Below are 139512 nucleotides of genomic sequence, written 5' to 3' on the forward strand. Positions count from 1 at the left end.
GGTTGGCTGACTTTCTTCTTTCTTATCGCACCACACCGTCCACTTCTACAGGGAGAAGCTCAGCTGAACTTCGCTGGGGGCGCAAACTGACTACGAAGCTTGACTGGTTGCATCCGGACAGACTACCTTTATCTACCTCACACCCTAGGGCACCTAGACAACTACTTGTGGGTGCCCCGGTTTGGACTTGCAATTACGGGCCTGGTCATACATGGGTCCCCGCTTCTATTTCCAGGGTCACAGGTCCTTTATCCTACGAGGTAGCCCTGGACAACGGTCATGTCCTGCGCCGGCACATCGACCAACTCCGCCCTAGGCGGGATCTTCCAGATGAGGCTCCTGGGTCTTTTCCAGGGGGAGGGGGACCCTTTAGAGCAAAGGGAGGGGCACGAGCTGCTGCCCACCTCCAATGAGGGAGCCACAAACGGCCCATTCCAAGATTCCGTTGAGTGCCCCAAACAGGAATTCTAAGAGCCTATCCAACTACCAGGCATTCATGCCTACTCCAGCCAGGGAATCACCCCAGGGGTACAATCACTATTCACCTGCACAGCACAGTACTCCAGTCAGGGAGGATACCCGGGAGCATCCCAATAAATCATACCCCGCAAGAGAGCTGGCACATAATCCCCAGAGTTGGCCTGACCTTACCCCAAGTCCTACAGGGGGTCAAACATACAGGGAGGTGGTCGAGGAACCAAGTCCCGACCGCAACACCTCTAGCCCAAATCAGGGAGTAACTGAGTTTTGGGAAGGTACAGAAACCCACACGAGCCCGGACACAGAACGGGGTTTAGGGAATGGACAGCCTCCTGACAGGTCTTGGACGGACCTAGGAGGTTCTACAGAGACGCCCAGCAGTGGCTATCACTTCAAGGGGCCCGAGGGCCTACAGCTAGGCAGGTCAACCAGGTCACAAAGTGACAGAAGCCCTGGCCTGACGAGCCCGGTGGGCGAGCAAGCAGGCCAGGCATTGGGGCACAGTCCTTGGAAGGCACCAAGGCAAGATAAGGAGAACAGGCTCACGTCTCCCTTCAGTCAGGGAACACCTGTCAGAAACCCAGAGCTGAGAAGGTCACAGAGAGCAAGGAAATCTCCTAAGTACTTAGAGGATTACATAACATTGCTGGCTAAACAAAAGCCAGTAAACAGTAGGAGCACTGGGGAGTAGAACACTGCATCAAGAAATAATTGTATGTTGGTAGTAGTCTTAGCCCGGGGGAAAGGGGTGTTATGTCCCGAGCCTTGCAAACGGGCTCGGGGCGTTTGCAGGCAGTCCCGGGCAGGTGCAAGCTGCCCGGGACCAGACAGGCTGTCGCCAGCGCCTGTGCGCATGCGCAGGTGCTGGCGCGGGAAAAGTAACACATTGACCCGGGAATTGCCTATATAAGAGGCTGGGAGCTTTTGGGCATTGCTGAAGCCTTCATCTGTAACCTGAACACAGAATAAAAGAAAACCTGAGAACTACAACTGCTTCTCGTGTCTTGCCTTTTGCGAAGGACTCAACAATTGGTATGTTGGAGTCTCTGATTCCAGTTGACTCTTGACATCACTGAAGGCTTTCCAAAAGAGATTGGACAGCCATTTGTCTGTAATAGCATAGGGTCTCCTGCTTGAGACTAAAAGACCTCCAAGGTCCTTTCCAACTCTGTTATTATTCTATGTTCTATGATCTGTCCTGTACTTGTGGCCTTGTTTTATATTTCATTTGCAGGTCAGCTAACCGCACTTTTATTACTGATTACCTGGGTGCTAAGGTGAGTTTCACTTTCCAGAAGGATAGATTTCAGGCAAAAGATCATTGGAACTGGGTAAAATTTTAAAAATGTACAAACTATATATAATTATACAGTAGTGTGCATATTGGTTTAAGACATGCATACCTCCTTTACACACAATATTGAATATAGAATATATAGAAAACCTTTTATTTTTATTTTGACTCCTACCTTAAATTTTATAATTCTCTTGAGTGGAAGAAGCCTACAATGGAACATCACTGAACTACATAGGACAGGATTAGACAACTTTTAACTAAAACCATTTTCCTAATATCTCTTCAGTTTGCAGATATGCTGAAAAGTTGAGGCCCTGCCAGTCCGGAAATGTCATTGCATTCCAGACATGCCTCCTCCTGCCTCAAGAAAGAAAGAAAGAAAGCAAGAAAGAAAGGAAGGAAGGAAGGAAGGAAGGAAGGAAGGAAGGAAGGAAGAAAGAAAGAAAGAAAGAAAGAAAGAAAGAAAGAAAGAAAGAAAGAAAGAAAGAAAGAAAGAAAGAACATGAAAATGTTCCTCAGCCAGAAAAATTTGCCCATCCCAGTACAGGAAGAATTCCATCCTTGGTAAATTATGGTAGTTGCAAGACCTGATTTGTAAATTTCCTGCTTTTTCACCTTCCCATTTATTTGTAGAAAGCTTCAAATTGAATAATCTAGTAGGGATTATAGAAATTATAGACTGAAATATCAAAAGAATGCCAGATTTGAAAAGGAATAGTAATGGGTTTGGGTTATCTTTATAATATGAAGTTATTATGCAGTCTAGGATGGATAGGTGGATGGAAGAATGGATAAATAGATATCAGACTATTCATATCAGACTTTTAAGAACCTGGGACAATATTTTCCAGTGGTGACAAAACTGTAATAATCTATGTATTTGGCATAAATGTTCCCTGTGAAGTCTTTCAATCCATAGAATTTTTCTCCCTTTCATACCACAACAGACACAACAATTCAAAACAATTTTTAGAGATAAAGATTTGGATGCAGTGGGTGGGAAACATTCTCACTTTGTTCCCAAACTGTAACAAGTTGCTTTCTCACAATTTAGGCAGTACCTTTTTTGTGAGGTTGTATGAGATCACAAGTGTATCAATAAAATCTGCATAATGAGAGGCCTCATATAAAAAAGCAATTCAGCTATTGATATTCCCAGCTTTCCCTCCAAAGTTTCATAATAACAGAAGTCTTCATAGTATTCTACATTCATCCTACAATTTATTTGCCTTTAAGATAAGGATCTGCAGCCAGAGATTTACAGACAACCACCAAGTTGTCTGCTACCCAATCCTGAAAGCAAAAATGTAATATAAACCTGGTGAGCTGCAAAGCAGACTGCCATCTTGGTCATCTTTATTTCCATGAATGTTTCTATGGCCTACAGGAAAAGAATACAGAATGGGTGATGACATCGTAGTGCTTTATCTAGAAGTGAGATTCCAGCTGTCCTCTCTCTTTCCTGCCAAGAAGACAAAGGACCAATGTATAGGAGAAGACATTCTGAGGAAATAAAGATAGACTTGGATCTCTATTGTTGTTAAACTTTTAAATGTTTAGGACACATTGTGTCATCCTTTCAGAGCAGTTCCTTACCAGGATTCTCAGCACTTTCAACAAGGATGAAACTCCCAATGTTGATGCCATCACTTGAAAAGCTGGGTATACACTAAAAGATAGCTCCTGTTGCATGACACTATATAGTGCAGTCAAATGACAGCACAAGAAAGGATTCATGACGTTTTGTATTATGTTGTAATCCATTATCCAGCTGTGGATGGATATTAGGTGTGCATCTCCATGTACCTCAGAGCAACCATGTTGCTTTGAACATGAAGGGTTGTAAGCTAGAAAAAGAGGCCCTAAGTCAGTGATGGAGAACCTTTTAGAGACCGAGTGCCCCAAAACCACCCCCTGTCCCCGCTTCGCCTCCCGCCCTGCCTGCTCTGTCCCTGCCCACCCCCTGCCCCGCCCACCCACAGGGCTACACACCACCTTCATGGCCCACCACAGCAGATCACCCAGGCAGCCCTGCAGTGCCATGGCAGCCACCCCCTCCGCCCACACCCCGCAGCATCATCTGCACACTATGGGGCATGAGGGTGAAGTCTTGTCCCTGCTGCCCGGCTATGTCCTTGGCTGCGCTGCTCCATGCAGGCTGTGCCCGGGAGCGACTTGCTTCCAGGGGGACTGCTGGTGAGGGGGCCATGGGGGAGGTGGTGCAGGGGCAATGGCACGTGTGCCTACAGAGAGGGCTCTGAGTGCCGCCTCTGGCACCTGTGCCATAGGTTTGCCACCACTGCCCTAAGTAATCTCAGATGTCTCAGACAAAGTCTGTTAAATCAAAGAAGGAAAAAATGAATTGTGAAAGATTCATCTGTTTAAAAGTTCATTAATCTTCTTCTGGCCTTTCAACAATATTTATTTTCTTACAATATTTTAATATGTGCTTTCTATTTCATTCTACAGAATAAATAAGACTATTCACCTACCCATGTTTTTATAATGAGAGTAGGCTTTTGGGGTTCTTTTATTCTAGGATCTCTACTTCCCATTTACACCTTTTAAAGGAACCATCTAGGAAAAATATCCCAGCTTTTAAGAGGAAAATATAGAGAAAACCAGATTAACTGTTGGAAATGTTTTAGTGTATTCACACAGCTATTGTCTTGTATTTCTCTGGGTTCAGACTCTGACCTGAAAAAGGGAATAGAATAGAATGTACATAAGGAGCAAAAAGAGTCTTGCTTCAAATGTCTCTTGAAGCAGATTTTGGAATATTGCCTCCCCAGCCCCACCCCAAACAACCAATGGTGGGATAAATAATCAATAATAGTGTTAACTATTATTCAACAATAACAAAATCACAGAGGTAGGGACTAGTATTATTTTTTAAAAAATGCTTGTAATGGACTAGATATCTTTTATTGAATTTATTTAACCTTTAAAAAGCATAGTGCATTTCTAGCAGACTTCTTGCAGGAATACTTCTTAATTTCTCTAGAGTTTTCTGAGCAGATGGATATGTAATGTGATGTAATCACATGGTCAATCCAGAATGCACTAGGGATGTAGGGAGTTAAAGCAAGGTGGAATAACTTCCTTAGCTCTTTGTATATTCTAGAATAAGCAAGCACAACATTCATCTTCTCCATTGGATCTGGTGAATATTTCTTCAGATATCTTTTAAGCAATGAAGCATTCTGAAGATCATAACCTCCCTAAAGGGAAGTTTTTTCCAGGTACTTTTTTGGGGGGTCTGCTTGCTGTTTTTCCAGAGACAGTTTTTTATTCAGCAAACATGCCTGTGTCAAATTCTGAAGAATGGTAAAACCCACGGAGCAAACAAGAAAGACGCCAAGCCATTTTAATTTGCAAACTCAAGCTCAAAGAGGATTTTTATTATGATGCGCAATACAGAATGAGAATTGGCTAAGATGAGTCAGGCAAAGCTGGAAAGGGACCACTATGAAAAAAGTAGCCAAGCCGAGGCATACTTCTGCAAAAAGAAGGATTTGTGGCTATGCTGAAATTGCTTTCTCTTTAAGGAAGGAAGCCCATCCAATAGGTGAGTGCACTTTTCAGGAGATTCAGAAGTTTCCAGAACGCACTTTGCTGGTAGTAATGCTGCTGCCACCGCCACTGCTATAGCCACCACCACTGATGGCACCACCACCACTACCGCTGCCACCACTACTGTAGGTGATTGTGGTGCTGCCTCCTCCGTAGGATGCTGTTGCAAAGAGAGAAAGCAGATGTAAAATAAATAGTAGAAGGCCTCTGTATCGCGCATATTGCAATGAAAATTGCCTACGGCCAATCACATTTAATCCCTGTGGTGTTTCTTACTCCCTAAACAGAACAATTTCCAATTGATAGCTAATAGTTCAGGGGTACAATCCTGTGTTTGTGTGTGCCCTGAATTGTGCCTATTCCTTTAACCAAGATGAAAACCAATCAAGCTTAGCACTTAGCTGCAAATGCAGCTGCTAACCCTGCCTGATTTGGTTTACAATGTTGTATGAATAAAGTCATAGTAATCTATGGATCATTTTTACCATGTTCAGTTCTTGTCTTCTAAATATGGAAAACTAGTTGGAATTAATGAGATTTAAGTTTGTCAATGAGTGTACACTAAATCTTGACACATTTCCATGATTTCAAAGAGAGCTCTGAATATTTCACAATACATCAGCAAGGAGGCAACACAATTTTACTTGACAAGGAGGTTTGCATTGTTGTGAACCCTTCATCCAACAATCAAAGTAATTGGAAGAGGCTTCTGCACAGACGTTGCCATGTACAGTAGGTGCAATGCAACTTCCAAGGAAAGTTTCACCCAGACTATAGTCTGTGTGAAGCAGTCCTTTGAATCTTTCTATCACCCAAATATTTGTGACTAGTTAACTAAAGCTTTTCTTACCATCTTTTGGAGACCAACCTGGGAGTCTGTAAAGGAAAAAGAAGAAACAGGATAGTTAGATGTGATGGGATAGGACAAAGGCAGTCCTGGATTAGTCATTAAACAAAATAAGTATGTGCTTAGGGCTCCAAAATAAAGGGAACACCATGGATTTCTGTTCCCCCCCCCCAGCTATTATGCCAGTAACATTTTGACAGCCACATTTAACATAAATCTCAACTAATTTTCAGTTTTAGTTTTATTGAGTCTTAATGTCAGCTAAGCAATGGGAAGGCTGAGGAGCTCTATTATTGGGTTGTGTTTAGAGGGCATCAGTTGGCCTCTACCTGGCCTTGAGCAAAGAACTTTGTCCTCCTAGTCTACAGTGTTTCTCAACCTTGGCAACTTGAAAAGGTATGGACTTCAACTCCCAGCTGTGCTGGCTGGGGAATTCTGGGAGTTGAAGTCCATACCTCTTCAAGTTGCCACGGTTGAAAAACACTGTCCTAGGACCTTCTGGCCATAGGAACAGCTGAGATTGCTAACCTTGTAACCTGCTAATCTTTCTGACATTCCAAGTGACATGGCAAATGGAGAGGGTTTCTTTTTAGACTGTCAATGTGCCCCAAGTCTGTGTTGATATCTGGTGACTGACTGGGCTGTTTCCTCCCTACATTTTCAGAAGTGATTTGCTCTTGACTTTTCCCTGGGGATAAGATAAATCGACTGGTCCAGGTTTTCCCAGGTGGCTTTGTGTTTAAGAAAAAACTAGAACTCACAGTCTCGCTGTTTCTAGCCTTAAACTAAACACCAAACTATCTTATTATTTGATTAGTATATCTATATTTTCAAAGTTTACTACCTGAAGCAGATTCTTCATATTGCAATCCTCAGCATTGTTTATCATGATTATTTTGAATTAAATCCAGAACTGAATGAAACTTATTGAAATGAGACATCAGCTGTGTAGAATATCAACCAAAGTGGAAATCTCTCAAAAAGTGACTTTTACCATATTTGATTGAAATACAAATTCTAAATAACAAAATAAATGCACCCAACCAGATGGAGATTTACATGTGAAATAGTTTAAATTCCATTTTTCCATTTTTCTGCGGCTACTTGTATCCAAAGAACATGTAAAGCAGCTAAGAAATGGATAACAAAATCCAGTTCAAGAAGGTACTGGAGTTCAGAATTCATATTATATAAAAATGTGTACTTTTTATTGTTGCAGAATAAAGATGAAATCTAAATATTAAAACTTTTAGAAGATAAAGAAGTTTATACAAACCCTGGCACTCTCTAGGTTTAGAAAGGCAAGCTGGCCATTTCTTTTACCTATGGTAAAGATTTTTTGATTGATTGACTGATTGATTAATCTGTCTTTTATATATGCAAACAACAACAGTCTTTCAGCTGTTTGCAAGCAAACTCTAAATTGTTTGGGAAAGAATCTATTGCTCATTATGTAAATGTTATGTGAATAAGCCATAAATCTGCTGGTATTAATTAATATTCTGGAAGGGAAGTCTACTTTCAATAGGAACTTGATCTTTTATAATTGTATGTGTGATTGTACATTAAATTTTCAATTTTATTTGGATAAATAATTGTCCCCAGTTCACCAACCAGGAAGGGAATTCAAGGAGGCATTTTTCTCAAGTGCACTATTAGCGGCAGACTAAGAGTATTGTTTCTGTAGTCAAGCATGATGAGCTATTGAAAACCTCACCCCTTTCAAGAATTCTTTTTACATTACTAATTTGTTTTCTTTGTGAGTTAGTTACATACTTTGAGTCCTGACCCTCCAACAGGTTTCGATAAGTGGCAATCTCCTGTTCCAGCCGTGTTTTGATATCCATGAGCATCCTGTATTCTTGATTCTGGCGCTCCATGTCATTTCTTAAGTCAGCCAGCTGTTCTTCTACACTACTGATTACGTTCTGGATTTGTGCGAGCTGAGCACAGTACCGTCCTTCTGTATCTGCTAAGTTGGTTTCCAAGCCAGCTTTCTAATAAGGAAGAAAAATAAGAGGATCTAGAAATCTGAACAGCTACCAAAACTGAATTGCAGAATCTGATCTCTATCATAAAATAGCTTGATTCCAGCTCTAAGAACATGAATACCCATTGGCACCAGTAGGGTTATTAAATGGGAACAGATAGTACTACTGTATCTTGCAATTATTTCCATCTAACTTGAAATGCTTTAGAGGCTAGATTTTTTTAGGACAGATACCTTTACCTGTTGAAAGATGGATAAATCTTGCAATTTCACTGTCTCTCAATTTTTCATTTTTCTAAACTACATATCTCTTTCAGTTTCCTGTTTTTCCATTAGGATCATCCTATTTCTATACTCATTTGAGACTTTTGCTTTTAAAATTCTCAGTAAAATGTGTATGCATTTTAGCATATTTATCCTACGTTATTTGTTACATTATTTTCAGGAATGTAAGTATTTATTTGATATACACCATTTTAAATTTTGCATTGTAAAATTCAGAGAAATGTGAATTTCAGTGGATAGCTGAATTTTGATTAACTTATTGTTTGGAAATGAAAAGCTACAAGCTACAAAAATACTTCCTAATCTGATTTATTCCCATTGAAAATTTGAGCAAAGCAACATACCATGCTAAGATGGGATTGCAACTCAATCTCCAAACCCTGTATTGTACGTCTTAGTTCTGAAATCTCAGTTTTGCTTGTCTGTAGTTGTTCAGTATGGGTAGCAACTTCACGATTCAGTTCTTCGGTCTGGGTGCAGGAAGGATTGAAATCAAATGAAATATGCTGAGTAATGTTGCAAGGCTTTGACTAGTATATGTCTAATTAATTCCTAGTAGATTCAAATATACATAATTAGGAACATTCACAGACTTACAGTACAATCTGAAAAAGGTTTGTACAGGGATATAGAAGTAATTCTATGGAAGCTGTAACTCAACATAGATCTGAATAATATGTAGAAGGGGATATCCTGAATTTCCCCATTACTTCTACTTTTTTTTTTTTTGCAGGGAAAAAGGAGAAGGGAAGAATGTTCGTATTTTTTGATTTAATAGAATAAAGAATCTTCTGAATGAAAATCCCAGGATATTGTGAAAATACAGACAATTTCCAGAAAGGCAGTGTACCTTGGTAAAGAACCAGGCCTCAGCATCTCTGCGGTTCTTCTCAGCCATTTGTTCATATTGTTCTCGCATGTCAGCCAAAATTTTGGTGAGATCAACTCCAGGTGCAGCATCCATCTCAACATTGACCTGTCCAGTTAGCTGAGTACTGTATTCTTTCATTAACTTTGGGAGGTGGGGAGGCAAAATAGGCAGACAATTAGTTTTCCTTCCACATACTATCTCTTTTCAGCTATCTGCAAGTAGCAGCTGTGTCCCTGAACACTTCAATGCTTAAAGTAATCTTCTGATGAGCAACAGTAATCAACATTATTGATTATTTTTGTTAGGCTTAAAGGCCAGCTGACATTTCTAGTAGCCATCAAGAGCTGGTTTCCTATTTCCAGCTCTAGAAAAAGGAAATAATAATACTCACCCCCCCACACACACACACCATCTTTCCCAGTGAAGAGAATTTTTTGGGGAGAGAAATGACAGGTAGGCTCTACATTTATGTGGATGCTGGTTTCCAGCAGCCCATTCCAACAATCCACATAGGTGCCATCTTACTTGGTACCATCTGGAAGAGGCACAACCTCTATTTATGTAAACATGACTAATCTTTAGCTGAGTGCAATGTGTGACCTCCTATAGAGTGTCATCCTAAAATTCTTCCAAAATTATTATCTTACTGTGTAATTAATGATTTGAAAATATCAATCAGATTTCATTTCTGCCTTAGTCCTACCCATATTTTTGTCTTGGCCCCATCCGGCTTTTTTAAAATGCAGCCATCAGCCATCTGCTGATTAACTTTTTTTTTATACAGAACTCATGAAACAATAAGAGTCTACCTATGGATGGTGATGGATAATTTTATGCTGTCTTCTCAATGTGGTGGCATGCTCTTCTCCATTTTCCTTTCCCCAGTTACCCACCTCCTCATGGTTCTTCTTGAGGTAGGCCAGATCTTCCTTCTTCTCTTCAATTTGCATTTCCATGTCAGATTTAAACAGAGTTAGTTCATCCAGGACTCTGCGCAGACCATTGATGTCACTCTCAACACCCTGGCGGAGATGCAGCTCATTCTCATACCTGATAACATTCAAGGAAAAAAGTTCAAGTACTCCAAATAGGAACAAAACACCTTGCTATCTCTATGTATTGAAACGTACAATTTTTCAAGCATTTTTCCATTTTTTTTCTTTCTTCCTTCACTAGAATGTTTTTTTTTTCTTTGAGGAGATCACATACCTACTTTATAAAAGACAGTATTATGTTTGAGGGACTACCCAATGTGACTCCATTTTGAAGGTTGTGACATTGCTGATCAGAAGCTAGAACTTGGATAACATGTTTAGCAGACATAAAAATCACCTCCCATTTGACCCATTAAGATGAAATAGTTTCAACAACTATTTAAGTTATTAAATTTGCATCATACATACAACTCAGCATTTGAATGCTATATGCAGATTAACATTTCTATCTCTACTCTTTCCCCTTATTTTTGACAGTGGATGAGAAGCTATCTTACTTTTATTCTGTTTATGTTTTAAGCTCAACCAAACTCATCAATTGCTACATATCTTAGTTTTGAGGGCCAGTGTTCTTTTCAAGGGCCCCTGCATACTTAACTATCCATTTCCACATCACCATTTTTCTTTGCTACTATTGCCATGCTTTTTTCACATAACAATGAGCAAGCCTTTTCTCTTCTTTTCTTCTTATCCATCATTGTCCACCAATCTGCTAATATCTATTCCAGCCTTGGGTAGGGCTAACTAATGGAGACATAGACTTGTATATACAGTTTCAAAGGGGCTCTGGTTCACTTTTATCTGAATTTTTCTATTATCTTTTTCCTCCTTTTTCTTCAGCTCAGAAAGAGTCTTTGGGGAATAGAAAAATAAACGGAGAAAAAACTCACTTCAGTCTGAAGTCATCAGCAGCCAGTCTAGCATTATCAATCTCCAAAATAACCCTAGAATTGTCAATTGTAGAGTCAGCAATCTACCAAAGAAGAAAGAAGACAGGGGAAAAAAAACATTAATATAGGAAAAAAAAATAGTCCCTGAAGATGTTTAGCTTAGTCATTAAAACATGTGGAGGGGTTAGGCAATTTTTATACAATTTCTTCTTTAGTTGTCTAGTGTAGGAGGCATTGAGATGGCTTGGAGAAGATATTCAAAAGCTGTTATAAGAGCAAAAGATGTTGAAGCATGTGTTAAACTATGATTCCATGGGTTATAAGAAAGAGGGAAGATAAATTATCAGCAGACTTGCAAACTGGATAACTGAAGGTTTTAGGTTAATGTAATCTGGTTTTGCAGTGCATTATGGGTTTGCCCAGGAGTCATATTCAGTCAGCCAGTGGAAGTTATCTTTCCTTTGCCTCTGTCATTACTATATGAAGTCTTTTATAGCAACTGTCTGGAAAATTTTTCTTGACATATGGCTAAGAAGAGTCCTCTGTACTGTACCAATATATTTAGGTAAGCAATAAATCAATCCTAAATATTAAAATAAAACGTTCAAATAAAAAAATAGAAAAGCATGATTGGAATAATGTAGGTGGTGCTGAGGAACTGACTGGAATATTCCTTGGCATCATTTCCAGTCATCCAGATATACATATTGGATAGGATTCTGTTCTTGGTAAGAACTTAAGCTATCCTCTAGGTAACTTTGACATGTATTATGCTGTGCTAATCTGGCACTCTAGCTTAGTTAATATAAATATATTATCTAAATGTGTCCTTCCTGGCTAATAAAGTATAAATATTTCTATATTGATTTTTACATGTAGCTTATTACATATTTATGCTAGACATTAATTATGGTCTTGGTGCTATAAAATGTTTTTCTTGGATCTAGAAAATACAAGTATAGTTTCTACATTAAAATTTAATAGGGATTTAATAGGGAGAGCAGAATGAAAAAAAAACTTAACATTTTAAAGACAAATATGAATTGTGTGAACTACATATCAGTTTTGACTTTCATGTTTCAGCTACCCTACTGTATAGAGTGATGTGAAAAAAATCATATGTATTTCTTAAACTTGGCGACCTTAAGCTATGTGGACTTCAACTCCCAGAATTCATCACAAATTAATTTATCTTAATTATGTTTGGGCAAAATAAATTTACTTACTAAATATTGGCTTGATCTTTTTAACAAATCATAGTAAAATTCAGCCATAATTTGCCATTTTTCATTAACATAACTAGCTAATTTACCTAAGATAGGAATGAACATTTCCAAACCATTCGTTGTAGGCAAAAAAAGGAGGGGGGGAGCAAGAAGAGACATGGGATTCTGTGATTCATCAAGGATACAGTCTGAAATCAGTTGGGACTTAACATTTTGATTCTAAGGAAGTCAGTCAAAAATAGGAATATTCATGTTTACTTCTGGTGGATTCATTATACCCAGTATTTCCCAGTTCTCTCTTTTCTAAATGGAAAGAACATGTCATAGAAACATTGACTGAAGATGAATGACAACAGATTTAGCTATTTCTTCACACAGCAAAGACCTATACGGGTGCTAAATAACAAAGTGCAAACTTTTTACATCAGGGAGGGTTGCATTGATTTTAGTGGAATTTTATCCTTAGGCAAAACAGAGAAGACAAGAACCCTAATTTCTTTGCCTTGAATGGTGCAAGAAATAGCATCAATCATTAACATTTGGGAGAAATGGGATCCATTATGGTGCAAATCTGAATTGCTACCAAGGAATAAATACCATACAAACTGATGCTGCTTTGGTTTAATCATTGGTCTTTATTAATATGTATTATTTTAACTGCCTAGAGAAATTACAGAAAAGCAATACAATATATGTGTGTCTGTGTGTGCATGTATATACACAAACACAAACACACACACACACATACATATATACATACAGAGATTGAGGGAGAGAGAGAAGGAGACATACATGTATACATACATACAAAGGTGTTTGCTTGATCTAATTTTTTTAAAAAAATCACAATCTGAAAGCATAAGAGTTATCATCCAGAATATGAAAATAATCATAGTTGAATAAAGGATAAAAGTATGGAGGAGGAGGAGGAGGAGGAGGAGGAGGAGGAGGAGGAGGAGGAGGAGGAGGAGAGGGAACTTTCAAACTTGATCTGTTAACATCAATGTAATTCTTTGTTCAGGATCCTACCTTGTCACGGAGATCCGAAATTATCTTGTAATAATTGCTGTAGTCCTTGGCTGGGCTAGTGGGTGCCTGCTTTTGATGCCAGTCTCGGATCCTGATCTCTAACTCAGTGTTTGCCTCCTCTAGGGCTCGCACTTTATCCAAGTAATTTGCCAGGCGGTCATTGAGATTTTGCATGGTGATCTTCTCATTGCCAGTCAGAAGACCTCCATCACCGCCACCACCACTAACCACAAAGTCAAGGCCACCACCATAGCCTCCACCAACTCCACCACCATAGCCTCCACCAACTCCACCACCATAGCCTCCACCAACTCCACCACCAAAGCAACTTCCATAGCCAAGGCCACCTCCAGAAACATATCCAACCCCACAACCACCTCCTAAGCCACTTCCATATCCATAATTGCTTCCATATCCTGAACCAGAAGATACAAACCTAGCTGAAGAGGCAGATACACGGCCACCAGCTCCCCCATGGATACTGGATGGTCCAAGACGGACAGAAGCCACACGGCCAGAACCGCCACCACCACCACCACCATGAGAAGAAGAGGAGCTTTGGTAATAGTATGTAGACATCGTGAAAGAAAGTTCAGTTGCAAGACTGTTACTCGGCTTGGTTTAGCGTGAAGAAGCTAGCATCTGCAGTGTTGCCTGGCTGCATTTATAGTCCTCTGAGGGTGTGCTCTATTGCATTACCCAAGTATATTCTGCCAAGACACACCCTGTTGGGAGAGGTTTAGTGGAATAATCTGCTTGCTTTGAACTGTAACAGTTCCAATTCAGGTGGGCTGTATGTATATTTACTTCTACAGCCAGCAAAGTGAAAAATTTCATCCAGGAGAGCCTGGCTTATTTTTCTCTTGATGCTGGAGCACTTTCAGGGTGGTTACATTTCTTTAAACCTTTGAACACAATTGGAGTGGGGAGGGGATAGGCTTCTCAACTCCTTACTTCGTTAGCTAAAAAGCCCCGAGGAAATGATTGAAGGGCAGTGTTCAAAATAAAAAAAAAAGCAGGTTCCTTCTGTTAAGGGATCCTGTTTCACTCAGTTCTCTTTATTCCTACTAAAATATTTAAGAATTAGTTAATTGAGCAATCATGTGCCCATCCTGCCACTCTTTGCCATAGAGTTCACTTACTGCTCTTTTTACTCAGAACTGCCAGGCGCAGCTCTCTAGGGATGTCCTGAGCAAAGAGGCTTTTTACTTTAACAACTGAAAATGATCAGGCTGACAATCTATCATTGACCATCCCACCTCCTTATTCCTTTCACTTCCTCTCTATTTATCTTTTCTCTCTCCAAGGCATAGGAGAATGACACATTGGAGTTGACATTAAAAGCATAGTGAATGTGTGTGCAAAGCAGTCATATTTTAAAAGCTAAAGGGAGCGTGGGGAGTAAAATATAAGAGTGTTGGATCCAGTTGGGTTTCTCGTGCCTTTTGATTTTCTCTTCTACATTCTCCTTGCTAATAATACATCAAATATTTCCTCCATGGATAAGTGAAGGAAGATCCTTGTCCAGATCCTGGACTGAAATGAAAGGACTCATGGAACCTAGAAAGAAGCTGATTGCTACCAACTTGGAGTATTGGTAGAGCTGAAAAGTGGCTAATAGCCCCTCTCTACCAGGACTCTCTACATGTGCTCTACCTCTGTGCCATGTTCTCCATAAATGCTTTAAAGATTTCTCCTTGCTATTTTTCTCCAATCACTGCACTTTTCTTATCTGCCTTTCATTTTATTTATAAGTCTCTCAAATGCCATTTAAGAACAAGGTGTCAAGGAGGTTGCCTAGATTTGCTGTTGGTCTACATGGCAGGTAATCCTGCTGTATCACTAGGAGGATCTGTCATTCCTAAACTCTAACCCTAACCTTTATACCCATACAAATAAGCACTCCGAAACTCTCATGCACATACAAACACAGAGAGCAACACACCAAAGGGGTTTTGCTACATCTTCCAAGAGATTTTATTGTTAGATGTACTATATAAAAATATAAAATGTGGAGCTGCTGTAAAAAGCATTGTGAAGGTTATATATTTTATATCTTTGATGCAAAACAAAGAGGAAGATTTGATATGTATGTATGCATGAACAGAACATGCACTACAGTATGTTAGTGGAGATCCTCCTATTTGTATTGCATTTTGAAGTCTGGATGGCCTTTCCTTAAAGTCCTATATGCCCTTGAATGTTCTTGCATTGGATAAACCAGCATTATTCCTTAATCCAGAATTCATACTTTATAGTTATTCCCATATCCAAACTGAGGAGTTCATATAGAGAATAAGAAAGAATAAAGGACACATGCAAAGGTGATCCTGAGGAAGCATTGGAAAACCAGTTCTTGCACTGGTTGGAATGAAATGTTCCTTTGGATATGTAAAAAAGTACATGGCTTCAATCCTAGGCAGGCTGACCTAAAAATAATTGTGAATTAAATATGCAGATTACTCAGCTGAATGGACTTTGAGAAATTTTCTTTAAACTTGACTTTGAACATGTATTAAGTAATTTTTCTTCTTCTTTAAAAGACTCATCAGGAACTTTGCAACTTTCTGATTCTGAGATATCCAAGCCTCCTTTACCCTTCACTCCATTTTAATTATTTATAAATTAAACTCTGATATTAATGTTAGTATTGGGCAGAAGTTTTTTTTAATGTTTTTTTTCCTGTGATAATAAATTATCTCACTTATGGATGCATTTTCAATTACACTTCAATTGCATAGATAAGAGAGAAAGAAACAAAACATAGTGAGTTTTCCTCTTAATCAAGAACTGTATATGCTGACCAAGCAACATTTCTTAAAAACAGGAATGAAGACTGAGTTGCAGATATGTGTTCCAGGCAGCCAAAAGAAAAGATAGAAGTGCTGGGTCCTGACACTAGAAACTTAAGCTCAGACATTCTTTCTTAGGAACTGGTTTACACCCAATAGCCTCTCTGTGTGATGGGAAAAGTAGTCCCTGCAGCTTCAGAAAGAAATTACAGTATTGCATTGTCAGGTTGGAAAAACATGCTTCAAATGAAGGTTGGCTTTGAGCCATGGAATATCAGCAGATGTGCCAGGGGAATGACTGATATTTGCAAGCATCTTTTGCCATATCTATATATCACTACAGATTTGGAACTTGAAGAAGCAAGTTTAGACAAGTCCTGGGTAATTATGAAAAAATTTCCAAGAGGTTTATTGGATGTGATTAATGGTTAATCCTAAACTCCATCTTATTGCTAGCCAATTCTTTATTAATGGTAATTCTGTTGTTTGGCTCATTTTGAAACTAGAAGGATATTATGACTGGATTCACACATCAATTATTTATTGAAAAAAATACAGTTGCTTGGATATGTCAACAGACTGAGCCATAAACCATCTTTTACAAACCACAAACTTTGTGATTTCAAAACACACTAAGCAAAAATTGAATCTTGACAGTTTTCTGCCCATCAAAAAGTTTTTGCCAACTAAAGAGTATCACATTATGCTTATTTTTTATTTTTACATTTTGTTGTCTCTTGTTTCACCCTTCCCTACCAAACGGATTAGAATAATCATTTATATATCCACACCATAATCACAAGGATACTGCTTCAATTGATAATATCTGCAGCAGGCAACAAAATATTTGCCCATGAGATTTTAACATTAGTGGTGGGCAAAAAAACAAGAGTCACAAAATCAAACAACTTATTTTAAAAAAGTCCCTGATAGGTGAACCAGTCTATGTGTTAGTCTGATTACATCGAAATTGAGAAAATATATGAGATAAATGAGTATAAATATGGTATAATATGACTAGATTATGGGTCAATGAGCTAGAAAAAATGCCTTTCACACAATGGTTATGGAAAATGAATAGAGCAGCCACAGAAGATAAGTGAAAAATCTTGAATCCCAACATCAGGAAGCAAATTCTGTCCCTTCCATACTTGTTTGTAATGTCACAATGAAACACAAATTTTGAAACTATTATGCTTAAAATCTGAGGCTATGAGTCCAACTTTTATAAACCAGGTCTGCAGATGTGTGAGACTACAATTCTCATTTTTCAAAGCCATCATCACTAGCCAAGATATTATTTTGTCCAAGTATTTCCATTTAGCAGGAAATGAATTTTCCATGATAGTTCTTCCTCCCTTTACAGAAATTATACCTTGAGGAGGCACAATTTCTTTTGGTGCAATAATTCCAGAAGATAGGTGTGTGTGTGTGTGTGTGTGTTTGTGTGTGTGTGTGTGTGCGCACACGCGCGCGGGCATTTATTTTATTTATTAAATTTATGTGCCGCCCATCTCACCATGAAGTGACTTTGGACAGCTTACAAATATATGCATGTGTGTAAAGTTAAATTATTACCCTGGACAATTAATTACCATTTTGCAATTCAATATTTTTTTCAGTCATGTCAATATTTAGCTTCATGCCAAACTGATCATTAGTGCTACATTCAAAAGGCATTGAAAGAATAGTCTTACCTGGTGCAAAGTTCAAGCACCTTTAGAAGATGGGAGAACTAGAAATATTGAAATTCCCATCAGATGTCAGCATTTGGGCAGCAAACCAAAGTATCTTGTATATAAAGCATGGCATTGCTTCCTGGGAATGCCTTAAAACATATCCATTAACAAATGTACATTTCACTCTAAAACCGGATTCTCTTTTGTCTTCCTCTTTGATGATATATTTCTTTTTAACAACAACAGCAGCAATAATGAATGTTCTTAGCCCTGAAGGAATCAGAAAACAGGCTGTTGTTTTTGCTGCAGAAGATTAAATAGGCAACTCCATCAATGCCATTTTGACTATACAGGAGCTGTCCATTTTGCATCACATTGATGAAAATGAATAATTTAAAATGCATCTTACTTTTTTCAAGAGATGTCCTGTCGTTGAATCTTTATGGGGTATAAATAAAGCAACATGTTTTCTCAGTGGCAATCTCTATTCTTTGGAACATTTTTTTTCCATTGGAGGAACAGATGGCAAAATTTAATCTTTTTTAAGCACTACATGAAGTTAGCTTGAGTGATTCAAGACAGAAAATAAGATATAGCAGGATCTGTCTTCCATCAGAAAGGAATAGTTGAAGGAGTCATAAAGGCATGGACTGCTCCTGGTTCTACCTAATGATAGGACTGAGTTAAGCTGTGGTTTATTGAAGAAAAATTGAAAAATAAGAATGACCATTCATTAGACAATGATGAAAATTACCATTGAATGAAAATTATTCTTAGCAATGTAATGTAATATTCAGTGTAGATTTGGCAAATGATCAGGATTTAATATCGCTTTGCTTTTTTGTGTTTTACAATATTGTCAGAATGACACAGCTCATAACTTCAGGTTAGCCCCAGTCCATTGTTTTTAGATTTCACTGATTAATTTTGTGTTCAGCTTCTCTGTGTGTGACAACTAATAGATTGTGACACCAGAAATTTAATTTATACCTAAATATCTTTTGCTCTGAATTTAATCAGTTCAGAATTACCCAGTCTCTTAATTATGACATCAGTGTCTCATACTCTGTTGTGCAACTTTTGTTAGGTGGTGACCATAATAAAACTTGATTTGTTGATTGACTGGTTGGTTTGAAAAACGACTATTATAAAATAATCCCCAACACTATTTGAATGAAAACTATTAATATTAAATATAAGAACATTCTTTCAGCATTCTATCAATGTTTTTAAGATCTTTGTTCTTTGGAGCATCAGAATAATTCAAACCATCTGCAGATTAAAATTGGAAACAATATTGTTCCACTCAAAATGTCCAGTACATACAGTATAGTTCAGATTTCCCAGTCTAGTATCTTAAAATACGTTGAATGATACATTCTCTTATTCCCTGGAACTGTGGCACAGATTTTTCTTAATTAAATGTACTCTGAAAGTGAAAACTAGATTATAAAATTATACTGGCTCAAAATGATGACATTTGTAATCAAAACTGGAAGTTACTACATCAGAAAAGGCAGATGAATTTTCCTCCCAGGCTTGAAACAATGTCCACTAAACTTTAATTCATGGACATTTACTTCCAAATTATCTGTGAGTTACTCAAAACAAATTTTAAAAACCCATCATTTGTATAGATCATCTTCCCTCACATGTACATTATTGATTGTTTTGGAAAGAAAGCATTAAAGCTTTATTATTATTGATCATCGCACTGTCAGCCAGATGTTCAGATTGAGTTTGGCATTTTGTCTACCTATTAAGTCCTTACCAAGGACCTGGGATATGCAGATCCAGATATTTGACGGAGTTAGAAATATCGTTGCAGGATGGACGCTTTCCCCAGAAAAGCCACCTTTTGCAATTGACTGATGGCAAATTTGTCAATGCCAATGGTGTTCAAGTGGTGCTCCAGTTGTTTTGGGATTGCACCCAAGGAGCCTATTACTATTGGTACTACCCTTGCTTGCCTTGGCTACAGTTGTTCTATTTCTATTTCTATTTGTAGGTCTTTGTATTTTGTTATCTTCTCCAGTTCTTTCTCGTCTATTCTGCTGTCTCCAGGCACTGCCATACCCACTATCCAGACTTTTTTGTCTTTCTTACCAACAATTGTTAAGTCTGGGGTGTTAGGGTGCCTGTTTGTTTGAATTCTAAAGTCCCAGAGTAATTTAACTTTTTTATTTTCTATGACTCTGTATTTTATATCTCACCAGTTCTTGCTTGCAGGCAAATTATATTTCTTGCAGATCTTCCAATGCACCATTGTTGTTACTGTGTCATACCACTGCTTGTAGTCAGTCTGTGCAATCTTCTTGCAGCAGCTTACCAGATGATCCACTGTTTCTTCAGTTTCTTTGCATAGACAGCATTTACTGTCTATTGCTGTCTTCTCAATTTTGACTTTATATGCATTTGTCCTTAAGGCTTGGTCTTATGCAGCCAGAATTAGTCCCTTGGTCTCTTTCTTCAACTTTCCTGCTCTTAGCCATTGCCAGGTCTAGTTATTATCTGTTTTCCCAGCTATTTTTTTTTAATGTTCTGGCCATGTAGTGCTTTGTCTTCCAATGCCTCCATTCTGTTCTTCATTTGGTCTTTCTTGTAGGCCAGTTTGTTCTCTCCAGTAGTCAGTAAGCCTTCCTGATACACTAATTTCAGTGCATCTTCATCACTGTCTTTCAGATAATCTTCAAAAGCCATTTTTTCTTCTTCAAACATTATGTTGTTGTTGTTGTTGTTGTTGTTGTTGTTGTTGTTATTATTATTATTATTATTATTATTATTATTATTATTATTATTATTATTATTATTATTATATCTTCAATTTGATTCACAGTCTGGGATTGGTTTCAAGTCTTATCCAAGGACCTAAGAGCTGCTAAGGTGCTGTCTGAGTATATAGGCAGTTTTGAATAAGGTGGCTTTTTGCAAAGTCAGAATATTCAGATTTAATAATTTCAAAATTTCCTTATAATCTAGGCAGCTCTTTGGTTTTTGCTCCAAGTGTTCCTATTACTATTGGTACAACCATTGATTTTTTTCTCCATAATTGCTCAACTTCAATTTGCAAATCACAATATTTCGGGGGGGGGGGTGTTGAGCTGTTTCTCTTTAATTTGTGCATCACCTGGTATTGCAATTATTATTATTACTGTTTGTAGTAGTAGTACTAATAGCAATATAAATGTAATCAAATGAAACTTTTATATAGTTTTCTCCAATATATATATTTGATATGAATGTTCCTCAAACGTATGTATTTTTGTGAGAGAGAAATCTGGAGCTGAGTACATACCATCATTTGTTCTGTGATAGCTTTCATTTGAGGAATACTGTATGTGTTATTTCATGTGAAAATAAATCTGTGATAGATTCCATTTACATTCTAGACACTGAAAAGGAAAGAGGATAGAGTGGAAGGGATTGGAGATAAGAAAATCTAAATGTCTTCTCTTTTGAGCGTTTAAGAAGTATTTGCAGTAATCACTAATACTCTTGAATCTTCTTGAACTTCTATACTGGATGTTTAGTTTTCTTCCCAGGATTGCTGCTGTTTGTCACTGTTCACTGTCTTGCTACATTTACAGTAGATGCAATCCCTGTCTCCTTTCCTTCCTTCCCAGATCTTTTTCTAACATCGTCTAGATTTTATTTCACATTGAATTGTGACATATTTCCAGTAAGTGGATGTGCTACAGCATGATTTCACTGTTGCTAGGTGATTGTCCAGGTTTTGCTAACATTGTTTTAAAATAATTGCATCTCCTTTCCTAACTTTGATGAGCCATGTAAACAATATTCTTGATTTTAATCAAAATTTTGACATAGATCAACTTTTGATCTTGCCAAACTGGGCCTAAATTCTTCCTTTCTTTGATGGAGTTTTACAAGGTTTGGAGAGGAGAGGAAAAGCAGGATTTGGCTTGCCCTGGCATTCAGCTCTCAGATCGTTTTTTAGTGCCAAGGGACAGCCCTGGGACATATGAAATGATTAATCAAGGAAAAGCTCTCACAGTAGGGATGGGCAATTTTGCCAATTTTGCCTGATTTCTCATCTATCACTCTCAAGTTTTGTTGGTTATTTTGTTTAGGAGTTCAAGATGACAAAGTATAATATTATTCTTGACCATATAATCCTGTTCTTTTCTAAACGTGCATTGACGAAGAATATGTGAGCACTTAATGCACACCCTTTTTGAAAGCAATGTTTACACAAGAAAATGCATTTAGAACTATTCTTGGTTCTAATAAATGCACCTCCTTTTGGGGGGGAGGTTGTTCCCTGTGTATGTACATTTGCAATATATAGGGCATAGTGTTTTGGAAGCATGGATGGAGATGTGATCAGGCATCCAGGTTTCTTCTGGAAACATTAAAGAAGTCTGAAATTATTATAGTCACATAATTCTGACAAATCCAATTTCATATTCATCTTCAGTCACAGATTTTTCTACCTTGATTTACTTAACATTCAGATTAGACTTTCATAGCTTTTGTAGAGAAGTTTTAGGGAAAGTCCACAGAGTGAGACTCTACTCTCTCTAAAGCAGCAGTTCTCAACCTTTGTGTGACGGCGACTCCCGTCACATGGATGCGCTGCGCATGCGCGGTGCCACCCCCACGTGCGGCGCACATACGCGGCGGCACCCCCATGCACGGCGCGCATGCGCGGCAGCGGCCCCATGCGCAGCACGCATGAGCGGCGTTGCCCCCTGAGGGGGGAAATGGCAGATCGCGTTGTTTGGCAACCCCCATAAAATGGTTGTTCGACCCCAAATGGGGTCGCAACCCATAGGTTGAGAACCGCTGCTCTAAAGGATTTTTTCTTGTTTTGTAATATACTTTCTTGGGTGTGTGCATTGTTGCATTGTTTTATGGCAGGGATGACAATCCTTTTATGTGGGCAGCCATATAAATTGAATGAATGAATTTTAAGGATGGAAATTTGGCTATTTTAAGTTTGATCACATTCACATTTTCAAAAAAAAATAACATTTCAAAAGATCCCTTGGCTTTATTTGAGACAATTATGAGAAGCAGTTCAAAAGCATCTTTCTGGAACACTTAATGGAAAAGATATTACTGGGGACCTTTAAAAAGTCTGTCAAAATGTTCAAAGAAGCATTTACTGTAGTTCAAGTTCATACCAGTCCAGAAACCTTGCAGTTTAACTATTGAGAAGCAAGTCAACAATTTTATATCGAGTCAAAATCCCTTCCTGAGTTTGATCTCTCTCTCTCTCTCTCTCTCTCTCTCTCTCTCTCTCTCTCTCTCTCTCTCTCTCTCTGTGTGTGTGTGTGTGTGTGTCCCTAATTCCATGGCAAACCGCTCCCCCTCCCCCAAACCCCAAAATTGTTCAAGGGAAACCCTTTTCTCTGATTTTCCATTTCTCATCTGCTACAGTTTCATGGCTCCCAATCCCAAGTATCCATCAGCCGTCTCTGGGCAGCTCATCCAATTATACCTTCTATTCTTAAAGTACACTCCCCAATTCTTTTCATGCTTTTATCCATCCTTTTGCTTAATCATACTCACTGCATCTCTTGCAATAATAAATTAGACAATGGGTTAGACCTAATGACCTATCTTTGGCAGAATGAGAACATCATTCTCATTTTCTGCAGTCAATTGACATCAAAGAAATTGTTGCAAGAATAGCTCAACCTATGACAGAATCATGATTCACCAGATCTTAAAAAAATATTTAGACAGTGGCTTGGATTATTCTGTTGTGGGATGAAATTGGAATAAACATTCATGATCAAACATTCAAGATCATTTTTGTATGTGGATTTTAACATATGTTCATTTTTAGAGTACATGCAGACATGTTGAACTGGTTTTGAAAATGATATAAATCTGAATTTGTTTGCCCTGGAAAAATATCTCTTCCAAAGAAGTGGTTTCAGCAGAGAACTAAGAAGAATTTTTGTTTGTTGAATTGATTCAACATTGTTGAACCAGGATATTGATATGTCAAAATCTATCTTCTCCTTTTATTGAGCACAAGCTTATGCTATGACCCACTTGATTATTATTATTATTATTAATAATAATAATGATGATGTTGGAAGGGACCTCGGAGGTCATCTAGTCCAAACTCCTGCTCGGGCAGGAAACCCTATACCATTTCGGACAAATGGCTGTCCAGTCTCTTTTTAAAAACTTCCAGTGGTGGAGCATTCACCACTTCTGGAGGCAGGTTGTTCCACTGCTTAATTGTTCTGTCAGGAAATTTCTCCTTAGTTCTAGGTTGCTTCTCTCCTTGATTAGTTTCCATCCCTTGCTTCTTAACCTGCCTTCAGGCGCCTTGGAAAATAGCTTGACTCCCTCTTCTTTGTGGCAGCCTCTGAGATATTGGAACACTGCTATCATATCCCCCCTCGTCCTTCTCTTCGTTAAACTAGACATACCCAATTCCAGCAGCCGTTCCTTATATGCTTTAGCCTCCAGTCCCCTAATCATCTTTGTTGCTCTTCTCTGTACTCTTTCTAGAGTCTCAACATTTTTTTTACATTGTGGTGACCAAAACTGGATGCAGTATTCCAAGTGTGGCCTTATCAAGGCATTGTAAAGTGATATTAATATTTCATGTGATCTTCATTCTATCCCTCTGTTAATGCAGCCCAGCACTGAGTTGGTTTTTTTGGCAGCTGCAGCACACTGCTGGCTCATATTTAAATGATTGTCCACTAGGACTCCGAGATCTCTCTCGCAGTTACTATTATTGAGCAAGGTCCCCCTATACTATATTTGTACATTTGTTTTTTCTTGCCTAAATGTAGAACCTTACTTTTTTCACAATTGAATTTCATTTTGTTAGATAGTGCCCAGTGTTCAAGTTGTCCAGATCCTGTCTTCTGGAGTGTTGGCTATTCCTGCCAGCTTGGTGTCATCTGCAAATTTGATGAGTTCCCCATCTATCCCCTCAACCAGATCGTTGATGAAGATGTTGAAGAGCATTGGGCCCAGAACAGAGCCCTGGGGCATCCCACTACACACTTCCCTTCATGTAAATGAGGTTCCATTGAGGACCACACGCTGAGTACGGCCAGTCAGCCAGCTATGGATCCATCTGGTAGTGATGCTGTCTAACCCACATTTTTCTATCTTATCAAGTAGTAGGTTGTGATCTATTTTGTCAAATGCCTTACTGAAGTCCAAGTAAATTATATCCACAGTATTCCTCTGGTCCACTAATTTTGTCACTTGGTCAAAGAATACAATAAGATTTGTCTGGCATGATCTGTTTTTGACAAACCCGTGTTGGCTTTTAGTAATGACTGTTTGATTGAAAGAATAAAAGCTGGATATTTTTAGATTCTTTAATTGCAGATTCTCCAGCAAAGGTAGTAATATAACTTAAAATACTCTTTTCAAAGATGAAACTTAAGTCCTATATAGGCTTCCTGCTCTTTTCAAGCTGGTATCTCTTTTTGCCTTCATAGCTGGCATACCAATCTATACACCAGCGGTCCCCAACCTGTTTGGCACCAGGGACTGGTTTCGTGGAAGACAATATTTCCACAGACCAGGGAGGAGGTAGGAGGACATTTAACCTAGACCCTGTGCATGTCAATTTCACTTGCCTGCCTCTCACCTCCATCTGTGAGACTCGGTTTCTAACAGACCATGGACTGGAATCGGTCTATGGCCCAGGGGTTGGGGACCACTGCTATATACCTAACACTAGCACAAATCTATACATGCATCTTCTAGAAGCTGTTTATTTCCATTCTGTCCTATCTCCAATTTCATTTCATGTAGCTCTAGCTGGACTCTTTAAATTTATCTCCTCCATATTTACTAGAAGTTCTATTGCATTTTTCCTCTATCAACTTTCCTTAGGTTTGATAGCAGACAGTTTCCTTTTGAAGTTCTTAATAAAAAAGAAAAATTGAGAGACATTTTCACACAGTGCTGTTCTTGCTTTCATTTGATTTTCAAGCAACAAAGAGCTGATATGATGATTTTGATTATTCACTTTTCAGTCTCCTAGTTTCGCAGGCTCCCAAAGGAAGGCAATAAAAACGATTCCTCTTGCTATTTATTTTTCAGTTCTTTTGCTATGGTCATGACTAAGGCAGAGTCCTATCTGTGAGAAATTGCTTTCTCCTGGGAAAAAAATCAGTTTCCCTGTCCACAAATTTGGTGGAGCATTTATGCCCAGCACCCTACTTCTTTCCCCAAATCCACTTGTTATTTTTTTTTCCTTTCAGTTCTATGTACCTGCCTCATGGCTTCACCCAGATAACTTTCTTACTGTTTTCTTTTCTCTCTCTTCCTATTAATTTCTATTTTGGAAGGCAATAAAAAGAAAAAAACACTAAACAAAAAAAAACAACCCTATCTTCGCCTATTGAAAAATTGTGTAGACAGTGAAAAAACAGGTCACAGAGATCAATCATTGTTGAAAGCTGTTGAACACATGAGCATGTGCAGGAGGTAGGTTTGGTGTCAAGTGAATAGAAGTCAACCACCATGTGGTTGATGCTGCCATCTTGACTTTTTTTTTTGACACCCCCAAGAATATCTCATTGGATGCAATAAGCACTTGAGAATTAAATCTATCATAAGGAAAGTGAGTTAGCAATGTTCTGTATCACCCTTGAATTAGCCAACCACTAATATAATAGTAGATTGATGGCATATATTTGCTGTTTATATAGCTCACGTGCTGTAGTAATTTTTTTTAAAAAAAATTGTAAAACTGACTGTGAATGTCAGAGCTAGTTATTATACAATGTGCTAAGTTATAATATGATTTGTTAGTTTTGGCTTAGCTTCTTATATAAATTGATAGTCAACACAACTAACTGACTAGCAAATACATAGATGATTCATTCGTAGTAGCTAAAGCATAACTGCTTGACCTTTGCAATTTTTAGGATTTGAGACATTCATACTGAATTCTCAGACTATGGAAAATATTTCCATTAATTTTGTACATATCCAGGTTATATCTTCTCACAGTCTTGCAACACATCCCCAGTCTAATTTACTGTAATATATCCTATTAATCTGTTTGTCTCATAGGGCAGTCAAAAGCTTTCTTTGAAGATTTATTGCTTGCTACCAGGTGATATCATCACTTGGTAGATAGATTGCATGAATTCATCATGCTTTGATGTTTAATTGATGTGTGCATCTTTTGCAGCACTTCTATGATTATTGCTTGCTTTTGCTAACTTTCTAATGGTCTACCTATCACTAAATATTCCTTTTACCTTTTAAAGAGTATCATCCAGTTTGTCCCTGTCCTTAAGAACATATTAAGCCTTCAAAGCTGAAGATTTTGACATCTGGAAATTTGTTTTCAATGAAAACAATCCATCACATGATCATTATGCCTGCTATAATATTCTTGATATGTGGCTACCCTGGAAAGTATTTAGAAATTGCAATTGGTGCAAAATGTGGCAGCCAGGCTGCCTACCATGCATGCATAAAAATTATATGATGTCTGTACTAAAACATATGCACTGGCTACTGATTGCCGGTTGGACACAGTTTAATAATTGGCATTCATTATTAAAGCGCTAAACCGCTTTGGGCCAGATTAGAGGTCTCTCTAACTATGAAACTGTCCTATTATTCAGATCAATAGGAAAGACCCATTTGGAGATCTCTACTGCTGCTGCTAGAAGGTGGGGAAGAGCATGCAAAAAAGATCTTTTGTGGAGAAATACAAAGATAGCCTTGAAGAAGATATTCAACAACTGTTACATTAGCACGATCTTAGTCCCGGAAGAGAGGAAAGAATAAGCAAGAAACTCAAAATTACTTTTCTTTATTCCTTTTGTATCAAAGAGAAGCAGAGAGAATGTCTGCCAGCCTTTCAAGATTCTGCTATTTAAAATAATGTTCTAATAGTTTTTGTGATCATTGTTTCTGACCTTAAATGGCTGATACCTATATCATTCTCAGATTTTCAGTATACACTCTGTAAGGTTTGTCTTCTGCCCCCCCAATGGTATGGAAGATGATAAAAACACATGCAAAGATAATAATGTTCATTTAAACACATTTTGTAATATCTTAAATTATTATATTATTGAAGTAAATATTGAAGATAAAATTTATTATTTAAGGATGTCTGTATTAATTTGAATTACATGCCTATTGTATGAAGAGTAACAATAGGAAAACAGAAGTGGCTTCTTTTTTCCCTTCATGTTGCTATTGTTCACCAATGGAAACATACATTTATATTTCCAATTACTCACTGGAGTGAGGATCTCATATTACTTGCAACTTTTGAATGAGTTGCTTACAGATATAGATTGTATGGACAATTACAATAGAATAAGGTAATTCTTATGCAAAAAACCTTGTGTGAAAAGCCATTATATCATATATTTGATGTTGCTTTCTTTTCTCTTTTTGCTATTTTATTTTTCTTTTCTATTGATTTATTAACTAAAACAAAATAATTTTAGAAGGCAACACTTTTACCACCTTTTGTAATTTTTTTTAATGACTGGTTTCGATTTTAGTTCTAATTATATCAATTTTGTTGTGTTTTATAGCTAATTTGTTATTGATGTGAGCTCCCTTGAATATTGGAATAAATATTTAAATAAAGAAGTAAAAGTGGGATGTAGATTCCACAAACAAATCAAGCCATCAAGCTTAATAAAGTGCATGAGATTGAAAATGCTAAGTGCTTAAAATATGCTAAGTGCTGAAATCAGGAACAAGTTGATTACTTCACCCTCATGCCAATCCTATCCTTGGTTATTGGTATGGTTGAATCTTGCTGGAGTTATTACTTTGGCTGGATTTTATCTTACTTGAGAGATAATACCTAAATAGTTAAAATAGCTATTATCATGCCTAAAATAGGCAGATTGAAACTATGATTGTCTTAAATCCTGTGGCTTTCCATAGAACTAGTCCTTTCAGTTCAATTTAGTGTATTGTGGTCATAAACCAGTAGTAGAACCAGCCTGAGTATAAGTGAAGCTAGAGGTGATTTTTCTCTCAGAAATCATGATTTACGCTTTTTGGATGATTTTTTTCACCCCACAGCCCTCTTTTATGCTTTCGCCCTGACTTCTCATATACCCCAAACTGTATAATTAGCCCTTGAACTATATTCCTGAACCCTCCCTAATGAAATCATGGAAACAATTTCAAAAAATTATTTAAAACAGTAGAATTATTTTAGAAATGTTCAAAGTTTCATGATGTAACAGCTTATGGAACATTTTAGGATGAGTTTCACACTCAGACATTCTAAAATGAAGGACTGGAAAAACATCTGATAGATTTAGGTAATTTTGCCTAAACTACAGTACTTCCATACAACCTCATTTTTACATAAGAATAATCTCTAACACTTGACAATGCAAATGCTGATAATACTATGCCTATATAGAGATGGAAAGTATCCAGACCAAGCATGATGTGATCTGAGTGGATTGCAGAGGTTAATACAGGCCCAAGGTATCTCATAGTCTGCAACATCATGACTTGATCCTGCCATCAACTATCCTTGGCCCATGCTTGGCAGGTGTGGCAAGAAGGTATATTATACTCCCCTCTTGGGTGTTTGCAATGGTATGTGAGAATGACCTTGGGGGACAGGAGGGAGAGCTGCAGACTAACCAGCATATAAAAGATGTCTCCTCCCATGGGAGAGGGGATGGCATGGAATTTTTGAAAAGGGACCTCTCATAGTTTTCCTGAGAATAAAGGGAAGGGAGCAATACTTTCAGTCTTGTTAATGTAAACTTATAATAAAAATAGAACTAGTATTCCTGTTTCTGCCTCTTGTCTGGAGTACCTTGCAGGAATAATAGTGCCTGCCATTGAATTCCTTTCTAGTTATGAGCTGATTCAGTAGATGAACATCGAACATTGTTTTATCCCTCCCCCCAGAAGTTATATGCACAAAAATGAACAGTTTAGTGTGTGTGCATAGGTCTGTATATGAATATAGAATGTTTTCTGCTCAAAATGCTCATCTCTAATAACATGGATTGTGTTGACCAGGAATGATGAGGATCATATTACAAAAACTGGATGAGATTGGGTTAAGAAAGCTGAGATTTTACATGGTACATGAAGAATCCATCCAGCTACACTCTCCCTCCCCAACTCACTCCTCAGACTGTGTACAATTGAAGAGTTTTAAAGATGTATAAAATCTGTGATATACCTATATGTTAGTGTATATGGTGGTGACTCTGTGAGAGCTGTATGCAATGAAATTTCATTTTAATGTATGCCGATTAGTGTACATTTAAAGTGACAATAAAGTTATTATTCTATTCTATTCTATTCTATTCTATTCTATTCTATTCTATTCTATTCTATTCTATTCTATTCTATTCTATTCTATTCTATTCTATTTCATTCCATTCCATTCCATTCCATTCCATTTGTGGAAATTTCAGCTGCTTTTTAAGTGCCCATCAGTGCTTGCTGTATTTAAAAGCCAGGTTTATTATTAGAAATAAGTCTTCATTTAGAATTTGCAAGACCCAAAAGAACTTTATTGGATAGTAGAAATCAAAGAAGAAAAGCAAAAGCAGGAACAAGTCAAATTGTTATATGATCTCCAGCCACCAAGTATATGTGCTTAAGGAACTACTGCTATGTGAAACATTAAATTTCCATCTCTTGGTGATAGTAACTACCCATTGAAATCTGTGAATTGAGTATTTGTGTATAACGTAGAGGGTGTTCTTCAAGGCTTCTTACCATCAACTGCTTTGTCTATAGCAAAATGAAGAAATAAAAATTTATTAGGCATAAATTATATGTTAATAAATCAATTGTACTTTAAGGAAAGAACATTGTATACTGGAGCATCTCTCAGAAGTTATTTTTGTTCTGAAGCATGTCGTGGAATTATCAGTGAACATGCAACTTTTCATGATACTTCTTAGCCTTTCTGTAAATAAGTCTACCTCTATGCCACTAAATGACTGCAAGATATCTGTCATTTATCTCTGGTTCTCACCAATTGCATGGATTCTTAATGGAACTTGTGCTTTTACTGCATTTTATTACTTTATTGTATTTATGATTATTGCTTTTCAACAGAAAAGAAAGAAATGGCATTGGAACTGGTCCCAGATGGGAATATGATTTAATTTATCTTGAAAATGCCTAGTTTCTAAAATAGGTTTTTTCAAACTTGGCAATTTTCAGATGTATGCCCACTGCCAAAATTGCCCAGACAGGGCTTGAAAATTCTGGGTGGGTATTAAAGTCTACAAGTTTTAAAGTTGGCAAGTTTGAAAAATATCTTTCTAAATCATCTCTTTTGGCAGTCATTCCCTTGAAAGTTGAAATGGTAGTAGCAGTATAGGAAATGATAAGTATCTTGATACCTTCTCAGAGTTAAACACCACAACTCCCATTGTCCTTTGACGGTAACCATTAGACTTAAACTGATAGAAAGTGAAATTCAAAATATATGGAGGACAACAGATTGCCCATTTATACTGTGATGCCATAGCCTCTGTCTACAGGATGTATATGATATTTTAGACATTATCAACTGTATCAGGCTGATATAGTTGATAATGAAAAAGAAGTGGGTGATGGCACATAAGAAATAAATGTGGATTAGGACTAAGTCAAGGGAGATGGAGATATTGACAAATAACAACTACTAGTTAGTCCAGTGTTTCCCAAACTTGACAATTTTAAGACATGTGGACTTCAACTCCCAGAATTCCACAGCCAGCAATGCTGGCTGTGGAATTCTGGGAGTTGAAGTCCACATGCCTTACAATTGTCAAGTTTGGGAAACACTGAGTTAGTCCAAGAAAGGTCCCCCATAAAACTGTCACATTCTAGTGAAAATTTAGACTAAAAGTATTTAGTACCAGGATTTTAAAGAGCAAGAGATGACAAGCTGTATATTTTGAAACATAATCTATCACTCCTGATTTTATTCTATCATGGCACTCAAAATTGTCTGAAGGAGAATTCACAAGTCATAGGCCAGATCTGAATTTGATTACCTTTAGCAAAATGGCTGTCCATTATGTACCGTCCAGCCCATATCTGATAAACTATATTAAAAATTGCTTTCCATAACTTTCCCTCCCTTAAAATAACAAAACCTTACCATACATTCCTGAGGCATTACCTGAAAAGCTGTATGGGAAAAAAGAAAAAGAAAGAATACTTACACTAAAAATCACAAAAGACAAATGAACAAACAAAAATAACCCAGCTGACTGGGACTATTTTTCAAAAGCAAATTGAAGAGAATATGTAATCTTTATCAATTTAAGTACTAAAGGTTTAAAAACAGCTTAAAGCACTATGCTTTAAAAAACAAACAAACAAATAAATAAACAAACAAATAAACCCTGTTCAGAATTAGCCTGACTGATAGGAAGCAAACACAAAGGGCTGTTAGGAGAATCAGAAGTATTCTTCACCCACAATTAATCTTGCCTCACTCTCATCTCCATTGACTGCAACCTGTAGGTTCAGCAACTTGACTAGCATTAAACCACCATTCCATGCATCCTTCCAAAGCAATGGTTCTCATAGCTTGCTGGAGAATTTTGAGAGCTGAAGTCCACACAGCTTAAAGTTGCCAAATCGAGAAACACTGTTATAAACTGACCATATCATGCTTCATCCTATATTAGGGAGAGTGCTTGGTCATTTTTTCCCCCACGCTTGGCAATGTTTGGTGGGAAGAGAAACAAAGCCAGGCTATCTACGGGTCCCTTTCTTTAATTTGTTTGCAATTTGTAATAAGGGCAGCACTATTTTCAAGCCTCATTATTTTGGCAAAATAAGGATTAATAATTCCTTTTGCATTACCAACAGTAAAATGTTTGCATTTAGAATCAACTTACTTAAAGTCCTGGCCATCCAAGAGCTGACGATAAGTCTCAATCTCTTGTTCCAGACGGGTTTTGATGTCCATCAACATCTTATAGTCATTGTTCTGTCTCTCCATGTCACTGCGAACCTCAACCAACTGGGCTTCTATGTTGCTGATCAGGCCTTGGATCTGGCACAGCCGGTTGCCATAGCGAGCTTCTGTGTCCGCTAAGGTGCCTTCCAGGGCAGTTTTCTGAGAAGGGGAAGGCATTGGTGAGAAGAAAAATTCAGTGCTTTCTGAAAAAAATCTGTGGCATCAGTTTGAAAGAAATGTCAAACATTGTTTTGAAAACTGGGGCAAGATAAGCTTAAGGAAAAGAAATTAGGTGTGAAGTGGTAATGGTTATATTTGTTAACTTGCACAGAGCAATAGAAGTCCAATAGATTAGAGGACTGCTGAAATATGATACAGTATTTTTCAAAAGCATTGGTTAGATTGATTTGAACATTTAATATTTACTAGCTGTTTCATACCTCACAATTACTAGCTGTTTTTTCATTTGTTTTATATGTTATTGATACTATGTTCTGGACCTTATGCAGTAAGGTTGCCTAACATTGATGAAAAAAAAAACCCTAAGAAGCTGTTTTATAAAGTGCACTTTTCTTTTTGTTCAATTCTGCAAACACTTTCTGAGCTGACACATATTTTCAGCCTTAATGCAGGTTTTTTTTTAAATTTATTGTATAGAATGTTGATTCCAGCTCCTGTCATTTATATATCGTATTTACAGACAGACTTATAGACAGTGGTGGGATTTAGCCGGTTCGCACCACTTCGGCAGAACTGATAGCTAATTATTTGTTGCCCAGACCCAAAATGGACTTCTGGAAGCGGCATCCACACAGAGAACTGGTTGTTCACATATTTGAATCCCTCCATTGGTTATAGATCTAATTTGTTGTGTTTTATTCAGTAGGCTATGCTTAAATAATAGCTTAATAGAGTGATGAATTAAATATTTGACTGATAATGTCTATTCAGATCTATTGGAGATGACAGAAATTGAACCTCTGAGTGTTTAGTTGACATCTCTTTGCACTCCATATGTGTGCGCACACATACACATATACACACATAGCTCAAGGGATCAAATTAAGTTACTTATTTCAAGATTCAGACATTGGACTTAATTCATTCCCACTGATCCACGTACCATACTAAGCTGGGATTGCAGCTCTATCTCCAAGCTCTGGAGAGTCCGTCTCAAGTCAGTGATTTCTGTCTTGCTGGTCTGAAGCTGTTCAGTGTTGACGGCAACCTCTTTATTCAGTTCTTCAGTCTATATATTTTTAAAGGGAAGATGACATTGGTAAGTCTGATTATGATTTGGACAGCCCAGTTGTCTCTTACTGAATTATTCTCTTGAAGGATCCCCCTATCCCATTTCATTCTCTGCCCATTTTTTCTGTCTCACCTTGCTCATAAACCAGGCCTCGGCATCCCTTCGATTCTTCTCAGCTAGCAGTTCATACTGGTCTCTCATGTCTGCCAGGATCTTGGTGAGGTCAATGCCTGGGGCAGAATCAATTTCAACACTCACTTGGCCACCCAGATGGCCAGATAGAGTACTCATTTCCTTTAAAATGAGAAAAAGTCCAAACATTAATTGAGGATCTATTTGCATAGCAGCACTAAACTGCATTTAACTTTCTCCACATTTATACTTTTTTGTTTCTTTTTTAATTTTTCATGACTCAATTAATGCCTAAAAAAGAGAAAAAGATGGAAAAGCTTAACACCTCCTCTCACTTTTTATACCTTTATAGCCATTTATGAGCAGCAACCCTAACAGTTAAATTCAAAAAGCATTAGGCTAAATAATCATCTTTGATTATCTCTGACCATCAGCTTTGAAAGCTGGGCTGAACTGGAATTGGAGTGCTATAACATTTAGAGGGCTGCAGTTTTCTCACATCACATTTCCAAAGTGGGTAGAAAGCATGAATCTGATAGCAAGGTCAGAACTAATTTCAAAGAAATATATCAACCACAGAACTGAACAGCTTTCTGACTGAGTTATTTAATTGTACAACCAAATTCATCCTGCAGAAGAAGTGATTTTTCCAGCTCTTTAATAGCTGAGAAATTGAATTTATCATATCCTAAAAGCCATTCTGTATATTTAAACCTGCAGAATGATTTGATTTTGAACAGTTGATTGAATCCTTTAAGGACCACTCAGTTGTTAGGCAAGATATAAGATGCTAGAAAGGTAGAGTTGTAGTGGTGCAGTGGTAAGAATACAGTACTGTAGGCTAATTCTGCTGACTGCCGACTGCCAACAGTTTGCCATTTTGAGTCTCGCCAGCTCAAGGTTGACTCAGCCTTCCATTCTTCTGAGGTTGGTAAAATGAGGACCCAGATTGCTGGGGCCAATATGCTGACTCTGTAAACTGCTTAGAGAGGGCTGTAAAGCACTGTGAAGCAGTATATAAGTCTAAGTGCTATTGCAATTGCTATTGACAGAGAAAACTAAGACTTTCTGCTGACTTTAGATTCAGTGTATCATGTTGTCTTATTGACTATGCTGAAGATTCAGCCCTTGTTGCAGTTAGCTTTTGTACATAGAATGGAGACTGCATAATGCTTTTTAATGATATCTTAAGAAGGCTGGTTGGTGTTCATAGAATTTAAATTTGTTACATACAACTTCAGTCCTGCTCTTTGTAAATGTTTTTATTTTAATCATAACAAAATGAGTTTCCAGCCCAAGGAACACTTGTCTCTTTCTTTACCTCTTCATGGTTCTTCTTGAGATAAGCCAGTTCTTCTTTTAAGTTTTCAATTTGCATCTCCAGGTCAGCTCTAGCTAAGGTCAGCTCATCCAATACTCGGCGTAGGCCATTAATATCAGCTTCCACACTCATGCGCAGGGCTTGCTCAGTCTCAAACCTAATTAAAGAAAGAAATACCTTACTTTTTTAAGGCATAGTCTAAAATGTAATGTAATAGTAGTAAAGTTGGAAGGGACCTTGGAGGAAGGGACCTTGGAGGTCAACCCCCTGCTCAGGCAGGAAATCCTACAACATTTCGGACAAATGGCTGTCCAGTCTCTTCTTAAAAACTTCCATGTCACTGATTCTGTTTAATTTTGTTGAGCCACTTCCTGATGTAGAAATGTTTACAATATTAGGCTGGATGATATAGAGAGGATAAAGATATCTGGATATAGAAGACTGACATTATGCTATTTATGTGACCACTTCTTTTGTAACAAGTAACAGCGCTAAGTAAGAGATCACTCATGAATAGATTCCTTCTCCTATTCCCTTCCATAATTTGCAAATGGAAAATATACATTTCCTCCATTTTCTGATCCATGAAAGATTTACTTACTTGGTTTTAAAGTCATCAGCAGCCAATCTAGCATTATCAATCTGCAGGACCATTTTGTTATTTTCAATTGTTGCTTCCAGGATCTGAAAGACAAGAAGTAACACAAGGTTGGAGTGAGTTGCTTTTAGTCATAGCATATCTTTTTTAAAAAACTACTTTGGCTTCCACACACACACACAGTTGATAGGATGTATATATGTGTCTTTAGATTTCTTGGAGTAAATTGTTTTCTTCTCTAAATTGATCCACTAGGCAACCATGTTGTATTTTCAGTTGTTTACCTAAAACAACATTGACCCAAAATAGATTTGATTGACTATTAAGTGTAATTCCTTTGGAATCAATGGGACTAAAATTCTTTAAATTCCTTTATTTGTAAGGATATATTTCATGACCAAATATGGCTGTTTTGCCATAATACAATCATGGGATATAGTTTACATTATCCATACTCTATATAATACTCTATCAGTATTATAAATCAAACAGGTGCTATTTACTAGTTTGATTGGACTATGCAGATAACAAATTGATTCACCTGAAAAATTCAGTGTACACTATCATCAGAGCATTGTAGACTGTATGTTGACATAAAGATATCACTTGCTCCTTGCAATGAGATGTTTATAAAAGCTACAACATAAATCCAGCATAACAAACATTAAAAGAAATAAAAGTGATAAAAAGAGCTTCTACTTTGAAATTACTAGCTACATCTTACAGAGACACGCCCATTTCATGTGGTTAACTTCAAGTAGCAGCAGATATAGGATTAAGAAAATCATCCGGCCAAAGATGTAGTGCTCCATCAGATATGGGTTTGTTTGTTTTTTTAAAAAAAATACATTTCTTGGATTTCCAATCCCGCCTTTTCCACAAAAGTCCAAGGTAGTTTACATGGGAATCTCCATTTTATTGCTTTTGCTGAGAGAGAGTGACTGACCCAGAGAGTGGTGAGACGTAGTCTGAATTCCCAGGAAGGAGGAATTGCACTCCAGGCGACAAAAAGGCAGAAAAACTTAGATCGGGAGAAAGACAGTTAAGAAGGCTCTTCCCTAGCAATTCTTAGAGCAGTGATGGCGATCCTTTTAGAGACTGAGTGCCCAAACTGCAACCCAAAACCCACTTATGCATCGTCGGGTGCTGGGTGGGTGTGGCCCATTGGGTGGATGTGGCCCATTGGGCAGGCGTGGTTGCGGTGGTAACAGCAGACTGGGTGGGACTAAAAAGTTCAATCAATCAATTCCAACTTTGCAAGATCTTTTTTTTCCTGCGAGACGTTGAAATTGACTGATTGATTGAGCCTTTTTTTTTTTTTTTTTTTTGCACATGGCAGTGGAGGCCTAAAGCGAAAAGGTTTTATAAAACCCAGCTGAAGGCCTAGGACTGGGGTGACAGCACACGTGCCCACAGAGAGGGCTCTGAATGCCGCCTCTGGCACCCGTGCCATAGGTTCGCCACCACTGTCTTAGAGTATATCTATAATGATAGAAATAGTTGTTTTAGTTTGGCAAGATTTCTGTCTATAAGTGGGAAACAATAAAAGAAATTGCTCAGAAATAACTAATAATAATGTCTTTCTTGGTTCTTGGGGCCTGACAATCACCTAGGAACTGAGTCTCTGGTCCTAGTTCAGCAACTTAGCTATTGTACCATAATCAATGTCAAACATTCACATTTGAGAATCTGTCCAACTTTACCAATCACAGATACATTTTGGCCTGGCTATCTGCACTTTACATGCTAACTTCCTTTGTGGCTCGGTTTCAACTTGTTTAAAGAACCAAATTCTTTAGAACTAACAGCCAACTTGGAAGTTGGTAATCATTAACTGCTAGGGTGCATTCATTTCTTCATAATAACTGTTTGTTTTTATTTTATTCTCTGTACTTTCAGGGTGTGTATGTGTTTCCTGTCCAAACAAACTGGGGGTTTAGTGATTCTGCTGTCACAAAATAAACTTTGATTACATGTGTATAGAAAAAAAGGGTTTACTTAGTTACTGGTTTCTTGTCTTCTTTTTCCTCTTTAACAAAGAAACAAAGCCAAAGTTTTGCTGTGGTAATTGAATTGTTGAAAGGGAGGTCTCTGCTCAGATTCCAATTCAAGATATATAGGAGGCTTTTAGGAATATTAAGACAATGAAGGAAGGGAGGAGCTTCAGAGATCTTTATCTTAAAGGGTTCCAAAGGAGAATGTTTGCACTCTGTCTCCAAGGAGGGGGGCTTTATACATCATTGCAGAAGAGAGAAAAAAATAATACAGAGCAAACAACCAAATTGAACAAATACAGACACACATCTAACAATAATTGGTATAATTTAAATAGACATAGGAAACATCTTGCTGAAATGGAGAAGGCTGAGATCAGATGCACTTCCTGCCAGGACATACTAAAGGAGAGTCAACAAAAATTAAGAGATCAACATGTGATCAAAAGAATCATCTTCAAATAAAGCATTGTCCTTGGACAATATTTCAAACAGGATACTTTCAAGATGAGGGCTTTTCTCAGCTCCTTCAAATACAATCCCCTGTAAAGCAAAACATGGTATTCCTATTTCCTGGAGAAAGCTAACTACAAGCAAGTTAACATATGTATGGGAGGGATGGGTGGAAAGGAAACTGCCTAAGATGTGGAAAGATGAAAATTTGGGGGGGTCAATCTATCGGACAAGTTGCTATTGAGAGATGTCATAAACTTAAAATTTGGTGTGGCCTTCAACTGATAGACGTGCACAATTTTGATATTAAAATGGAGCAGCATATGATATGGTCTGTGGCTGGAGACAAGTATAAGAAATAAACTAGGATCCATGGGCTCCAAATTGAAACACTTTTAAAATAGAGCTGGTGAAACTAATGGGACTGATATAAATTATGACTAATTTATATCCCATTGATTCAGTGCAATCCAATGTACACAAGATGACATGCAAATATCAACAGATTTGCTCAGGAATGCATTTCAGTCCATCCTCTCGGCACACAAGCATTACCGTATTTAAAGAGCACATAAAGATGATTTTATCTGCATAAATAGCGAGGAAGAGAAATTAATATGTTAATATGAACAGCTTAGCCTTAGAGAATGTAGCAGTCCAGCGTTTAGCTAACATACTGTAAGAGTCATGCTAATAGCCAAAAAGAGGTGCTAAATCAAGAATGAAGAGATACTTCAATTCTCAACAGCACATAGATCTAAATTTGGAAATATAAGATCTTGTAGCATGAGATATGTCTGCCTTAGGCATATTGTTTAATTAATTACTAAGCATTATTTGATTAATCAGTTGATCAAGCATTGCTCCGAATGACATCTTGATTGACACAGATACAGCTAAACTATTGTCTATGCTATAAAAATCTGATTTTGATTCCTGTCTAATATTACATTACCTTTAATCAGTTTCTTTAAAGTCAACTATGCCAGAATTATGCTGTGCACATACAGCATTCTTTGTCTACAACTTGGCAAAATGCATAGTAATTCTTAAATACAGGTAATCCTTGATCTCAAACTGTTTATTTAACCATGGTTCGAAGTTACAACAGCTTTGGAAAAAGTGCTTTATGTACTGTATTTGCACTTATGAGCATGATATCACCTCCATGGTCACATGACCATAATTCTGGTGCTTGGCAACCAGCTCACATTTACAAATACTTGCAGCATCTTGTGCTCATGTGAATTGCAATTGACAACCTTTTAAAAAAATGTTCATTAGGGAACCTAGTGCTTTACAACCACTCTAAACATTGACATAAAATCAAGTCTGGTCATGTGTGGACTTGACTCACACAGATTTGTGACTAAAATTCTAGTCCCAAGTCAAGGAATAACTGTATAATAAAAAAGAAGTAGAGGAATTTGAATGCTTCCTGGCTGATATTGATGCTTTGCAATGAACAGTGAGTAAAAGGTTTTTGCCAACTGTATGATTCAAGCTAAGGTGCTGTTACACTCTCTTCATAAATGGGAACAGTAATTGTTTAGGGATTTTTAAAAATAAATTGATCAGCTCTTTTCAGAGAGATACTGGAATTTGGGTTAGTCATATTGGTGCCCTCATGCCATACAAGACTTTCCTCTTTGTAATAATGCTTTTGTGTTTTTAAGCAAATGCAGAACAGCTAAATGTTCAGATGATTGCCTATTTCATCATGTTCACACTGCAAGCCAGAAAAAAGTGCAGGAGCTGAACCTAAGGAGAATCTGTGATTGTTCATTGCTGATCTCTAATTCCAAATCAGCATGGTCAATGGTGGGGTATGTTGGAAGTTGCAATTTAGTTTTCTCTGCAGGACCAGAGACCTTTGTCATTTTAGGAACTTCAGAAATATGAAAAAAATTTCAAACATAGAGCAGATTAAATTTACACTTTGTGCTAAGTCATGGTGCTCTGCCACATTTGGCAGAGTTGCACAACATATAAAGCCATAATCCATGATATACAAAGCAAAAATTACATAATATATTAATCCAATGATGAAGAAACCTTTTTATAGTAGAGCATGATCTGCAAATGCTTGTCACTGGCTGTCCAAAAACTATTATTGCTGGAATTCACATATCACAATTGAAAAACCTTTCACAAGATGCTGAAACATAAATACATCCCTCAGGATTCCAAATCTGAAGTCCTACCTTGTCCCGGAGGTCTTCAATGGTCTTGTAAAATGGGCTGTAATCTCGGCTTGCAGTCGGTCCTTGCTTCTGGTACCACTCTCGAATTTTAACCTCTAGTTCAGTATTTGCCTCCTCCAGGGCACGCACTTTGTCCAGGTAGTTTGCCAGGCGATCATTCAAATTCTGCATAGTTACCTTTTCATTTCCCGAAAGGAGGCTATCACTGACATTTAGGTTCCCACCAAAGACACCTCCAGCCCCACCAGCTCCACCAGCTCCACCAAAGCAACCACTCCCATAGCTAAAACTTCCACCACCATAGCCACTACCTAGGCCTCCTCCAAATCCAGAAGAAGCTAATCTAGCAGAAGAGACAGAGATGCCATAACCTCCAGAACCCCCATGGATGCTTGGGGTTCTGAAGGAGGAAGAACCACCAAAACCTCCTCCACCAATGTTGGAAGAGGATTGCCTAAAGCTGTAGGTATTCATGATGAAAGGATGTCTCAGACCAGCTCTTGGCAACCAAGTGACACACTTTATACTCTGGAGACAATGTAAGTAGTTCTCCCCTCTCCCTGTCTCTTTTATTCTGTACTGTTGTGGGAGTTGTCCATCTAATCTGCTGATATGTGAGCCCTTTGGAATGGACCAAATCCTTTGCCAGCATACAAATTCTTCTCATTGGTCAGTCAGAAAGAAATGGGCTGTTTCTTTTCCAAATATTTGCTTAAAAATATTTTCCTCCCCTCCCCTTGTGTGACAATGTGTCCCCCCTCCTTCTTTTTAGAACAAAAGTTGTGATTCACAGTAGGTGGCTTTCTGCTCATAAGCAAGACATTGATAAATGCTAGGTGATCATTTACTTAAGCCTCAGCTAAAACCTTGAGCACACATACCTGTCCTGACACACACTGATTCTTTTGTGAAAGGGGTGTGGGGGGGAGTGAAACAACTTGGAATCCAGCAGTTGAAGCAGGTAAGATATTCAGTGAAACTGAGACAAGGGTAGCTAAAGAGTTTTTGCCCCCACCTCACTCCCGAAACATTCATCTTCTTGTTAAAGGGCTGTGAATATATATCTAGAATATCTCAGTTGCTCCTAATTGCTATAAAAACAGATTTCTTTGAAAGAAGAAGGTAAAAAGCTGTCTCTAATCATATGTATAAATATCTGTGTAAATCCTTAATATCTTAAGAGTATTTTAGCTGAGGAGGGAAACTCTAGCATACAAGTACTTCTTTTCTGAATGGAAAACAGGAAATTCTTGAGGGTATTTCCTCACATGGATGAGCACTTTCATGCATAGCCAACCTTTATGATTTTTCCTGTGTCGCATCTTAATGACTGAATTCAAGCCAAAGATTGTGTATTGTTTGTTCTTACAGTATGCTGATGTAGAGAAAAAGTACGAATCTAGGGTGAAGCTGTTCAATACCTAACATCCATGTTGGTTTGGCATTTTACAAATGGGATTCTCCATACACCAAAAGCCCAAAGATGAGGAAGGTGTCTTATCACTGCAAACCTTGTAGCCAGTTGTGTTTTTAAAGATATATGATCCTATGATTTGAATGCAGTTTAAGTTATCTTCCAATACCCATATGTAAGAGAATGTACCTGATCTCCAATTTCTGTGAATGGCTGTGAATGATGGGGGTTGTAGTCTGACATTGTGGATGATCCTGCTTAGGGAGTCCTTGATTAGCAATTGTTTACAATTATGATGGTGATAAAAAATAACTTTGTGACAATCCTTGCATTTACAACCTTTACTGGTCTGGGACACAAAGGAAAGTTGAAGTAAGATAAGCCTAATCATGGTTTCACTTAGATACTATTTTGCTTGATGGCCAAGTTGTCAGTCCCTATTGTGGTCACTAAACAAGGATTATCTGTATAGGGAAGGTTGTGTCTTATAATAAAGGTTTTCCAGCATATGTATTGTTAGCCTACATTTTCCATAGCCTGGGGAAAAAAAACATGGGCATTGTCCTGCTTGCCTTGTACAAAAGAGAAAGTGGATAATCACTCCACTGCCAGAATACTTTAAAATATCTGGTGGAGAGAATTGGAATTTATTTCTAACAAGATATATACATGCAAGTATATATCCTAGAAACTATACATAGTTTTATCCTAGAAACTATACATGTCCTGCTCCCAAAACCTGTGATGACTCAGCAGCATCCCTTCTGAGTTCAATCTGCATTTCCCCATTAAGCTACTCAAAAGTGATTGATTTGAAGTGGTTTACAGTGAGGCTAATAACAATAATTCAGAACACTGATCTAACCTACTGTTTGTCAACCTGGGCAACTTTAAGCTGTCTGGACTTCTACTTCCAGAAATACCCAGCCATCCTGATGGGAGTTCTGGAAGTTGAAGTACACGCAACTTAAAGTTGTCAAGTTGCGAAACACTGATCTAACATAACTAAGGCAGCTCTAGCAGCAAATATTCTGTCTGTAAAAAGAAAAGTTCTCAAAACTTTCTTGGTAGCCTAGAGGTTAGGGGTGTGCTTTTTCTCAGGAGATATGCGTTCCAAAGGATGGGGACGGCCACTAAGAAGACATGTTGTCAAGGTACATGTTGTCCCTGCCTCCCACTGGATGAGATCTGCATGTGAAGGGTTTTGAAACAGAGCAATGTATTTAAATTAATAGTAACATAAAATATGAAATAGTTGTTCATTAATAAACTCAGAATAAATGGTTTCTCAGGATTGCAGTAATGAAAGGGCTAAATGTATATCATAACAGTTATGGACTATAGGCAATCCTTGACTTACGACTATAATTGGAACTAGAATTTCCATTGCCAAGCAAGAAATTGTTAAATGAGCCATGCCTGATTTTATGACTTTTTGCTACAGTTATTAAATGAATCACTGCAGTTATTAAGTTAATTATGCAGTTGTTAAGCAAATCCAGCTTTCTCCATCAAAATTTCTTGTTGGAAGCCAGCTGGGAAGGTTGCTTCTCAGGAAAGCAACAGGAAATGCAATCATTGTAAATGCATACCAGGTGCCAAGGGTCTGAATTTTGATCATGTGACTATGGGGAATACTAGAGTGGTCATAAGTGTGAGGACTGGTTGTAAGTCACTTTCTTAAGTGCTGCTGTAACTTCAAACAGTCGCTAAACAAATGGTTGTAACTTGAGGACTACCTATACTGTCAAAAGGCCTGTCTTTGGGGTATAAGCCTCAAGGGCCATCTGGTTTTTTATTGCTGGTTAGAGGCAGGAAAAATCTTCTGCACGAGCCTTTGGAGTTTTGTTTGAGATGTTTCTTATGGAAGCTAATGAAGGCTTATGGTATATTTGCAATATATGGTTTATTTAAACCTGTGTACACATGATTAAATGTTTGCAGGATTTTTTTCAAGTTTTTTACAGTTTATTAGATTACAGAGTAAAATACAAAATACAAAAGCAAATAGTAGGACAGAGTGGGGAGGGGAAAGGGAAAGAAGAGTGAGGGGAAGAAGAGAAAAAGAAAAAAAAAGACATTGACTTCCAACTTCCTCTGTTGCAGTAGAATGAAGTATTAACATCAAGCCTCAACTTTTTACTTTATATAATAGTATAAACTAGCCATTTATATAACAACAAATCAATCTAATCAGTAAAACCCCAAAATCAAAGTTTCACTGAAGTGGTCTCCATATAGAAACAAAAGTACCTATATTTGCAATACATGTTTATTTAAAGCTGTATATAGGATACACATGACTGAATGTTAGCAGTTTTAATATTTATATAATAATAATAATAAAGTTGGAAGGGATCTTGGAGGTCACCAAGTCCAACCCCCTGCTCAGGCAGGAAACCCTATACCATTTCGGACAAAACATACATTTCCCTTTATTTTCAATGGTTTCTCTTCTCCTCTCTTCTCCTCTCCTCTCTTCTCTTCTCTTCTCTTCCCCTTCTCTCTTCTCTCTTCTCTCTTCTCCTTTCCCTCTCCCCCTTTGATTTCCCTCCCCCTCCCCTACCCCACCCACTTCCCCTTCCCTCCTTCCTCCCTTCCACTCTCTTTTATAATATGTTTTATTAAAAGATTTGACATAATTAAAAGATAAAGAAAATATATAAAAAATAGCAAAAGTAAAAGATGAAGTGCTACAGATAAGAAAGAAAAAGAGAAAAAGTAAAAAAAGTTGAAAAGCAGCTTCCAATTTTCTTTACAGCAGTTACAAATTAGCTTCTATCATTTCTTCTCCCTTCAAAATTACATTATATAGATTCCTTCTCCCCTATTTAACCTTTTTTTAAATCAGCAAATCCAGAAATTAATAATTCATTTTTAAATAAGGATGGGCCATTCTTGTAGACCATGAGGACTTCAAAATTTCCATCAGTTCCATGCTGACCTCAGCATGATCTCGTTCTTAATTTGACCTGAGTCATATTTCATCATAAAACTCTTGCTTTATCATGGATTGAATCCACATACCTTAGGGCAAGGTGTAGCATAAAGCTTAACAGATTGACCAGGATAGACTTGCCCAGCAGGTTACACCAACTTTATTTTACTAGTAATCTATTTCTTGATCAAATAACAGAATCATTGGGTTGGAAATGTCTTCCAAAAGATCAGGTAGATAAAGCCAATATTTTACTACCCTAACGTAGGAAAGTGACTGGGAATTATATTCCTTCAGATTTGAAGAGCACAAGTTTAGAGCTCAGAAGTCTAAGGAAAGGGTAGAATACATAAGTCCTCAAAACTTCATACTTGCACTTTCTAAGTGAAATTGTACTGGATCAGACTGAAGATCTATTCAGTGTCCTATTTCTCACAAGGTCAACTTGATCATGTCCTTCATCCATGCAGTAATGTTGACAGGCTCTACATACAAGGAAGCATAAGTGGGCATGGAATGCTGCAATTACACCAGACAGTTAAGAAGAAAAAGGGCATTGAAAGAATATGTGAAGGACAGTGAAGAAGATGAACTGAACAAATACACTCTGAAGGTTTACTGAATTCCAGAGAGACTAGACTAGTCTACAAGACCAATGGAGAATAATGAAGAGACATGGCAAGACATGTGACTAATACACCAAATAATTATCAGGCAAAGCAGATATCAGCAAGACCTGGCTATAGTTTAAGAGCAGAAAACTTGAAGACAGATACAGAATTCTGGCTGCATAAGACCAAGCCTTAAGAAAAAATGCACACAAAGCCAGAATTGAGAAGACAGCAATGGATGGCAAATGCTGATTCTGCAAAGAAGCTGAAGAAATAGTTATCTGCTGCAAGAAGGATGCACAGACTGACTATAACAACAGCATGACCAAGTAGCAGCAATGGTGTATTGGAAGATCTGGCAAGAACTTGCTTACCTGCAAGCAAGAACTGATGGGATAACAAAATAGGCAAAATAATAGTAAATGAAGAAGCTGAAGTGCTCTGTGATTTTGAAATAGAATTGAAATAGAAAGCTGCTGTTACATAACACCCCATAATTACTAACTATGATAGTGGAAATTTTGATACCTAGAGACAGCAGAATAGAAGAGAAAAAACTGAAGCAAGTCATAAAATACAATAACCTGCAAATAAAAATAAAGTAACTGGCAAAAGAAAGCAAAGGTAGTCCCAATAGTAATCAGCACTTTGGGTGGAGTCCCAACACTTTTGGAGCATCCTTGGAATTGACAAAATAACCATCAGTCAATTGCAAAAGATAGTTTTGTATGGAACAGCATACATCTTATGACAATGATGATGATATGTTATCTGCTCAGTTGTATCTGACTCTTGGCGATGCTATGGGCCAGGTTTCTCCACATTTTCTGCACTATTTCTCTGACTGGTATCAGCTTTGACGGTGTCCAACCACTGTGTTCTTTGGCTACCTGGTTTCCTTTTACTGCTAATTCTTCAAAATATAATTGCTTTTTCCAATGAATTCCCCTGCATGACATGGCCAAAATAAATAATGCAGTTTTGTGATTTTCTTACAACAATATATTTAACATATTCAAATAACACCTGTTTAATACAGATCCTTAGAAAGGAACTGATTATTGGATAAAATTGCCAAATCCAGTCCAAACATCTGGCTGACTGTGCAACCAACCATATATGATAGAAATCTACAGAGGCAGAATTCTACAACGACCTCTGCATTCTCTGTAGAGAATCTCTGCAGAATTCTATTTTAAAGCATTACTAGTTATCAGCTCTTCTTCAGTTCATTGTTTGGGCATTTGAAATTTTATGGCATTGGAGGCACAAAATTGGTCAGACTATTTGGCACCAGGCAATTTAAATATGCTTTTCACATATTGTCTCATAGGTCTTAGGATGCTGGCATTTATTTCAGAGACATGTAAAATGTAATACAATAACAGAAAAGGCACATTGTTCTTCTCACAAGTTCGCTGCAAATATAATAGACTGACAATGTAATAGCTCAGGCTGTAATCCCCTATCAATTTACCTGTGAATGAACCCTCTGAACTTACTTCTGAGTAGGCAAGCATATAACTACATTGGGAGTGATGTTATATCAGAAGATCTGACAAAAAATAAATTCATCTTAACTTTTAAAAGTTAAGATGGCTCAATATTCTCCCTTCTCCTGCTTAACATGTACATGAAACCACTGGTTAAGTCATCTGAGATCTGGAATTCAGTATCATCAGTACACTGACCTTGATGCCTCAAATCGGTCTGCCCAAGTAAAACGGTTGATCTACTGACCCAGTTCTGGAGGCTGTTTGGAGATCAGGATGGGGTGGAACAGACTTTCATTCAAGGCTAACTGGCTCTGCTGATCAGTCTCCTAGGACAAGGGATATTTCCATCAATAGGCCTAGATGGGACTGCACTTCCCCATTTATCACTTGTGCACAACTAGGTGATCCTGCTGGGCTCATAGCTATTGCTCAAAGAGCAGGCAGCAGTAGTGGCCAGGAGAGCCTCTGCATAGGTTCATCTTGTGTGCCATCTGAACTCCTTCCTCAGTGTCCTTGAAAACCATCCAGAAGCTATAGTTGGTACAAAATGCAGCGACATGAACAGTAATGGGCACTTATTGATTTGTCGGTGTGTTATTGCAGTATGTGGGCTGCATTGGTTGCCACTTGTCTTCTAGGTGCAGTTTAAGATACTGTTTGATACCTATAAAGCTCTATATGGCTTAGAGCTTGGATGTCTGAGGGACCTCTATTTCCAATTGTTTCTGTCTGTCTGGTACGTTCCAACAGAGTGGATTCCTTCCAGATCCCTTCTATTAAGCATGGTCATCTTGTGGGGTTGAGGAACTGTGTCTCCTCTCTCATGTCCCCTCCCCTTCCCCAAGGTTCAGATGGGTTCTGAAAAGCTCTGAAGACCTGGCTTTGGTTTCAGGCTTGGGGTTAATGGGTTTATGGGGCCCCTGGTGTGGTTTATTATTATTAGGATTGCTTTGGACCAGACTTGTCATGTGCTTTATCCTTTCCAATGTTTTTACATTTTGTAAAATGTCTAGAGTCTACTTGAACGGGTGGCTATAATTAATATATATAAACAAATGAATAAATTAATGAAAAACAGTTTATTTAAAAGACAAGAATTGTGGCAGATTAGGCAGTGAAGAAATAATTACAGCATAGCATCTATGATTTCATTTAAAAGATGAATACACTTTCTTGCCAAAGTATGAATAACTGACTTCAGTTATAGAATGCTGAAATAGATGCAATATGTAATATGTTCAAAGATGAGCAGACTTCAAGCTTGCAGACTGATACAAAAGATTATAGTTAAAATTACACAAATCTGAGTCTAGGAATTTGTTTTGCATAATAGAATTCAATTTAAAAAGCCACTTTTTCTAGTACCTGTCTTTATTTTAGCAGCATGATTTAGGCTGAAAGGTAAATTTTTCTAATAGTTGTTTAAGACATGGAAGCCTGAAAATTTTGCTGACAGTGCAAATTACTGTGAGTTAATCAGTAAATCCAGGTCTATTTTTTATTTATCTTCTATTTCAATGAAGACTTTCCTGCTTGCTGGGCCAGTTATAGCTTGTTCCTCTCTTTTCATTTCAGGAAAATAAGTTTCTAGGTGGATTTTGGGATTGTTCCATTTATGATAGGAACAGTCATGGACTGCTCCCATTATTATGAAAATAAATGACTGAAAATAAGACCCTGCAGCCCAATATTTTTGGGATAGAAAAGAAGATTCGAAAGTTGAATTAGTTGAGCTGAATTGTCTCAGGGCTGAACTGTGGGATCTTTAATGCTCTCTGAGCTTGGTTGTTTTCTTTCATTATCAAACAAAATAATATCATCAGTTCACTGATGGGAATGAAACATCTGCTAGAAACAACCAAGTTCAAAGAACACTAAAGATCCCAGTATTTTTTATTAGATAGCTCTTATTTTGTAAGAGCTATCTGTGCTCTTTCTTCTTCTATTTATAATTATCTTCACTTTCTTTTGGCCAACTGTATATAATTTTTCTTTTCCAAAGAAGCCCTGTGACATTTTCTCCTAATACATCTTTTCTCTCTCCCATTCAAGTCTCTACTTGTCTTATTTCCTTCAAATCTCTCTAGTATTTCTAAACTTACTCTATTTTGATAACTTATGAGCAACTGGAATGTCTTCTTGAAAACTTTGACAAATAGAAGACTTCCCTGAACCTTTTTTTATAAATAATTTTTATTAGTTTTCCATTTTTACACCAAAAAGGCTTAAGACCCAACATGGAGATAAGGTAATCAATTAAAACCAGTGGCATTATAAGTATACAGCTCACATAATATTCCTTAAAATTTCCTTCTCTATCAGGATATTATAATCAAATTAATACATTTCTAAGGCAAATTCATTCATTAATGTATCACTACATATAAATTCCATTAATCAATAAAAAATTTCAACAGCTCATTATCTATCCCATAAGATCCTGTATTATGCTTTATTGATTTTCAAATATTTAGACTTAAACTGACATATTATTTACTATTTGGGGGCCCCTAGTTTCTCTTATTTAAACATATTATTTGCCTAAACATGTTTGAGAAATTTTCACATTTCTCAATTATATTCTGTTCTTATTCAATAAGTCTCCAATTATTAATTTCATCTCTTCCATTATTTCAATCTTTTTCTCAATATATCACATCTAATATTAAAAACACCTAAAAAAATACAAGAAAAGAAAAGAAAAAATAACACAAAAGAAAAGAAACATAAGTAAGCCAAGAAGGAAGAACAAGGGAAAGAAAAAGAGGAAAGGAAAAAAAGTAGAAAAAAATAATCCATCATTCCAAACAACATATTCTTACTATAATTCAATATTAAGTTCTAAATCTTTTCATAATAACCTCCCTTTTGACAAAATCCAAATCCAAATCAATCCAAGTCTCTATAAAACCTTTACCACCCATAACGGTAATCTTAAAATTGATATTTATATCTTATTCTGGGTTTCTTTCTATTCCAATTAGGTTTCCATAATAAAGTCTCCAGTTCTGCAAATAGGTCTCCCATTGTCTCTTGCCATAATATGTATACCAAAAAAGAGTTTCCCATTGTCCATTTTAATAAACTAATGTAAGAGTTATAGCTATTCTCAATAGCTCATAACTGAACGTCATTTCCCATCCTTTTTAAAGTTGCATAAAGTTTAATTGCAGTCATTTTCTTAGTAGATTGTAAATAAAGTGATATATAGTCCTCTTTAGTCAAGTTTTTTTCTTCTTCAGTTGATTTTTTCTCTATCAGAAAGTCAGTTGGTGTCTGCAAATCAGCTTGTCCTTCTAGGGTAAGATCCTCCATTTCCTTGCTAAAAATCATTTGTTCATTAACATCAGGGATTTTTTCCAATATAAGTTGATAATCCGAATGTAGATTTGATTCTTCCATCTCAGTGGGCTGAAAGCAAAGTTGAGAACAAATCTCTTGGGCGTATACCCCCTCTGCTGTTTCTTGGCTTCCAGAGTCTTATTTATACCTTGTGCTTTAAGTTGTCATTGAAAAGAAATCTCTTTTGTGTAGGCAACTATTCGCTCAGAGTTTTCCAGAATTTTATCCAATATATATTTATAAGTAAGATCTAAGCAGGTTTCATCTATTTCTTTTTTTTATAATAATTTTTTATTTTTCCAAACTCTCCCCCATACATATACCGTGATATTTATCAGATGTTAACATACATTCTTTTTACATTCATATATAAGATACTATTGATAAAATGAAATAAATACATACACATGACTTTTGGTGTTGCTCACCCATTTCCCCTTTCACTGTATCCACATTCCTTCTTCTCTACCTTCTTTCTCCCTTTCTTCTCTTCCTTACTTCCCTCTTCTTCCTCTCCTCTTCTCTTTCCTTCACCACTTCTCCCCACTTCTCCTCTTCTCCTCCAACCTTCCTACTTCCTTCTCCCCTCCTTTACTCTTTTCTCTCTCCTCTCCTTTCTTCCCTCTCATCCCTCTTCAGATACAATTCAGGGGTAATGTCCGAGCAACTCCTCTCTTCAAATTTCCCTATCTGTATTATATACAATAAGATTAATTTTCTCTTACATTAATACTTCTATTTATCTAACCTTCTCGGTATATACTTCTATAAATATTTATACAACCTCCAGTTATTCAATACTGTGTCACCTGGGTCTCCCTCCTTATCTGCTCCTTCTTCTTCCATCTAAATAGATGTTAACTATCTTTTAACCATATTCTCTTTCCAGCCAATCATAAAAAGTTCCCCAGATTTCATAGTAGTCTAATTCTGTCTTATCTTTAATTGTCATTGTTAGTCCATTCATTTCTGCACATTCCAGTATTTTCCCAATCACCTCTTCCTCTGGGGGTGGGGGGTTAAGTGCTTTCCAATTTTGTGCAAACACAATCCTGGCTGCTGTGATTATATGAATAATTAAATATGTTTTTTCTTTATTGTATTTCTCGGGTAGAATACCCAACAGGAATATTTCTGGTCTTGGTTCTATACGTTGTTGTATCATCTTTTCTATCCATCTTCTAATTATATTCCAATAAGTTTTAGCTTCTACACACGTCCACCACATATGGTAAAAAGAACCTGGTATCTGATGACATTTCCAACATTTCATAGACCTGTCCTTAAACATCTTAGCTAATCTTTCTGGAGACATGTGCCATTTGGAAAACATTTTGTACATATTTTCTTTATACGCAGTCGCCATTGTCAATTTATAGTTTCTTTCCCATAGTTGCTGCCATCTATCTAATTCAATTGTGTATCCAAAATTTCTTGTCCGTTTTATCATTGTCTCTTTCACTTGTTCCTTCTCTAACTCCATATGTAGTAGATAACTGTACATTTTTTAAATCCATTTTTCTTCCATTCCTGTGAGTATTTCATTTAACTCTGTTGTCCCCAAATTAACACCATCTATTTTAACATCTTTTTTATATCTATATTGTATTTGCGTTCTCATGAACCAATCCATTTTTATTCCTTGTTCCTCTAATTGTTGTTTGGTTTTCAACTCCCCCATATCTGTTAGTAAGTCTTTATATCTTGTAATGTTTCCCATGTTAAACATATTGGGGTGTACTAGCACCTCCATAGCTGAGAGCCAATTTGGAATCTTCAAATAATGCTTTCTCTTTACTTTCTCCCAGACCACAAATAAAGAATTCCTTATATGATGTCTCTGGAAATAGCTATGTATTCTGTTTTTTTCCATACCATATAAAATCATGCCAACTGTAAATCATGTCCCTCTAATGTCAATAATCTTGTATTCCTCAGTAAGATCCATTCTCTCATCCATGATAATGCTGCAGCCTGATAGTACAATTCCCAATTAGGTAGACCAAACCCACCTCTCAATCTTGTATCTTGTAACATTTTTAGATTAACCCTTGCCTTTTTTCCCTGCTAAATATATTTCAAGATTATTTTATTAAGCCCCTCAAAATATTTCTTATCTAATCTAATTGGTATTGTTGAAAACAAAAACAATAATCATAGTAATATATTCATTTTGATTATCGCAATCCTTCCCATTAATGATAATTGTACATTTTTCCATTTATCCAAATCTACTTCAATTTGTCTTTTCAATTTATGATAATTATCCTCTTTAATTGTTGTGCATCTTGCTGTCAGGTGCATCCCTAAATATTTTACTTTCTTTACAATCTGTATATCTAATTTTCCCACCAGTTCTTTTTTGTTTTTTGTTTTTCAGAAATATTTTTCACTAACATTTTGGTTTTATCTTTATTAATTTTCAACCCAGCTACCTCATCATATTTTTCTATTTGTTCTATTAATACAGGTCCTGTCTCTAATGGTTCCTCCAAAATAAATACTAAATTGTCTGTGGATGCTTGTAGCTTATATTCTTCCCTCTTAATTTTCATCCCTTTTATGCCATTATTCTGTCTTATACATTATTTAATACCTCTAATGTCAGAACAAACAACAGTGGAGATAGGGGACAGCCCTGTCTTGTTCCTTTCATAATATTGATCTTCTCAGTCATATCTCCATTTATCATTACTTTAGCTGATTGCTTATTATAAATTGTTCTGATTACATTTATAAATTTCTCCCCACAATCCATAGTTTGTAATTGGCTTATCATGAATTGCCAGTTCACATTGTCAAATGCCTTCTGTGCATCCAGGAACACCAATGCCATCTGTTTCTCGGGGTGTGTTTCATAATATTCTAGTGTGTTCAATATAATTCGCATATTGTCTCTAATCTGTCTTTTGGGTAAAAAGCCATTTTGAGCAGATTGTATAAATTCATTTAAAAACTTTTTAAGTCTTTCTGCCATTATTGATGCAAATATTTTGTAGTCCACGTTCAGTAGGGAAATTGGCCTGTAGTTCTTTATTTCCTGTGTTTCCATTTCTTCCTTTGGTATGAGAGTAATAAGAGCTTCGGACCACGAATCTGGTATCTTAGCTTCAGAAAGAAGTTCATTATAAAGTTCCAACATTACATTACCTAGTACTTCCTGCAATGTCTTATATAGCTCTGCTGGTAGTCCATCTGGTCCTCGTGTTTTACCATTTTTTTTGTCTGTTGATTGCTTCTATTAATTCCATCATTGTTATTTCCCCTTCTAATAGCTTTTTAAATTTCTCCGGCATTTTAGGTATCTCTGTTTCTTCCAAAAAATGTTTTATCCTTTCATCTGAAACTGTTTGCTGCTTGTATGAGTTCTCATAATATTCCCAGATTATTTTTTTCTTTTCTTCATTTCGATGTTGTAAAATCCCCTCAGCATCTTCCAATTGTTTAATCCATCTCTTCTCTTTCTCCTTTTTAATTTTATATGTCAACCATCTCCCTTGTTTGCATGCTCAAAAAAGGTTTGCTTACCTGCCTTTATTTTCATTGCCACTTCTTCATTTTCTAGTAAGTTCATTTTATGTTTGTTCAGTTCCATTAAATTTTTAATCTTTTTGTTTTGTGTATCTTTCTGTAATTCTTTCTCAAGTGTCTTATATACTTCCTTCAGTTTTCCCTTATTTTGTCTTTTCTGTTTGTTCTTTTTCCCCAAATAAGTCATAGCAAGTCCTCTCATGTATGCTTTCGCCGTATCCCAAACATTTTGAAGTGAAGTATCTTCTTTTTTGTTTTCCTTAAAAAACAAAAGTACTTCTTTTTTCATATATTGCTGAAAATCTTTTTCATCCAATATAGTTTGGTTAATGTCCATCTTGTTCTCTTCTTTTGTCCTTTCCATATGATTGTAACTGGGTTGTGGTCCGCTCATGTGCTTGTTTCTATGGCTATATTTGTATATTTGTAAATAAATCTGTTGACATCCATGTTATATCAATTCTCGACCAGGACAGGTGTCTGTCAGAATAGAACGTATATTGCTTCTTTTCCGGATATTTCTCTCTCCAAGCATCAAGTATATTTAATTCAACTACCATATTATAGAAGGATTTAGGAAGTGTTCTTCTTACAGTCTCATTTTTTTTTGTATTATAACCCAACTCAGGCTTTACAATAGCATTAAAATCTCCAATCATACATATGCTTTCGTATTCCAGTTCTATTATTTTCTTATGTAATTTTAGATAAAAATTCTCTTGATTGTCATTTGGAGCATAAATCGCTACCAATGATGATTTTTTACAGTTTATAATTACTTTCACCATTAAGATTCATCCTTCTTCATCTGAATATATCAGTTTAGTTTATATTGCTTTCTGAATATATAATGCCACACCTCTTTTACTCTGGTCCGCAAGTGAGGTGTATAATTCTCCCAATTTTGGATATTCTAATAAATTTTTATGTTTCCTAATAAGAAATTCTTATAAACAAATTATGTCCATTTTTAGTTTCCCCAGTTTATTTAGTGTTCTTTTCCTTTTTATGGTCAAGTGTAATCCATTTATATCGAGATTATTTTTATCTCTTATTCCATGATTATTTATTTAAGGTTTTAGCTGATCTTGTCATTCTCATGTCTCTTTGCTCTTTTGCCTCTTTTGCCCTTACTCCTTCTACCAACGTTCTTTCCTCCTGTTCTTTGCTATACTCACCCCGTTGTTTCTCTATCTGATCTCCTTGATGTCTAATTCCTCTTTCCCTTCTCAGCCTTTCTTCTTGCTGTCCAAAGTAGTGATCATAAAAAAGCTCTCCTTTCTCTAATGTGTCTAGTCTGTGTCTCTGTTCTTGCCAGTTTACCATTACTCCTTCTGGTATTAACCATCTAAAATTTATCCCTTTTTCAATTAAGACTTTTGTCAAAAATTGATACTCCTTTCTCAAGTCTCCCACTCTTCTTGGAATCTGCTTTAATATCACTATCTCTCTTCCTTTATTATTTTATTGCGACATTTCTCAGTTTCTGTAATATATCTGCCCTTAATGCTTTTTTAGTAAACCTTATATGGACCTCTCTAGGAAGCTTATTTCTCGTTGCATATCTAGTATGTATTCTAAATATCTCATCTATATTGTTAATTATCTTTTCCTTGGTTTTCTTGGTTTCCTTCAGTGCTTCTGCTAATATTTCGGCCATCATGTCTGCTAAATTCTCTCCCTTTTCTTCTTCAACACTTTGAAATCTTAAGTAATAATCAGCTCTATCCATCTCTAGAGAGATAATCATTTTTTCCTGGTTCCTATCTGTTAATGTCAGTCGATTGTCCATCTCTTCTACTCTCTTATCCATTAATTCAATTTTCCCTTCCACTTGTTGCAGTCTTTGATTTCCTCCATTTCTATAATATTTGAAGTCATTGTCCTTTTGGGGGAAACCATATTTAAAAGAAATCAGTCAATATCCGCCTCCACCCAGCTGTATGGCTTCTTTATCTTTTTCCTTTATAATGGTTTGAAGGCCAAAGTTAAGCTCCAAAAGAAAGAAATAACAGTTGCAATGAGTAGTTTCACCAGAAGATGTCCCCAGAAGGGTAATCAAAGTGATTCAGTTATTCAATATTTCCAGACATCATAAGAATAGAAAAAACAGTATTCTCCAAATAATTAGCATATTAAATCTCTGTATCAAAATTTCTTGGGGCTCCCACATATCCAAAAATAAAATCAATCATTAAAAATATAAATTTAATTTCCTTTTATTCGAAGTTTCTCTTCCCCCATCAAAAACGCCGCTTTAACAAAATAGGGAAATGATTCCAAAAATAATCTTTTCACAGGAAAGAAAAAGAAGTAGAGGTAAAAAGAAATCTCACCGAATTTTCCATGGTGGATCTATTTGCTTAAATGATCTTATGGCTTACGGTTGGCGCAGCTAAATGATTGGCCATTTTACTGACCGATCTTTACTCCGTTGGCCCAAAGGAGTTAACTTGGACTGCAGAAGATGCCGCCACCCTTCTTCAGTCATATGAGGAGCCTCTTCAATGCTAGTCGCTCCTCCAGAGTGACTTTTCGACCCACTCGGGGGTCTACCGGCAGAGGAAACTCAGCCAGCGAAGAGATGACTCTATCCGATCGACTGCACTGCTGCGACCCAGAACCAGAAGCCTTCCCTGAACCTTCCTGATTATAGTCATTAATATGAATCCTTACATAATTCTCATGCAAACAAAATTGTATTATTTTCCTTCGCTAATAGCAATTTTAAACATTTGTAAGCATCAATATGGAAGTGATACAAGTTCATGAAATAGCTACAATTGCCATGTAACACAATTAAAGTTTCTATTTAAACAACATTCATCAATATGGGAAAGCTTGGAATAGAAGAGATACTTCTACTATTGTTTTATCTGAATGCTTGAAGAGTCTTGTTTACTGAGATAATTTTTCTACATTTCCTTCAAATTGTAAAGTAATAACCTGATTCAGATTTCATTCCATTCAATATAATTCTGGGATTGTAGAATTAATGGTCTGATTTCTAAGATGGACTTAATATATTAAAAACATTTTGAAAATCTGCAAAATTCAGAACAATTGTGCCCATTCCAGGACTGAGAGGCTTTGTTCATAGTCTCTCATGCCTTATTCACTTCCCAAGTGGATTATTGGAACATGCTTTACAGGGAGCAACTCTTAAAGCCACCTGGAAGTTAAAACTAGTTTGGAATGTGGTGGCACATGCACTACTGGGTATCTCTTGGTTTGCCCATGCCACATTGCTATTATTATGCAACCTGTATTGGCTCCCATTTCCGTCTGGATGAAATTCAAGGTGCTAGTTTTCATCTTTAAAGCCGTACGTTGCACCAGAACCAGATGATCCTGATTCTGGGGGTATGTGTCAATTGTACTGCAAGCCTCTTTCCTTAAATGTTGCCACCTAGTAGATACTTAGAAATGTGCCATTTCCATTGCAATCTTGCCCTATGGAATATCCTCCCCATCGAAGTCAGGGAAGACCTTGCCCTTTCAATCTTTCAGAGAGCACATAAAACCAGTGGTGGGATTCAGCCAGTTCACACACCACTTTGGCAGAATCGGTAGCTAATTTTTTGTTGCCCAGGCCCAGAATGGACTTCAGGAAGCAGCATCCACACAGAGAACCAGTTGTTCACATATTTGAATCCCACCACTGCATAAGACCTAGTTCATCCCCAGTCCCTGGGAAAGGGTGAATTCAGAGAAGAATGAGAACAAAAGGAATTATATCATGAATCTGTGGCTGCAGCACCAAGTTTTTCTATTTTTTTTTTGTTTTGCTTTTCTTGCTTTTTTTAAGTTGTACAGATTGCCTTTATACTTGGGTTGTAAGCAGCCCAGAATTTGGTTTTAAGATGGGCAATATACAAATGTTATAAATAAGTTACTGGGACCTCAGAGGAAAGCCTTCTCTCTAACTATCCCCTATCTTAGAAAGTCTTCAGAAGACTCCTACCTTTTTAGATTTCTGGAAGGTGATAAAGATCTTCCCCCAAGCAGTGAACAAAGATGGGGAGGAGTCAATGGATATAAAACTGATGGGGTTCTATGGGGAGCATGCTGTTCCATGCATGTATAATATGATTGACTTGTTATTTTTATTTATTTTGTTGTGAGCTGCTTAGGATTATTATATATAAGGTAGCTAGCCATAGGCATTTTATGAATGAACAAACAAGCAAATGAATGAATGAATGAATAGCTATTTTAATAAATGGTAGATTCCTTTCATTGGCATTTTAAACAAAGGCTGGATAGCCAGTTGTCAAGAGAATAATGATGATGATGATGATGATGATTATATTGGAAAGGACCTTGGAGGTCTTCTAGTCCAGGCAGAAAGCCTTATATAGGTAAATGGTTGTCCAATCTCTTTTAAAAACCTCCATTGTTGGAGCATTCACAATTTCTGGAGGCAAGTGGTTCCACTGATTAATTGTTCTAACTGTCAGGAAATTTCTCCTTAGTTCTAGGTTGCTTCTCTCTTTAATTAGTTTTCATCCATTGCTTCTTATCTTGCCTTCAGGTGCTTTGGAGAATAACTTGACTCCCTCTTCTTTGTGGCAACCCCTGAGATATTGGAAAACTGCTATCATGTCATCCCTAGGTTATAATATCAGGTTTCCTATATTGGCAGAGAGTTGGTCAAATTACTTTTGAGTTGGCTTCTAATTCTGTGATCCTCTGTGCATTTCAATAGAAGCACAATCATCATGCACAGAAAGGTCTTCTGGTTACTGGGCTTACACAAAGACATGAAGGAAAGCAAGACAACAACTTTGATACATGCATTCAAAGTGAAGACTGCATTGCTTTACAAATGGACTCTGCTTGGAACATAGTTGAAGTGAATCATCCCTTCCAGCTTTGCACATGCCCATGAAATGCCCCATTTGAAAGAAATGCAGTGATGTTCCTTGACAGTTGATATTGTTCTTACTTCTGCATACTGTCCTTTCCCATGACAAGCAAAACCTGCTTAACAAGTCATTCATTTGAAGTTTTTCAAGAAGGTGAAAAGTCTGCATTCCATTTTTCTTCTGGACAGCAATACATAAGGTACTGCTAAAAGTTGCCAAAACAGAAAAGAAGCTTCAGCTATCGGCTATAATTATAAAGATAATGACAGATACATTACAACGGCACTGCAAAAAGTGACTTATAACTTACAACAGTTGCAGCACCCCCATGGTCACCTGATCAAAATTCAGATGCCTGGCAACTGGCTCATATTTATGATGGTTGCAGTGGGCTGAGGTCATGTGATCCCCTTTTGTGACCTTCTGGTAGGAAAGTCAATGGAGAAGCCAGATTCACTTAACAACTGCATTAATAATTTAACAGCTTCAGTGATTCACTTAACAACTATGGTAAAAAAGGTTGTAAAATGGGGGAAATTTATTTAACAACTGTCTCACTTAGCAACAGAAATGTTGGGCTGAATTGTGGTCATAAATTGAGGATTACCTGTACTTGTTGCAAACATTTATTGATTCCAATAAATGGACTCTACCATTTTTATTTTACTTTTTTTCTATTCCTTTGTCATGAGTATGTACAAACTAAAAAATAACATTATGTAATGTGATAAGGTGTATGAATTTTAGTTCACATTACATAACTTTATCAAATTTTGAAACCAACCGTCTCCCTCACAGAGAGACTCTGAATGGTGTACTTCATAACTGAAGAGTATTATTTGGAAGCAATTTGGGTAAGCCTGTTTTACTCCTGTAAAGAACTAAAAAATAGTAGCCCTGTCTATTCACTCCTACAAATGGGCCCATTGTTCCTTTTAGTATGTGGCTTCTGGGTCCGTACTTGGAGCCGTCAGTTCTCTGAGCTCTGTCCAAACAAGATGACAACATCCTGCATTTCCTTCCAATATGTGCTCACACTCTGGGCTTTGATGGAATGGATGACAGTACTCTCTGAAACCCTCTCCCCCCCACCGGACTAAACAGACCAACCCTCTGTACATTAATACAGCTCCCCCCCCCAATTTTCCCAGCTTTCTATATACTACAGACACTCTTTCAAAAGAACACTAAACCCATTTATTGTAATTTTATTAAAAATTACATTTACAGTTATAAAAATACAAACTAAAGAAAATAAAGAAATAAAATAAGAATATTAAATAAAGGAATAGCAAGTGTAGACAATAGAAAATAAAGAAAAAAATAAGAATACAGTAATTAAAAAGAAAACAAATATATAAAGACACGACTCCCCCCTTCATCACAAGTATAAAAAAATTAGTATCTTTTCGCCTCTTCATAAAATCAAGATGATCTCTTTTTCTCAAATCTTATATCCCATGTCTTATCTAGAAATAAATCCGTAAACCTTGTTATTTCAGCTCTGATCAGCAAAAGTCCACTAAAGGTTACCAGAAATAACAACATATCTATTTTAACCTTGATCAGATAAATCAACTTTACATTGCTTCCTTTCACTTTCAACAATTGTGTTCTTTCAAATAATGTCCTAAAAGGTTTTTTTTATTTTTTTATTTTTTCCTTCTCACAAAATTCTTCAAATTTACAGAAAAAAAGCAGTCAAAAACAGGAAACATGAACAAATATAGAATTTCCTGCCTGAGCAGGGAGTTGGATGAGAAGACCTCAAAGGTCCCTTCCCTATTATTATTATGGATCATCGCACAGTCAGCCAGATGTTCAGACTGGATTTGGCATTTTGTCTACCTATTGAGTCCTTACCCAGGACTGGGATAGGCAGATGTGGATGTTTGATGGTATTACAGGTATTGTCGCAGGATGGAAGCAGTTCCTAGTAAGGCTGCCTTTTGCAATTGACTAATAGCGAATTTGTCAATGCCAATGGTGTTCAAATGGTGCTCCAGTTATTTTGGGATTGCACCCAAGGAGCCTATCACTATTGGTACTACCCTTGCTTGCTTTTGCCACAGTCTTTCTATTTCTAGTTGTAGGTCTTTGTATTTTGTTATCTTCTCCAGTTCTTTCTCGTCTATTCTGCTGTCTCCAGGCACTGTCACGTCCACTATCCAGAATTTTTTGTCTTTCTTATCGACAATTGTTAAGTCTGGGGTGTTATGCTGCAGGTGCTTGTCTGTTTGAATTCTGAAGTCCCAGAGCAGTTTACTTTTATCATTTTCTATGACTTTCTCTATTTTATGATCCCACCAATTTTTGCTTACAGGCAAATGATATTTTTTGCAGATCTTCCAATGCACCATTGTTGCTACTTTGTCATGCCGCTGCTTGTAGTCAGTCTGTGCAATCTTCTTGCAACAGCTTACCAGGTGGTCCACTGTTTCTTCAGCTTCTTTGCATAGGCGGCACTTACTGTCTGTTGCTGTCTTCTCAATTTTGACTTTATATGCATTTGTCCTTAAGGCTTGGTCTTTATTATTATTATTATTATTATTATTCATAATATTAACACTGGGAAAAGCTAAAAATAACTAAGATGCCTCAGCTATGGTCTGGGGATCCATGAAAACAATATTATAAATATATATCATATAAAAACAGTTACTGGGGCATATTCATACCATAGTTGGAAGGCTATAAGAGGATTTCCTAATTTATACACTGAGCAGGCATACAGGTCAGTTTGTAACAAGCTTTATTATATGAAGGTATATTTCTATGTTAATTATGATTATTTCTAATTGTACATCTTTATAACTATATAGAAAGTAGTTCTTTATCTCTCTTTTTAAACTACCTTTTAATTATGTGTGTGGATAATGAATAAGAAGTCACTCTAAAGAAGCAGTGAATGGTTTAAGATTAATTTCTGGAATCCATGCTTACACTTCAGAACTGATTTTTAATATTTGATTTGTGCTGATTTTATTGTGTCAATGTGCCTACAGTAAAAATGACAATAAAAGGTTATCTATCTATCTGATCAAAGAAGCAATGGACCATTCCACTTGATTGAAACTGATACCATAGGTTGAATTGAAAGAACCCCTCTGTGGGATTCTACAAATTTTTCTTTCAGGCTGCTGATTTTGAAGAGGAGAACTATGTTTTGAAACCAGCTGTAGCAATCAGGAAATCTTGATCTCATATCTGCCTGCCTGCCTGCCTGCCTCTCTCTCTCCCTCTCTCTCTCTCTCTCTCTCTCTCTCTCTCTCTCTCTCTCTCTCTCTCTCTCTCTCTCCCTCCCTCCCTCCCTCCCTCCCCCTCCCTCCCTCCCTCTCCCTCCCTACCTACCTACCTACCTATCTATCTAATTTCACTGTTGCCTTTGGAAGTTCCATGCCTTCCAAACTAGTGGGACCACAACTTTCAAAAATTTTGGTCAGCACTACTCTTCTTGAAGGCTCCAATTGTGTAAATTTGGCATAACAAATATTATTTAATCCTGATCAACATATTTGCAAGGGTCCACTTCCTTCGTTTCCCACTCTTTCTCCACCACCATCAATATTACTACCTGTGATATTATCTTTAGAAAAGCAATCTTATTAGGCTTGCTAGGTTGTCAAATGGAAAATGGTATGTTCTCTGATCATACCATTCACCATTTCTACTTAACTGACTAGACTGCGCAAGAAAAGAAGCTGCTTCAAGGTGCTTGCCATCCAAATCAAGATTTGGGCAACGTCTCTGCAAGAAAACCTCCCTTAGGGTTTCTGAGATGTATATCCTATAATTAATCTGGCACTTGCAAATCCCTGGGGGGTTAGCTTCCTCCTGATACTCAGGCAGAAGTGCCAATAATAGTAATAAAAAAAGGCAGGAATGTAAGGAGAATTCAAGAGACAGGTCCCAACATATAAAGCACACAGCCTGGGAAAAATTAAGCTTTGCTTTGTGCAAAAGTATGAGTAGTAAATTGAGCATATGCATATGTGTCTATGTGTAGAGTAATCTTAATAGGATTAGGCCAGTAATCCTCAATCTTTTCAGACTCTGGACACACCTTTAACCACATCCTGCAATATCAAACCTGCTGTTGATTTTTTAAATCTCATTTCCATGGTGCTCTTTTTAAAATAGAAAAAAATGGCCACAGAAATGCTGCTGATGCAACAAACTTAGGTCAGAGCATCTTTTGGTTGTGATCCATAATGATCCTTCAGTTCCACCAAGCTCATCCATATGCTTTCTACACCGAGTATAAGTTGTGAGGATCTCATGAAAACATCATGATGTACATGAACTTTCCCTTCATTTCCTACAGATTCTTACATTTTCAAATGGATTGGAATGACTCACAGAATGTCATATTCAGAATTAGGGATTCCTACTAAGGAATTAACTTTGCAAATCAAGCAAATAAAGAACCAAACCCTCTTTCTGCACTAATATACAATCAGACCTTTATTATATAATTATAATATTCTTCCTTCATATGAAATATCAAAATATCTCTTTAAACCAGGGAGTCTTATTTAACAGAATAACAGAGTTGGAAGAGACCTTGGAGGTCATCTAGTCCAACCCCCTGCTCAAGCAGGAAACCCTATACCATTTCAGACAAATGGCTGTTCAGCCTCTTTTTAAAAACTTCCAGTGTTGGACCATTCACAGCTTCTGGAGGCAGGTTGTTCCACTAATTAATTGTTCTAACTGCCAGCAAATTTCTCCTTAGTTCTAGGTTGTTTCTCTCTTTGGTTAGTTTTCATCTATTGCTTCTTGTCCTGCCCTCAGGTATTTTGGAGAATAGCTTGACTCCCTTTTCTTTGTAGCAACCCCTGAAATATTGGATCACTGCTATCATGCCACTCCTTGTCCTTCTCTTCATTAAATTAGACATATCCAATTCCAGCAACCATTCCCTATACATTTTAGCCTTCAGTCCCTTAATCATCTCTGTTGCTCTTCTCTGCACTCTTTCTAGAGTCTCAACATCTTTTTTACCCATTTCCAGGTAGGAAAGATATTATAAAAGTCCCTGGTAAAAATGTGAGTGTAGAATAATAATAGTCTCTCCAAAAATTGTTCTGTATTAATCTATTTTTTTTCTTGCATACAGTATAATATAATGTAACTATTTCCTTTAGATTTTTTATCCTGTCTTTATTATTTTTATAAATAATTCAAGGTGGGGAACATACTTAATATTCCTTTCTCTTCTTACTTTGCCCACAACAACAACCCTGTATGAAGTGGGTTGGGCTAAGAGAGAGTGACTGGACCAAGGTCATCCAGTTGGCTTCCATGTCTAAGGTGAGAGATTATAGCCAACAAATTATAACTTTTGTTACATTTCTGGATTTAATTTAATTTTCTTTTGAAAAAATACATTTAATAAATTTCTTAAATACAAGTAGCCAGCCATTTTTTAAAAAAAACAAAACACACACATTTTTTCTTAAAATTTGAGAGGGATCTCAGAGTCCTAGTGGACAATCACTTAAATATGAGCCAGCAGTGTGCTGCAGCTGTGAAAAAAGCCAACACAGTGCTGGGCTGCATTAACAAAGAGATAGAATCAAGATCACGTGTTAATAGCAGTTTACAATGCCTTGGTAAGGCCACACTTGGAATACTGCATCCAGTTTTGGTCACCACGATGTAAAAAAGATGTTGAGACTCTAGAAAGAGTGCAGAGAAGAGCAACAAAGATGATTAGGGGACTGGAGGCTAAAACATATAAGGAACGGTTGCTGGAACTGGGTATGTCTAGTTTAACGGAGAGAAGGCCGAGGGGGACATGATAGCAGTGTTCCAATATCTCAGGGGCTGCCACAAAGAAGAGGGAGTCAAGCTATTTTTCAAAGCACCTGAAGGCAGGACAAGAAGCAATGGATGGAAACTAATCAAGGAGAGAAGCAACCTAGACCTAAGGAGAAACTTCCTGACAGGTAGAACAATTAATCAGTGGAACAACCTGCCTCCAGAAGCGGTGAATGCTCCAACACTGGAAGTTTTTAAGAAGAGACTGGACAGCCATTTGTCTGAAATGGTATAGGGTTTCCTGCCTGAGCAGGAGGTTGGACTAGATGACCTCCAAGGTCCCTTCCAACTTTATTATTATTATTTCTCAACTAATCTTTTAGAAAAATACACTTTAAAGTGATATTTTGATCTAGTCTGTGAACTAAGAATATTATAATCTATCTTTTATACTAACCTTTCTATTTCTGCATATTTACCTCTTCATCATCAAATCTCTGACTTAAATATTTATTCATTTAATTAATTTAATTGATTTACATAGCTACTCAACTCATATACAGTATAGGTACTTGGGATGGCTTACATGTAGTTAAAAACATAAAAAAATAGAGATCCCATCACCCAAAACTGCCACAATATCCCATAATCCATGATAAAACATGCCAAACTGCAGTTGAGGATAGGCTGATCCAATGCTTTGGTCCAAGAGGGAAAAATGTTCTCAAGAAGTTACTGAAAGCCATGGGATTGGGATCAATTGAATCTTAAATATAAGATGGAAAAGTTTGTGCAGTGATATATCACACAGAGTAACACCCAGATATGTTGACAGGAAAAGATGGAAAGATGCAATCTGCCTTTATCAGTAAAGGAATCAGACATTGCCAAAGGGAAGAAGAGAAATAATGAAGGTGTGGTGGTAGCTTTATTGCTTAAAGTAAATAAAGTCTTTTCCTTGTAGGCATCAGTGGAAAAATATGGAATTGGGCTTTGTAAGGCAGAAAAGGATGAGGATCTCCTTTTGATATCATTGGTTTGATATGCATGGCAGTGGTCACACATACAGCTGCAGCTGCCTCTATCTAGTATTTAATAGAATGAAGCAGGTGTAGATATAGGTCTTGCATGCAGGATCTTATTGTGTATAAGCCAAGAGGCCTGGGTTCATGCTATAACGCTGATTTATTTGCTGGTTGATTTTATCATACCAGGTAACTATACATGTTAATGCCATTCCTTGTTTTTCATTCGTTTTGGCTACATCTACATGGATATCTTGTGATACTACTAATTAAAAGATATCTTACAACCATGCATTTTATGAAGAGAAGGATGAGGGGTGACATGATAGCAGTGTTCTAATATCTCAGGGGTTGCTACAAAGAAGAGGGAGTCAAGCTACCAAAGAGAGAAGCAACCTAGAACTAAGGAGAAATTTCCTGACAGTTAGAACAATTAATCAGTGGAACAAGTTGCTTCCAGAAGATGTGAATGCTCCACAACTGGAAGTCTTTAAGAAGAGATTGGACAGCCATTTGTCTTAAATGGTATAGGGTTTCCTGCCTGAGCAGGGTGTTGGAGTAGATGACCTCCAAGGTCTCTTCCAACTTTTTATTATTATTATTATTATTATTATTATTATTATTATTATTATTATTATTATTATTGATCATTGCACAGTCAGCCAGATGTTCAGACTGGATTTGGCATTTTTGTCTACCTATTGAGTCCTTACCAAGGACCTGGGTTAGGCAGATATGGATGTTTGATGGTATTACAGATATCGTCGCAGGATGGAAGCAGTTCCTAGTAAGGTTGCCTTTTGCAATTGAGTAATGATGAATTTGTCAATGCCAATGGTGTTCAAGTGGTGCTCCAGTTGTTTTGGGATTGCACCCAAGGCACCTATTATTATTGGTACTACCCTTGCTTGCCTTTGCCACAGTCTTTCTATTTCTATTTGTAGGTCTTTGTATTTTGTTATCTTCTCCAGTTCTTTCTCTTCTATCCTGCTGTCTCCAGGCACTGCCACATCCATTATCCAGACTTTTTGTCTTTCTTATTGACAGTTTCTAAGTCTGGGGTGTTATGTTGCAGGTGCTTATCTGTTTGAATTCTGAAGTCCCAGAGCAGTTTAACTTTATCATTTTCTATGACTTTCTCTGTTTTATGATCCCACTAGTTCTTGCTTCAGGCAAATGATATTTCTTGCAGATCTTCCAATGCACCATAGTTGCTACTTTCCATTAGCAGATTGATGTTTCTGGTAAGAAAAAAGATGGAGGACATAGCAGAAAAACATACAAGGATCAGAAAGAAGACACAATGATTCCTGGAAAATTCCATGGAGGAGGCAGGACAATTATACAATCAAACCAATGCCTCGAAGCATTCTTGGGGAAACATTTGTTTCTATCTCACCATTTATGCTCACCTGTTGAAAAAACTTTCCCTAGGATATGTTTTCTAAATATAACCTTTTTTTAAAAAAAATCACTAAATTTGCTCCCTATATTTTTGTTTTGTTTTTTCAATTTTCCATACCTTCAAGGGACAATTTTCCCACAATCCACTGCAAAAGAGCTTAGCCTGCTGCACATTTTGGTTCTGGCCCTTCACTATGCCCCCAGCTTATTCTCTTTTCATACCAGATCCTTCTTTTATGATGACTCAGATAATCCAATACTTGAACAATACCAGAAAAAAAAATCCCCAAAGGGATATGCTGAGACTAGTGATTTTAATTACATGCCAAATTATGAAAGCAAAGGAACTCTTCTGTCCCACATGTCAAGTTCAAACAAGCATTCTTCAGGAGAAGCCAGCTGCCAAGTAAATGTCAAACCTGTCTCCTGCTATATGGAATCTTATAATATGTTTGCATATTGCTGGTGGCAGATACGGATAAGTTCTGTCACAGCCAAGTTTAGCAATCAGGCAGCTGGCCCATTTGGAAATAAACTATGGGATTTCTCATCATTTTAGGGGCTTCTCTCATCATCATCTCATAATCTTTTGTTAAGACACTTTGACAATTGCAAAATAAAAACCAACTCCTCCCTTTCTTTTCTAACTGACCAGGACGTGAAAGATGCCTTTTGCTTCAATGTTAGGTGTATACTAGAAGTTTTACGAAAACCATTGGCTTGTATGATTATTATTTTTTTTCAGACTGAGCAATTGCTGGGTTTGAACATCCTTCCTCTTTTTTTTTCTTTATCCTCTTGCAAAGTGAAGCACCCATGGTAGAAACACTTCTACAATATTATCAGAGCATGATCTACCAGGGCAAATCTGAAAACTGAGAAGAAAGAAGTTTACTCCCCATTTGCCTCAGAGTAAATAAATCAGACCCAGAGTTTCTTGGGAACGGTGGTGGAGATGAAGGACATCAGATTTTATCATATGATCTACAGTTCAAAAAACTTCAAAAGTTCTTGTCACTATGGCTTGTTGTTTTGTAGCTTTTTTTTTTTTTTTTTTGCTCCTATCAGCTACTATTCCTATTTAGAAAACTATTATCACAGCCTAGTATTTGGAGGTGGAGGAATGAAATTGAAGTGGCTAGAAGTGTAATGTAAAGCAGGTAATGCCATTCAAATGTGTGGGAGCAGTTATGGGAGAGGAATGATTTTTTTAAATGTAGTTTTACATTACCTTGTTAATGTTTTCCTACCATTGGAATAGTGGGGAACTATATCATCACTTTCAAAGAGAGTTGGGGAGAAGTCACAAAAATAGGTTTGGGGACTCCAAGTGGCTCTGGGAATACTGATCACAACTTATAAAACTTTCTTTCAAGATGTCGGTTTTTTTCTGATCGTAGTTTGTATGAAGCCTGATTAAAGCTAGAGTTACTCAACAATTATATGGGTGGCATATATCTTAATAAATAAACAAATAAACAAACAAACAACAATGTTTATTCAGATTTTCAGATTTCAAACTTCCATGAAGGTATCTCATGGTATCTTGAAGGTTTTCAATAATTTTATTTTAAATTCAATATTTTATCTTAAACTTCTGAAGAAATTCTCTAGTTTTAATAGTAGATAGCTTGCCTGCATCTTGTTCTTTGGCAAGATTAGTCATCTATCTGAAACTGCTCTTTAATTGTCCAGTCCAAATGAACAGTGAAGCTAGGAACTGTGGAAGTCTAACAATGTAGTAGGTGCTGATATGGGTTGAGTTGGATTTGTTTTAGATTTATTGCAATGGTCAGGCAGGATGCTTTATCATATTCCACTAATCATTAAAATGTTGGGCAGAGACATTCTCTTTTTGTTTACCAGTTCTGATTCAATTTAATAAAAGAGAACATGTCTTAGAAATTATCTTAAAGTGTTGTTGTATCAAAATCCCCTTAGTGTTATGACCTGAGTTGCCATTGATGTAAATTATCAATTTGGGCCAAGGAGAGCATATAAGTGCTCTCCCATTTACTGGGTAATCTTTCCTCCAGCTCCCCACAATTCCCCTGACTTCCCACATTTTAATCAGATTCAAAAAGAAGAGTTATTTATTTTATTAATTTATTAATTTTATATGCCACCTATCTCACTGTCCCTGACAGTCCATGATATTGTCACTGACTTAAGAAAACAACTCCTCTTCCTGTTGTTGTTTTTTCCAGTAGCAGTGATACTGGAGGACTTCTGCTCTTAAAAAAAAAAAAAATGCAGAATTTATCTTTCACTGAAAAACCTCGGAGAAATCAAATATTTGATTTCTTTACTCCACTACAAATCAAAGAAGGCTCCTTTCAGTGTCTCCATCCAGAATTTGAAACTCACTCTTACTGTCTTTATCTACCTTGCAAAAATCTAGGAAAAGCATTAAACTTCTAATTTTTCTGGAAGCTATGATTTAATGTCATGTTTTAACCTCCGCTGTTCTTAACTTTTGTACTTTGATTATGATAATGTGATGTTTGAACTGAATGTTCATCGCCTTCAAAGACTATCGGGCAAATGAATGAATAAAGGAATAGGCTGCAGTGGAATTTTGTCTCTGATAACTGGTAATTTCATTTTTCTGGCAATGCCTCCCTCTCTCACCAAAGCAAAATGTAAGCTCTGAGGGCACTTTCATAAGCATGGAGACTGACGTGGCTTTAAAAACATAGGAAAGCAACATTTTCTGATGACAATTTATGTCATAAACTACTTATAGTCTGCTGTGCCCCTGAGCACTGGTTCCTGCATTAGAAATAATTGCAGAGTACAGTCAACATCTTACCTATTTTGAGCCATAAAATTAGATGCACTGAACTGAGGGTTGCTTCACATTGCCAGTTTGTTTGAGGCCTGCTGACCATTTCCTGATGGGAAGAGCAATGATATTGTCCAACCTCTCCTGGTATGCAATTCAAGCAACCCTATGTAAAATTTGTCCAGCTTTGTTTCTTTGGAAGAAGTTAGTTGATTGTAGTGACCTGAAATAGAGCCAGTAAAGATAGGATAGGGTCAGAAGTGAGACAACAAAGGTTATGGCAATGCCATTTCCACCAGATCAAAAATTGTAGATGGCATTAGGAATAGATGAAGGGAAAAGGCTTTGTGTCTCATCCTTACTTCACTATCCAAAGCTGTATTAAGACTAAAATTGTTCTAACTTTCTTGGAAGGCAAGGAGCTAGATAGGCTAAACATTTAACACATGGAGAAATTATGGCCAATAAGAAGAAGCAGCATCTAGAAAATAGGTGGTTGATAAATCCAAGAAATGGAAAAAAAAAAGTAGACCTGGATTGTTAGTTATAATTGGAGAACCATGGCACCTTCAGAGAATGGTATATCTCTCAGGAATGCTGTTGGCATTGTGCATGTTTAAAGACACTCTTATTTATTCACTGTTCTTGAGAAGCAACTGTTAGAAATAGCAGTTTCAACAGTAGCACAGTGCTGTCCAAATAAAAGGGAAGATGGAGAGGGAAATTCTTATCTAACTAAGAGCCACTTGTTAAGAGAGAATTGAGTAAGCATGAAAAAAGTAAGCATGAAAATCCACACCTAACACATAGTCATTTCTTCCAGCAAACAAATGTGTGTTACTACAACTTTCTTTGTACTGACTAGCCAAAGGGCAATCTGCAGCTGTGAATTTCTGCCCCCACTTACCTGATTTGATAGAAGATTTCATGGAACCCATGCCAAACCACATTATTATTAACAATTTGCCAGATTTCTCCCTTCCAGGCAATGTTTCCTGCAAAATACTTTATCTAATCCCAGAACTCTTCAGGTTTCATTTAACTTTGCATATTAAGTGGCCTCTTGACAGATTTTCCAGGTTTCTTTTTTAGGCACTTATTTTGCAATTTGTCCTGTTTAATACTCTAGTGATTCAAAAGTGCATACATTTTTGAGAATAATTATAATTTAGGAAGGACTTGATAGGTGGATAAAAATGCCAAATCCAGTCCAAACAAACCAATAATGATGTAATATTATGATACTAAAAGGAAAAGAAAATGAGAAGTTGACTCCACTTCACTCACACTATTTTTGTTCATTTTTTCTCTCCCAAGAACAATCTGTAGCCCATAATTGCACTCAATCATCATCAGGTTGTCTGTGGAGTATAGTCAGAAAAAGTCAAAATGGCAGCTGGTTGTTTGTGTGTATTGTTTAAGATAAACATTTAAAAATGGGTAAAATTTTTATTGCATCAACCCATCTGACATCTTGACTTTTTTGATATACCCTACAGACACTCCAGTCACTATTAGACACTTTTTCAAAATCCTTGCCCCATTTAGCTTCTTTTTTTTTAACCTGAGATTTTAACTTTTGGATTATAATAAATCTTCAAGATTCGATGTGTTCATTGAGTGCTTCCTTTTCATGCATGCCATTTTCTCTCCCTAAGTGTTATGTCCCGAGCCTTGCAAATGGGCTCGGGGTGTTTGCAGGCAGTCCCGGGCAGGTGCAAGCTGCCCGGGACCAGACAGGCTGTCGCCAGCGCCGTGCGCATGCGCGGGTGCTGGCGCGGGAAAAGTAACACATTGACCCGGGAGTTGCCTATATAAGAGGCTGCGAGCGTTTGGGCGTAGCAGAAGCCTTCACCTGTAAACTGAACACAGAATAAAAGAAAACTGGAGAACTACAACTGCTTCTCGTGTCTGCTTTTCGCCAAGGACTCAACACTGGCAACGAGGATGGGATCGCCTTACATCGTCTGAAAAGGAAGAGGTGTAAGCTTACCCAAGTGAGTCCTGAGAAGAGGAACGGAGTTGACTCGGCAGCTGCCCGCCAATCCAGTGCGCATTCGGGGGTAGGCTGGCTGATAGACCCGTCTCCTGAAGATGGTGAAAATTGGAAGGCTTTCGGAGTTCGACGTCTCACATCCAGAGCGGTGGGAGTCCTACGTAGCCAGGCTGGAAAACTACCTCAAGGTGAACCAAGTGAGGGAAGAGAGTTTGAAGGCTGCCACTCTGCTGTGTGTCTGTAGTCAAGACGCCTTCGAGATCGCGGAGAACCTCGCAGCACCTGTCCCATTAGAGTCTGTCAACTACGCAGATCTAAAGAAGCTACTAAAGGAGCACTTCCAGCCTAAGATGTCCGTCATCGCATGGCGCCACACCTTCGAGCAGAGGGATCAACGATCCAGAGAATCGGCCAAAGAATACATCGCCGCATTAAGAAAGGCCGCCAAGCACTGCCAGTTCAAGGACCTCGAGGAACGACTGAGGGATCGATTCGTGTGCGGGCTAAGGCATCGAGAACTACAACAGAGGCTTTTCGCCAAAGAGGACTTGTCTTTCCAAGATGCCTTGAGAGAAGTCACCGCAGAAGAAGCAGCAGGCGGCACCATCAAGAACATGCGGCCGATCAGGAACAGTCCAGATGTTGCATCCGTGCACCAAGAAGAAGTCCGAGCAAACTCCGAGGAGAATCCGGACGAGGAAGTCGACCGTCTTCACCCCACGAAGGAAGAGAACCGGAAAGAGAGCTCTTCAGCTTCCCTCAAGTGCATCGGCTGTGGAGGTCGCCACAGGAGAGCCGACTGCAAGTTCCGCACCGCGACGTGCCGCGTGCGGGAAACAAGGACATATTGCAGCTGTGTGCCTGGGCCGACGAAAGGTACAACCTCAGGAAGAACTGCGCCTGAAAGGTACCAGGGTCCCTAGCCAGAATAGGGTAGGTTTTTGTGCTTCGCGAAGAAGCATTCTTAGGACAGGCACACACAAGCCCATTAAGAAAAAGCTGTCACTCAAGGTGAAGCTACAAGGGGTTCCATTAACCATGGAACTAGACACGGGGTCTGCACTTTCAATCATCTCCTTGCCTACTTTTAGGAAGATTTGTTCCGGCAGTGGAACTCAGGCCAAGTTAAGGCCTTCTGACATTGTGCTTACAGATTTTCAGAATTCGAGAGTGTGTGTTAAGGGGGAGGCCACCCTTAACGTACAGTATAAGAACTTTGAAGGTCCACTAGACCTATTAGTAGTAGGGGGTGAACGAACGAGTCTCATAGGACTCGGTTTGAAGCCTTGGGAATACACGTCACGGGGCTCAATAGCTTACAAACACTCGACCTACAGGAAGTCTGCAAAGAATTTGCAGATGTCTTCAGCCCCCAGCTGGGCACATTCAAGGGACCCCCTGTGTCCTTAAAACTGGACCCCACGGTCACTCCCATTAGAATTAAAGCAAGAAGGGTCCCTTTTGCTTTAAAGAGTAAAATTGACACTGAATTAGACAAACTGATCCAACAGGGAATTCTAGAACCTGTTGATTCCAGCCCTTGGGAGACCCCCATTGTCACGCCTCTAAAGGCAAATGGGGACATTCGCATTTGTGCTGATTACAAATGCACTCTTAATAAGGCATTGCAGCAACATGCCTATCCTGTTCCTGTGGTCAGTCATATTCTGGCCTCCCTCAAGGGGGGGGCGCGTTTTTGCAAAGCTTGACCTAGCTCAAGCGTATCAACAGCTGCCTGTTGATGATGATGCTGCCATAGCTCAAACTATCGTGACCCACAGGGGAGCCTTTAAGGTAAAAAGGCTACAGTTCGGAGTGAATGTCGCTCCTGGGATTTTCCAATGCGTAATGGAAAACACACTACGGGGCATACCAGGGGTTTGCCCCTACTTTGATGATGTCTTAATTGCAGGAGACTCCACACATATTCTAGCTGAAAGGCTAAGGGCTGTCCTGTTAAGGTTCAGGAAAACAGGCCTCAAGCTCAAAAAAGACAAATGCAAAATTGGGGTGCCTTCTACTGAATTTCTGAGGTTCAAAATTGATGCTGCTGGGATTCACCCTGCTGAATCCAAACTAACTGCCATTTTAGAAGCACCTAGGCCAAAGTCTAAGGCCGAACATCAGGGCTTCCTTGGCCTCCTGAATTTCTACAATTCCTTCCTTCCACATAAAGCTAGCGTAGCTGAGCCTCTTCACAGGCTGTTAGACAAACAAGCGGTGTGGCAGTGGTCACAAACACACGAGGCTAGTTTTAATAAGGTCAAGGCCTTACTCACTTCTAACAGTGTCCTTGCACACTTCAACGAGTCCCTTCCTGTGTGCATCGCTTGTGATGCTTCCCCTTACGGGGTAGGAGCCGTCCTGAGCCACCTCAGGTCTGATGGAACTCAGGTTCCTGTTGCATATTACTCCAGAACACTGTCTTCTGCCGAGCGCAATTACGCTCAGATAGACAGGGAGGCTCTGGCTGTTGTTGCTGGAATTAAAAATTCCATGATTTTTTGTATGGCAGGCATTTCACGGTCTTCACTGACCATAAGCCTCTGCTTGGACTGTTTACCACATGTAAACAAACTCCCCAAATCATTTCCCCTAGAATGCTCAGGTGGTCTATTTTTCTGTCTGCATATGATTTTTCATTACTCCACAAGCCTGGGAAAGAGATGGGCCATGCTGATGGCCTCAGTAGACTGCCCCTGCCAGTAGTAGAAGCTGACCCTGCACCAGCTGTCAACATTCTTTCCATTTAAGCCTTGCCCGAGTCCCCTCTGAATGCCAGGGATGTTGCCGCTGAAACAGGCACAGATCACACACTTTCACGTGTCCTTTCTTGGGTTTTGTCTGGATGGCCCGAGCACTGCCCTAGTCCTGAGTTTCAGAGTTTCTGGTCCAAAAGGAACGAGCTTTCCACTTCTCAGGGTTGTCTGCTTTGGGGAAACAGAGTTGTCATTCCCGCCTCAATGAGGACTAGGACCTTAAATTCCCTCCACGAGGGTCATCCTGGCATTGTTCGCATGAAGGCCCTGGCGCGCAGCCACTTGTGGTGGCCTGGTTTAGATAAGGACATTGAGGCTAAGGTGCATGCATGCCACCTATGCCAACGCTCTCGCCCAGAGATGCCCCAAGCTCCTGTGCATAGATGGGAAGATACACAGTCCCCATGGTCTAGGGTGCACATTGACTACGCTGGGCCCTTTCAGGGCCAGTTCTTCTTGGTCCTCGTTGACAGTCATTCAAAATGGCTTGAGGTTGTACCTGTCTCATCCACCACTGCTGCAAAGACTATTCAGGTACTGAGGGGGATTTTTGCTGCACACGGGCTTCCAGATGTCATCGTGTCTGACAACGGCCCTCAATTTACTTCCTCCGAATTCCAAGCTTTCTTACAGGCTAACATGATTCATCATGCCACGTCTGCACCCTTCCACCCATCCACCAACGGTATGGCTGAACGCATGGTCCGCATCACAAAGGACGCCTTGAAGAGACTCACCTATGGGGACTGGCATCACAGGTTGGCTGACTTTCTCCTTTCTTACCGCACCACACCATCCACTTCTACAGGAAGAAGCCCTGCTGAACTTCTCTGGGGGCGCAAACTTACTACGAAGCTTGACCGGTTGCACCCGGACAGACTGCCTTCATCTTCCTCACATTCTAGGGCACCTAGACAACTACTTGTGGGTGCCCCAGTTTGGACTCGCAATTACGGGCCTGGTCATACATGGGTCCCCGCTTCTATTTCCAGGGTCACAGGTCCTCTATCCTACGAGGTAGCCCTGGACAACGGTCGTGTCCTGCGTCGGCACATCGACCAACTCCGCCCTAGGCGGGATCTTCCAGATGAGACTCCTGGCCCTTTTCCAGGGGGGGAGGGGGACCCTTTAGAGCAAAGGGAGGGGCACGAGCTGCTGCCCACCTCCAATGAGGGAGCCACAAACGGCCCATCCCAGGATTCCGCGAGAGCCCCAAACAGGAATTCCACGAGCCTACCCAACTACCAGGCATTCATGCCTACTCCAGCCAGGGAGTCACCCCGGGGTACAATCACTATTCACCTGCACAGCACAGTACTCCAGTCAGGGAGGATACCCGGGAGCATCCCAACAAATCATACCCCGCAAGAGAGCTGGCACATAAGTCCCAGAGTTGGCCTGACCTTACCCCAAGTCTTACAGGGGGTCAAACATACAGGGAGGTGGTCAAGGAACCAAGTCCCGACCGTAACGCCTCTAACCCAAATCAGGGAGCAACTGAGTTTTGGGAAGGTACAGAAACCCACACGAGCCCAGACACAGAACAGGGTTTAGGGAATGGACAGCCTCCTGACAGGTCTTGGACAGACCTAGGAGGTTCTACAGAGACGCCCAGCAGTGGCTATCACTTCAAGAGGCCCGAGGGCCTACAGCTAGGCAGGTCAACTAGGTCACAAAGTGACAGAAGCCCTGGCCTGACGAGCCCGGTGGGCAAGCAAGCAGGCCAGGCATCGGGGCACAGTCCTTGGAAGACACCAGGGCACAATAGAGAGAACAGGCTCACATCTCCCTTCAGTCAGGGAACTCCTGTCAGAAACCCAGAGCTGAGAAGGTCACAGAGAGCAAAGAAATCTCCTAAGTACCTAGAGGATTACATAACATTGCTGGCTAAACAAAAGCCAGTAAACAGTAGGAGCACTGGGGAGTAGAACATTGCATTAAGAATGATTATATGTTGATAGTAGTTTTAGCGCGGGGGTAAGGGGTGTTATGTCCCGAGCCTTGCAAATGGGCTCGGGGTGTTTGCAGGCAGTCCCGGGCAGGTGCAAGCTGCCCGGGACCAGACAGGCTGTCGCCAGCGCCGTACGCATGCGCTGGTGCTGGCGCGGGAAAAGTAACACATTGACCCGGGAGTTGCCTATATAAGAGGCTGCGAGCGTTTGGGCGTAGCAGAAGCCTTCACCTGTAAACTGAACACAGAATAAAAGAAAACTGGAGAACTACAACTGCTTCTCGTGTCTGCTTTTCGCCAAGGACTCAACACTAAGCATCAATATCCATACTTGAAATGTGAGCAGTACAGGGAATTCTATTGCCCCACAATCCCTGAAATTCACAGAAGCTTAAGAAATTAGCAGATTGCCAGTTGCAATGCATTTGCTGTTTTTAAATGAATTTTGAAGAAGCAGTATAGGAAATATACAGAAGATTCCTAAGAATGACACATACAGCCAAGAAAACAAACAAATGGATCATAGAAAAAATGAACCCAAATTTCTTCTGGAACAAATTATTAGACTCATGTTTTTCTATTTTAGACACATTATGTGAAGATCTAATTCTCTGGAGAAAGTTCTAATGCTGAGAAAGGTAGAAAAAAGAGAAGAACATGGCCAGCAGCAAAGTGATAACTGCACAATTGTGAGACCTGAAAGACCAGTTTAGAAACTAATCTTTATAGAGAAAATCTATTGATGTGGTTGCTAAGAGTTGACAATGACTTAATGGTACATAATCTATCTATCTATCTATCTATCTATCTATCTATCTATCTATCTATCTATCTAATGATTTCTCTCTCTCTCTCTTTCTCATCTATCATATTAATTAAAAATCCAAACATAAAAGCAAAAATAATGCACAAAATACATTAACCAGGCACCAAAAATGCATGTCTTTGAACATATACAAAAAATGAATATACATTTATACTTGCAGATAAGTCAAGAATAGGTTCAATTTATCTGTGAACCAAAATTCGTTTTTTTAAAGCCTGTCATGACCTTAAAATTGTACAGTTTTATAAATGATGCCTAACAGTTTATAATTTCCTCCTATTGCTATAGTTAAAAATTCAAGGGTTGGCTTATCTAAACATGACATGTTTTTATGGTATTTTACTTGAAAGTTTGAGGAATGGCTTATCTGAGTACAGATTTAATTTGCAATTATATATGATAGTTTAATACAAATTTTAAAAGAAATCCCATGACTGATTAATCAAACTTAAAAGAAATTTTGCAGATTCTGAAACAGGAAAATAGAAAGAAATTGAACTGTTTTGCCCATACTTAGATGCTTCCCAATCCTGTCAGTCCATTATTTCTTTAAAACAAACAAAGGGGGGGGGGGAAATACCTTTGTCTCTTCTTTACTGCATCTATTCCTATAGTCCCTGCCTTGTTAATCTCCTTGCTTGCCAACCATTCAGGCTGTAGTCACACCCACAGTGTTTTTCTTAGCCTAGCATAAGCTGTAACTCTCTTTCACTGCTTTGAGTCACATTGTCAATGAAACCCCTGAAGTGGTGAGAGACCGAAACTCTGACCTTGCAAGGCCTTTTTGACATGAGTCTGTTAATGCTCCTGATTGCTATATCCTAAGCTAAGGAAGTACATCTATATACTACTAAAACTCTCATTATTTTATCTGTTTGTACTTCAAGTTAGCCCAAATGGTGCATTATACTGCAACAATTTTGGAATTAAAATCCAGTAACTTAAAAGAATGCATAAAAAATCCAGGACCCGTGTAATTGAAATTTCCATGATGTTCAGACCAGTTTATTGCAAAGATGTGGCTGTTGCAATGTCCCTATGATCACCTGATTACAATTTCTGATGCTCCCTGCCAGCTTCCAAGCAAAGAAAATTCAATGGGAAAGCCAGCAGGAAGTCATTCCCATTCCCACCACTCTATGTGTGGTCACTTTATTTATCTGTTTAGGTAAGTAGATACTGATTTATTATTGAAGTTTGTCACCACAGTTACTTTTTCTAGTTATAGTATATGCTTTTCTTAGAGGATTATAGGAATGTTCAGGTAAAAATAAATGGTCAGCTTAACATTTAATGTTCACTGTGGCCACATCATATAATGCTACCTTCCTCTCAGAGGATGACCCAATGGGTTTCAGATTTGTCTAGTCATATTTTAAAGCAATATACAACATTTTCAGTTGTCAGTTTCAGCAGCCTGAAAAGCATGATTATGCCTTCATCTGGAATAGATTTGAGGGCCTTTCTATTCCATTAGAGTCAGCACCAGTTCTACCAACAGCCATATAATCAAGAGATTGGTTCGAAAGGCTGGAAAGCAGAAAGAGTGATCTGTAGGTGGACTAGCCCATCTTTCCCCCAATCTGCTGCCTTCCAGAAGTGCTGAAGTACAACTTCTGCTATTCCTTGCTGACATATCTATGCTGGCTGGAAATCATGGAGGCTGTGCCCTGCCATGTCTGGAAGACAACAATTTGGAGAAACTGGAACTAGAGTCTGAAAGCAGGGGTGAAGCACTTTTTTTCCCCAACCTTGATTCCAGATGAGAAAGTAGGAGACATTTAGAAAACTCTTTCAGTTATACAAAACATGGAGGATACAAACTGACACTAATTTATATACATTTTATAATTCTAAAATTGCACACTGTTTTTCCTTCTCATTGATAACCCCAAAGCAATTTAGAAGGACTGCTTCCCTGAGAGTTTTTACTTATGAATGAAACAATCTTGGGAGCATAAAGCAGATTATTACTATGTTTTGAGATTAGAGAAAGCCTGTTATACTGCAACCAATTTTGGTTACCATACTACAAAAAAGATAATAAGACATTGGAAAAAGTTCAGAGAAGAGCAACTAAGATGATCCAAGGCCTAGAGACTAAAACATGAAGAACGGCTGCAGGACATGGATTTGGCTAGTCTAAAGAAAAGAAGAAAATAGGGGTGACATGATAGCAGTATTCCAGTATCTGAAGACCTGCCACAAAGAAGATTGGGTCAATTTATTCTCCAAAGCAGTAGAGGGCAGGACAAGAAACAATGGTTGGAAACTGATCAAAGAGAGAAGCAACCTAGAATTAAGGAGGAACTTCCTAACAGTGAGGACAATTAACAGAATTTAACAATTAACCTTCAGAAATAGTGGGTGCTCCATCACTGGAGGTTTTTAAGAAGAGACTGGACAGTCACTTATCTGAGACGGTATAGGCTCTCCTGCTTGAGCGGGGGGGGGGGGGCTGGACTAGAAGACCACCAGCTCTATTCTATTCTAAAGCTGTAAATCTTTGTTCCTGCTCCAAACTGAGTGTGCTCTGAGGAAAGAGCCTAGTGAGGCTTCTCATTCAAGACAAATAGGGACCATGTGTGGGGGTAGGATGTGGAGAATCAGGATTAGCTGTGAAGGTGTGTGTCAGAAATTATAGCCCATGCTGTTGTCCCAAAATGGATTTGTTGTTGTTGACATAAATAAGGCACAATCGTGTGAATTATTCTATATTTAGTTTAGCCTCAAAATATTTCACAATTATTAGCAATCCTCTGAAATTCTTGTAGAACTTCCAGATTTTTAATGAACTCTGAATCTTTGCTTGCGACTTTATGTCATTTATGCTCCAAGAAAGACTTTTGCTGATGTTTGGATTTTGATTTCTTATCTTTTAATAATTCTCATACAGATCTGGAGAGACTGAAGCCCCGTGAATATACGTGGCCTTCAAAATGCTCATGCCATCCAGAAATTGTCAAAAGTTTCTACCAAATTGTAAGTTGTGTTGTGATAGAAAGGGAAATTATTAAATGCCTGAGTAAAGAATAATTACATTAACTAAACTTAATTTTAATTAATTAGAAATATAAATGAAATTATTTATTTTTTGTCTTTTACTCTAAATGAAGTCTTATGAATTGGCGATACGTTTGCTACATTATATTCCATTTTGCACACAATGAAATCCTTTTGGGCACGCCAGGAAACTTCCTCTGTCTGCCCTCTAATTTCTTAAAGTATTTGGGCAGGGGGCCAAACATACTTTCATGCTGAGAAGGAGGGGAGGCACCTACCAGGGACTGAACTCTCAGTGACCTGAGGATGGGCTGCTCTAGTATCCCCAGGGATCAATCACTGTTTTGTTTTCAGCTCAGAACCTTTTGGGTGAGGAATAATCTGCATTCCACTTGAGTAGTTTCATCTTTTCTGCATACCTCTCTGGCACAATCCAAAGCAACAGATTTCTGGAAAAGAAAAACAAATGCATTTAAGTGCTCAAAACACAATTCGTTGCCCTTGGAAATAAAATCAATGTCATCACAGTAGAGCAGAGTCTTTGCTTTTTCCTAAAATAAACTGCCCAACATTTTCTTAACCGAAAGCTAAACTCCTTCCTGGAGTAGTGTATTAATGGTCACTCTACAAAAATCAGGGTAAGGCTAGGACTAAAACCAAATATGTTTCAAATTCAATATAAAATAACAATTTCATAATGATTTTTATGTATCATTTTCTGCTTCACTGCATTATAAATTAAAATTTAGCAATAAGGTTTGTAACAGCTATACAGGCTGCATCCATTTTCATTGGGTGTGTTGGTTGGAGAATATTATAAATTCCTTCCTCTTCCCTTGAAGACACAATAATTAGATCCACTCAGAGCTGCAGCAGCTTGAATTTCAGCAACAATGTCTCCCCATCAACTATGGGGCAATATTGTGAACTGAAGCAATGCAAGCTCATAATAACTTTCAAATAGATGCATAATGTCCCAAGTGGTTTTTAGCACCATACAAAGGGTGCCAGACTATTCAGATGTTCAGATGTTGCAAACCTGATGGATGAAGCCCATTTCAAAATGTGTTATTCCCCAACAAGAGTGACATATTGTAATAAATTATGTCATCATTTCATATTTGTCAAGACAAATTCTTCCACTGGGCAGAGTGAGACAGTTATCTCAGATGCAGAAGTAGACATAGGATGATGGGCAGCATATACATTTAATAATGAATGAATGAATGAATGAATGAATGAATGAATGAATGAATGAATGAATAAGAATGCCCATACTTTGCCTTGTCCAACTACATGGCTAACCTTTCTGTTGCCATAGGAGATTCTGCCAGTGTTAAAGAAAGATTTGCATACCAATGTACTATGCTTTTGCACATGCAAGGGGAGAGATGCCATATTATTCATTGCCCCATATGAATGGGGGAATATCTTTGATCCCCTGAACTTTCAATCATCAATCATTCTTGATTTACAGTACATTTATTATATTAATTAGAAATAATAATTAGAAGGCAATACAGACTTGAAATATATTATGCAATGGAGGCATAGCCAAGGTATTGAACTATTGAGGTATATGTGCCTATGTTGCTCCATCTGCTAACTTTTCCTTCATTTATTCACCTTTCAACCCCATAATAATTTTGTTATCTTCAGGGGCATTTGAGCCCAATGTTATATAGCAGAATAAGATTTCAGTTTTCCTTTGGGTGACTATGATTTATTTCATTCATCATTTTATTGTCTTCTTAGGCAGATCTTAGAATGGCTGAATGTGTCCAGTGAATGCTAGCAGCAAATTTTGGGAGCAAACTTTCCACGCATGCAGGGAGCAGTGGGATTGTAGATACATGGCTGGAACATAAATTGGATTGCTGGAGTGAGGGCTTTTGATTGCAATAGTATCCATAAAGCAGAGGCAGAATAATAACAACAGGCCCTGCTTCCAATCTTATACAAGATGGGGTTAAGAGATCACACAGCACAACTGCAAAAAATTCTATGGGTAATTCCAGATAACCAGCCTAGCCCCCCCCCCCTTTTCACAGTGAAATAGCTTTTTCAGGTCACAAATTTTCTACTTCATGTACTGATAATGAAGAAAAAGTTGCTTGAAGAGAACCCTGAATCAGCTGTACATGATTTCTTAGTGTTGAAAGAAAAATCTTCATCAGTCCGAGCTGGGAATAAACAAAAAGGTTGTAGTTTATTGAGTAGCAGAACCACAAGACATGTGGCTCTGGAACAGCTGACCACATGTAGCTGGAAGTGATGGGTTTTTATATCTTCTTGGGCTTTTGTGTTTGAGGCTCTTCCTGTTCCTGTTGCATGAGCCTATGGCATGAATCTGAGCTTTTGAGTGTGTCCTTTTGGTATTCTGATGGTGGTCGGTTAATCTTATTATGTCCTAAAGGTCATGTCTTTAGAGTTTTGGCGGGGGATGTAGATTTTAGGGGTCTTTGACTTTCTAATCTCATCAGCTCCAACCTTCCTGGCCCTAGTCTTCCTGAATGAATCACTAAACCTGCATTTCTACAGAGCTGGTTTCTGCTGCGGCGAGTGGGGGGGGGAGAGAAGTTTCTGCCTTTTTAAAAATCTTCTCCATTATTCCTTTGGGGAAATATAATATTCTGGTTTTAATATTCCCCCAAATATTTCTTTCTCGGGGTGGGTTGCTATCCCCTACACCAGTTTAACCTACAAATTTGGTATGCCTGCTGCCCTCCATTTAAGTAGCAGCCAATCTTGCTCATTTTGTGCATCCAGACATGGTCAGCCAAATGCTACCATCTGCTGCCACATTGTCTCTTTGTGAATGAGAAGGTAACTTCATTTATACATACACAATTAAACCAACAGATTCAATTTGCACTAGCTCAGATGATTTTTTTTTCTCTTACGTCCAGGAAGTTGTTCTTCATGCTGATATGTCATTTGTCTGTGAAACATAGTTGTTCTCTGCTGCAATTACATATTTTAAAATGGCTGCCAATAGATGTAGACTGACAATATTGTGTTTGCTGCACCACCTTGTGGTGCATCAGGGCTACACGCTGTTCTAAAGCAGTGTGGGATGTTGAATGACACATAATAAGAGACATTTTGTGCCTTCTGCCTCATGAGTGCCTGGAAGGAAACATCTTTTATGACATCTCATAGGGATTGTGAGAGGCCTCATTCTCCATTTCCTGTAGGTGTCGCTCTTGTATTTTCATACTAGCTATCTAAGGGAAACTGCCTAATAATCAGCCAATGCATTATTAGTCCATAAAGAATATGATTTGCCCTGATGTAGACAACAACTCATATCAGTGTACCTGATGCTTTAATTAAAATCTGATAAAAATATACTCTTTTTTCATTAAACAATTCATTTTTATCACTTCCAAATCAAATGTATTTTGAGAAAATGGCCTGATTATCTCCATTATCCAATCCCAGAATGTTTGACAGCAACATTATTGTAGAATTAGGCCTTCTGATGAAGCCCAGGAAGTATTGTAAAGCAGAAATACATAACTCTGGCCCAAAGCTCTCCAAAGCTTTGATTAAAACTCAGAACCACCAAACAAGGTGTATTTTTTATTGAATCAGAAAAGAAATATAATTGAATATGTGACAAATAATTGTATCAGTTAAATTAATACTTTTTGATTAATTTATTTTATTATGTTTAGATTCAATTGAATTTTATTTTTTATCTGACTCTTCTAACAATTATCCTCATCTAAGATTTAGATTTTAAAATAATCTAGTTTTAAGATCTATTCAACATAGCTTGAAGAAGAAGTTGCTTTTTCTATAGATTCTTGATCCATTTTTCATCCAAAAGTCTGAAATAAAACATCATTGGGATTCCCTTCATATTCTGAAGGTAACTCCCAGGATTTTTGCAGGATGAGCAGATGAAGAGTGTGAAACTTGCAACTGGTCCACTGACTCACCAGGATATGAGGTGATCATAACTTAGTGGTAGTGGAATAAAGTCATTTTGCATGTGTGAAAAGGCATTACTCTCCCTTTCAAACTCTACATCATATCATATTTCATAAATTGAACTATTAGGTCGGGAGCCTGAGTTTTATAGGTAATTACTCCTAAATTCAGTGGTGTTCATTCATAAGTAGATGCTTTGGGATGGAATTTGAACATGGCACTAAGTAAAAGAACAGATACAGGATGCCCTTTTCCTGGTTAGCTGGGCAGGTCTGAATGTCTTCTTTCTTGACAATCCTACTAGGTAAACAAAACTAAGAAATCAACACAAGGCTAAAGCTACTTTTATTGTGATGTGCTGTAAGAACATAAACTTGCAAGTCTGATTGTCATATAGCTCATCTTCCTTCTTACAGTTCAGTGAATTAGGAAGTATTCTGAGCTGCATTTGAACAGATGGAAATTCTGGACTTAAATAAACTTTTCTCTGATTATTTCCATCAAGCTATATTTTTTTATTCTGTATTCTGTATTCTCCTCCTCTCTTTAGCTGGGCCTTGGGTTGTACTGCCATCAGATTTGCATTATCTATTTGCATTGAGATAAAATACCAGATAGAAGCAGGTATACAGGTGGTCCTTGGCTTATTTTATAATGAACCTGGCCATCATGGTCATAAGTCATGATGGTCGTAACATGGGTTAGTTATGTGAAGACATGATTTTATTATCTTTTTTGTGATGGTTGCTAAACAAATCATGGTTATTAAGCAACTGCATGGTTGTTAAGCGAATCCCACAGTTGTTAAGTGAATCAGTTCACTACGGGCTCGGTTTTGTTGAAAACCGAGTACAGTTAGTGCCAGTTTTTGGTAAATTGTCATAAAAGTGGCCGTGTTTCTGAGCACCCGAAGTTTCACTGGCATGACCTCAGAGGGAGTGGTGACTATCGTAACTTTGAATCTGGGTCATAAGTAGCCCTGAGGTAGGCCTATCATAACTTCAAATGGTTGCTAAGCAACAAATCCTAAATTGAGTGTAGAGATGGGGGCCAGGTAGAGGTCGTGAGCCCCTTCCAACGCCTGCAAGCCTCTTCTCTCTACATGATCTCATCCATTCACATCACCATGGCAATGTGGGAAACTATCCCAGGCTGGTACATGATATCACCTGGTTCACATGATATCAACCTGGTTACATCAACAGGATGTAGTAGAAACTGCTCCCTGGCTGAGGCCTCCTGGCTAGTATATTCTTAAGGATTGGCAAGGGGTTTCACCAATAGAACTGCTGTTGCTATGCTGATGCCATCTTACTTTATGTTATTTGAATACCTGTATATAAACACTGCAATAAACACTGCGAAAGCAGTCAGCCATTTTTGCACCGTGCAATGACTGAGCACTGATTCCTACAATTGAGGACAATCTGTATTTAACATTTTATTTTTGCAAACATTACTAAAGTCATTGCTGCAGGTGGCCTAAATTTATTTAGTAAAAGCAATAAATAAACCTTCAAAAAGAAAGAATGGGAAGATTATTATTGTCTGATTTTTTTTTAAATAGTAGCTGTTGCACCTTATTTTTGGATTCTCAAGAAAGAGGAGAAAATGACTTCTTCTTACTTGACAATGTAACTGAGAAATGGGAAGGCATTTTCAAGCCAGCCATGCCAGAGACGTGTACCTGCAAAACAGCAGCAGCCCCAGGAGAGCAGTCAGAAAAGGTATGATGGTGTTTATGCATATGATCAAAGCCCTAGAATGCTGATATGGATGCAAGAGGAGAGGGGGTTTCCCTCCAACTGCAGAGTCACAACTGCCATTTTGACTTTTTCACACACACGTACACACACACACACACACACACACACACACACACACACCCCTGCAGCAGGATAACACATACTTAGATCCAGAAAATGTTTACAGATAGTCCTTGATATACAACCATAATGGAGTCTGCCCATTATGGTTGTATGTTGTGATTATTGTAAAGTGGATTAGGGTTGGTCATAACTCTGAACAGTCACTAAATGTAGTTCTGGAAGTTTCCCAGTTGCTGAAAGACTACAGTAGTAGCCCAAATCATGAATGAAATGAAGGCCCTAAAATGAGGACAATGTCTGCATCATCATCAACAACAACAATTACATTTTGTTCTGTTTCTCTTCCCCCCACAAGTTATGTCATGTCATATAGTCAAACTAGGCTAAGTGGGATCAGGCCCAGTGAGTATTTGGATGGGAGATGCCCAGGAAATCTCAGACAAGTGTCAGATAGCATCCCAGATGCAAGCAATGGCAAACTGTTGCCCAAAACCTTACATGGCTGCCCATGAAGTTGTCAAAAATGAAGCTTTACCTTTTTTAAAAGCATTTTATATTCTAAAAACAAGAAGGGAAAATATGCTCCTTTGTGACTGGATTTAATAATATTAAATAACTACACTTTTTTATATTAATAGTGTCTGGATCTTTTATTTTCCCCTCTCTAGGTTATTTTAATTACTATTAAGCATAATCGTGTTGCTCTTCTTCTCCACATAATATGCCACCAATAAAACTATCAACAACAACAATAATCAAGAGATGAGATTGTAAGACTTGATTTATTTCTTCTCAAAGAAATAGATGTGTAAGGGACAGATATAGAAGTAAGCAATATAGATGGTATTTTAGACATTAGCATTCAGGATCACAATAGACAAGACTAATGGTCCATTTTATGTTGTCAAAGTGTATATTTATTGAGAATTATCTTATCCCTAAATGGAGGCACAAATCCAGATTTTTGTAAAATAATTTTTACTGTGGGTACAAAATCAGCAACATTTTTTTCTTCCGTAAAAAATAATAAAAGCTCAGAGTCACTTGATAATGAGATGAATAGTATATAAACAAAATAAAGAAAATACATTTCCATTCCTTCAAATAGAAATGGAAATTGTAAAAAAAAATGTAATGCTTAATTACACATAAACACTCTCTTGGCATCCAATCACACATACTTAGCTGATGCACAACTTGCCAATGTATCATTTCAAATACAAGCTTGCATTTTGTAATGGTTGCTCTAATTCTAAAAACTGCCTCTAGCAGAGCTTGGTATTGTCAGTTGAAAGGTGTGTTGGGTTGTGGTAAAAAGAGTGTTAATTTCCTCTGTGAGTGGACTAGCAAGCCATTTGCAAAGTCTGGACCACATATATAGACTAGTTTCACTAATTAAATGCTTGCATGACAAAAATAACGAGAGACACAGATTTTTTTTGATTGCAACAAGCAGGAGCAGAGCTTTATTAAGACAATTTTCATCAGTATCAAAAGCCAAAGGACAGACACAAATGAACTGAAGAAAGATAAAGTATGTCCTCCAAGAAAGTGCTTTAAAGAGTGGATTAAGGAGAATGGGGAAATCTTTTGCGATGGTCATTGACATAGAAATGGAAGAGCAGAGACCAATCTATTGTGAGGATTTATGCAGAGAATTTGTGCAGATGTTGATCTTTTTTGATCATAGAAATTCTTGGAGGAATTTGGTAGTATCAGTCACAAGATTTTCTTCCGTGTCCTGTTGAAAAAGACAAAGGAGAAAATGAATCTATGGAGTAATTGGCAAATATGAGCAATAAAAACTGAGAGGCAAAACTCATGGGTTTTGGTGGTCAGATGTATTTTCTAAAGACCAGAACAAAATATGTTTCCTGCAGAGACTCTCTTTATCTTGATAGAATGAAATAAACAAGCAACAAACCCTTTGATATTATAGTTTGCATATTACTTTAGATATTTAAAAAAAATTCTGAAAAAGAAAAACATTTCAGATACTGAACAGCAGCAGATGCTATACATTTATTTAAATTAATGCCTCTTGTAACTTTCTGGAGACAAGCTGTATTACGGTGTTCTGAAATTTTTTTTAGAACTTTTCTAAATCAACAAAACAATATTTTGTTTCAATTTATCATCGTCTTTCTGATGATATTATTCCAGGTTCTTTGTTTCATCTCAAAGGTAATCTATCTTTGCCCAGACCATCCTGGGCATCCATAAGGTTGACAGAAAATTAAGATGTGTAGGAGAAGGAATGACAGATCCTGGGGTAGAATTAAAAGAGGGATCAGCCTAGAATCTTTATGTAGCCACAAGTGGACCAAGTCCAACCTCCCTTGAATTCCATTGACTCTATATAACTCCAAGCAGATGTTAACAATTTGTTGAGAAGATTCCTGTGCATAGGTGGTTTAGCAATAAACCAGTATAATTGGGCCTTCACATATGGACATGGTTTTTTGCACCTGAGGAGATCACAGCTATGACCATGTGATCAAAACTCCATCCCTTGTTTAGGTGCACCTCACTGTGGGAACTGTTGATAAGGGACTTTTGTGCCTTTGAGTAGCCCATCAAAGGCAATCCTCCAAAAAGGAACAAAACTCCAGGATCAAAAAGTATGTGTTTGGAGGAGAGTGTTAAAAAAAACTTTAAAAAGTAAATGTTGAAAAAACTTGATAACTCTTTGTAAAAATGTTTGCAGGTGAAATAAAGTACCTCACAAAATTTCAAAAGTTACAGAAGAAGACTGGGATGGTAACATGTAACTGTTATGTTATATTTAAATAATCCAGACAAAGAAAATGGAAGGATTTCTTATATGGTGTCCTGAGAATCTAAGGTGGTACCTGGAATCAGGTGTGCTCAGGATTTAGATTTTAACATAGAAGGATCAACAGATATGCTAAATCCTGCCTCATTCCCGCCGCTCCATCAGCAACTTATATGAAGCCGCCAGTTTGGTTGCCATTTATACAAATTTTACATTGCCTATCTTTTGCTCTTCTGCCAAGCCAACAGTGATGTCCTCTGCCTGGTATAGACTCCAGCCTCAGACTTAGCTCTGGTTCTTACTACTAACCTGAGAAACTCGGAACTCTGCAAAATATAGCCTCCACCACTAGTTCCAACAACCTTAGTTGAACAAATGGATGGAACTGAACTCTCTGTTTAGGATAGCAGACGCAGAGGCCATTTTATTTGCAAACCCAAATGAAACATAATTCCTTAGGGTGGCAAACAGCTGCACAGATAATGGTCAGATGCAGCATGGTAGTTTTCCAGCATTCCTATTTCTGATTTTCCATAGTTAACTAGATTCTGCGTATTTTTCCCATTAAAAGGATTTCCATTATTATAAAAAGAAATATGCCACATTTGAGGTCATCTTTACTGATTAATATTATTCTTTCCTGCAAGCAGAAAAAGAACAGGAAAAAACATGTTGGTCATGATCATTCTCACCTGTTTTGCATGCCTGGGAATGTGAAGATGTAGGATAGGACTGAGGACGTGAAGAACTTCCTCCTCCAATATGTCCTCCACCGATGCCTCCTCCTCCACAGATGCCTCCTCCACTGAGGCTTCCTCCACTGACACCTCCTCCTACACAAACGCCTCCTCCACCAAGGCTTCCTCCGCTGACACCTCCTCCTACACAAACGCCTCCTCCACTGATGCTTCCTCCACCTCTTCTACCACCTCCATATCCGCCTCCAAATCCTCCTGAGCCACTGGAAGAAGAGAAATATAATCCATCCATCCATCCATCAACCACTAACAGAAACTCTTACCCACCCCTCAAATCAAGTAACTGTTATGACTTAGCATCAACTTCCAAGATTCCTTCATGCTCAAAAATATACTATGATTTAATCTGGGAAAGAATTGTACCTGAATTCTAGGAGAGCAGTGCCTAGTTAGTTTTGTCAATATTTGTCTACATGGACTAGTGGTCTAAGTCAATTCAAGGCAATATTGTAGCTTTGTTCACCATACTTATTCATCACCCTTTCCCTTCTTAATACTCAGGCCTTCTTTAGGCATTATACAGGTAGATTTCCCATCTTCAAAGTAGATTGCATAACCTCTGTTTCTTCTCCTATTTATGCCAGTGACATTTAATACTGCTGAATTTCAGTTCACAGGGAAGTCAGCAAGACTGGAGTTTGCGTATAACTCAACTCTACCCTTCTTGGCTTTCATGTGAACTGATAATCTGCAGTATTACTATTCTCTAGAGGCAATTCTAACTTCTGATTAAAAAAAAGTCACTGAAGCAATGTCAGTAAGGTTTGTGTTAAGGTTATGCAGAATGCTCACCTTTCGTGTATAATATGACATCCTAAAAGGGCTAGAATCTTTCAGGAGATGTTTGTGATTTAATGATAAATGATTATCAACACTCTTTGTTCAAAAGCCCAGACTCTTAACTCCTGTTTGGAAAGCAATAAATTCACATTTTCTACATCTCCTAGTCAACATACATTTCTTGCTGTCCTTCCTCAAGCAATCGGCGGTACTGACAGATTTCCTGTTCCAGACGAGTTTTGATGCCAAGGAGCAGCTGATATTCTTGATTCTGACTTTCAATCTCACACCGGATGCTAGCCAATTCTCCTTCTACGGGTTCAATCATAGCCTGAATTTGTTGCAGTTGCATGTTGTACCGACGTTCTGTATCCTCCAGATTGGTTTGCAGAGACTGAACCTGAAAATAGGGAGGCAACACATAGGACCTGATCTTCAGGTAAATGCTGAGGTTCTTTCAGCAGAAGGAAAAGGGGAATAGAAATATTTGGCTATTAGACAATCACTTGTATAACATGCTGACTATAATCATTTCCTCATGCTGTCACATACCATGCTAATTTGAGACTGGAGCTCAATCTCAAGGGTTTGGTACTCTCGTCTCAGTTCTGAAAGTTGATGGTTGCTTGACGTTATCTCCTGATCACTTGTACTGACTTGTTGGCGAACCTCTTCCATCTAAAATACACGAATGAATAAAAAGAAGAAAAAGAAAGAAAGTAATGGAACTGCATCTACATGGAGGCACAGTTGCCTCCAGAAGCTGTGAATACTCCAACATTGGAAGTTTTAAAAAGAGACTGGCCATTTGTCTGAAATTGTATAGGGTTTCCTGCCTGGGGGGGGCTAGATGACCTCCAAGGTCCCTTCCAACATTATTATTATTATTATTATTATTATTATTAATGTAGGTGGCATGGGAAAATTGGGAGGAGTGGCAGTGGAGTAGATCACGTTGGGATACTGATGTCTTTCTTCTTCTGAAAATACCTGATTCATCTTAACAGGCTAGTCCATTTATCTCTTTCTCCAAAGCCCTTCATTAACTGCACAACCCTCAAAATGGTATAATGGCACTGGTTGCTATAAACAATGCATGTTTTGAATGGGGGAAGGGATGGAAAAGGGGTAATTGTTGTTGTTTTCTCCTTATTTATGGCTTTCCCATAATTGAGCTATTACTGTCAATGAACTGCTGATCTGCTCCTTACAAGATGTTCTTATGTTAAGAATTATGCTAATCACTTCTTCCTCACCACCTGCAACTTCAGACATTTTTTGTGGGACTCTGACTCCTGTATTTCCTGCTTTTCAGCTCCCATTTACCCAACTTTATTCAGATTGCTTCTAGGATGTTTTGGGGATGTACAAATTGGTATTTGGTTATTTCTTGCAACCTGCAACTTGGGCTTCTCTTAGACTCTTGTAATCAAACCCCACAAAATATTTCTATATATTGCTGGTGATGAAAAGTGTTTACATTTTCTGATCACTGGAAGATGAACAGACCACTCAAATATATTTCACTTGCCTTGGTTTCATACCAGACTTCAACCTCTTTTCGGTTTTGTTCAATGATGTTTTCATATTCACACCGGAGTTGATCTAAACGTTGTTTCAAGTCTTGTCCAGGGGCAGCATTAACTTCAACACTGACATCACCATGGCCTCTCTGGCCTCGGAGTCCTCTCAGTGTCTGTAGCAATGGGGAAGAAGAAATGAATCATAAGAAATTGAAATTAAAAAGTATTTTATGGGCAGAATAACTTGATTTGTAATGTTAAAAAGCTCAAAACAGAGTAGAAGAATGTTTTACATGAAATGTTTTTATGAAAGCTCAATGCCTGGCATACATTTATTTTGTAATCCAGATCTATCTATGGACAATATAACTTCTTATAGTTCCATGACTTCTTCAATCTTCCCCCTTCCCTATCTCTGAAGTTAGAAAAGCAAAAGGACTGAACATGCCTTTGGATACTGTGTAAAAGTATTCTTAGAAAACCAACTACTGGTTGGTTATTCCCAGCAAAGATAATCATGGGTAGCTTTAGCCAATATTTTTATTTTCTCATGTATGAATCCTTTGGGTTTCCCAGACTCACTGTGGAAACAATTTTGTGAACAATCTACTCCCCAAGTTCTGAATTTGCCTACTCAACCAAAAGACCAGAGATTTTTTCCAACTCTGTGTGTGTGTGTGTGTGTTTGTACATAATATTTATTTATATCACAATTATTTATATCCCATATGTTTATCCATCATTCCCTATGAAAAAAATAAAAGAGGAAGTTGGCCTATAAAATGTGGAAATATGAGATTTTCTGAGAAAATATATTGCTGCATCTTCATAAAATGGATGGCAAGGTGCCACTTGAAAGACATTTATTTCCTGGGCACTATTTGGTTAGGAATTGGGTCACTGACTGTTTACTACAGAAGTATTATCTGGGCCACTATACAACAAAGGAACAGCAGTGAAAGATTTTAGGTATCATTCAATTCATGCTTTGAATTTTGTTCCCAAACAAACTTGGGTATGGTGGCTTATTGTCTAAAAAGTAAGAATCAGAAGCTCTGAATGTTAGAGTTCTGTTCAGTGGCCCTCTTACCTCCTCATGATTCTTCTTCAGACATATCAGCTCTTCTCTGAGAGATTCAAATTGCATTTCCAGATCTGACTTGGCAAGAGTGAGTTGATCCAAGAGTGGGCGCAATCCATTAATGTCAGCTTCCACATTCTTACGGAGACCAGCTTCAGTGTTATATCTAATCCATAGGAGAGTTTACAGGAAGTGTCATGATTACCACATTTGCAAAAAGTGTCCCAAAAACAAATCCTCTAGGAAAATGGTCAACAATCCCCCAAAGTACCATGAAGAGTGAAGATGCTCAGAGATTATTGAAAGCTGGCTGTTTATGTAAGGAGGAAAAAAAATGCATGGAAAAACAGGGAAGAAAGGGGATGAAACAGAGTGTCCTCCCAGATGAAAGCACTTCAAGCTGGAAAAATTCTGAAAAGGCACACTTCACACTATGTGATTGTGTGAAACCTCCCACCTTTGAATTGTACTATTATTAGCTACTAGGAGTTTGTAATCGAGAAAGTGGTGTATCCCTTCCTCAGGTAAAATCATTGAATTCAACAAAATTAGAAGGAAGCGGGTGAGAAATGAATTATACTCACTTCAACTGAAAATCTTCAGCAGTCATCCTGGTGTTATCAATATTCAGAATAATTTTGTTATAATCATCTGTTTCAGCAATAAGCTGAAATAAATAAATAATAGATATGTTTATGATACAGTAATAAGTAAATTGCCATGATTATTTTGATTGCTTGGGACAACTGATGTTGAAATACTTGGTTTTGATTTGCCTGTAAGATTACAATTTAAGAAATGTGACATCTGAAAAAGTAACACTTTTTTCTTCTTCTTCTGTCTTTCTTCTCCTACTATTTTTTGGTTGGATATTAGCTCTATTTTTCAGACCTGATTTTTATGGGTATCTGCTGTGTTTTGCTTATATTTGAAGACATGACCTCCTGCATCTATGCACCAACATTATTCAATTTTTCTGGCTGCTGAGTTTGTGACAGTTCCCACTGAATACCATTTTACTTGAAAAGGAAGGATCACTGATTGACCAACCACACCTATAGCCATTTGATGTTCCAGGTATGAACTAAAAAACATCCATACTTGAGTGAATGCCTAGATGGAATGTTCTGTGCACTACATGGAATCACTGGGCTGCCCACCCTCTTTCATTAAGGCAAATAAGGATTTGGATCCACTTCCCAAACTGATGTCTACCAATATTCTACCTCCTAGATAAGATATCAAGATATCCTAAAACACAGAGAGTGAAAGTAAAGGTAACATTTCCCATTTTAAAGTAAATACAAATATGTGTACTTCGTAGCTAATTATCACTACAAATTTCCTTGCCTGCTAGGATCCTACTTTTGTCTAATACCTTTCTGTTGATCTTTAATATATTTCTTCCTTTTAGTTTCGTCTCTAAACAAATATTTCTAAATAATTTAGTCTCATAATATATGATGTTCTCAGTAAATCTATAAGAAGAAACTAAAATCCCTGGTAAAATATACCTCTTGGAAACCCTGCTGACACCAACCTGTTACTTTTTTACATTATATGACAGATCTGTACTAAATACAGACTGAATTATAAAATGATGCATTGAGAGAATTAAGAATATTTACAATTAATAACTCTTAAATTAATAACTATGCTTTGTCATCATATCATTATTAATTACAGTCTAACAAGTCTCAGTTTCTATAGCATCTGTTTAAAATATCACAATGTGGTAAATTTATTTGTCACCAATGAACCAATTTAGCCTATGTTTATTTGGGAGATAAAAAATATCTGTGAAGTGATCCAGGTTCTAAGGGCAAATGTAATTTGAAGCATGCATCTCTGACAAGAATGTCTCCTTCCAGGACTGCTATGGCAACCTTTCTCATTTGCAGCACAATCTTGGAAACACCTTTGGTTCAAGGTGTTGTCAACTCATATTTCAAATGTCAGTGGACTATTGCACAATCCTAATAAATAATTTAAAAGGTTGCTGCCCCAACCACCACTACAAAATAACAAATTCTTATACTGATGTTGTCTTTTTCCTCATTAGCTCTTTTCCTCTTTCTATAATGTAAGAAGGAGCAGGAATATTATTGATTTTGATTTCTCATTTACTTAGAAAAGCTATAGATGATGAAGAATTAAATTTTATTTAACATTAGTGTGCAGGAAACAATTGATATAGGATTAAACTCTATGCTTATTTACAAAATGATTGTTTCCATCTTGTTTCATCTTCTACAACACTGATTGTGATCTCCCTTTTTGACACTTCTCTTTCCAAATTCTCTTTCATTTTTATGGGCCTTCCCACTTCATCTTTTACATGGATGGCACTAAAGCTGCAATCATGATCACAGATTGTATACATACCTCATTGTAGAGTTGATCAATTTCTTGGTAATAGTGACTATAATCCTTGTCTGGGCCAATATCACCATGCTTCTGATACCATTCTTTGATCCAGATCTCAAGCTGACAATTTTCATCTTCCAGTCTTTTCACCTGGTCCAGATAATTAGCCAGGCGATCGTTAAGATTCTGCATGGTTGCCTTTTCATTGCTGGAGAGGAGACCTCCATCACCACCACCAAAACTACCACTGCTGAATGGGTAGCAGGTACCACCACCATAGCTGCCACTGCCATAACTGCCACCGCCATAGCTGCCGCCGCCATAGCAAACACCACCATATCCACTTCCACCATAGCCACCATAACTTCCACCACCATAGCTGCCACCACCATAGCAGCTACCTCCATAGCTTATTCTCCCTCTACTAATTCTCCCACAGCTACCACTGCTGAAGCCACCTCCTCCATATCCACTCCGGGACCCTCCATAACTTTTTCCAGAAAGTCCTCTTGAGGACCCTGAGGATGTAATCTTGATGCTGCCTCCACCACTAATCCTGCCACCACCAACACTGCTTCCACCACCCTTAGTGCCACAACTCATAGTGATCTAGATTTAAAATCCAAATCTTAGAAAAGCCCCACTTTAGCTGCACAGCCTGGTACTCAGATTCCAACTGCAACTCTTCATCCCAGTTGTCCTTATTTATATCTCCTGTGGAGGGAGTTGCCACAAAGGCTGCTCCTGGTCCCTCCCGTGGTGTTTGCCAATCCCTTTGTTTATGCCAAAATTTATCTCCCAATGGGAGAGGTTTTTTTAAAGTTATCAAAAGGAATCTAATACGTAGCTGGCTTTGTCACTCCCACAGAAATTTTAAGTGATGATAAAGATATAGCTGCATATTCAGCCTTCTATTTTGCTAATTTTTCTTTTATGTCTCAACTTTTGTCTGCCAGCACATCATCATCTTTGGCAGTGAAGGAAAGTGCCTTCATAAGTCTGTACATACTGGCCATCCTTGAACAAATTAGTTATGCTTAGTGATAATTCAATAATTCATTGAAATCAGTGGGGCAAGGTTGTGAAACTAATTTTATTCTTCATTTTACATTTTAGGATATGCCAATAAGAAACAAATATCATTTGTTAGTTCTCACTGCTCAATATCACCACTATACTTTTATGGAACTGATATTCTTTATATTCCCTCTAGCAAAATAGAGAAGGGACAAGAGAGAAATTGATGCCAACTCTTAATTGCCCCATTGACTCTTAGCAACCACGGTTCTTGGACATAGTAAATTAATACAAACAAGATTCTGGGGAGGATGATCATAACACTTTAATATATTTTTAATTAATTTAAATAGCTTTATGGTTTATATGTTTTGCTTTGATAGTTATTAAAATACACAAAATTAAATAAATTGCATAGATTTTTTTTCATAGTAGAATATAAGGTAGAGTAATTTTTGCTCAATAAAGAGAATTATTTTTAAAATTTGGAAGAAGGGCCAAATTCCCACATGGGAGGAGGAATATACCGTAAAAAAGTGAAATTAAGATTTTTAACCTGGTTTTTATTTTTCTGGATGAGATTCTGGATATTTTTTCCCCCACTTACTTTGTGATGTAGTGGCAACAACATTTAACTCTAATTTCTTGACAAGAATGTATTTCAATAGAAGACATTGAATACTAAGAGGCTAAACATAAATGGCTTTCCAGCCTAATTAAATTCCTTCCTTGGATATCTTTTTAATATTTCTTATTTACATTGTTCCTTTGGGTGGTTCTTTTACCCTTAGCACAGCACAGGAACCTGCATTGAGAACCTGTGTACAACTGGCACCATGTTCTATTTAAATTTCCACTTGTATCATTCATTAATTCAGTATTTAGCTGAATTTTTAAATATTTACCTGGTATTACTGAACCATTTTTATAACCTAGCCGACTGGTGTTGAACATAGAGGTGGGGAAGAGGGTGGGAAGTCTAAGGTGCACCAGTGCTTGTCATCTTTAATTCACTGACCATCTTTTGACACATTTTATTCCATAGCTTATTATATTTTGCTTTATCATATTAATGTTGTTTTCATACAGATAATGTTCCTGTCCAAATCAACAAGTTTAACAGATGCTTCTGTTTTATTTAATCTTTCATTATGAGGTACCAGTTTGGACCAAGATCTTTTTCATAGTTCATCTCTCCATTCTGTAGAGGAGGTTGTCCAAGTGGACATGTATATTACCATAATTAACACATTTGGGTTGCAAAAAATCTGGATGACTATCAGATATAGAGCACCTAGTAGTTTTTCAGATCTTCCTTTAGTGTGCTTACTATACAGCAGTATAAAAAGCAATTACACTGTATTCCAATAAACTGACATAATTGAAAGTTATTGCATACATCTGAATGTTTGTAATATTTCAAAAGATGTATTTGAATGTACTATGACTAAATGTACTATGACCATGAGTAGACTCTCTTTGAATGCTTAAAAATTAATATGATAGTAGTTAAATGCATGGGGTTGGGGTAAGACAGTTGTACTAAATCAGTAGATTTTTATTTAAATGGTGTGTGTGTGTGGGTGGGTGTGCTTGTGCACAGTTTTATTTTATATCACAGAGGAGAAAAGAACATGAATCCAATACACAGTAGGAAAATTTGTAGAAGTAAGAAAACTGAAATGTACACAACCATTCCTTCTTATTTGTTACATATTCATGTGGTTTGGTCCAGTCCATCCCCCAAAATCAAAAGGCTAACGTCAGAATTTTTTTCCCCCAATCAGATTTGTTCCTTCCTGAAATGTTGCAATTAGAATTTTTGAGTAAGATGCAGCTTACTGTAATTATAGCAGCTAAATCAGGTTCAGCAGCATCAATCTATTGCCTGTTAACTAATTTAGGAAGAGGAGAAAAAACAGAGCATCTGTCCCAACCCTCTTTTGTTCCCTGGGTTGTGCTGCTACTGCTAAGATTTAAACACTGATAAAAGAAGTATTTTCATCTTGTGTACAACTCACAGTGATCACACCCAGAGTTTCCTCATCGATTACCTTTCCTTACTAAGCATCTCATACTAAGCAAACATCTCATTTAATAAGTCTTCCCTAAACTGTCTAAACTATGCAGATGTGGTTTTGCTAATATAACCTACACATATTCCAGAGACTGCTTACTTCAGCTCTACTTTCCCCTTTACTCGCTCTTTAAACAAGGTTAACAAAGATGGGACTGTTTTCTAAATCCTTTCTCTTTTGGTTTCTCTCTTTTTGTTTGCTTTAGCCAACATATACAACTGCATACAGGTTGTTCATTTAGTGACTGTTGCAAATTACAAAGGTACTGAAAAAATGACTTATGACCATTTTTTACCCTTATGACTGTTGCAGCATTCCCCATGGCCGCATGATCAAAATTCAGGTGCTTGGGAACTGACTCATATTTATGACGGTCGCGGTGTCCTGGGGTCACATGATATTCTTCTGTGACCTTCTGACTAGCAAACTCAATGGGGAATCCGGATTCACTTAACAACCATGTCACTAGCTTATCAACTGCAGTGATTCACTTAGCAACTGTGGCAAGAAAAGTTGCAAAATGGGGCAAATTAAATTCCTTAATAAATATTTCACTTAACAACAGAAGTGTTGTGCTCAGCTGTGGTCGTAAATTGAGGATACTTGTAAACAATTTTCTGTTTGGGCTCAATTTAGTTTGTCTCAGAAGGCATCCTCTTTAAAAGAATGAAGACATGGATTTATGAGCATTTGCTTATTTATGGAGATGCATTTTGAAGGACCACTACTTTGCAATGATTTATTGTGATTTTTGATGCTTTGTCATTTCATAACGAGGCAACCCGTTCAACCTTTCATTGCACTATGTGCAACATGGCTGTACCTGCTTCATAAATGATTAAAAAGAGGAGATGCTTCAGGAGATGTTGACATGAACAGATGATGTGTCTGCTTTTACAATCATGTTTTAAATCCAACTCTAATCCAATTCTGTTCGTTGTCAGTAACCATTAATACACCCATTCTAATTTTTTCTCCATTATCCTGGGAGGGGGGAGGATTAAAGCCCACATGAAAATTGGCACTTGAATATGAAGTTACCTATTTCTTTTTAAAATGTATTTTTTCTCAAAATCTGTATTTCTAAAGATTCCTCCACACTCACACCTCAAAATGCTTCAAATGCATTTCTCTTTGTGTGTTTTGAACTAAGGACTACATTGGAATATGAAAAAAAAACTCCTCTTTACATTTACACATCAATGCAGAATATGAGATCAAGTTAGTTCATATAAGATAATTAATCACAATTAAATACTCTGAATTGCCCATACAGTGTGATTCTTGTAAGTCTGTAGAACTTATAGAACATGTTAATATACTTATCAAAGAGACCTGAAAAATTAATATCAGCCCAATGGTTCTTGCGATTTGTTTCTCTTATTTTCTAAATCCAGATCAGCTGTGATTTCAGGTATTTCTAGGAAACTGTTCTGTGTTTTCTGAATAATTACTACCCTGAAACAATATTAAAAATATTTAAATCTTCCCTAAGCACCTTGGAATTAGATAATAAAATCTGGATTATTTCCATGGTTGGTACTTCTGCTATGAATAAAGCTTTCTTATGAGTTGTGGTATCTTCTAACTTGGTAGGTGAGGTTTTTTGTTTGCCAGAGGGCATTCTGGGAATCTTGTTCCAGCTTGTGCATTAGTGAGCTCTCCAGAAAAGAAATGGAAGTATATGACAAAATCTGAGGAATTATAACACTTAATGCTCATTTTAAACAAGGAAAACTTAAACATACTGAATGGGAATAGTAATCTCAACTCATAATGGATGTTGGAATTTCCACAATAGGCAGTTGAATCTGATTTCCTGCAACATATGGATTTTCATTGTGTGGTAGTGCCTGCGTGTTTGCTAAGAAATTAAAACTTGGTTCAACTATCTGGGAAATACCTTGGAACACTCAAACTGTCCCTCAGTAGCTTCTATAGGTAAACATCCTATCTTTAAGTAGGAGCTTTCAACATAATACTTAATTGAAAGGATATTAAACTTTGAAACCTTTTCAAAATTTCTGGGTCACCATGTGAGGTTAAAAAGTGGGAGAGCCAGCTGAAATTAACTGTTATAATTCTAAGCTCATTAGGCATTCAATAGTGGTACATATATCTCCCTTGTCTCCTGCTAATTTTATAAAGAGACAACAAGGTCAATAAAGGGCTAAATATTCCTGGATCAAAATCCTGTAAATACCAGCTTTGTGCAAACTAGAACTTGTTCCCATGTCTTCTGCTGGGAACATAGTTCCCTAGGGATAAAAATTAGAATGCAGACAGCCAACATATCCCTTTTTTATAACATAAATGACCCAGAAATTACAAGATTGCAAAAAGTAAAAGACAGTGGTGAAAATTTAGTTTTTCATTTTTTTATTTTATTTCAAGTGCATTAATTTAATAGAGGATGAAAAGAAAGCAAGAGTAGTTTCCTTCTAACAATAGTACTCTCTCTCTCTCCATATACACAATTCTTCTACCCACTTATTGTTCCACTTATAAACATAATTTCTATGAATGCCTCAAAGTAGCCAAACATGCAATGTATGTATTAGGAAATGATGCTTAGAATAGACAAAGGAAAGATCTGCATCCAAACCAGATATAGGAACTGCAGGAACTTATATTATCAGGGGTGAAAGGATGATCTTAATGGAAATGATGCTAAGTTCAAAGCAGATTTATTCTCATATATGTGTGAAAGATTTATGGAGGAGAGGGTGGCATTATTGAATTACTTCACCTCCTCCCTACCTTCATTTGTTCATCCAAAATTCCCAACAGAATCTATATAATCAAATGTGATCCATGATTCTGTTTAACTGATGTATAAGCAAGAAACTGCCATATGGAAAAGAGATTGGAAACTTGGAACTAGGTACCTGATTCAGTTCTTTCTCTACCTGATTTTATTATTTCACTTTTTTTAAAAAGGAAATGGATATGTTGAATCTCTAACCACAATTTGATTCCATTGTTAGAACATTTACAAAGGATAGTTAGCCCAGTATTTTATTTATAATATTTCAACTTGCCCAAGGGTGGGGAGGGAGGCTAAAAGTGATTCATAAGAAACATCTTTGTGGAATGGAAGAGACGATGATGATCAATTTCATAAATATTTTGATAAATGAGTCTTTTCTATCTACCCTATACTCATTTGGGGGGGGGGCATAAACTTTGTCCCATGATAGCCATTTGTTTCCTGTGTCCAGGGTATTCAATATTTCAAAGGTGTTTTTCAATCAAAAAGCTGGAAGATGATGGCTCAATTTGTTAGGATGCTGGATTGACAATTTGCAAGCCTGTGTTTGAAGCCCAAGTGCTGCTGTGTGACAGGATGAGCTCCCATAATTCATTCCAGCTCCTGCCCACCTAGCAGTTTGGCAGTGTGTGAAAATGCAAGTAGATAAATAGGTACCACTTTGGTGGGCTCAACAGGAACTTGAAAGGAGACCCCAACTGAGCATCCCCCAGGCAATAGTGATGTCACAATTGATCCTTTCACCATGCTTCCGACATGGAAGTTTAGTATAACCAAAAAGCCGAAAATCATTTATCCAGAAAGAAGTTTAAGCACAGTTTAGAACAATGTTGTAGATTTCCTGCCACCTGTGGTCTTCATCCATGACCCTTCTGACTCCTATATAAAGCTGGAGGGATCTGGCAAGAGATCAATCTTTTCTTGAATAGCCTTCCAAAAGTTAAATGTCTATGGAGATTTTCAGTCATGGTTGACTCAAACATGTTTTTTTCAAAAAGCAGCTGAACTATGTTTTTTTCCTTGAGGAAGAAGACTTTTCACTTCTCATTCAAGAAGCTTTATCAGTTCTGACCCAATGGTAGGGGCTGGGGTGGAAGGTTTAGTTGTGAAAGGATGGAGGGGGAGTGGAAGGATCAGAGTTCTTTGCAGTCATCTGGTCGTTAGCACTTTTTATGAGAGTCATTGAGACCATTTTATCTGTGCCCCCAATGTCACCTGAATCAGAGCGCAAATGAATGTGGAATCTTTTTGGAACTGCTGAAAGGACTGCGTTGTAGACAGGAAATAGGTGTTTCTTATCCCTCCCCCTCTGTTGAGGGAGGGCTGTTCAGTTTTAACACACATGGCCTCTTTTACCCCTCTTTCAAACCTTTCAAATTCACATTCTCTTCCAGAAACAATTGGGGTTAATAGATGTTGACATTTATGTTTGCTAGTTGTTGCTCTGCTTTGTTCTTTAACTTCCAATTATTTACTGTGGATCTTTATATTTTTGTATTGTCTGGTCATAGTTGTTTATCTAGGGAATTCTTGTAAAAACAAAGAAATTCTTCAAATGGTATAGAAAAAACAAAACTTCACTCGTCTTGTTATCTTGATTTGTTTGTGATGATGCTGATTGATGTAGGTGACTATGGGTGTAGCAAGAACAGAGTTCTGAATCTCAGTTGGAAGGCATTCTTGCCTAAGAGGATACCTACTCAAGACTATGACTGGTGAAGGCTTGGCAAAGCTCCACCCAGGTGGGGTTATCATGATGCTCAAAGAAGAGAGTCTGCCTCAAGTTATTAAGCTGACTGAAGAGGATGAGTAATGGTGGTGGGTTTTTAGGACAGACCTGTGCTAGAGGGAGGGGTTACCTCCCTAAATTTTAATATGCTTCTCTAGATTTTAAAGGGGCAAGGTTAAATGCTTAAAAGGGCAGGGTTAAATGCTTACTCCTTATTTTTTTGGTGTGTGTTCTGAATCTTCATGCAGGTCTGCAGAAGCTTTATTTCAACAGAGCGCACATTATCAATATGAAAGAGTTTCTCATTGTATAAATAAGTCAAAGGCTAATATCCAATTTAAATACTGTATTTGCCCATTGTCAAACAGAAAATCTGATATGGTGTGTTACACACAAAAGGTCTACTTGCTATCACACATAAAGCTAATTTAAGTTTATACACTGCTACTTCATGAGATGGGGCAGCACAGTGGCTCAGTAATTAAGATGCTGGGCTTATTGGCTGGAAAGCCAGCAGCTTAGGTTCAAAATCTGAATGCCATGCAATGGGATGAGCTCCCATCCTTGGCCCACCTGCCAACCTAGCCGTTTGAAAGCATGCAAATGCAAATAGATAAATAGGTACCACCTCAGTGGGAAGGTAACATTGCTCCGTGATGTCATGCTGACCACATGACCATGGAAATATTTTCAGACAGCGCTGACTCAGTGACCTTGAAACGGAGATGAGCATAGCCCCCTATACTCAGCAATGACTAGCAGAGTAAAATCCGCAGGAATTCCTTTACTTTTTACTTCATGAGATGTCTAAAGTTCATAACTTAGTTTTTCATTTGAAAGTGGCTACAATGAAAGAATGCGTTAGCACCCATTTCATGATCATGCCTTCTATTATCTGGAACACCCTTACACTTACTGGGAAGTGTAGCTGGTATAAAACATGATGCTTAGAGAAGAGAGTGTGAAAGCTGAAAACTTTGGTTTAATTAACTAGTCAGATTAAAGGAATCCCTCTCTTTGAGTATTAATATTCTATGCACTATGGATGCATATGCTATGGATTGCACTACTGAACTACTTGTGCATAATTCACAGCATTCATTAAAAGGTACCACTGATTTATAACTTTTAATGTGATGAAACAGGGCAGTTATTCAATACATAGAAATAAGTCATGTGAAATGAATTTATATTAAAGTTAAATTTCAATGGAATCAAGTAAAACTTAGTTTTGGTTTCCAGCTCCCTAATCAAACATCCAATGCATCTTTCGGACTGAAAAAAAATATACATCTTTGCTCAATATATTTGAATATTGGTTGGGTTTTTTAAAAAATATTTGATATTTATATAAAAAAGACATATTGTTAGGATCTGTCATGGTCAGTAAATGCTGGGATTTTCAGGTTGAAATAGACAAGAGGGAAGCCACAACTATGTGATCAAAATCACAAACCCTTTTTAAAATGTGTTGTGTTATGCAGGCAGTGGTGGGATTCAAATTTGTCAGGCACACTGGCTGAGGAATTCTGTCCACAAGTCCTTAAAGGGCCAAGTTTGAAGACCCCTGAAATATGTGAACAACCAGTTCTCTATGTGGATACTGCTTCCGGAAATCCATTCTGGACCTGGGCAACAAAAAATTAGCTACCGGTTCTGCCAAAGTGGTGCGAAATGGCTGAATCCTACCACTGTATGCAGGGCAAGACTTTGCTCGTGGGGTCATTTGTACTATCTTGATTTTTTTTTTTTTTTTTAGTCTTGTGGATGACACTGCTGTATGATTTCCAACTGGATGTTCATTTAAGATTTTGCCTTTTCTCAAAAACAGTATATAAAATCAACCAACCATTATTAATATTATACAGTAACTGATCTTGGGACATCATATTTAGAATGGATTTTTTATTTATTTTTTTACAAATCATAGAAAAGGGCAATTTAGAAAGCCAGAATCATGATAGGGCATATAGATTTTCAAGCTATTTGTATATTCCTGTTCAAATATGCCAGGAAAAAAAAATCAAAATATTTTTGTAACAATTGGATTTTAATATAGGCTGATAAGTGCACAAATAACTAAGCATTTACATCTATGGAGTTCTTCTGCCCCATTCACATAAAAAGCACCACTTGATTTATCATACAGGTTAACTAAATTATTAAAATAGTGATGCAATTACAAAAGTTTGTCTGCTATGGAATACTGTAAATCTAGTTAGAGATGGGTGTGGATTCTAATGCCATTCATCAGATGTGAAAGAACAACTACATAGTTATAAAGAGACACACAGTTTCCTTCCTTCCTTCCTTCCTTCCTTCCTTCCTTCCTTCCTTCCTTCCTTCCTTCCTTCCTTCCTTCCTTTCCAACTGGTCTGTCATTGGTTTGAAATAATTAGCAGTAAAAGCCTTTTAAAAGTAAGTCAAACACAGTGGCTTCCCCTCCCTGATCTGAGTATTAACTTAGCTCTGTTGACTCATGTGTCTTTTTAACATCAATTATATTTACTTATGAAACAGATTAACACATTTTTTTATTAATGGATTGTTTTATAACAGCTTATTCACTATGGTACATGGTAATGGTTTTGACAAGAAATGAATGGAACAATGTTCATTAGTGTGGGTAAGCTATTTTGCAAAGTGCCTGTCAGAAGAGTTGTTCATATCTGTGTTCAGATTTCAGGCTGGCATGTTTATGCCATTACCTAACTCCATGACACGCTTGAGAAATCTATGCAACACTGGATGTATCATACAAATTAATCCAAATTTTAAGAGAAGAAACAGAAAAAGCAGTTCCCACTCCAAATGCAACAGCATGCAGGGAGACATGCAATGTTTGTTTTCATTTTCTCTGCCTTCTTTAGGATTCCATTGATGGACCTGCCAAGAGACTCTTCTGCAAGCTGTTGTGATCCATAGTGATAGCTTTATGCAAAGTGTTAGTATTTTGGCTTCCTTATGTTTCCGCATCCACTGGAGAACCAGCCAGAAAGGCTGATGAAATTACCAATTTCTTTTTAAATAAGTATCAGCTTCTTGAATACAAGGAATTGAGATGAAGTATATCAAATCAGGATCAAATCAAGATGGAATATAACTAGCCATTTCCATAGGAGGGAAGAATCTGTTGAATTAAGGCTGAAACTTGACAAAATACAGAATTTGCTGTTCTTGCAAACTGGCCTAATAGTTGTTTGTTCCAATGTAGTTGGCAAGCCTATCCTTGTACAGAAAGTGTGGGAGTGGATCTTAACTTGAAGAGATGAGAGTGAATAGTTTGGCCTTATTTTAAAATTCCAAAGTCCTGAGTGTGCAGTGTACTAAAGCTTTTAATTTGGGACAAAGCTGAACAAAGAGGGCACAGAGGGGTAGATATCCTCACCTATTGTAACAAAAAATAACAGTAACCAGCCTTAATGCCATTAGCTTCAATGCATTAGAATTCACAAACATTTATACTGTAATATATTTGCTTGTCCATAACATACAGTTAGATATATTGCTGTTGTTTCATATGAAAATTTTCATAGTGAAACACAGATCTCTTTCTGGGCTGTCTACTATAACAACACATATTATATAAGCAGATCAGTGGTTTTTCCATTCAACTTTACATTTCTAGACTACTCAATGAATGATACAACTAGAATGGGACATTAGTTGCATCACTCTAAGACAAGATCTTAAAATTATAACAGGGGCACTAGAGGGTTGTTAAAAACTGTGCCCTTTTCCAGGGCAGCATCTTCCACAGATTGCATAGAAGCTAGAAATGATTGTCCATCAAGTTCAGAAAAGTTAGGTAACATGGGATAGAATTGATGCTGCAGATTAAATATGAGTGGTCTATTGTCTCCCTAAGCCTAGCTTGCAAAGGAAAGTTTTCTTATTAGTATCATAAATGGCTTTTTCTTTCCCCATCATTAGCTCTGAACTGAGGAGGAGAAAGTATGCCTGAGGGGGGGAAATAGTTTACATTAAAAAGGACCTCTCACCAATAAAAGGTCCCTTTCTGTTTACTCTAGGATGCTGTTGGTTTCCTTTGCAAATGCTTTTTGAAAAGTGCAGCAGTGAGAAAGCAAAAATTAATGTACTTGAATCAGTACAGGAAAGCAAAGACCAATTGTGATTATAAAGATAAAGGAGAAGTCAATTAGGGAGGGGTAAAGGAAAGATTTTGCAGATAGAGATGCGTGTTATTAGCATTAGGAAGATAAGCTTAATTGCAAAATGAAGCGCCACTGTGTTCTCACACCCACAACAGATGAGACATACAGTATGTATTGACTTAACTTAGGGCACAATTATATTAAAGAGAAATCTGGAATAGTGCTTCTTCCTATAAAGTCTAGGCTTAAGAATTGCAAGGTGGTTAAAGCACCGCTTCATCAGCATCCTCCATGCCATAGGCCTCCCATTTTTGAACTGCAAACTTTAAAATACCTCACAAATCCTAGCGTGGCCCTTGGGACAATTGAAGATGTGCACTCTTGTTACAAATGTTTCTCTGTATATATAAAACTAGCATCTCTGAGGTTGCCTGATATCCTGTTTTCTATACAGTCACTTTTTTCAGTGCTATTGTGACTTCAAACAGTCACTAAACAAATAGTTGTAAGTCGACTTACAACTATTTGTTTAGTGACTGTTTGAAGTCACAATAGCACTGAAAAAAGTGACTTACGATCGTTTTTCAACATTGCAGCATCCCATAGTCATGTGATCAAAATTCATATGCATGGCAACTGGTATGTATTATGACGGCTGCAGTGTCCTGGGATTATGGGATCCCCTTGTGTGAGTTTCTGAGAAGCAAAGTCAGTGGGGAAGCCAGATTCACTTGACAACTGTGTTAGTAATTTAACAACTGCAGTGATTCACAATTTAGATATACTTACAAGCAAGTTGATAGTTAACTGCAGATTTAGGTTTATCACTGAAAATTAAATCTGTTGGCAATAAAAGTAATGTTATAATGAGGAGACAATAAAGGTTGTTATCCTATCCCCAGATAGAGGCTTCCAGGCCTTTACTATGAATCAAGAGATTGTCTTCAAAATAGATCCAAACACTACTTTTTTGCCTGGCTGGAAAGATCCAGTGTCAGCCTCTCAAAAGCAGCCTGGCTAGGAGAAATATAGAGAGGAGAGTATAGAAGTTTCTGTGCTGGTTTTAGGCCCACTAGATTTAAATTTTTCTGAATAGAGTTAGCCCTCAACTTACAACCATTGGTTTATGACCATTTGAAGTTACAAGGGCACTGAAAAAAGTACTTAGGACTAGTCCTCACAGTTATGACCATAAAAGCATCCCCATGGTCACATGATCAAAATTCAACCTCTTGGTAATTGGCATGTATTTATGACAGATGGAGTGACCCAGAGCATGTAGTCGCCATTTGCAACCTCCCCAGCCCAGCTTCTGATAAGCAAACTCAACAGGGCAAGGCTGGATTCACTTAAAGAACACACAATTCACTTAACAACTGGAGTAATTCACTTAACAACCATGGTCATAAATTCAACTTCCTTGCTTATGAGTGGAAATTCTGATCCCAATTATTGTCATAAGTCAAGGACTATGTGTATTTAACCATGCCTCCTCCAACATGAAATGCTAGTCCTTAGTAGGTTTCAGCTACTTCTCTCCCATTCCTTATACCAAGAAGGAAAATTAAAGAAATAAGACCTGGAATAGAAAGCACAAAAAGGAAATCACTCTGCCCTCACTTTTTCCCTGCTAGTTTGAATCTAAGATACCTTTAGTTATATCAGAGGTTTAGTGTTGAAAGGCTGATCACCCATTTCACCTTAAACAGGCACCATCTTTTCTCCTTTATCCATATGATTGTGGAACAAAATCTGTTTTGTGGAAATACTTAATGTTGTGTCTTGAGCCTGCAAATGCAGACTTGGGACGTTGCAAGGGTCCTGGGCTTTGCAGAAGCTGCCCGGGACCAGACTGAATGGCGCTGGCCTTGCACGCATGCGCAAGGCGTGAAAAGTGCTTGATGTTGCATTGTGTCTGGGGTTTTGGACGTATAAAAGGAGGCCTGCGTGTCTTTGCTTGTTGTTGGAGTTTTGACTAAAAGCATAATAAAGAGTTGTTCTGCAGAAATGTGTCTTCATCCTTCGCCATCGCTTCAAGGACTTAACACTGGTGACGAAGGTGGGATTCTTCACAAGATAAATAGAAGGAAGCTATAAGACTCACCCAAAGAAGTCCTGAAGAGGGAAAACGGCATTAAAGTCAGCATCCATCCTGCCAGTACAGTGTCGCTGGAGGGTGAGTTTGGCTGAAAGACCCTTTCCCCGAAGAAGCAAGTGGTGAAGCACAAGCTACAATGGCGAAGATCGGCCACTTATCAGAGTTCGACATCTCACACCCAGAAAGATGGGAATCATACGTTGCGAGGGTGGAGAACTATTTCAGAGTCAACCAAATTCGATAAGATGGGTTGAAGACTGCCGCCTTGTTGTGTGTATGCGGACCGGACACTTTGGAGATTGCAGAAAATCTAGTGGGCCCTGCTTCTCTAGAAACACCTTCTAGAGCTTCTAAAAGAGCATTTCCAGCCCAAGTTGTCCATCATTGCTTGGAGGCACATGTTTGAACAAAGGGATCAGAAGGCAGGTGAATCTGCTAAGGACATTATTGCGGCCTTGAGACGAGCAGCCAGACCGTGTGAGTTTAAAGATTTGGAAGAAAGGCTGCGCGATCGTTTTGTATGTGGTTTGAGGAACAGAGACTTACAGCAAAAGATCTTCTCTAAGGAAGATGTCTCTTTCCAAGATGCTCTGTGAGAGGTTACAGCAGAGGAAGCAGCAGGAGGGGCAGTAAAGAATATGCGGCCCACCAGAAGCTCTCCAGAGACTGTCGCCATCCACCAGGAGAACGTGCGAGAAGAGTCGGAAGAAGTTCCTGAAGATGAGGTGGACAAGCTTTACCAGGCAGCTGGAAAGAGACAGAAGGAATGCACAGAAAAGGCTTTAACAGCCCTTCAATGTTTCAGGTGTGGAGGACGCCACAAACAAGCTGACTGCTGGTTCCACTCCACCATTTGCAGGGTATGCGGCAGGCAAGGCCACATCGCATCCGTATGCTTGGGTCGTCAGAAGGTACAACCTAGTGAAGAATTGCATCTGAAAGGTACCAGGGTCCCCAGCCAAAATAGGGTGGGTTTCTGCACAACACACAGAAGTGTTCTAAGGACAGGCATACATAAACCCCTAAAGAAGAAACTGTCCCTTAAAGTAAGGTTGCATGGAGTTCCTTTATCCATGGAATTGGACACTGGGTCCGCTCTTTCCATAATTTCCCTCAACACATTCAGAAAGATTTGTAGCAGCAGTGGCCTTTGAGTTAAACTCAGGCCATCCAACGTGAAACTCACAGACTTTCAGAATTCTAAGGTGTGTGTTAAGGGGGAGGCCACCCTTAAGGTACAGTACAAGGATTTTGAGGGTCCCTTAGATGTGTTGGTTGTTGGGGGTGAACGTACGAGTCTTATTGGACTCAATTGGTTTGAGGTCCTGGGAATCCACATCATGAGCTGCACCATTTGCAAATGTTAAGTCTTGCAGAAGTCTGCAAGGAATTTGCAGATGTGTTTAGTTCTGAGCTTGGATCCTATAAGGGGCCTCCAGTTTTATTACGATTAGATCCTTCCATAACACCCATTAGGGTCAAGTCTAGGAGGGTACCTTTTGCCCTCAAAGGCAAGATTGATGCTGAACTGGACAAATTGCTCCAGCAGGGCATCTTAGAACCTGTAGATTCTAGTCCTTGGGAAATCCCTATAGCAATGCCTCTTAAGGCTAATGGGGACATACGTATATCTGCAGATTACAAGTGCACACTAAACAAGGCACTGCAGCAACATGCTTATCCAGTACCTGTAGTAAGTCACATTCTGGCTTCCCTAAAGGGGGGGCGCATTTTTGCGAAACTTGACCTGGCACAGGCCTATCAACAGTTGCCTGTTGATGGGGCAGCTGCTGAAGCTCAGACAACTGTAACCCATAGAGGAGCTTTTAAAGTAAAGAGATTGCAATTTGGGGTGAATGTAGCCCCTGGCATATTCCAAAGTGTCATGGAGAACACATTGAGGGGTATTCCTGGAGTCTGTCCATATTTTGATGATGTCCTCATTGCAGGGGAATCATCTCAAAACTTAGCAGAGAGATTAAGGGCTGTCTTGCTTCGTTTTAGAAGAGCAGATCTTAAGTTAAAAAAGGACAAGTGTAAGATAGGAGTCAATTCTACTGACTTTTTGGGATTCAGGATAGATGTTCAAGGCATTCACCCTTCCAAAGCTAAATTAAAGGCCATTCAGCAGGCCCTAAGCCCTAAGTCTAAGGGCGAACTACAAGCCTTTTTGGGGCTTTTAAACTTCTACCATGCATTTCTGCCACATAAAGCTGCAATAGCTGAGCCCTTGCATAGGCTCTTAGACAAACAAGTCTGTTGGCAGTGGACTAAGGTCCATGAAAAAAGTTTCAATGAGTTTAAAGCCTTGCTTACTTCTAATGCTGTACTAGCTCATTTCAATGAGCAACTACCTGTTTGCATTGCCTGCGATGCTTCTCCATATGGAGTAGGAGCAGTTCTTAGCCATCTGATGGCTGATGGGACACAGGTCCCTGTGGCTTATTATTCCAGAACACTGTCTTCTGCAGAGCGTAATTACGCTCAGATTGACAGGGAAGCGCTGGCTATTGTGGCTGGCATTAGGAAGTTTCATGATTTCATATACGGCCGCCACTTCACGATCTACACTGACCATAAGCCATTGCTGGGGTTATTTACCACGACCAAACAGACCCCACATATCCTTTCTCCCCGTATACTGAGATGGTCCATTTTCCTGTCAGCATATGACTACACATTGATTCACAAACTTGGAAAGGAAATGGATCATACAGATGTCCTGAGTAGATTACCCCTGCCAACTCTGGAGCCTGATCCTGCTCCAGCTGTTCACATTCTATCCATTCAAGAGCTACCTGAGTCTCCCCTCAATGCTGCAGAAACTACCACTGATCACACATTTACTCGCGTGTTGACGTGGGTATTGTCAGGTTGGCCTGACACGTGCCCTGATACTGAGTTCCACAGTTTCTGGCAAAAGAGGCATGAGTTGTCCACTTTCAAGGGATGCTTGTTATGGGGCAGTAGGGTAGTAATCCCAGCCTCATTGAGGTCTAGAATCTTAATCTCTCTGCATAAGGGACATCCTGGGAGAGTCAGGATGAAAGCACTTGTGTGCAGCTATTTGTGGTGGCCTGGCCTTGATAAACCCATCGAGGCCCAGGTGCATGGGTGCCATGTGTGCCAACAGTCCCAGCCTGAAATGCCTCAGGCCCAAGTTCATAGGTGGGAGGAAACTCAAACCCCATGGTCCAGGGTACATATAGATTACACTGGGCCCTTTCAGGGGCAATTCTTCCTGGTTGTTATTTATAGCCATTCCAAGTGGCTAGAGGTTGTTCCTGTGATCTCTACTACTACTGCCAAGACTATCCAGGTGCTGAGAGGTATTTTTACAGCTCATGGCCTTCCAGATGTTCTGGTTTTGGATAACGGTCCTCAATTTACCTCTTCTGAGTTCCAGGCTTTTCTTCAGGCCAACCTGATCTGCCATGCAACTTCGGCTCCTTCTACCCATTCACCAACAGAATGGCTGAGTATATGGTGTGTACCACCAAGGAGGCCCTCAAGAAACTGACTTACGGGGACTGGCATCCCAGGTTAGCAGACTTTCTTCTTGCATATCGCACCACACCTTGCACAACCACCAGGAAGAGCCCTGATGAACTTCGCTGGGGTCGCCGGCTTATCACTAAGCTGGACACACTGCATCCATACTGGGTGGCATCTCAGGTGTCACATCCATGGGCACCGAGGAGCCTGCAAGTGGGTGCTCCAGTGTGGATTTGGAACTACGGGCCTGGTCATCTCTGGGTACCAGCTGTGGTCTGCAAGGTCTCTGGACCTTTGTCCTATGAATTGTCCTTGGAAGATATCCGAGTTCTTTGGCAACACATAGATCAGCTGTGTGTGAGACTGGATTTACACCCTTCCACTCCTGGCTCTGCACTGGGGGGGGGGAGGAGGAAGGCTATAGAGTGTATTCTGAGGTTCGATGTCAGCAGCCATTACTGGCCGCTGAGGAGGTCATTGATCCCCCATCTCAAGGTTCCGCAAGTGCTCCTAACAGGAAGTCATTGGGCAGGAGGTCACCCCACACACCCATACTTACTCCGGCCAGGGAGTTACACCGGGGGTATCCACATTATTCACCCATAACTAGTAGCACTCCAGACAGGGAGACTGACCAGGGGTATTCACACAACTCACATCCTGCAAGAGAACTGGCAACACAGCATGGGAGCAGGCCAAATTCCACAATTGCTCCCAGAAGGAAGTCCTCTGTAAGGGGGGCAAACAGAGAGGCTACTCCTGATTCTGGCACCTCAGGCATAACCTTAGGGTCCACTGGATACTGGGGCTCTGTAGCCACCCCTGACTATCCGTCTGCTGACCTTGGGTTTGAGGGACAGTGCTCCCAAGAAAGGTCCATTGTGGATCTGGGGACTACCACCCCTCCAATGGATGTTGGTTTGAGCTCAGAGGGCACAGCAAACCAGCAGATGGGCAGGTCAACCAGGTACTTGGGGCAGCAAAGCCCTGATCTACTGAGCCTGGCAGGCGAGCAGGTAGGTCAGGCAACAACACCAGGGTCTCCTGAGGCAAGTGGGCAGCAATGTCCTGTATCACCCAGCCTGGTGGGCAAGGAAAAGGAACCAGCAGGGCCGAGGAGGTCACAAAGGACCCTCCCAAATATCTCTCAGACTTTGTGAAGTTGGTGTCCAGCTGCAAGGTGTACTATCCTTAAGATCGTTAGTTAATAATGTATTTTGTTTTACTTATGATTTTGGGTGTCCTCATGTGCCAAAACAAGGACAGGAACTTGTAGGTGGAGGCAACCTCAAGCACTCCCTTCCATGCTTGAATGTGAGGAAGTATGACACTCTTCCCAAAGAAGTTTATTGAATGGTATAAGGATTGTTCCAAGCAAGGGGGGAGGGGTGTTGTATCCTGAGCCTGAAAATGCAGGCTCGGGACATTGCAAGGGTCCTGGGCTTTGTAGAAGCTGCTTGGGACCAGACTGAGTGGCACTGGCCTTGCGCACATGCGCAAGGCATGAAAAGTGCTTGACTATGTTGCCATTGTGTCTGGGGTTTTGGACGTTTAAAAGGAGGCCTGCGTGCTTTGCTCATTGTTGGAGTTTTGACTAAAAGCACAATAAAGAGTTGTTCTGCAGAAATGTGTCTTCATCCTTCGCCATCGCTTCAAGGACTTAACACTTAATATTGGACTTCATTGCTGTACTGAAAATGTGCTTAGCTGTCAAGCTGCTGCATCATCTAGTTCAGAGGAAGACGACACAGATTAAAGATATGAAGTTGTTTCCATGGCCGACTGGTCCACTGACTTAGAAGAATATGCCTTTCCCTTTCCCTTTATTTCAGTATTTGATTGCATTGGTAATGATCCTCTAATGCAGCATTGAGGCTATCCAGTGGTGGGATTCAAATAAGTGAACAACCAGTTCTCTGTGTAAATGCCAGTTCCAGAAGTCAATTCTGGGCCTGGGCAGCAACAAATTAGCTACCAGTTCTGCCGAAGTGGTATGAACTGGCTGTATCCCACCACTGAGGCTATCCACAATACCATATTCCTCTGCTGATTTGGCATTAAAGCTGATAATAACCCCAGCAAGGGTTGGGTGATGCTATATAAACTATGGAGTCCTTGGTGCTCTCTGAGCTTAGTGTTTTGCTTGCAGATGTTTTATTATGCAACTAGGTAACATCTTCATGCAGACGTTTATTAAATGAAAAGGTTTAGCAAAGTTTCTATGAGATGTTGAGAACATAAAAGCAAATAACACAAGAGGCAGAAATCTACCAGCAGATCTCTGTAACTGCAGTCCTAAACTCATTTACCTTGGGAACAAATTCTGTTTAACTCAATGAGGTTAAGTGAATATGAGTAAAAATGCTTTTTATATACCACGCTTAGCCTTGCTGCATTTCAGACTTTTAGAAGTGCTAGCAAAGGCAATTTAGAACTTTTGAATTTACAGGGTATTTATATACAATTCCTAAAAATTAATTCAATCATTAGATCTTAAGTGTCTCTCAAAAGTCAAATTTCAAAATTAAATTATGAAATATTTGAAATCCAGAAAAATAGATTCTAATCCTCTATTGCTACTGATTTTTTTATTACATATACAATTCCTTTTCAGTGTAATGCTGAACTCAGATGTCTTTGCTTATGATGTTTATATTCCACTTTATCTCTGGGAGTTGAAAGTTGTACTATATTTTTGAGCAATTTTTCCATAACCTTATCGGCAAAACAGCCTTGTGATTGAACTGAGAAGTAAAAATAGCTTGAAGTCACTTTGTGAACCCTGTGATTGACCGGGGACTTTAAATGGGTGTCTCTGACTGGCATTTTAGCAACAGTGCATTTTAGTTGGCATATTAATTTTGTCACTTAATAACTTTTGGATAATCGTGGAGCATAATCTCATTATTGGTGCCTTTGTAGCATAAAATGCAACTTCAGCCTTTATTTTTGTTTTTGTTTTAAATAATATTGGCTAAGAAAATTAACATCATTCTTTCTGCATTAGTAATTAGAGATAAAACTACATTTTATCCTAATCAAAATTTTAAAGTGAAAGATAGTCTGGCTTTAAAGAACACAACAAAACCCCAATCTGGATTCATAAAGTGGCTATGTTCACATAACATGGTTTGTTACATTATGGCTTAATATAATTGTGTTCAGGTTCACAGAGGTCCAGTACATTGGCTGGATCATGATCATCTCTAATTTGCTGGATGCTGCTTGTTACTAAAATATCAAAGAATTGCATAAATTACATTGGCTGCAACTTGTGATTCAGCAAAAAACTGAATTAAGCCAGGAATGAAAAGTAATAGAACAATTGTTGAAGTTCTTGCTCCTTTGTTCATTCCTGATTATTATTCTAGACTTAGTCTATTACTTAGCACATGGTTATTTGATTTTATGGCCTCTCTGTCTCAACTGATCTTTCATGATGTGACTCTGTGAGAGAGCAGGCTGCCTAGAAAGTTGTTGACACCTGTGCTGCTTTCTGCTTTTTAAGCCCTCCCCCAGCATCAGGTGGTGAGATAGACTATAAATGCTGTGCTGCGAAGCAGCGAAGAGTAGTCTCACGGGAAAGAGAAGAGGGAAAAGGGCGTGGAGGGAAGTAAAGCAGCCAGAAAGAAAGAAAGAAAGAAAGAAAGAAAGAAAGAAAGAAAGAAAGAAAGAAAGAAAGGGAGGGAGGGGTGAAAGGGGTATTTTTCTTTAGCAGTCCTCTCAAAGAGTAAGAATAGCAGAAAGAGTAGTAGTGGGGAAGAGTGGAGATAGTAATGAGTAACACTATAAGTGTTTGTGTGTGTTGTGTAGGGACCTGTGTTAGTAATTTAGTTGTTCTGAGCCCACTAAATTGGGTATAGTTTAAAAGAAACTTATATATATTTATTTTAAAGAATCCTTCCACATTTTCCTCCTTGCTGTATTCCAGTCCTTTTGAAAAAAACGCATTTTATTACAACAGGAAAACTTTACTAACTTGGAAATATGTTTTCACGCCTTAAAATAGTTACTGGCATTTTATTTTCAAAATTTCTACATAGGCAGGGTGCTTTGCTTCCCTTCCTCAAACTACTGGTAGGTCTCCTGTTCTAACTGTTTCTTGATAGCAAGGAGTTTCTTTGTATTTTTGGTTTTGACTCTGAATCTCATATTTGATACAGGCTAGTTAATGTCTCTACCACATTGATGAACAGTTCATACATGTTGTAGCTTACAACATGTTACAGTTGTTTTGCTAAGATAATCTTTTACAACACAGAGGCTAAGTTATAAAGAGATTGAACAAATGGAAGAACCAGTTTTAATTCAAACAAGTACATACATATATATAAACTCAAATTATTCTGCTTGATTAAATTGTGAAAGGAAGCTAACATTTGAGATGCTATTTTTCTGTATATAAGAAAAAAGGCTGCTAAATTTGGTAAGCACCATCTTTCTGCAGTTTATATAATGAATGGAAAAATTGTCAGTGTAGGCTTTGTTCAGTTCATTTGCTCAACTCTAAGCTTGTTTTGGGTCCCTTTTATATTCATTGACATTTTTTTGCAAACAATTTTCTTATATATTTTTTCCTTTAATGCATATATCTTAGTATATTTTTACTTATGGAGATGCTTTGCAAAATTCTGAAAACATATGCAAGTGTGCTTTCATATACAGCAGAAGTTGTAGCAGAACACAAGTTTTTCAAATCAAGGGGCCACATTTCGTTTTTAGGGGCATACCATGTTTCCCTACAAAATGTGTGGAAAAGATCAAATGAAAACAAATTTTGGTTTGATTGCAATAAATTTAAATCTGATTGTTCTCCACTGGTTTTTCTTTCTCTCCCTTTAAATTTGTTGAGGTTTTGAGAACTACATCCAAGACTTAAGGGCACACAGGTGTTCTTGGGGCCTTAATTTGTTCACTTGTGGCATATAGGTTTAGGTGATACAAATTATCTTTACATTAAAATGCATGTCATGTCAAACATATATCCCATTACTCCCTAGACCAGCCTTACATTTTACAAGTCATCTTTTATTAATTCAGTCTAGACCAGAAATGTATATAACATTCAGAGAAAACTATAGTAATTTGGCTCAGCCTTTAACTCAGCAGAAACAGCAAGAGGTGGAGAAGAAAGGGAAGGTGATTCACAATAAGGAAAAGTTGGATAGAAATTGAAGGGCCCATCTAAGTCTAGTATCCTCTAGTTAAAGAAAAGCCAATCTGTCAGTCTGTCTACTGAATGCCTGGGCAATTGATAAGAGCAGGAGGAGAAACTAAAATAACTTGAATGTAACCTAGTCTGAGTTAATTAGTTGCATGACTTCTATTCTTAGATTTGCCCTGGCACCTGATAGAGATCAGAATTCTGCATGGTCAATCCATCTGGCTTGTGATGACAGAAACAAGCCCATCTGTGGTATGCCCATGGATTGGCTATATTTTCTCCATCCCCTCATATTATAATGGGTAAATCAACTTTGTGCTGAGGATATTAATTTACACATCATTGTACAGCCATCAGTATTCTTCACTAAGGATTGCAAAGTCTAGAGCCTTAAGAGAAACTGAGATTTTACACAACTGTATTTATTCAGTTGCAAAACAGAACAAAACCATATCAACATGTCTTGACATGTAGTACAAAACAAGTCTGAATACGTTCAAAGCTCATAGGACATTTCAGGGCCTTTCTTATCAACAGGCAACACTTAAGGAATTGATGGTCATGTTTCTTTCCCATTCAGATAAAATATTTTTTAAAAAATCATCAAAATACTTTGAATCAGGATGTTCATTGCCCTGCAGTAATAACAATATTTGATATTCTGTTTCTTGGGGGGGGGGATAGACAGTAAAATTTAAACTAGATAATGATTGTGATGGTGGTAGAGCCTGAAATTCCAACATTATACTTATCTGCCATTTTATCTCTTCTATAAATGCCCATTGCTACTTAATTCACACTACTAACCACATATCTTTCTCACATGTTACATTGGATGATCTGCCAATAATTCTTTTTTAAGCAGCAGAAAATGCAGTCTGACACTAATGCTATTTTTCAAGGGTAACCTACTTTCCTTACATACCATTGTTCAACCTTTGATTTTTCTCAATTACCACTTTATATTCAAGTCCTCAAGATCATTTCCATATTTTGGACACAGGATAAGAATTTCAATGATTAATTTTGAAAACCACACTCTACCTGCAGACCAGAACCTAAATTCTGTAAATAAGAGCATACTGAGATCATCATATAAACACACATACTAGATTTGTACCCATGAGTACTAGTCATAGACAAATAATTGTGTCATTGCTGCTGCTATTGTTCATCTTATTGTTACTTGCTGCTCTTCCTCCCAAAGGAGCCCAGGCAAGTGTCTGTGCCTTTGGTCCCTAATTCTGGTTCCTAATTCATGCACGTCCAACAGTATACTCAGCTCAACTGTCTGAATTGAATTGGATCAATTTTTCAGATGAAATTAAAAATCTAAATCAGATCTGTATGTGGCAAACCCCCCAGAAAATCTAAAAGGTGAAAGAGATGCACATTTGACGGCTCAGGTATGCACTGATATCTTCTGGTCTGTTATGTTTGAAGGTTAAGGACCCCCCCCCCCAAACAAAAACACAACTAATCTGAAAGACTAATCTTTATCAAACAGGAATATTCCAACTGTAAATCACACATCACAAAGCTATTTATTTGTACCCATATGGAAGATATAAACTCTGAATTATCCATAAATGTCCACTCCCCAAACTTCCTTATTAGACAAAAGAACAAAGACCTTATTTATGAATCAACTATACTCAATTCTCCATTCTTCAAAACTCAGCCATAGAAAACAGGAGAACCTTCCAGGAGTTTTTACTAATTAAGTTCCTAATGTTAATTACTATTTAAATTTCCCATAGTTTGCAATAAACAGTGCCAGAAGCTCAGGATCCTTTATTATCATATCTAATGAAAAATGAACAATTACTGAAATGACCTAGGAATATTAAACAGCTCCCTGCAGCAAGAGAGACCCATTTGTAGGTATAGATTCTATTTGTAAGTAGCATGCTTATTTAAAAATCTTTGAGATAAAAGGGTGAGGAAACGCTTCCTTCCTCTTCTTAAGCTGTATCAGCTCTTCATGAAGAGACTCGTACTAAGCCCCCAGATCAGACTTTTCCAAAGTCAAGTGATCCAAAAGTGAACATAAGATCAGTGTCTATGGTTTGGTGCATACTACCTTCAGTCTCATCTCTATTTTACAATTGGAGAAACTAAAATACTACTGTAACTGGAGATTTTCATTAAAATCATTCATTAGCCATCAATGGTATCCAATTTTTGCCTGGACTCATAGGCTATTATATTATTACATTTTCTTTTAAAGTTAAAACTTTCTTTTACATCTGTATTTATTTTATTGCTAACTTGTGGTTCCATTTAAGTAATGTCCCAGTTTTATAGGATATTTGATTAGACCTTAATTCTCCATCCTTATATAACACATTTAGAGAAGACTAAATTGGGAAGGCTGATTGCCTAAGGAAGTTAGAATAAATTAAGGCACAGGCTAGAAAACAGACTGAGTTCAAGTTCCACCTTGGTTATGAAAGCCAGCCAGGTGACTTTGGGCCAGTGACTCTCTCTCTGTCCAACCACTTCATGTTGTTATGGGGAAAATAAAAACAGGAAGGAGTACAATGTATGTTCATTGCCTTGAATTATTTATAAAAATAATAAAGGTGGAACAATAAAATGTTTCAGCTTAAAACAGAAGTTTGTGAGTACCTCTATTGAAAAGTACATTTAATTGTTAAGTCCCCTTCCCATTTGATGGTGAAGAGTAAGGGGTAAAGGAGAATTGAAGGAAAAGAAAAAAGGAAAACAGAATTTATACAAGACAAAAGAGAAACGGATTGCTTGGATCTAATATTTAATTGAGCTATGGACATTGGAGAAAAACGGAGCTATTTTAAATCTTGTCTAAATTTTATTTTTTGCCTGTTTCATTATAACAGCAACTAGAATTTTCAGATGACCTGTGGCAGCCCAACACATTTGCAGGAAAAGATAATGTCAAACTGAGAGCCAGGCTGGTGTGATTAAGACTATAAACTAGGCAACCATGAATTCTAATCCCACCACAGACATAAATCTTTATGACATTTTTCACAGGAATTTGAGTACCTCATATCTATTGCACATAGCATAGTAATACATATTTACATGCTCCAAGAATAATAAAGATAATAAAAGCCATCAGAATAGCAAATATTTCTGAGATTCTTTGTGGTAAATACATCAGTTCCATTCATGATGGTGGTGGTGACGGGGATGATGATGACAATGATGATGATGATTCATTAAAAGCAACTATGGAACTTGAACAGTAGTCATAATAAGTTATAATTTTAATTTTTTCTATGCCTAATTTAAAATGTAGCTCCTTACAAAGATATTATTAATCTGCAAAATAAATAGACTCTAAAACCTGTTTGCTAGCCTGCTGTGATCTAATGGAAAACTGATTTCCTTTGCTAATCATAGAGAGGGGGTCCCTCCATAGCAATATAACTGAGTTTGCTACTGTGCGAGTTGTTCACCAGCATGAAATTCCTAGTCATTTATGGTCACCCGGTCACCCAGAGTAGTATTTAAATTGGGGATAGGTAATTTCTAGCCCCTGGGCAAAATGCAGTCTTCACCTAGTGATTACCAAATTTGCATAATTCAGATGTGAGGGCAAAACATTAATTGTTGGATATATATTTTATTTTTAATTTGGAGGGGAATAAGGTAAATGTATCTTAGCGTCAATTAAAAACCACATTTATTTGATTAGTTATTTTTAAAAATGGATAGGTGATCATGGAAATCTTTATTTAATTCATTTAATTTGTAAGGCCACTTATTTCTAACAATTTTTCATTATCATTATTTCTTGAAAAATTACATAAAGCCTTATACACACCATTATTGTAATTGTAGACACAGGCAACCCTCTTTTTCAGGCAGTTAAAACAATAAGACAGTATATTACCTCACTAATCTATTTATCTATATCATTAAAGTAAGAACTGGATTCCTTCAATTCAGTGTTCTCTCAATGATTTTGATACCACTCTTGGATTAAGCACTCAAGATGATTGTTTTCTCCTTCTAAGTTTCATGCTGCCCAGGTAAGAAGCCATACAATTGTTCAAGTCCTACATGGTGCATGTTTCATTGTTCAAGAGTAATCCAGAATCATCACTAAAATGAGCTTCTCCAAAGCCACCTTTTACATTACTGTGATTGGAACTGCCATAGCTGCTACAAAAGTCATCATGGTTTGGTTTGATCTTCAAAATGGGGTCCAGTAAAAAACCCTTGAGAGTTTCTTGTTGAGGTGTATAGCTGAGAGACAGCCAATTGAGTCCCTCCACTTCTACTGTCACTTCTATTTTCTCAGCCACCTTAAATTCCCCCACCACCACTATCCTACTTGCCCTACCACTGTACTCTGTTTGAAGCTGTGGATCAAAATGCCAGCTATGTGGGAGTCCTGCTGGAAAACTGAATGTTTGTGGCAGAAATTGTAGGATCACGTTCATTTTTTTTCTTTTCAACAGCAAGGTTTATATCATTATCCCAAGATATTGCTCCATCCTATTTAGGTTTGGCCACCTTTCTTTGTTAATACCAAGAATGGTTTGCCCAAAAGTTATATTTTAAAAAATTAATCCAGACAATAAAATTCATTGATATGTTTTGGGGGGGGGGTTATTTATTGAAAAGATCAACTGAGTAATTTTTACCTGGGTAATGTTGAGTCTCATTTTTATCACTTCTGTGATCTGATCTATAAGCATGTGTGATTCCAAAAAGATTGGGCATACCACTTTAGCAATGCAATAAAAAATCCCACTGCAATAAGGATTACCAGCTATCACTGTGCTTTTCTGAAAGACTTGGGGAAGAAACAAACCTGTTAGGGCTGACTGCTTGGCTTTTTAGTGCATCACTTACTAGAAAGACTTAAAACAGGAGCCTGTGGAGCTTTTAAAAATTGTGTAGTGGAATATATGGCAACATGAATGCCAGGCAAAGTCCATCTGATTTTTATTTTTCCTTCCAATGAATAAAATATATTTTAAAACATGCTTGCTTTGACAAGGCAATTTTGAGATCTGGAACTGGAAAGGTAAGATGGTTGACAGTGTCTCCATGTCTAATTTATCTGGTACTAAAAAAGTCTGGTGCTTTTATAACAGTGCTGGGATCTTTGTACAGAAATGTCTTCTTTTATCAGGGGCTTGCCAGAATGAGCATGTGGCAAAACAATGTATGTTGCACAACAATTCCTTATTTGACAAATCATCATGGAAATTGGTACTTGTATAATGCGAGACCAGAAGTTCTTTATACTAAGTAATAAATATTCATTGAAACAAATTGAATGAATTGTTTTGTCTTTCCTTTTTTCAAGCTTTCTTTTTCATTGTATTATATTGTATTGTATTCCATATTTAATGCAAATTGTATTCCTGAAGTAATTTACAATTAGTATTCATCAGAATAGGATCCTCAAATTATCTCTCCCTACAACTTGCACAAGAAGGTTGAGATTCAGTAAAGGGTGCCATGGAAAGAAGGTATTGGGAAAATGAATGTGTTGCTAACTATGATATATTCAACAATATATCTAATTGGAATAGTAGAGAATGTTTTGATTGAATACAATAAGGCTCCCTTAATTATGCACATATTAATGCTATAAAATATATCAGAAAGATATCTAGGGTTTTTTTCTCCAAGTAAAATAATAAAATCTGCCAAAATTGGTATGTGATTTTGAAAATCTAGTTTATACTAAATATGGCACACAGACCCTCTCCCCAAGGAGAGGAGCAAAACAAATACAGTTGGCTTTCATTCAGATTTCTTACAATTCTGGCAAACATGAAAACTAGATTTGATGCCCATTTTCTCTTTTGGTCTTATGATTGCCATTTTTACCTATTGTTTTTCAATGAGGAGCACAAAAGTGACACATGTTCAAAATATTGGATGATGTCAGCAGGAACAGTTGCCATAATTTTGCAACATTGCAGGTCCCAAGATCTTGTCTATCCCCTGCTTCAAAAAGGTTCCCAACTAAGTAGCTAAGATTTGGACTCAAGGGCATTATGGGAAATTACATATTCAAGGACATTTTGGGAAATTACCTGGTAACTATTGCCCTGCTTGAAATACTTCCTTCTGTCATTGCCAAATCTTCTTAAACTTTTCAGTCTGGCATGGTCCTTGAAGAAAGAATGCTGCTCAGGTGTCTGTTAGAATTCAGGTTAATTCAGAACATTGAAAAGAAAGCAAGGATTTTTTAAAAAAAAAATCAATTATTTCATTATATTTATTAAATCTGGTACCCATCTTGCTGCCATGTATCATCTCATCCCAATGAGACTGGTCCACCTCCTCTCTAGGTCAGGCCGGGATGGACAAAGAGACAGACTCCAATTTTCTCTAAGTTACACAAGCAGATCCGAGTTAAGGTGTATCCTCCCATCAGGTTGGTAGATCATGCCAGATGGAATTAATCAATGGAATAGCTTCTCTCCCAGAAGTGTGGGTGTCCATCACTGAAAGTTTTCAAGAAAAGATTGGACAACCATTTCTTTGTGATGGAATAAGGAATCCTACCTTGGGAGGGGGTTGGACTACTAGAAGAACTCCAAGGTATCTTCCAGTCCTATGATTCTATAATACATAGACATACAACATACAACAATAAATATTTTTGTTTCTATAATTCAGGATTTTTGTACTCACAATATGTAATAATGAATTTCAGCATTTATAATGATTGAAATAGGTTTTTTTTATGAAACCAGATAACATGTAGGGAATAAATAGTGAAATGTACAGGTGATTTTTCTGAATAAAATGTGTTCTATTGAGCCTCTCCTGAACTGATGGTCTAGTAAGCTAAGCTGGCAATGACAATGGTACAGATAATACGAGAAAAACACTGGATACCTAAAAGACTACATTTAAATTTACCTAAAAGTGCCAGAGCAATAATAGGTTTCTATTATAAAAAAAATTAACATGGTAGCTAGATTTGGCTTTATACAAATGAACAAATATACATATCTTGATTTTCTGATCATTTAGTCAAGGTTAAATTAATATGAAAATTAGATTTTCTTAATATAGGATATATTGAGAAATAATGATGCAAATGGGAACCTTCAATTATCCTTGAGCAATAACATCATTCATACATACATTATTATATATTCCTGTGTTCAGCCTTAGTTTAAACATTTTCAATACATTTGGGACAAGCTCTGAAGTGATGGAGCTATTCTGGTTCCAAAGAGCTCACTGCTTTGACAGACTAGACTATTTCTCTCCGTTTTTACTGCTGGTGTTTCTGTGTTCAAATGTGCCTTTAAAAGAAACTCTATGTGCCTTTCACTGTCCTGTCACTTCCTATTGCAAGCATTGATGGGAAGAAGAAAGGAAGTGAGGTAATTCCAGCCTCCATTCTTCATGCTGAGAAGCCATCCACAGCTCTCAAGGGTGCCATCTCCTCCCATATTCGAGCATCATGGTTTTACCTTGCAGATCAGATGGTGAAATACTGTCTCCTTTGTTGAATGGCAAGAAAGGATATCTGTCTATATAGCTTTTCATATGGCTGCAAGGCTACAGATTAGCAAGTCCAGGACAGGAGCTCTCATTGGTATTTTCAAGAGAAGCCTCTTGTACATTAGAACATTTAAAAGAAACTCATTCAGTGTTGTGATTCCAGAACTTTGTAAAGAAGCAGGAGGAGTAGCAGAAGCAACATGGTTGAATGTGATCTCTTTCCTCTGTTTTTGTAAAATGTAAATATTTGCATTTTATTAATCATGAATTTAACTACTGTTGTGGCAAACAATACTTTTTACTAAATATGAAGGTGCTTATCAATGTCCCAATATGGTTCATTTAAAGATTAACCTAATTCAGAATCCGAATAGATGCTGGCAAATTAAATTGATCAAATAGTTATGACATTAGCACATACCTTACTTAAGTTAATATGTAGAAACCTACTGAAGCATGTAGTGTGTGGGATAAAAAAGGAGGCTTAAAAGGAAGTGAACTGACAGCTAATACTCCCAACAGGTACTGTTACACAATGCTTTTATAGAAACAAACAGGGATTCTGATACAATCAGTTTCCAGTGAATACCTGTTTAATTATAGTCTTTGAAAGGTCTTCACACTAGTTTGAGGGTGAAGGTTCGTTCTTTGAGCTTGAAGGTTGGTTTCCGAACATTTTGTTGCCAGGCTAGGTAATTCTTCAGCGATGTCTAGTGCCGAAGATGTTACCTAGCCTGATAACGAAACATTCAGAAACCAACCTTCAAATTCGGAGAATGAATCTTCACCCTCATTCTACACTCGAGCTACAGATATTTGCCACTATTGCAAAGCTAGCTTGGTATTGTACAGATTGTCCTCAAATTAACAACCATTCAGTTAACAAGTCTTCAAAGTTACAATAGCACTGAAAAAGGTTATGACATATCTTGCACTTAGGACAGCATCCCTATGATCATATGATCAAAATTTGGGCGCTTGTCAACCTACCATTAGTGGGAAACTTTGGCATTTACTTGCCATATCATGTCCAGTTCCTCCTTCAGACCTTGGTACTTCTTCAATTTCTCATACTTCTTTCTGATGTTTTCATTTGGCACCACTACATCTATTACCACTGCTGTCTTTTGGCCATTGTCCACTATCGTGAGGTTTGATTGTTTGGCTAGTACCTGCTTGTTTGTATGCATATGGAAAATCTATGGGATCTTAGCCATCTTAGTTTCCACAACTTTCTGTGGGATCTCCCGTCTAGACCTAGGAGAGTAGTCCATATTCTGTACCAGTTTCCTGCACACAATGCCAGCTTTCTAGTTGTGCTGTTCAGTATATGCTGTTCTTGCCTTCATCTTACATCCTGCTACTAAGCGTTGGACTGTCTCAGCATAGTCTGCATCTTGGATACTGTCTAGTATGGTATTTTTATGGATCTGGTACTTAGTGCCTGTTTTTGTGCTGCTATGATCAATGTCTGAGTGCTATCTTTTAGTCCAGCACTTCCCAGCCACTTACAGGATTTACTAATCTTCCACCTCAGCTGTCAATGGTATATCCCATGCAGGATCTTGTCTTGCTATGGTACTTCCTCTACTTGATTTTTCTTCAACATCTGCTGCTGCCTCAGGCATTCTCTCAGAAGTTCAACTTTGGGTGCCATCTTATTGATGTACTCCTAGATGCTCTGGGTTTCATCCATAACAATGACTTTGACACTTGCTATACTCCAACCATCTTCCTACATCTGGTGTACAGTCTCTGGATGGGGTGGAACCCACACTGTAAGGAGCTTCCAGGTCTTCCTATCAACAGTTTTCATGTCCTTGTTTGGCCAGCAATCTATACTGGCATGGAATCGGATGACTGGCAGAGTCATACTTACTGATGGCATGGATCTTTTTCTTCCTAATGAACTGGATCTTCAGGATCTGTCAGGACCTTTCATGATACCTTGATGTTGCTGTCTTCCTTGCCTCTTCTTTTTTGGTTCCCATGTGACTGTGGGATACAAAGATACTTATAACTGGTCTTACATCTGCTATGTGATCCTTGGTAGTTCCATTCCATTAGTCTTAACTATTTTTCCTCGCTTGACTAGCATCCAGCTACACTTCTCTAGTATGAATGAAATCCAAATGTCCTCACTGTAGATCCATATGTACGTTTGTGTGTGTGTACATAAATATGCCTTCAGTGCAGGATTGTCATGATTAGCACATAGAAGAGAAGATGTCTAGAGATTAGCTATCCATACAGTCCCATTAAAGCAGAGGTCCCCAACCCAAGGCCACGAACTGGCACCGGGCCGTGGCCTGACAGAAACCCAGCTGTGTGAGTGAAGCCCCATCCACACAAGTGCCGGGTCGAGGCAGTACATAAACCATGCCTCCCTGATCCACTGAAAAACCACCCTCCAAGGAACCAGTCCCTGGCATCCAAAAGGTTGGTCATAGCATTAAGAATGATGCAAGAGCATTGCAAGCATAATAATAGCAGAAGGTTATAACCAGGGAGAATATACTATATTGAGAGATCTAGTTGTACATCTTAAATAATCATTTTTTATTCATAAACTCAGCTCAGCCTCATTAAGGCTCTACAAAACAGAGGGTTCCAGGTGTGTATTTTATATCCCATGTGAACTGTCTGATTACCAGTAATATTCTGCATATATGTGATGAGTGAACAGTGACTTGTTTCCAAAGTAGGGTCATCACAAATTGGATTATTCTCACTAATATTCTACGGTACTCTATTATTTTATCACTGCTGCACAGGAATTCAGTTTCACATTTGATATTGTGTGTTATTCATTTAAGAGAAGGCAGTGTTACAATAGCTATCATGGCTTATAAATATGAGTTTAAATTCACTTCTGACATGGAACAAGAAGGCAGTTTCTTGCACAACCATAAAATGTTTGATGTCAGCTAATGATTCACTGCTTTGTCTTTTCACAAACTTGAGTAATCTGACATCAGCAAAATGGTAGCTCCCTGTTTTGCTACCAACTACCTCCTGAATTTGGGATGAATTGCATCTCTTGAGTTGAATGGATGACAGTGCAATCCCTCAAAGAAGAATATTCTTCAATGAAACATTCAAAGCTCCTACAACCTGCAATCCCCTAGACATATAAAAATTAGGAAAACAAGAAACCAAATCAGTTTTCTGTAATATATATATGTGTGTGTGTGTCTGTGTGTCTGTGTGTCTGTCTGTCTCTGTGTGTGTCTCTCTCTCTCTGTGTGTGTATGTGTGTGTGTGTATGTATATGTATATATATATATATGTACTTCTCCAAATCCTTGTTCTCAAAACTAAATTTTCCAAAATATTAGTTTAATTCCTCCACAAGAACATAACCTAAACTTGTGCAAGGACTCTACTAGCTGCAACTGCCACCTGCTCTTTTTAGCAGAAGGTGAAAGTCCAGAACCCCCAAGTTATTAACCAAATCTGTCTATGCGAGCGCTACCCAATTGAGAATTAAGGAAGTAGAAGTCTGAGATCTTGAAGCCCCATGCATTCTGAACCATTCAGACCTGCCAGGGACCAGCTGAAGCCAAATGTCCACAATCCATTCCCCCATAGCCTCCAGGCTCCTGAATGTAGATGTAAATCTAAGTATCATAGAATACAATGGCACCTCATCCCATGATGGCAAACAATCTCACCCAGAAGCTTCACTCAGATGTTAAGAATATGTGGAGAGAGAGTACTCAAGCCCAGAGATGTACCAGAAAAGAATGGACATGGATGGGATTTCTCTCGACCTATTAACATTGACTGGGACCAACCTTTGGAGAAAGCAGCCAAAGCCGTGGGCTGGATTTCTCTCTATTAATACCGATTGGGATCAGCCTTGGTGAAAGGAGGCAAACCATTGCAAGATCATGCTGCCTGCCCCCAGAACCCATAGCTGCCCTAAAAGGATACTTAAAGACTCATGACATTGAAAGCTGCTGAGAGGTCAAGGAAAGCCAAGATGGTCAACAACCCACATTTTACCAGAGATTGTCCACAATTGCTGTCCCATCAATAGCCCTGAATCCAGACTAAAAGGCCATCCTGTTTTAACCAGGATCCTCTCTGATCTAGGATCCTCACTTTCGGTAGGTCAGCTGTTTGTAAATACTGTATTTACAAACATTATTTCTCTATTCATCATCTTTATATAAGTTCTTATAGAACTCATATGCCACTAATTTCTTTCCTTCATTTTGGTACACCATATCACCTTCTGCATTACAAAGTTTGGTAATCGTGTAGTTATCATATAAAAAGCACCTCATCCCATTTCTCTCTACCTATTAATATCTACTGGGACTGGCCTTTGGAGAAAGCAACCAAAGCCACACAGACTGTGCTGCCCAAACCCAGACCCCGCAGCTGGTCTAAAAGGACACCAGGGTCAATGCCATTGACAGCTGCTGAGAGATCAAGGAGAACCAAGATGGTCCACTACCCATATCCGGCTCTTGCCAGAGATTGTCCACCATTGCTACCCACTTTCTTCTGTCCCATCACTGGGCCTGAATCCTGACTGGAAGGGGAGAGATAGTCTGTTTCATTCAGGTCCTTCTAAATACAACTGCCAAGCAACCACTTTTTTAAAAAATCAGTGTCAAAACAATAACTTGGGATTCTAACTCAAGCCAAATAACTCAAAATGAAATCCAAACGGCTGTGATGAAAGGAGATTTATTTATTCCCAAAAGCAAAGAGGTTTCCCTGAGAGCAAGGGAGGGTGCAGCAAGAGAAAAAAAAGTGGAAAAGGACTGTTTTATTGGGGAGCTTGTCCCTGGTGTTTGTTTTTAGTAAATACAGTATCTCTAGGGGAAAAAAACTGCATAGAATTAAATTCACAACTTTTAGTGCTTTTGAAAGAATGCTCTTACAAGGCTATAGTCCTGGAGGTCGCATTTATGATGGACCTAAACTGCCAGTTACTCAGTTCATTAATGCAAATTATTTTACAAAGAAGCAGTACATATGAACCATCCTCGTTTTTGTACTTTCCATCATGGAAAACTTGCACATTATGGTCAGGTTTTACAGGAGCCCCTTAAAAATACTAATAATATAACACAGTTCAGTGATCTCAAGAGATTCACCAGATTCTTCTAATCCAAACAAAACTGAATTTGTTTGCTTGTTTTCCTTTGTTTTCATGTTCCATGCCATCTTTTAAGAGGAAGGAAATGTCCTGGGTGGATGATATTACTTCCATCAATGGTCATTTGGGATGATGGGGAAGTACTGGACAAGCTGTTTCCCAGACAGTCTGCTTTGTACTCAATTATCGGGGCGGTGGCCACCTCTGATTACTGTCCTGGCTACTGAATTTGTCTCCTCCTGTCTCATGATTTGGGGGGGAGAGAATGGTAGCAGTGATGGATGTGTTCAGTTCATTTCTGTCATCCACCAGGGTCCCAACCCAGCAGTCTCTCCCCATTCTTTCCTACCCGGCTTGTCTCACTTCCCCCGACAATGCTTTGGGCCCTGTGCAAAAGGGAGCAGAGCCTTTGCCCTGAAGAGAGCCAGTTCACACTTCCCTCTCTGAACCTGGCTTACAAAATGGCGTGCATTCCAAACCTGCATATCAGTTGGCATTGTGAAACCAGCAGAGGTCGGTGTTGGCAACATCAGCTGCTGCTTGAGCACAGGCCATGGAAAGTAGGGAGAGCCAGAGCAGCATGGGCAAGAGGGGATGGGAGGACCTCTCTCTCCTTCTCTCCCCTGCTTGTTTCACAAAAAGTTACAACCCTCACAATCTGTGACTCCCAGTCTTCTGCACGGTTTCCCTGGAGTTTCACGTTATGGGGTTTCACCTAATGTCTTCTTTGCACATATAGGTGCTATATTTTGATCAGCCAGGGGGTCCTTGAATCGCCTTCTAAGAAAGAATATGAAGTGGTTGAAGTCATTGAGCTCTGGGGCATTGGAATCATGCAGGTTCACCATCCAGTCTGCGGCCGCCTCATCCAGAGCAGATTGCACGATACGGATACGGGTTTTTTTGCTGGGGATGTCCCGTTCATATTCTTCCATGTAGTTAAGGACTTGGGTTAGGAAGAAACCCAAGTATGGCAGCTCCCCCATGAATTTTGCATCCAGCCGCAGGAATCTTTGGATGGATCGGTGCCTTCACCGCCATGGGTATTGTCTCCCATCCTGATTGCCATCTGTGAGTCACCGGGGAGTGGGGGTTGCTGAAATGGTAGCTGCTGTCTCTGCAGACATTCCTGGGGCTACAGTTTCCAATTCCCCCTCAATGTCTCTCTGGTTGTAGACCAAGGTGTTGGTGCGGCCCCAGGATTCAGGATGCTCCTCCACGAGGGAGCTGAGGGTTCTTTTCATCAGGTCAATAGCTTTCTCTAGGATCCAGTTCAAGTGCTGCGTGCGACCTTTTTCCCCTTCGCTAAGGTGCAGGGATTTCTCCATCTCTTGCCTCCGTCCGGGTTGGTGGTTGCCCTACCTCAGGGTAACTTTCCCCGATACTTTTCCCACTCATCTTTCTTGCCAACACCCACTGACCACCAAGGTTTGTGGTCATGTGTTTCCACCACTTCTGCTTTTGAGGAGTATGACGTCTCGGATCCTGACAATTGGCAGGGTCCCTGCCAGAGGGAGGGCTCCACTTTCATGTTGGGCTCCACTTTCATGGTGAGCTCTTCATTCCCTGCCTCATCGTCCAACACTGTAGTTTTTGCAAAGTCACCCAGTAAGGGTCTTCCTTCCAGGTTGACTATTACTGCAGATCCTGTCTAATGTAAGGACCCACTTCAATCCCACATCTTAAGAAAGCAGAACTCTTGGAGATGGTTTCCTCCAATAGGAACTTTTATTAAAAGTTGTTGATAGCAGGCATAATAAACAGAATCTGAGGGATCGATACTTCAAAGTGTCCCCAAGGAAACCTCACCCCACCATTCATCCAGACGGCTCAGACCAGCCAATCCCGAGGTGTTAAATCCACCGTGGGAAAGGAGAGTTAACGTCGCTCTGGCTCCAGTCATAGCACGATGTTCAAGCAGCTCTTTGGACCTCCTTTTGAGACTGGAGAAATAAGCCAGGCTCCGAAGGTTGTATTTCTTCCCCCCCCCCTTTTCCTGGCTGACAGGTTAGGGAGAAGAAAGTTCAGAGAGAGATGCACTGTAGGAAGCAAATTGTTACATTGTGGGCAGTGGACACAGAGGCAATAACAAAGTAAAAGGTTACATTGTAGCGAATAGAGAAAGCAAAAGCAATAACCCCGGAGAGATATCCCCCCTCCCCCTTGGGAGTATGGCAGAACCCAGGGAAAATTGAGATTTGTTTTTAGATCAGAGGAGATAGATAGAAATGAAATAGAAATGGGTCCTGACAGTGACATCAAATTTAAAACTGGGCCATTTATTTAGCCCCAGAAGCTCACATTTTGCAACGGAATCACATAAGGCACATTTTGTAGCATTCATGTCATCATCAACTTTTTTGGTACAAACAAAGCACATGCAGGAGTTATTATTTCCATCAATGGTCACTTGGGATGATGGGGAAGTACTGAACAAACTGTTTCGCATACAATCTTCTTTGTACTCAACTATCCTGTTGTCTCACTTCATCTGACAATGCTTTGGGCCCTGTGCAAAAGGGAGCAGAGCCTTTGCTCTGAAGAGAGCCATTTGCGCACTTCCCTCTCCGAACCAGGCAGATTTTCTAACGCTCACAAAATGGCACGCGTTTCAAACATGCATATCAGTTGGCATTGTGATACTGGCAGAGCTCTGGAGTAGTAACGTCAGTTGCTGATTGAGCGCAGGCCATGGAAAGTGGGGAGAACCAGAATAGCATGGGCAACAAGGGAGGAGAGGACTTCTCTCTCTCTCTCCACCCTGTTTGTTTCACAACTCTCCAAAGCAAAGATAAACTAATCGCCTATCTATTTAGTCTTACTTACTTCAGGATTTTCGAGCAACATGTCAACGTGGTTCAATGGGATAATATATCTCACAAGGTTTGTTCCCCAGGGCAGCCAAGAAGGTCTGGGCAACAGATGGGCTGGATGGCTGGCTAGCTGGCTGAGCTGATTAGCCCAACAAGTTACAACCCTCACAATCTGTCACTCCCTGTCTTTTGCAAGTTTTCCATGGAGTTTCACTTGATGGGGGTTCAACTAATGTCTTCTTTGCACATATAGGTGATATACGATAGATGAATAAAAAATGCACATGTTACAGCATACCAATAATTACAAACATACAGATGAATACACAGTTGTGTTTTCAATCATCCCCTGTTCCATTTAGTTAATATAACATCAGTCCCTGTATAAATTCAATCAATTCTATTGTGGCTCAGTGATGACAAACTGGAAACTGATATGCAGGTTGGTCTTGTCAGCATGTCTGATTACTATCTGGGCTATTGAATTTGTCCTGAACTGCCAAGGACTTCTCCTGTCTCATGATTCAGGAGGGAGAGAAAGGCGGCGGTGGTGGGTGTGTTCAGTTCATTTCCGTCACCAGCCAGTGACCCAGCCCAGCAGCCTCTCCCAGCAGCCTTCAGTCAGTATGTGACCTAGATACAATATTAGCCATCTTTTTTAGCATATTCCATGCTATGCAGTCCATCTGTGCTATGGAGCGAGAAATCCTTTTGTAGAACAAAAATGTAAATAGAAGGCCAATTATCCCCACAGGTTACTACCCTCACAATCTCTTCCGTCCAGTCCAACAATATTTAGTTTTCAGTGGTTTGGAAAACTCTTTTGTTCAGTGACAGCAATTTCTCCTGATGGGTTCCTATTGAAGTCTAACAAATTAAAAGACCATTGTTGTGGGGAGCCAGGGTTCTATTAACAGTCATCGTACATCTATACCCAGTAGTCATTGGACATTTTGCACATCTGTTTCTGTGGCTCTCACGTATTTCCACCAGCAGGAAACCAGATTCTTCTTTGCACACACGGGGTTTGCAAATCTTCTGTCTTGCAGGAACTCTCTTTTGCAAGGCATAGTCAGGGTGAGAATTAACATTTCAGAATGGAGTTCAGGATGAGTTGATCAGCCTTGTGAAAGGAGGCAAATCATTGCAAGACCAAGCTACCTGGCCCCAGACCCTGGAGCTGACCTAAATGGATACTTAAAGGTCAATGCCACTGAAAGCTGCTGAGAGGTCAAGGAGAATGAAGATGGTCCACAACCCACATTCTGAGATTGTCCACAATTGCTGTCCCATCAATAGCTCTGAATCCAAACTGAAAGGCCATCCTGTTTTATCCAGAATGTTCTCTAAATCAAACGATGGCTTTTGATGAAGGGATGGACCATGATCTCCTTAAAAGGCCTCAGGAATCTCTCCTCCTGCAGTGAGGAATTTATGACTGCTTGGACCCACCTGCTATTCGCTGCCCAGCTAAGAGAGACATGAGTCTAATTGACAGGAGATTGCACTGATAGCATCACATACCCTGTCCACTTCCTCAAGTTAAGCAGGATCAAACTGTTCCCAAGATCTCACATCGACCTTTACAACAGTAAAAGCTATCCATAAGGAAAAGAGTCTAGAAGGATAGAAAACCCACCCACCCCAAAAATGTATTCATCCCTAAGAAAGCAATTCTATAAATAACAGATACATAACTAATTTGGGCTGTTTGCAGCCTCAGATTCTAATAGATGTCCAATAGATCTCCTGGCTTAGGTTTCAGCTCTTTTCTTAGCCATACTTTAAGATCTAGAAAAGCTGGGAGGGTACATGAGAATGTATATCTATAAAGCATTGCATCCGGAGAAAAGAGTTGGAAGCAGCCTGGATTTCTCAAGCCTCTGTCCCCAATCTGCCCCCATAGCCTCCAGGCACCCCAATGGAGAGGAAAACTTAAGTGTTATCATATAAATGGCATCTTATCCCATTTCTCTCTACCTATTAATATCTACTGGGACTGGCCTTTGGAGAAAGCAACCAAAGCCACACAGACTGTGCTGCCCAAACCCAGACCCTGCAGCTGGCCTAAAAGGACACCAGGGTCAATGCCATTGACAGCTGCTGAGAGATCAAGGAGAACCAAGATGGTCCACTACCCATATCCGGCTCTTGCCAGAGATTGTCCACCATTGCTACCCACTTTCTTCTGTCCCATCACTGGGCCTGAATCCTGACTGGAAGGGGAGAGATAGTCTGTTTCATTCAGGTCCTTCTAAATACAACTGCCAAGCAACCACTTTTTTTAAAAATCAGTATCAAAAGAATAACTTGGGATTCTAACTCAAGCCAAATAACTCAAAATGAAATCCAAACGGCTGTGATGAAAGGAGATTTATTTATTCCCAAAAGCAAAGAGGTTTCCCTGAGAGCAAGGGAGGGTGCAGCAAGAGAAAAAAATAAGGTAAAAAAAGTAGAAAAGGACTATTTTATTGGGGAGCTTGTCCCTGGTGTTGGTTTTTAGTAAATACAGTATTTCTAAGGGAAAAAACTGCATAGAATTAAATTCACAACTTTTAGTGCTTTTGAAAGAATGCTCTTACAAGGTTATAGTCCTGGAGGTCGCATTTATGATTGACCTAAACTGCCAGTTACTCAGTTTATTAATGCAAATTATTTTACAAAGAAGCAGTACATATGAACCATCCTCGTTTTTGTACTTTCCATCATGGAAAACTTGCACAATATGGTCAGGTTTTACAGGAGCCCCTTAAAAATACTAATAATATAACACAGTTCAGTGATCTCAAGAGATTCACCAGATTCTTCTAATCCAAACAAAACTGAATTTGTTTGCTTGTTTTCCTTTGTTTTCATGTTCCATGCCATCTTTTAAGAGGAAGGAAATGTCCTGGGTGGATGATATTACTTCCATCAATGGTCATTTGGGATGATGGGGAAGTACTGGACAAGCTGTTTCCCAGACAGTCTGCTTTGTACTCAGTTATTGGGGCGGTGGCCACCTCTGGTTACTGTCCTGGCTACTGAATTTGTCTCCTCCTGTCTCATGATTTGGGGGGCAGAGAATGGTAGCAGTGATGGATGTGTTCAGTTCATTTCTGTCATCTACCAGGGTCCCAACCCAGCAGTCTCTCCCCATTCTTTCCTACCCGGCTTGTCTCACTTCCCCCGACAATGCTTTGGGCCCTGTGCAAAAGGGAGCAGAGCCTTTGCCCTGAAGAGAGCCAGTTCACACTTCCCTCTCTGAACCTGGCTTACAAAATGGCGTGCATTCCAAACCTGCATATCAGTTGGCATTGTGAAACCAGCAGAGGTCGGTGTTGGCAACATCAGCTGCTGCTTGAGCACAGGCCATGGAAAGTAGGGAGAGCCAGAGCAGCATGGGCAAGAGGGGATGGGAGGACCTCTCTCTCCTTCTCTCCCCTGCTTGTTTCACAAAAAGTTACAACCCTCACAATCTGTGACTCCCAGTCTTCTGCACGGTTTCCCTGGAGTTTCACGTTATGGGGTTTCACCTAATGTCTACTTTGCACATATGGGTGCTATACGATAGATCAATAAAAAAATGCACATGTTACAGCATACCAATAATTACAAACATACAGATGAATACACAGTTTTGTTTTCAATCAGCCCCTGTTCCATTTAGTTAATATAACATCAGTCCCTGTATAAATTCAATCAATTCTATTGTGGTTCAGTGATGACAGTCTGGTAACTGATAGGCAGGTTGGTCTTGTCAGCATGTCTGGTTACTATCCAGGCTACTGAATTTGTCCTGAACTGCCAAGGCCACCTCCTGTCTTAAGATTCAGGAGCGAGAGAATGGTGGCGGTGGTGGGTGTGTTCAGTTCACTTCCGTCTTCAGCCAGCGACCCAATCCAGCAGCCTCTCCATCAGCCGTCAGTTAATAGGTGACCTAGGTACAATATTAGCCATCTTTTTTAGCATATTCCATGTGATACAGTCCATTTGCATTATGGAGCAAGAAATCCTTTTGTAGAAAGAGAATGTAAATAGAAGGCCAATTATCCCCTTTGTCTTTCATTCTCTCTCTCTTGTGTTGCACTTGCAACACAAGATGAGATGCTTGGCTTCCCTTGCTTGAATGACCCATGGTCAGACAGGAGACAAACCAGCTGTTAAAAAAACTTCCAAAAAAAAAATTATAAATGCCATAACTGAGTTGGGCTGTTTCCAGCCTCAGAATTTGACAAGATACCTGGACATCAGCCTATTGCCACAGGTGCCAGAGAAGTCACAGGTACCGTGAGTGCAAGCCACAACTCACCAGAACCTGAAGTGCCCACCTTCTTTTTGCCATGATTTTATATATTTCTTGTACCTTATTGGTAAAATACCTGTAAATGGTTCACTGTCAAAGTCCAAACAGATTTAATTCAGAATGTTAGGGATGGGGGAAAGAAATCCAAACTTGGTTGAACTTAGCAAGGAATAGTTGGCCCTTGAATCTTGTTAGACTTAAGTATATAATCATGCAATGTACGATAAAGCTGCTAGGCAGACTTTTCCTCTCCTCTTAGGAAGCTGAATCGGGAGAGATGAGCATATCAGCATAATTACAGAGCATGCTCCCATACTGTGATAGGACTATATGTAGCCACCTATACCTAAGGCAAGGTTGGAACCCACCATTACTTGTGCTGTGAAAGTATTTAATTCTTTCAAATTTCTTAATAATTCCCAGAATGAGATTCTACAAAGCTGGGAAGCTACACGAGAATGTATTTATCATTTTCTGGATTGCTTCCGCAGATAAAAAGTGGAGGAAAAAAGAAATCATTTGTCCTGTATCAGATAGACTACTCTTGTCCATGAAAGCTCTATCAAAGATTGTCAAATTTTACTTTCGCCTTCCCTGTTTCACCCTGATTAGATTCCATGTTAAGGGACAAAAATGTAATTCAATAAAATTGTTGTGAATGATATGTTTAGGATTTTAAAAGATAGGCTTCACTGACCAACAGTGAGCCAACATTTCTGGAATGCCTTTTGTCTCAGGCAGATGATATAGGAATCACTTCTCAGGCAAATGTTTGTAAGCAGGAAAAAAAATGGTTAAAAGGAACAGGAAATAAAAACCCTGCAACCCTCTTTTCCACTTTAGATACAAGTCCAAGGACAGAATGAGATTTGTGTCACTTGAAATATTGTGCCAAGCAGTTAATCTTAACTATATCCTTTGGGTCTTTTGCAGTAAGGAAGAAATCACACTCAGACGTTACCAAGGTGTTCAAAAAAAAAAAAAAAAAAATCTCCAAAACAATCAGCCACAAACATAATGCAGATGTTTCTTAATTTAAGAAAGGGAGAATAGAAAATAATTCCTTCAGAAAAGTACTCAAATACTATGTAACCAGGGAGTTAGCAAAACAATAACAACAACAACAACAACAACAAAATTACAGACAGAGACAGACATTTTGAGCTAATAACAGATTTCTTACACCCACTTTCATTCCTCCCTCTTTGTCTCACATATTCCAGTTAAAAAAGGTTGGGGGCAAGGAATGCATTTTTTTCTTCCTGGTAATGTTCAAAAGAGGTTTTCCCTCTCTTGTCACCTTCAAAACTATAGGCACCTAAAGAACTACATAGCTTTCAATGAGTTTCTATCGATAAACTATCTACTTAACTCATTAAGTCTTTCACACAAAATAAAAACATCAAAGTTCTCACCTTTCATCCTGATCATGCATAAAACTCCATACTTTGTCTTTCAATCTCTCTTTCTCTCTCTCTCTTGTGTTGCACTTGCATCCCCACTAGACATAAACAATTTCCAAATACTTCAACATTTTCTCCAGGCTAAGCAATCATTATTATTTTCAGGGAGCTTTTTCACAAGCCAATGTGAGAAGATTTCCTTTTTCTGGTCTCCAGCTGGGAAGCAGACCTTCAGCTCAGATGGAAGAAATGACAGAGAATGAAGCAAACTGCCAGAAAGTAGATTTATTTACAGAAACCAGGCACCATACAATACAGCAGAGGTTCCTGGACTAGCTAGTGAGTTCCCAAGGTGAAGAGATTTGCCTTTTATACCCC

The 139512-nt window shown here is 38.4% G+C and overlaps 2 protein-coding genes and 1 long non-coding RNA gene across 5 annotated transcripts; 1 reads left to right on the forward strand and 2 right to left on the reverse strand.

The window, feature by feature from the left end:
* Nucleotides 1-5142: 5142 nt before the first annotated feature.
* LOC120312786 (keratin, type I cytoskeletal 10-like) lies at nucleotides 5143-41357 on the reverse strand. The gene is made up of 16 exons (XM_039353970.1): nucleotides 40808-41357; nucleotides 36160-36242; nucleotides 35559-35715; nucleotides 34238-34399; nucleotides 33977-34102; nucleotides 32792-33012; nucleotides 32044-32072; nucleotides 30663-30677; nucleotides 13484-14106; nucleotides 11229-11311; nucleotides 10237-10393; nucleotides 9323-9484; nucleotides 8817-8942; nucleotides 7974-8194; nucleotides 6201-6226; nucleotides 5143-5510 (listed from the first exon to the last, which is right to left on the reverse strand). Exons 1-16 carry the CDS (start codon nucleotides 41279-41281, stop codon nucleotides 5368-5370), a joined length of 2808 nt encoding a protein of 935 aa, XP_039209904.1. The 5' UTR covers nucleotides 41282-41357; the 3' UTR covers nucleotides 5143-5367.
* A 336-nt stretch (nucleotides 41358-41693) lies between these two features.
* On the forward strand, nucleotides 41694-107712 carry LOC120312803. 3 transcript variants are annotated; one of them, XR_005557968.1, is made up of 6 exons: nucleotides 41694-41768; nucleotides 78593-78684; nucleotides 80413-80498; nucleotides 86026-86185; nucleotides 94082-94282; nucleotides 106037-107712. It is a non-coding gene; the product is annotated as an uncharacterized LOC120312803 (long non-coding RNA). The 3 variants fall into 3 exon arrangements; XR_005557967.1 differs by lacking the exon at nucleotides 106037-107712 and having other exon boundaries at nucleotides 94082-95583; XR_005557969.1 differs by lacking the exons at nucleotides 94082-94282; nucleotides 106037-107712 and adding an exon at nucleotides 89714-89845.
* On the reverse strand, nucleotides 87721-96263 carry LOC120312801 (keratin, type I cytoskeletal 9-like). Its single transcript, XM_039353999.1, has 8 exons — nucleotides 95591-96263; nucleotides 93790-93872; nucleotides 93215-93371; nucleotides 92133-92297; nucleotides 91154-91279; nucleotides 90778-91001; nucleotides 89756-90024; nucleotides 87721-88028 (listed from the first exon to the last, which is right to left on the reverse strand). The coding sequence occupies exons 1-8, from the start codon at nucleotides 96173-96175 to the stop codon at nucleotides 88003-88005; spliced, it is 1635 nt and encodes a 544-aa protein (XP_039209933.1). The 5' UTR covers nucleotides 96176-96263; the 3' UTR covers nucleotides 87721-88002.
* Nucleotides 107713-139512: the final 31800 nt, after the last annotated feature.

The sequence above is a fragment of the Crotalus tigris genome, unplaced genomic scaffold (genome assembly GCF_016545835.1).
Source record: "Crotalus tigris isolate CLP2741 ecotype Arizona unplaced genomic scaffold, ASM1654583v1 scf7180000018544.1747854, whole genome shotgun sequence".
Lineage (NCBI taxonomy): Eukaryota > Metazoa > Chordata > Lepidosauria > Squamata > Viperidae > Crotalus > Crotalus tigris.

Coding starts and splice junctions, on each gene's coding strand:
- LOC120312786 (XM_039353970.1), bottom strand. CDS start 41,281: ATGAATACCTACAGCTTTAGGCAATCCTCTTCCAACATTGGTGGAGGA. Junction 36,243..40,807: donor TTGAAGACCTCCGGGACAAG/GTAGGACTTCAG, acceptor CTTGTCTTTCAG/ATCCTGGAAGCAACAATTGA. Junction 5,511..6,200: donor AGGTTGGTCTCCAAAAGATG/GTAAGAAAAGCT, acceptor TCTTTGCAACAG/CATCCTACGGAGGAGGCAGC.
- LOC120312801 (XM_039353999.1), bottom strand. CDS start 96,175: ATGAGTTGTGGCACTAAGGGTGGTGGAAGCAGTGTTGGTGGTGGCAGG. Junction 90,025..90,777: donor GAGGAAGGACAGCAAGAAAT/GTATGTTGACTA, acceptor CTCTTCTTCCAG/TGGCTCAGGAGGATTTGGAG. Junction 88,029..89,755: donor TTCCCAGGCATGCAAAACAG/GTGAGAATGATC, acceptor CTTTTTCAACAG/GACACGGAAGAAAATCTTGT.